Below are 125,779 nucleotides of genomic sequence, written 5' to 3' on the forward strand. Positions count from 1 at the left end.
TTGCCGTTGGCGGCCCTGGGCCCCGCCCCGCGCCGCGCCGCGCGCCCGCCATGGCGCCGGGTGTCACGGGCCTGCGCAACCTGGGCAACACCTGCTACATGAACTCCATCCTCCAGGTGCTCAGCCACCTGCGCAAGTTCCGTGAGTGCTTCCTGAACCTCGACCCGTCCAAGACGGAGCAGCTGTTTCCCAGGGCCGCCAACGGCAAGGCCCCTCTCGCGGGCAGGCCGGCCGGCAGCTCAGCCACCGAGCTGTCGCCCAGGAGCCACGGGGCCGAGGCCTGCGAGCGCGAGGGCCTCTGCTTGAATGGCGGGGCCTCCCTCAGCAGGAGCCTAGAACTCATCCAGAACAAGGAGCCCAGCTCGAAGCACATCTCCCTCTGCCACGAACTGCACACCCTCTTCCGCGTCATGTGGTCCGGGAGGTGGGCCCTGGTGTCGCCCTTCGCCATGCTTCACTCGGTGTGGAGCCTGATCCCCGCCTTCCGCGGCTACGACCAGCAGGACGCGCAGGAGTTTCTCTGCGAGTTGTTGCACAAAGTGCAGCAGGAACTCGAGTCCGAGGGCACCAAGCGCCGGATCCTCATCCCCTTCTCCCAGAGGAAGCTCACCAAACAGGTCTTAAAGGTGGTGAACACCATATTTCACGGGCAGCTACTCAGCCAGGTAGGTGTGTGCCCAGCCCATCCCCAGCTGCCCACCACACTGGAAACGGGTTGGTGTAGTAGTTAGGCTTCCCGTGCGTAGCTGCCCCAGGCTGTTGGCCTAACTAGGGTAGCCAACATTTGCTGTAACTATGCATAGCTGAGGGCGGCCACTGTACCTTTTACTATACTGTGCGACGGCCTTGTTGGTGAATTTGCCTCCTGTCTTAACAGGCAGATTTTTAGTTTAACTTGCCATATCATTTCACTTTCAGTAAATGTCTTTAATCTTTAATGATGATACAGGTAATATAATATTCCCATTGTTATAATCAAGTACCCATTGTTGGCATGCCATCCTTTGATCAGTTTTAGGAAATTGAAGTTTGCCTATAACCTTGGTTCCATGGTTGTTTGAAAGAGCACTCTTCCTTCCAAGGCATTCTTTACATATAAGGGAGGGAGGTGGCTCGGAGGATGCCAAAGGGTAAGCAAGTCTCCCTCCTGTTCCCCATTACCTTTCATTTCCTTAGCCATCTAAGGACATGAGTGAAGACTCATAGATAAGGCTTTGTGAGAACATGCAGAAAGAATTTGTAGAGGCAAAGAGGTGGGCAACTTAAAGAGATTCAGGTAAAACCTCTACACTATCCTACTGAGGTTTTGTGTCCGGGTATTGAGGGTTTTAAAAGAATGATGAGTATGAGTAGGATGGGAAGAGGAAGTTTATTTAGGCTTTTATTTTTCAGCGTGTGAAAGGGGACTGTTTCTCAGCACTTCCTCTACCCCTCTGAGGGTCTGTAGGAAGAAAGGTGCATCTGGGAAGGTTACAGCGGGGGAGGAGGTCTAATCACAAGGGATCAGTGTAGGGATGCTGCAAGAAACAAGGGCAAAAAGAGGCAAGTTGGACTGGATGGAAGGAGCAAAGTCTGGAGAGAACAAGAGTATGAGGACGAGAGAAGCAGACAGGAATCTGCAAATTCTCCATCTCAGATTGATGATGCCTTGCCTCCATGGTAACTTCCATCTGTAATACTGCAGCATTGAATGGCAAAGCATGCTTTATGAGAGAAGAGAGAAAGGGGTAGGTAGTAATAACTGCTGTGTGGTTTTCCAGTTCCAGCTAGCGTCATGGTTAGAGATACATACCAGAAGTAATATGCTCTAATTCTCTTAAAGTTATGTTTATTATTTTAATATTACAGTTAAATGTTTCTGGAAAACTATGCACTTAGTTTTGGTTGTTATGTGCTAGCAAAAATGTATGTGGGAAGCATGGAAGTTATAATAACCTGTAAACCGATCTTTTCATTCTAGGTCACATGTGTATCATGCAATTACAAATCCAATACCATCGAGCCCTTTTGGGATCTGTCCCTGGAATTCCCTGAACGCTATCACTGCATAGAAAAGGGGTTTATCCCTTTGAATCAGACTCAGTGCCTGCTCACTGAGATGCTGGCCAAGTTCACAGAGACAGAGGCTCTGGAAGGGAGAATCTACGCTTGTGACCAATGTAACAGTGAGTGCTGGGGGTAGGGGTGGGTGTGTGTAACTGGAATATCAGTTTAAGGTGCTTCACTTGCCACTTTAGTCAAAAGTAACACTGTAATATTGAGTGGGTTTTTTTGTTTTGTTTTGTTTTTTGCGGTACGCGGGCCTCTCACTGTTGTGGCCTCTCCCGTTGCGGAGCACAGGCTCCGGACGCGCAGGCTCAGCGGCCATGGCTTACAGGCCCAGCCGCTCTGCAGCATGTGGGATCCTCCCGGACCGGGGCACGAACTCGTGTCCCCTGCATCGGCAGGCGGACTCTCAACCACTGTGCCACCAGGGAAGCCCTGACATTTCTTATTTAAAGTTTAGGTGGCATAGCCTGTTTGAGGCTGTAGTATCAGAAAAGTGTGCTTTTGTCCTGAATTTGTAGATTTAAAGTACAATGAAACCAAGAAAGGAAGTCATATGGTGCATTGCTCTATGGCAGCTTCATAGTTATTGTCACATGCCTGAAAGGTTCACATCTCAGAAGGGTCATAAGGAAGTATTTCTCTATCATGGCTTTCATTGTAAAGTGGAATTTTTTCTATATGGCTCTGTGAGTATCTTATGCACCCCCCATCCCCACCCCCATGTCTTACCACACTAACACTTACTGCTTTTGCTAACCCAGCATGGACAGAGGAAATGCAGAGCAAATACTTTGAAGCTGATGTTTGGGTTTCTGGCATATAGAGATTTGGAAACTAAGATGAATGGATTGTGCAGAGATCTGAAATCAATTTGCAGCCATACTGTAGTCTGGACTACAAGTTTTGGGAACGACAATTTTACGGTAGCCCTTTTAAGACTTCTGCACATGGTTTTTTAAAGTAGTACACCGTGGGAAACCTGTTCTCTGTGAAGAATCAGGATAAAAATCAAGTCACACCTGCTATCATTTTGCCATTTTAAAACAAAATTTGAAGTGCTGTATTTGGTTAACCATAAACTCACCTACCCTGTTCCATATTGAGATATAAAGGCAGTGACTTAAATTATCTTACTAGAACATTGTTTTTTCTTTTTAAAATAGTGATTCATAAAGCTTTATACTTGTAAGGAACAGAAGGATGTTAACAGCCTTAACTATCATTCTTGGACTTGATAGATTATGCAAGAAATACTTTTTTTTAATTTTTGCAAGAAAGGATTGTTTATCTGGTTGCCACATTGTTTTTTCTTTTTAAAATAGTGATTCATAAAGCTTTGTACTTGTAAGGAACAGAAGGATGTTAACAGCCTTAACTGTATCATTCTTGGACTTGATAGATTATGCAAGAAGTACTTTTTTTAAATTTTTGCAAGAAAGGATTGTTTTTCCGGTTGCCATATGTGCCCATTTTTCAGTATTTCTATAGACAGGTTCAAATAGCAGGGAAGGAAAGCTATGGTGAAGGGATGAGATGCATTGATCTGTTGCTTGTGAAACTTTCAAAACTTTCAGTCTTCCACCTTTCTGTGTGGCCAGCTTAATCAAATGGGAGACAGAAGTGATCAATCTCAATTGAATCAGTAATATCTTTTTCTTTGTGAATTTCATTTTAGGGAAACAAAGCCATATTCTATTATTGTCTTCATCTTAGCTCACTTACTCCCTCTGCTGAGAGTAGCAGTCACTGCCAGGATTCCCAGGCAGAGCTGCAGTAATTTTCAAAAATCTGCTGGTGAAAAGGAATGTAAAATAAGGCCAGGCCCCTCTTTGAATTCTCTTTCCGCTCATGCTCTCACATATCATGACTACCAGCCCTAGTAAAAGCTGCAGTCTATTATGAGAAGCAACAGCTCCACATCGTATTGTCACAGAAAGCTCCTTGATACGTCATCTGGCTGTGACTTGCTACCTTTCACGAGTGGTACAGACAGGACGTCGAAATCAGATGCCAAGCTCTTCAGACACTGAGACCATGATTTCAACAGCTCAAAGACAATTAGCAGGCACCACAGTGGACCACTAATTTTATATTCCCATCCATTCACCGATTTAATTAATATAATAGAGCAGTCATCAGTAAATGGTTATAGAGAAGGCTTCTGATGGAAATTAAGAGAACTTCATTTCCACTGTTTACTTGCTGTAATTTAAAAATGCATTTCACCCACAATTCAGTATCTTTAGAAACAAAATTGGAGTCTCAAGCACTGGTTCTGCTTTGGACTGGGTGTATTTGGCCAGCCTGTCAGCCTTGTCCTGCATGTCTAGCAGTGTGCTGTTACCAAGAAACATGTTTCAGAAAATAGGTATGGCATAAAAATATAAAACCAGGGACTTTCCTGGTGGTCCAGTGGGTAAGACTCCATGCTCCCAATGCAGGGGGCCCAGGTTCGATCCCTGGTCAGGGAACTAGATCCCACATGTATGCCACAACTAAGACCCAGTGCAGTCAAATAAATAAATAAATATATTTTTAAAAAACAATAAAAATATAAAACCAGCAGTTTCTTTTCTAAATATTTGTATAGGCCACAAGCATGGGGGAAAAATCTGTTTAAACACGCTGTCCTTTAGTAATCCTGTGTCCTCTTACCTTTTCCCTAAGGCTGAAATATATGCATTATCCCCCATTTCACAGGAAAGGAAACTGAGATTCCTTTCAGACAGTGGGAAGGACAAAGGATGCACCTTACAACTGAGTCAGCCTTCTTTAAGCAGCCATCCCAAGAGTGCCACACAATCACTCCTTTCATCTCAACCAGAACTTCCGTGGCCACTCCATGCAGGCATGCGAGGCTGGGAAATGCAGTCTTAGAGAGGGTCACATTGCTGCCCCAAATATAATTGAGGTTTAATACTGAGAAATAAGAAGAATGCATATCGAGTGGCAAGTCACTGTCTCTGCCATAGCTCGGAAAGAATGAGTCTCCTCACAATCTATGTCTTATGCCTTCCCAAACCATATAGGCAAACGACGAAAATCCAATCCAAAACCCCTTGTTCTGAGTGAAGCTAGAAAGCAGTTAATGATCTACAGACTACCTCAGGTCCTCCGGCTGCACCTTAAAAGATTCAGGTGAGCTTGCTCTGGGGCGTCCCAGGTGGCTGTGAGCTGTGGGAATAGCTACTTCAAAGGCTTTGGCGAAGGCAGATGTCTTCTTCGGTGTTGGGAGGAGAAGCCTGTTCCCTAGAGGCCTCACGCTTTCCATGGAGTGTATGGTTCATGCCCAGTGAAGCAAGCTGATGTCGGGGGCCAGGACTGGGCTTCTGCTCTCATGGTCCTATTTAATCAGCTAGCCTGCACTTGGGTGTCTGTGCTTGAACATTTCCTAGCCTCGCTTGGGCTTTTATAGATTCATCTTAAGAATAAAGTATGAGATAATCTGTGAAAAGGAGGGCAGGAGGTAAAGTACAAAAAGAGTATTGCCTGAATTGCTTGTTCAGGGATTTCTAGTTTCAGAGAACATGCAATATTCACAGGAAATATATGTGAACATTGATTACCACTGTCTTGTTGTGAAAGAAAACCAAATCCAGAAGGTTAAATTTTCTCCATTCCCTGTTTTACCTACCTCTGTCTCTGATCACACATGCCATTTCTTACTAGTAAGAAGTTTATATCCATGTTCTAGGTGGTCTGGCCGTAATCACCGAGAGAAGATTGGGGTCCATGTCGCCTTTGACCAGGTATTAACCATGGAACCTTACTGCTGCAGGGACATGCTCTCCTCTCTTGACAAAGAGACCTTTGCCTATGATCTCTCCGCAGTGGTCATGCATCACGGGAAAGGGTTTGGCTCAGGACACTACACAGCCTATTGCTACAACACAGAGGGAGGTGCGTGCGCTTTACTCTGTGGGGTGGGGGACACAAAAAAGGGTTGGTTTGTCCACATTTCATTCCTTTTATTTAATCTATAGGGGGATATTACATACATTAAAATCCAGTGGAAAGAATTATGAAAGATGGATTCAAATTTTGGATATATCACTAAGTAACAACATTTGATTGTTCTAAGAATTGACAGGAACTAACATGTAAAAGTGCTGAGCACCGTGTCTAGTATGTAATGGTCAGTTAATGTTAGAGGTTATTGCTGTTACTAATACTTCTGCTGCAGACTTCAGTTTCATTCTTGGTTTTGCAGAAACAGTATGACCCATCTAACTTCATGGAATCTCACTAGCCTCAGCTCATAACAAAGCTGAGGACATTTACTGAGCACTTACTAAAAAGGCCCTTCCCAAGGAGCCTTCAGTCCTTGCCCTCAGAGCAGAGCCTCCCAGCTACTGCGCTGAGGCAGGTGGGCTGCGAATGTGTTTTCAGTAGTGTACCCGTCCTGAAACCCTCAGCCCTTGGGGTAGCCAGAGGGAGCCTGTAAAAAATAACTTTTTATTCCTTCTAAGTGTTCCTTTATCACTTCTATTTACACTCCCCCTCTCCTCCTCCTCCTTTTCCCATCTCTTAGCCCCCAGTCTCCTGTCTTTGTAGAAAACCCTAATGGGCAGTGAAGAAGACTGAATGAAATGAAATGAGGACAAAAATTATAGTCGGTCGATACTGCAAGCAGTATTGTGGTGGGGCTTGCGGGGTTAAAACCAGTGGTTTCAGGGAAGTCTGTTGGTTTCATTTACTTTTCTCTTCATCCACCACGAACAATCAAGGGTTGGATCTATTCAGAGCTCCTCTGTCCCTTTCCTCATCTCCTTGTTTGCCTGGTGACTGAAATATAAGTTGGGTAGTCATTTTCTCTCTTTCTTTCATTTGGTTTCCTAGGTTTTTGGGTCCACTGCAATGACTCAAAGCTGAATGTATGCAGTGTCGAGGAAGTGTGCAAAACTCAAGCCTACATCCTTTTTTACACTCAAAGAACAGTTCAGGGCAATGCAAGAATCTCAGAAACCCAACTCCAAACTCAGGTGCAGTCCAGCAACAACGATGAGGGCAGACCACGGACCTTCCCCTGAATGGGAGGCACGTATCGAGGACTGGCTTGCATTTAAACTATTGGTTTCTATACATCTTTCCTCGTATAGGAAATAAGGTTTACTGCAGGAACAGATTACTAGGTTTGCGTCACTGGGTCTAGAGCAGAAGGTGCCAGGTGACTCGTGTGCTATCATAAAATTTGTAGCAACTTTCTTTTAAATGGGTTTAGAAATTCCCTCCTTCGTTAAAACAAATCAAAAGGAGTAACTTCTATGAAGACTCTTTCATCAGCTGCTTCTGAATATAGAGGGATCCGGGTGGAGGGAAGAGGGAGTGAATTGGTCATATCCAGCCATGTTCTATTACATGATTCCCCTGCTAATCAGGACTCCTTGCAGCACCAGAAGAACCCTCCTGATGTGAGCAGCCCTCGACAGAGCACGCAAGGAGGGGCCCTGGGCTGGCAGCTTGCTGGATAGGATTGGTTCCAAGGCGGAAGGTGAAGTCTAAGGATTTTTTCCTACAATGGAAGTAGCCCTCAAGGGTTAAAAATCTGCAGACTTCCTTTTTTAGGGGATAGCAGTTGAAGAATGGAATGAGATGCATGGAGGAAATTTCTCCATGTGAAATGGGAGGTTTTTCATGTGTCATACTCTCCCTGGCTGCTGCTGTCATTTAATCATACCACATCTTCTGAGATGGCATGAACATCCCTTCATTCTAAAGAAGGAGCAGTTCACATGGGGAAGCAAGAAACTGGTACATGACATGTTCTCTGTGGCACACTGAGCCTAAGGGCACTCCTGGCTACCTAGTTCTGTAGCAAATCCCTGGTTCAAGTCTAGGGCAAGCACATAGTTTGGTTTAAATTGGTCTTTGGGTCAGTTGTCTGAGGCCTTCTCAGAACTCAGTTAGGGGGTGGGGGTGGGGGGATAGCCAGTGGTCCAGGGCTTATCTAAATGCCTGTCACCCATTTCACCTTGGTGCAGCATGCAGCTTTTCTTAACCTGCAGCTTATTTCCTGTTCATAAGATGTGGGAGCTTTTGCTTTTCTAAGGCTTAGGAATCCTCCTCCTGTATGTCTGAACAGTTTATTGTTGAGAGTCCTGGCCTGTTTCCTCCAAAATCTGCTAATCCCTACTGTTTCTTTACCCACCCACACTCAATCCATCAGAGAAAAAAGCAAGAGTGCCCTGTCCTTAACTCCAGTGCTAGTAAAATAGATCTTTCTTTTTTAAACTGGGTCAGTTTCTAAGTGGCATGAAATTGCCCAGATGGAAACTCTCTGCCCTATCAGGCACCACTGAATTTCCCTTCTCAGTCCTTCGCTTAGACTCACTAGTAAAAGTGAATGCAAACCGTAACTCTCACTGTGGGAGTGCTGCAGCCCGCCTCAGCCTGTCACTCTGAATGCTCATCTTTTGACTGAGTATGTCATGTTAACATTTCAATTCAGGTAGAAGTACAGTTGCCACCTGAAGAGGATGGATGTGAAGGGAGTTTGGGGAGGGATGGGAAGTTGGGAAAAGAAAGGCTAAAGAATGAGAGTCAAAGGTTTAGCGATGTTGAGGAACCACATTTCCCAAGCAGATCTGTAGCATTTGCTGTTGACCTCTTTTGAGATGAATTCTCCCATAGGACCTGCCAGACAGCACTGAGACTTGGAGGAAATCAGACAGAAAATGGCTCACCCTGATAAGGAAGAGGAGTGACTATATTTTAAATTAAACTTGCTTTTTCCAACACTGTGAGGTTTCTGTAATATTTAGCTTTTATTTGGAAGCGATAGCGTATGGCATTTTTTATGCTATTTGGTTTATATTGTCTACTGCAGGCTTCTTTGTACAAGCTTGGCCCGGGCTTACCCTCACCTGGACACTGTTTTAAAGTGTCACAGCTGCCCATGCTGTCAGAGGCTCTGATGTGAGGCTGTATCCTCTAGATCCACATTTTTAAGTTGGCATGATCGGTGATGACTTTTGGTGGCAAGAGAAAAGCGCATTAACTCAAAAAAACCCAAGGAGAGTAAAAAGGGAAGGAAAATATAAATTGTGCCTCATCTTTCATTGAATGCTATATTTATTATTCTAGAAAAAGAGAACTTACAAATGGAGAAGTACTAATAGAGCATGTACTTCATCCCTCAGGCTGTCCAGGGGAAAACAAGAAAAATAAACATCTAATAGAAAATTAAAAGATCTTCAAATTTAATTCTTAAAAATAGTTTTATACCAAGTATTAAGGATTATTAAGCAAAGGACTTTGTAAAATAAGTGCTTAAATTAGCTGAGCACACATTGTATCAAATTAACAAAATCATTTCAAATGAGTTGGAATAGAAACCAATACCTCAGTGAGCTGCACACACTTGAAGGTGCCCCTGCAGTGAGACACCTCAGGTACCCAGAGGCAGCAGCACTAGACGCTGTTGAGAAGTTAGTATTTATGGAGATTTTAATTAAAGAAAAGAGTTTCCTGCTGCATAAGCCAATGGCTGTTGTGAGGGAAATGTCCCTTTGCCTTTAATTTATTTACATACTGGAAGTAGATGAATTTCTTAGTTGCATCTTACTTTAAGTAGAAACATTGTAAAGAGAAGAAAATAAGAACCGGTTAGAAGTTGACTAGATACTGCCAAATCAAACCCAAGATCTCCTAACTGAACCTTACGAGCCTGTTTCTTTCCCAGACAAGTAGTTGGAGTCCCGTTCTAGGAACCCTTTGTAGTTGGCTGGTGTGTTTACTTTTTGCTGTAGCCAGCCAAGGTGAATGCACCCTGGCCCCTCAAAAAGGATTTTACCTCAATCTAGCTTGACCCTCATACTTGTGGTTGCCTCTGAGAGCATCCATGCTAGTGTGTGTTTTTTTTTTTTTTAAAAAAAAAAAAAAAAAAAAAAAAGATTAGGAATGCCCTCAATGGCCAAGAACTGAACTCTTATTTAAAGGTGGGCAGACCTCTTGCCTGCTTTGATCCAGTCCCTCTCAGGCTGATGGGGGCAGTGCCACACTGTAAAGAATTTCCAGATGTCTCTTACAATGTCATGAATAAAATTGGAAACTACAGAAGTGTTAATGTGTCCTATGGACTCAACAGCAGAGTTTATTTTTGTTTTGAATGGCAAGGCTTCTAGAGCCATTGACTGTATGAGTTCCCCGCTCAGGCTATGCTTACAGTCCCATCAGAGTGCAAGAACTAATGAGGTGGGTTGACTGCAGTGGAGCATGGCCCTAGCCAGGTCCCAGCGTAAACACAAGAGAGGTCAACAGTAGTACAGAATGAAAACCTGGTTGGGTGTTTGGGGTTGGGATGTGGGTGGGCAGGGAGGGAGAAATGGAGTTTGTTTTACTTACTGATAAAGCTTTGTGAACTAATTTTATACAATTCATAAAATTTGGTGCCTTGTACCCAATTATGGTTTGCATGGGATTGAAAAGATTAAGGGAAAGGATTCCTTCTTGTCATTGCAAGTGGCAAATGGATCTGTATAGTGTAAAGGACATTTGGTGTCAGACTTTTTAAAAGCATTTCATATCTTGTGTGTGTGAAAGCAAATTATTCTTACCAGCAAGTTCTGAAATTTTAATTGTAATATCCAAAATCTTTGTGTTTGATTATTCATCAGTGTGTCCTTTTCAAGGCAGACTACGTACCCCATTCTTTTTTTACCACCCCTTTTATGTTCCAATCATTAGCTCAGGCCTTTTTAAAATCAGGCTGGGAGGGCTGCCCCTTCCTAAACATATACTGTTTCCTACCTGGGATTACATCTTATAAGTGGAAGGGCTGCTTTTCCAGCTGGTTGGGAGAGCACAAATATTCAGAGGAAGGTCTTTTAGTTTTTCTAATGCTGGGCAACGTATGGTAGAAGTCAAACAGAAACGGTTCCTCCTGAAGTGGTACCTTCATTAGTTCTGAAGTTCTTTTGCACAAAATTTCAGGAAGCAGTGTAGAACACAATACCCTATATGTGAACCTTTAGATTGTAAGGCAAGCCAGTGCACTGTGTAATATGCAAAAAAGAAGGCTCAAAGAACCTGTCCCAGCTCCCCAGCCCCACTCCCTGGCAGCTGCTGACTGGGATGGTGCCGAGTGGCTGTGGAAGGGGAAAAGACCCAGCCTGCTCACCTGCAGGGCTATAAACACAGCATGTTCCTTTTACTCCCACCTTAAGGTTTCCAAGACTTCACCAAAGGGTGTTTAAAAAGCTTACCACTCGAAGCACATATAATAATTGGATCCCTCAGCCTAATTAGGTGAGGGGGTTGTATCTTTGGAATAAAACCTCCCATGGCCACTTAGTTTCTTTACCAGGTAAGTATGAATCTCCCTGGTGGTTCAGATTCTTTTTTGAAGCACTAAAGCTGAAAAGCGCCTTCTGAATATGACTGTGAGTTTAGTTTATATCTTCCACGTTTAAATTCACCATTTTCTTGGTCTAGGGCTTTGACTTTAACCACTGTGTACTCAACCCAAACACTGCTCTAAGTACACGATAGCCACTAGAGCATTGAAGCGAATGGTCATTTTTGTGGACTTTCTCCATACTGAATTCTGCTGGCATGTTTCTATTTCAGATCTAACTAGGTTGTGTAAGAGATTTTCATAGTACTGTCATACTATGTTATGTGTTTACATCCTGTCACACGGTGTTAACTAGCCTGGGCTAAACACCGTGTGACAGGATGTGAAACTGAATTCCCTTGAGGAGAAATGTTGTGTTGAAATGATGAAAACCAGCACTTTCATTTATGGAATAATTATTCATCAGAATTTGAGGAAATTGTAGATTTGGTAGCTTTAATCTGCAAAATTCTTATCACTTTCGGGAATTAAGGCAGTTTAAATGAAACTTTACCTTACCAGCTTTATGGCTTTATAAACCAACAGTGGCACTGTTACTTGAAGCTAAAACATTAAATTTTAAGTGAAACTTGAATTATGCTTTTGGAAGCTGCCATGTCTTTAATTTTGGCCAGATTTTGATTTTTAGCTTTGAAAATTTTTATCAAAAAGAACTGTTCACAATTATGAATAGATCAGGTAGCAGACTTCAAGGATGTACGTTTCACTCCTATAAAGAACAGGAGGTGCTGGTATTTCTAGTGTTAGCGCAATGGTCTGATGCAGGCTGAAGGGATTTAAAAGTTTCCTTCCTGGTCACCATTTGCGGGGGTGATGGCTTTAAACCTAAGCCTTGCTCCACGTATGTTACCTTTCCTCATTAGATATGAACTTGTCAGAGCATCTGTGGTCCCCGTGTAGACTCTTAAAGGATCCTGCCTTCATGTTAAGCCAGCCACAGGCCTGAATTCATACAGGCTCAAACTCCTTCCTCCTGAGAGATGGGACCTCCTCCCTGATTAATGCTCATAAGAGAATGGTGCTTTTCTTTAACATATAAAAAATCTAATTCCCTAACAGCTTTCTTAACCACATTTATGCCAGCAGGATCAAGAAGGACCATTTTATTCTATTTACCTTTAGTGAACAGATTGCTAGAGACAACACGTGTCAATTAACAATTAGGCCACTGTGGTGCGTTTATACTGACCCTCCTTTCCAATTCATGTCCTTTAATCCCATACCAGTTCCGTAAGAGACTCGGCACGGAAAAGTAGTATGTATTTTTTTTAAATGCCTAATAGAGCAAATCAACTAGAAAAATTGCCAAGGGGAGCCTGTCACTATGTCCACACCTTGCTAAGCCTATGTGATTCTTTCCATGCCAGTTCCTTACATATTCCATTTCCAAAGAACCCCACACTCCTGGACAGTGGCACTACCATGAATTTTAGGGTCAGAAAATAATCTATTTCCTTGTGAAGGAAGCAGCTTCCTCAAGCAGTGTCACTTCAGTGCCCACTGCCCAGGCTTACTTACCCCTTGCCTCTACCTGCACCTCACTGCCCTCAAATCCCACTGTACTACAGCAACAATGCCTCCCTGGTGCCTGGAAAACCCACCCGGTGCACTAAAATGCTATGCAACACCAAATGACTTCTTCCCTTAGTACCGCTCAAAAACGGGAATTCCGCAACAACATGCTTCATCCTACGCCAGCATCAGTGAACGGTGGCTGCAGTTTCCTTTTCTTTTTTAATATGAAGCAAACCATCTCTGTTACAATCCATGTTTGGGGCTTGTTCCTGTCTCTCTCGAGTGTGAAATATAAATCATGTTTTTATGATTTTTGTAAATCTTGACTTTTTACACCTTGTTTTTGTAAGCCGAAGTTTCTTATTAAAAGAATAAAATGGCTGTCTTTGTGTACAGTCTTTATTTGTTAAAATACCATTAGAATATTCCTCAGGACAAGAGCAAAGATCATCCCCTGCAGAAACTTTGGAACTATGTACAGAACTTTACAGAACACAGGACAACACTTTAGCTGAACCCTACCTGCTGACCAGAGAAGGGTGTTCTGAGTGGACTCAGCAAAGAAAAGGAAATCAAGCAGGGAAGCAAAGGTGCCCATCTGAATCAAACTTCAGCCGCCATCAGGGCAAGTCTTGTGACGGTCACAGATCGGAGGCTCTGTTTTTGGAAGGTTCGAGTACAGCACAGGGGTTCCATGTGTCTGCAGTCAGACAACAGGTGGCATGAGAAATGTAAAATCACTAGAGGGAAATTGGTAAGAGACTCATCCCTTGGAATATCTGGAGACACATCTAACTAGGAATAGCCAAGGGTTTTACATCAAGTCTCTTATCCATTATTTTGTGAATAGCTGATATAAATTATTTCTTATCCCAGTCTCTAGGACTCCTAAAACGGGCAGAACATTGGTTAATGCTTACCTTTACGGCTACACCCCAGGCTGAGGTGCCATTAGGTCAATGTCACTCAAATTCCTGGCCAGCCAAACTCCGGCAGCAAAGAGTCCCAAATTGAGGATCAAGTTCCTGGAAAAAATGCATCCCTTTAACCCTGTGGTCACTGAGTCACGTGTCTTTGGTCAGTGAAAGATGGGCTGGGGGGTGGGGGGAAGCTTCCCATCACCACCCTGGAAACCGCCCCCTCCCAAGGCAAAAACACTTTAGAATCGCAAGAGCATCGATCGTTACATAATAGGTTGCCCAAGACCCATATGGTTATTTAAGGTTCGTTTCTACGTCTAGTAAGAGTAGGGTCAAATGCAAAACCCAATTAAGTACTCGTCCAGGGCCGAAAAGCCTGTTGACGTGTTGGCGCCTCCTCCCCCCGGGTCTCCGCGGGCAGGGTGAGATTCTCTAGACAGAGCCCGGTGACTGAAAGGAGCGCTCTGGCCGCACGGTCAAGGACCTCAGCAAAGCACAGCCAGAGCCACGAAAAGGCCGAGATATTGGCGGTGTAAATAATCCGGAGGGCCCAGCCTCGGCGAAGAAGGAAACCTGGCAGGTATGTATACGTGCGCCAAGGGCAGGAGAGCGACCAAGGTCCCGTGCCTCGGTTACCTGCGGAAGTCATTCCTATCGGTGGCGAAGCGGTAGACGCCCCGAAGCCAGTCTCCCACGTTGTCTGGGATTTCGGGAGCTTCATTTGCCGAGCCCGCAGCGATCACGCCGGCCCCACTGGAAGCCATAGCAGCACCCCAACGCTCCGCAAGGTCTCTCACCACGCCGCTTGTCGGCGCCAGCAGATCACGCAACTTCCGGCCTCGCATTTCCGCTGGCTACTCGCCGACAGAGGGCGCAGTGGCTTGAGCTTGGTAAAACGCCGGGAGCGAGAACTCCCGGGCTGCGAGTCCGCGACATCTGCCGGGCAAGGAGCGCCGTCCAGCTCCAACCTCCCCTGGTCGGGTTCCACCTCCGGCTCCCTCCTGGCCTTCGGCTGGCCCACCGCCAGTCACAGGTGGTCTCTGAGTGATCACTTCGTTGGCTCAGGAGGAGGATGCTGAGGATGGGGCTGCCTAGCCTGTGGGGGTGGGGTAGGGTCTCACTCAGCAGGGGATGCGTAGCTTTAAGGAATGGGGCTCCCCAAGAGTCTCCATGAAAAGTCATAGAATGCGCGGGCTAAAAGGAAGCACTCCAAATTTGTCATTTCGCCGCCTCTCCCAGCCATGGGCCCTGATGGCGTTCAGTCTAGGATTTTTATAGGGGGAGGAGAGTTTTGCTCTCTCACAGTACAGATTACCTCCCCAGCCACCCTTTCTCCAGGCCGCGCCACTAGCAAATGGTGCAATGCTTCCTGGAGGTGTCGCTGTCCCCAGCTTGGAGATTGCCGGGGGTCTCCCAGGGCCGGGGAAGGCGCTGGCCTAAGAAAAAGCCTTCGGGTTCCGATTCAGAGGAAGAGGAGCAGGTGGGGCAGGAAGCGTCCTCCTTGGGATCAAGAGGAGTCTCTGGGCAGCCCTGCTCTTGCCCTTTGGGTGTCTCCTCCTGGTCCCCACCTCTACACTCCTGCTCCGGGCTGGATCCAAGCATGCCCCTGTGGGTTTCCAGACTGGAGCTGGCGGCAGTAGAGAGAAGGGCTGCCCGGGAGATGATCGCGGCATTCCGCGGGGCGCGGTGCCCATCTTCAAATCCGCCGATCTCCGCCTCCCCTGTTCCGGGCCGGGTCAGAAACGCCCATCTCAGAGCCGCGAGTCTCCCTCTCCCAGATCCGGGCGGGGCGGCCGCCAGAAGCCAGTCCCAGTCGGGGCCCAGCCTCCCGCCCCGCCCCCGGGCCTTGCGCGCCGCCGCGGTGAGTCCTCTCCCGGCTCCTCGCCCCTCCCCGCCTCCGCCCAGCAGAGGGCGGCCGCGGCCCCAGCCCAGGAGCGAGTCCCGCGCCGCAGCCTCAACCGCGGCGCGGGGTGGGTTCTGGAGGCCCTCGGAGCGCTCCGGCCAGGGACGCGCGGTGAGAGCTGCGGGCCCCGAGGCTCGGGTCTGGGGGTGCGGTGGGGGGGACGGGGGCGCTGCTGGAGGGGCGGGACGGCGTGGGACCGGGACGAGGGTCCCAGCCCGGGAGAACCCCCCCTCAGCCCAGCCCAAGCCGCTGCCCCCTTCCCCTTTGATCTGCACCTTCTCCTCCCTTACCCGGGGACGCCCTGCCTTCCACTGTCGGGGCCGGACTCGAGCCGGCATCCGAATAGCGTCTCTCAAAGCAGCTGGGGCAGCAGGGGCCGCCGCCCAGCAGGGCATAACGTCCCCCGCCCAAGGGCCCGGCGCAGTCCTGGCAGCAGAAGTGGTTCTCGTGCCAGCGCCGTCCCTCGGCCTCGGTGCAGCGGCGGGAGAAGATCAGCTGGGAGAGGGAGAGGGGAACGGCTCATTCATTCATTCACTCATTCATTCATCCAGTAACCACGCCTTATACCCAGTTGACGCTAAAGCACGTCTACAGACATTCCCATTTGATCTACTCAACCACTCTCGGATGCGGGGAGGGCTGATTGGCTTAGCCAGGGTCCCCCAGCTAGCAGGTGGCACAGCCTGAAGAAGTGCGACCTGGGTCTCCTGGACGCCCAACCCAGGGTTCCGTGCAGCCTCTTGTGCGGACATTGAGGGAGTTCCTCGCAGGAGCAGGCCCAGCACTGGGCACCCGATGTACTGAGATGAACGTCTGTCTAAGAGTTCCCGCTCTGGAGAAGTCCTCTCAGTCCAAGAAAATTTGGGAGACTCTGCTTGCGGTGAGGGAGGGCACAAAGGCAACGAGTCCCAGGTGCCCAGAGCTCAAGTCAGAGCAAAGGGAATACAAAGTTCCCAGGCTGGTTCCTAGTTCTCTGTTCCCCACTCCGTGGTACTGGAAGAGGTGTCCCGTTGCATCTGCCGCGTTGGACCCTGGGCAGACCCCCTCCAGCCCCTCCCCTCGAGGCTGTACCTGGTCACAAGCCGGGCAGCGCGGCCGCAGCAGCTCTGCGTGATGACGGCCGCAGTAGAGACGCCCATCGTGGTAGAAGTAGATGAGGTTTATCAGGGCCTGGCCACAGGCCTGGCAGGCAAAGCAAGCCCGGTGCCAGCAGCGCTGCTCTCCTGCCCGAGCTGTGAACACTCCGTACTCCCCTGGCCTCAGCCGCTCCCTGCACTGCGGGGTGCGGGTGCTGCGCTGGTCAGAGGCCACACAACCCTCCTACCTTCTCTCCTGGCTCTTGCATCCCAGCCTCAACCTAACTGTTCTCCCCATATTCTGGCAAGCCCACCTCCACCGCAGGCTCCACGAAGAACCCCTAAATTTGGTTTCCCTTTTTCCTAAGCTTTGCCAAACTGTCAATCCCCAAACCCCTTTTCCCCCTCCAGAGTCCCAGAAGCCAGCCCCTTCTGAAGAAGTGAGAGGGCAAAGAGGAGGAAGGGGAATATTGGGGGGAGGGTGCTACATACCTTTTCACAGGTGCATTCTTCAAGCTTAGGAGGTACTAGGCGGGCCACCCCCTGTCCCAGGGCCTCCCGCCTCCGCTGGGCACAGAAGAGCCGCAGCTCAGCCAGCTCCTCCTCCCCAGGGGCCAGGCAATAGCGCTCCTGCAGAAACAGAGGTCCACTGTGACCGGGAGAGCCCCAGCAGGCAATGTTGAAGTTTGACTGGAGAGGAGAGGTTTAGCTGCTGGGTCAAAGGAAGGTTGTGAAACCTCAGGGAGGTGCAGGAGATAACAGCACAGAAGGGTACTGAGGAGAGGGAAGGAGGGAAAGAACTGGCATAAGTCCACCTCCGTCTCACTCCCCCCACCCCAGGAATGGTGATCGCTCAGGTCCTGACAGCCCTACAGTACTTAGCCCATCTCCATATATTTAGATCCTGGCTCCCAATGAGCTGTAGCTTAATATCACTTCCCACTGTATTTTCCCTATTTATTCCATATTCTCCTGCCTCGCCTCCCCAGCTGAACTGTAAGCCTTTAGACTGGGCACACAGAGGCCCTCAATAAATACTTAACCACCATACTCTCTACATTTGTACATTCCATTATCAGTTTCAAAAGCTGGTCATGTCCATTTTCTCATTTGCTCTTCAACTAAGCATTGTGGTGGGCAGAGCAGATGTTACTGCACCCATTAAGTAGTTGTGAAAGCTCAGGCTGGGGGTGGGGGATGACTTCCCCCAATTAGTGGCCAAGCTAGGCCTTAAATGCATGTCCCCTGCCTTTTGGACCAAACTTCTTCCCACGGTAAGTAAAGAAAGGGAGGCAAGAGAGAGGAAAGCTGGGGAGAGGGAGACCCACATCGCTGTCCTGCGGAGGGAGCTGCTGCAGGAGGGTCCGGAGTCCAGGCCAGCTGGGGGCTTGGTTGGTGTCCAGGCCAGGGTTCCCCAAGCTCAGGACTTCAGGATCCTGAGGAAACGCAGCAAAAGGAGAGAAGCAGAGCTCGGCTTTTCCTTCCTTCCCCTTGTTTCCTTCCCTCTTCATTGCCACCTCTTCACCAATCTGGAACAACATCCAAGCACCCCCCTCCATTTGGAGGATCCTCCTTCAAGATCACAAGGACAACTGATCCACTCCCATGTTTATGGTCTGATTGAGGCAGGTCAGGGGGGGCACACTGCAAAACAGCTTCCTTCTTATGCTTGAAATCACCCCTTTCACTCCTTAGGGGCAAAGTCCCTAGGTTCTGCTTTGACAACACAGACCCCCTAGGAGAGTATTCATGTATTCATGTGGATAAGCTTAAAGAAGTTGAACCCCTGTGTCCTGAGAGGGCTGTAGGGACAAGGATTCCTGCAAAGAGAAGGGGCTGCAAGAAGTTGGGCACAAAGGCTAACTACCTCCCACTTGGTGGAAATGGGAAGAGGTCCAAAGGATGGAGGGGATGTTGGTCTCAGAGGGAAGGGCAGGACCCCTACCACCTGAGCAGAGGTTTCCTCAGGGTCCTCCTCTGGCACGTGACCTGGGTTGCTGTCTGAGTTGACTGGTGGATTTGGCTCCGGAGGGGTCAGCCTCTCCCCTCGGTGGGGCGAGCCAGAGTTCAGCAGTGACATTGGTGGCAAAGTCTGCACAGAAAACAAGACGCCTCCCATTTATTGGGCCACGACAGTGTGCTAGGCAGGCTAAATGCTTTCTGGACGTTATCTCCTTCAGTCCTCCCCACAGCTATGTGAATCAGGTGGTATTCTTATCACCATTTTACAGATGGCCCAATTGAGGCTTGGAAGGCATACATGGTCTGCCCAAGGTCACACAGCTAGTAAATGGCAGAGCCAGATCTTGAGGCCAAACCTTTCAGCTCCAGAGTTTCTGAAGCTCAAACTCGGGGGTCTCCCAAGATTGGGATGGAGGAAACAGGAGGCCCATAGTGGAGGGAGAGGGCATTTCGCCTTTCTGGTGAGCCTTTGGGTAGACTGGCCCCTTGTTCCCCACCTCCCCTGCCACAGCTCCCACCACTCCTCACTGTACACTCAGCAGTACCCAGTGAACCTACTTCCTCGTCTCTCCCTGCTTCCCCGCTGCAGGCTTGGGCTGGGTGAAAGGATCACCTCACCGGGAGGCCCTTCTCAGCCTATCCAGCCTATACCAACTCTCCTTTCCCTGACTCCAGAAATAAGTACAGTGGGTGCCCCAAGATTTAGCACCTAACGTTTCTCTTTGCTCCCTGTGTCTCTCTCAGCTCCTCATCTAGTCTATCAGCTCCTCCAGGACAGACAAAATCCTGTGCTTCTATCTCTAGTGGCAACTTCATTGGATAATTCTAAGTGCATCTCTTCAGCCCTCCTCTGGGCAAGCCCTGGTATGGCCACAGTATCTTGGGGATAGGAGGTGACTACTGAAGTAGAAAAGGGATGGGCCCTGCCCTCAAGGACCTCATAGTCTACGGGGTAAGGCACAGATGAAACCAGGCAGGATGGGGCCAGGGTTCTGGGCAGATATACACAGCACCCTAGGAAGAAAAAAAAAACAGAGTAAACTTTTCTAGAATGTTTACCCTGTGCCAGGGACTTTTCCAGCATGTTACATAATATAGTCCATCTTCACAACAACCCTGTGAGGTAGTTTCTATTATCCCATTTTACGGTTGAAACAAACAGGTTAAACTTGCCTGAGGTCACATTAGAAGGCTAAGGGAAGCTTTAGAGGAGGAGGTTGCCTTTGAGAGCTGGGTTGGATTCTAACGGCAGCTGGGCACAGGAGGGCATCACCAAATCCCTGGCCTCTATAAGACCCAGCTTTGGGGCTGGGAACAGGGTTTGGACTGTGACAATTATAGTGTTTCCCAGCTCGGAGCCCCGCCCTGTGCCACCCTTCCCTGCTTCCTGGCTCCACACCCATCTGCTTCCTTCCTGTTCTGTCCCTCAGATCAGGTTTCCTGTGGAAGGCAGCCAGGATGGGCTGTTCACACCCAGGGCCAGGAGTAGCCACTTCCCCTAGGGCTCCAGGAGGCAAGAGATGCTTGGGGGAGGGGGTGGGCATCGAAGCAGGGTATCTGGGGCCCCAGAAGAAACTTGCACCCCTCTTCCAGATTAGTTCTAGTTTGCATGAAGTCATCCCACACAGGCACAACACTCAGAAATCAGTCTTCACCCTTCACCCTCATCCCCCCAGGGAGGCATAACTCCACGTCCACTTAGCACTGGACCCCACTTACGTGCTGGATTCCTTCCAGAATTCCCCTCCCCCCTTACAAAAGGGACAACACTGAACCCCCTCCCCGCCCCCCGCGCAGGTGTAACCAGTCTCAGGAGTTCTACCTTCCCAACCCACCCCTGCCCTGAAGGGCAGAGTCTAGAGATTGGGAAGTGGCGGGGGAGGGGGAGGGTGTAAGGGATGGAAGGTTTCCCGGGACAGTGAGAGGAAGGAGAAGAGAAGTGTCTGGTCCCGCCAAGTGCCCTCTCGACAGATCCCCAGTTTTTTCTTGGGCATGTGGGGCCCACCTCCGAAGTGGGAAGCGGTGTGGTTCCCGAGTCACCTGGGGTTCCCAGTCTGGCTGCTGGGAGTTTAGGGGAAGGGAAGGAACTCCGCCGGGGTCTCACCCTCGCTGCGCGCTGTTGTCCGGGCAGTTCTGGACAGACCCTGGCGTCAGGCCCTTCACCCAGTTCCCACTCTCAGGTCTCGATACCCGCCTCTGCCCGCCCCGGGAGCGCGCCTTCCGCTCCCACGCCCCCCGCGGGCCCTGCCAGCCCCTCCGGGGCTGGTAGAGCTGGACGGGGGGCGGGGCCTAGAGCTGCCGACTGAAGGAAAGCATTTGAGGGATCTCAGGTGGAAAGTGTGCAGGTTCCACTGCCTCCGTGCCCATGGGCTTAGCACTGGGACCGCGTCCCGGCGGGCGCGGAGCAGACCCTCGGGAGCCATCGTTATGCCGGGTCCTCAAGCACTCGCGGAACAGAACGCCTTTCGGAGCCCTTAGGTCCCCCCAGACCTTCCTTCTGGTCTCCTAGCCCCGCCCCTCTCTGTGTGTCCCCACCCCCACCTAGTTCCCTCCCCCTTGTCCCCAGCCCCTTTCTGGGGTCCCTAGTCCTGCCCTTCTTCCTTCCATCCCTTCAGGCTCCTCCCCCAATCTTTCGTGTTTCTCACCCGCCCCGCCCGCCGCTCGGGTACATTTTCTGATCCTGGGAGTGGAAACCTTTGGTCCTACCTCTGGTCCCCCTCAGCCCCGCCCCTAGCCCCGCCCCCGCCCCAGGCTCCGCCCCGCCCCCGCCAGGCTCTCTCAGTCACTGGCCCTGAGCGCCCTCTGGCGTCTGCGCATGCTCCCTGCGCCCTACTGCAAAGTCCTCCAAAGGGACCTTCTAGGCTGCGCGCCGGTCACCCCCGATCGGGTCCGCCCGCCCGCAGCGTCTCGTCTGTGCTACCGGTGACCTCTGACCCCGCCGCCACGGGGCGGGGAGGCCTTAGCTCCGGGCGGGCGGCGGCTGCTGCAGCGGGACCCGGGAGCGGGGCCCGGCGCCGCCCGGGCCGCGGGGCGATGTGAGTCGGGGCGCGGCGGGGCGGGGGCGAGGCGGCTCCGCCGAGGCCGCACCGCGCCGCGCCGCAGTCTCCACTCCCTCCCAAGGAAGCCCCGGGCGGGCGGGCGGGCGGGCGGTGGAAACCCGGGCCTGGGGGCGGGGATCCAGAGACAACGGGCGGCCCTGACCTCCCCTATTCCTTCCCGGTATCTAGAAATTCGCCTGTTACCTAAATCTGTCTCTAAGCCCCCAGAACCACCCCACCCCCACCCCCGGACACACCTTCATGTGTCCTGGAGCCCTCAGAACCCCTCACTCCTGCAAATTCCCCTGATATGCTCACAGAGCACCATTCTCTCCTGGATGCCCCCAAATGCTTCCACCGCCCTGAAATTCCTCTGAGTCTTCATGCCCCCCATCCTCCTTGCACCGTGCTCAAGTCCAAAAAATTTGTCCACATTTCCCTGATCCCTCTCATACGTTTTGAGTCCCTATAACCTCAAACTCCCACCCCCAATCCACACCTGTCTCAGACCAGCGACCCCTCCTCCTCCCACCCGATGTAACCCCCCTCATTGGGCTGTCGTGATATGTCCTGGTATCTTAAAGAGAAGTGAAGGGGACAGGAAAAGGTGCAGCGCCCTCCCCCATCTTGCACCCTGTAGTTCTTGGCTTCACCCCCAGACTCCCTGTTGGTGGCTCAAGCCCCAGTATTTACCCAGCTGTCTGCCTTTAGGCTGTGCATACCTTCCTCATCCTGCTGCCCCCTTCCAGAGAGTGAGTAAGCCAGACCAAGAGGGTAGGGGTCCTTTTACCTGGGAAGTGTCCAAGGATGCAGAGCACCAGGGGCCCTGGGAAATGACATTGTTTTTCCAGAGCAGGAGGGTGGGATTTCAAGGATCTCCAGGGTACTGGCTTGTCGACTTGTCCACCTAGGGCTCAGATTACTGAAATTTTTTTTTTTTTTTTTTTTTAGATTACTGAAATTTTGATTGATTGTTAGCATTTATGTTAACTTTTAGGCCTTTCAGAGTTTGGAGAACAGAAAATCTATCAAGCTTCCACGTGTGAGATTAAAGGAGCTTGTCCTAGAAGAGGAAAATGTTGATTTAGCTATGTTTGTCCTACAAACTTACCTCTAAAGGTTATTGAAGCTAGAAGTTCCACAGTTGACAGATGTTTCCCTTCAAAACTAAGGCCTTGGGGTGGGAGTTGGGGGTGGTGATGGAGAATCTACTTGGCAGACTCTCCCAGATACTTAGTAGCAATAAAAAAGACTACTGGTTTCCTGAATCTTAAGCCATTGCTCTTTCTAATACATCTTAGTGTCCTTTTGAGAAAGCTCTCTGTAGAGTTCAAGTTCTCAGCAAAGGTAAGGTGGTGATCTTGGTATCGGTTTTAACAGGATTCAGGTGGGGTCTAGAGGTGACTTAAAATGTCCTGGGCTGCCTCAGACTTCAAAGTCACTGATGCGAGGGGAGCCTGTCCCTCTCAGGGCCTATGGGGCTTAGAATTTGTGGTCCCTTTGCCCTTGATCTCACTTCCTTCATTGGTGTTTCTATCCCATTAGGGCTGGAACAGATATCCAGGTGGGATGGACTGACGGCAAGTCAGTTTCATTAACAATTGGGGGTGAGAATGGAAGGTTTCCACTAACCTGTGGTCTCTGTCTCCTATGCTAGGTGAGCCCCAGGTGTGTCCCAGGGAGATCCAGGTGACTTCTCTGCAGACTGCTTTCCATGACACCCCACCAAGAACAGGGGGAATAAAGTGGGGGTCCTTCCCCATGCCCCTCCCATGGTCAGCTCCCCGATGGCCTGGGTGAGGTGAGAGCTGCGTATAGGAGCCACTTTTCTGGAGTTTTCCAAGTTGAGAGGAGTAGCGGGTGCAAGTCAGCATTGTTCAAGGCTTTACACTTTCAGCAGGAGTTCTAGAAGGATATCTAATCCTGCTGATTCATTTCTTGCAGAAAGTTACAAACCCATAACTTCTGGTTGGGAATCGGCCCATGTGTTTGCTTGCTCCCTTAGGTCACTGTAGCCTGGTGGTATCACCTCCATCCTAGGCACAGGCCCAACTGTTGTGACCTCTAATTCGAGTGCCATAATCCTTGAGGAACAATCCAGATATTAAGGCCTCTGTTCTCCCCTTTGGACAAAGGGGAGCAAACCCAGCGTTTCTTTTTTTAATGAAGAAATACCAACTCAAGGTTATCAAAGTAGTGCTCTGTTTTAAATGTTCAGTCTTCTGAGTGTATCTCTTGACCATAACGTAACATCTCATTTGAAGAGAACATCAAAAAGATAAATTTGAGGTGGATGTTGGGATGGTGGTGAGGAAAGAAAAGAGAGGATTTGGATGATGTGGGAGGAGTGAAGTGGAAAAGGAGGAACAAGGAGAAAGGTCCAGGCCAAAGTGTCTGGGACTCCCAACTACAGTTTCTTCACTGAATCTGGAGGAGGGCACTGGACTGGCACCCAACTCCTGATGCAGGTCACTTCATCTGGGTCCCTACTTTTAACCATGCTTTTCCTGCTGCCCAGGCTGCCCTTCCCTATCATTACATCAGTCAGAATCCTACATACTTCTCAAGGTCCAGATCAAAAGTTGCCCCTAAGAAGCTCTCTCCATCCCCCCATCAGCATTAATCCTTAACGCGTCCTAACTTGAATTAATGTTTATCCAGTGTGTGTCTGGCCCTGGATTGAGAATGTGAATTCCTTGAGGGAGGGACTGTGAGTCTTAGACAGAGTAGGTGATAAAAACGAGGTGGTTCGGCCAGAGTTCCCCAGAGCAGGGCTTTTGGGAGCTGACCTCGATGACCTTCCTGTCCCTTGTGTTTTTCCCTAGGGCGGGCCGGCTGCTCTGACACCATGGGGAGCTGCTGCAGCTGCCTGAACAGAGACAGTGTCCCAGACAACCACCCCAGCAAGTTCAAGGTACCCACAGCCCCCTCCTCTCCCACATTCCCAGCACGGCCTCCTGGGCTCGGCCCGAGCTGTCGAGTTGCTTCAGCCTCCCTAGAGAAGGTGAAATGACTGGCTGAGGTTGTGGGCTTTGCAAGCTCAGGACCTCTGAGCAGTACCAAGGAAAACAGGCTCAGGCCACTGCCTTTTTTGTGGCTCTTGGTATTACTAAGAATGAAGAAATGCTGCAATAGAGTAGCAGAGATTGTGCTTTCAGAATGTTCACTCCTGTCCGTGTATCTTTGTAACTTTACATTATAACTTTTCGGAGAAAACAACAAAAGTCTGTATTTGTGAATTAACATGTGTCAAGTATTTCAAACAGTGCTTAACACATGTTAAGCACAGCATTAGTGTTTGCTGTTTGCTTTGGGAAGCTGAGGCCGGGCCCAGTGGACCTGTGTGCACCCCCGCCTTGCTCCTTCCACCTCCCTGTAGGGGGCGCCCCCTCCTCACCCCGGCATCTTGAGGCCCAGGTTTCTCCTGCTCACCAGAAGAGGGAGCCCTCAGCAAGGTCCTGCAGTTGGGGAGGTGGTGGAGGGCCTTTATATTTGTTCTGCTTGGGTTTGACACTCCCGGGGTCTTAAGATTTTGAACTTACAATAGAACCTCTTCTCCCATTAACATCTGGACCATTTGGGGTCATGGACCATTTGGGGTCATCTAACTGCACGTCTAACCATCTGACCTTAGGGGTCGACTAGCCACCCCTCCCCTCACTGCCCAAATGACAAAACTAAGGCCTAGGGAACTGTAGTGGGTCAGTGGCACTGCTTCATCCGTGTCCCGGTAATCGTGTGGCATTCCCAGTGGCTCACGGACCTGGACACACTTGTTGGACTCACGCATTAACCCTTCTGTCCCCTGCCCCTGCCAGGTGACAAATGTGGATGATGAAGGGGTGGAGCTGGGCTCCGGAGTGATGGAGCTGACGCAGAGCGAGCTGGTGCTGCACCTGCATCGGCGCGAGGCTGTCCGCTGGCCTTACCTCTGCCTGCGGCGCTATGGCTACGACTCCAACCTCTTCTCTTTTGAGAGTGGCCGCCGGTGTCAGACTGGCCAGGGTGAGTACCAGCCCCTGCCTCACGCTGGGATGGGGGCTTGTGCGCCTGGGACAGGTATTGGGGCTGGAAGTCGTAGCTTGAGGGACAGTGGGGAAGTCTGTCCACTTGGCAGGTGTTGCCCAGAGAAGGGAAGGGTCGTGGCCAAGAGCACACAGAATTAAGTGGACTCCCAGGCCAGTGCTTTTTCTCTTCGATCATTGCAACTCCGGCCTGGGTGGCTCTGTGAGGTCATTTGTTGCACAGCCCATGGGAAGGAGCCAGTGCTCCCAGACCTGGGAAAGCAAGCGATTCCTCCTCCCTCTCTTACTCTAGTTTCAGGCTCCCTCTTGCCCCCTAAGTAGGAACAAACTGAGCCCCAAGTCGTATACCCTGGTTCCTGTGTATAATGAAAGGTCAGGCAAGAGCTCTGGCTGCCTTGGGGCTGTGTGGCGTGGGAATGATAGATTTGGGGAGGTCCGTGGTATACAGAGTAACCCTCACGAGGTTAATCTTTGTCTCCTGTCCCCTGTGGGTGGTGCAGTGTGATGTATTCTGCCTTCTTCCCCTTTCTCCCTGAAGCCAGAGGTCAGGGAGGGGTGGGCTGCTCCATGAAGTCAAGGCCGGGGCCAGCCAGGGCTCTTTGAAGGGGTCACATGGTCTGGGCCTTCTCTGAGGACACAGGCCTAAGCTCTGCTAGAAGGAATGCCACAAGGGATCGTGTTCAATGCAGTGCGGAGGTGTGACTGCAGGGATGGAATGAGCAAAGCTCCTCTGATGAGGCCATCAACACAACAGTGTGTCTCTGCGCTTGTACTGGCTGGGGGAGCCCTCCCCCCAGTGCACCTTACCTTTGGAACTCATGAGGCAGAAGCAGTTAACGCTGGCTGAGCAGAGAGAGGGGAGGAAGGGGCCTCTCTGCTCCCGGTGGTGATTAATCCACACTGGAGATCCCAGAAGAGCTCCCTAGGCCCCGACACAGGGTTCTTCTAAAACTCCAGGCTTTCCTAACCTTTTCTAAGCTCTTGACATATCTTGGAATGAGCTATAATAAATAGAATAGAATGAGGAAAGAATAGCCCTATTTCTTCCCCTCCTTTCTATCCTTCTCATCCCATTCCTGCAGACCTCACACCCCAACCTAGTTTGCCTTGTTTGGAACATGCCCATGTACATCCCAAGTGGCTTCCCCTGAGTCCTGGGTCCCACTGTTACACAGGGGGAGTGCAGAATCCCAGGCCGGCCCAACACCCCAAGAGCATCTTTGGATCCCCGGAGTCATGTGTGCTCAGCCCAGTCCTGCTGTGGCAGGACCGTGAGTTGCTGCCTTAGAGTTTGAGGGGCTGTAAGGCTGGCTGCGTGGAGGAGCCACATGGTTGCCTTGCCATATTTGTCCTGTAGCTAGTCAGCCCATCCTTCCTTTCTGCACCAGACTTCAAGCTCCATAAGGCCAGGGGCCTATGCACAGTAGACGGTCACTCTCTGGCCTGGCACTGGACTAAGTATGCAGTGAATAAGCAGTGAACAGGACAGACCCTCCCACCCTCAAGGAGCTTAGAGGCTGTTGGGCACAGAGCTGAGGGCTGGTGCCCTGGCGGAGCTCATTTTTCTGGGGAGTAACGGGCGGCGTGTGAGGTGGAGTGGCCACTCATCTGACACTGTCCCTTCCGCTTTGATATTTTACTTCGCTTCCCTTCACCCTGGTGCACACACATCCTTATGAAAAGGATTTAAACTCGGAGGAATGTAGCTGAAGTATTAGATCTTAAGATGGTGGTAATGGATAGAGTGTGTTAGGGTGGGCCACAGGGGCCTGGGGCCAGCTCCTCCTGTGGCTCTTAGACTTTGGAGGGTGCTGGGGAGAATGCTCAGTGTGAGGGCCTCTCCCACCCCTCTGCAGGCCTGGGACTGGAGGTCAGGGACTTGTCTTGAGCTCTGTGCATCTGTTCAGCCTCTCTAGTCCTTCCCTTTAGGACACAGGGTCAGAGGAGCCTCATTTCTTCCTCTCCTTCTTCAGGGATATTTGCATTTAAGTGTTCCCGGGCCGAGGAAATCTTCAATCTCCTCCAGGATCTGATGCAGTGCAACAGCATCAATGTGATGGAAGAGCCAGTCATCATCACCCGCAACAGCCACCCGGCTGAGGTCGACCTCCCTCGGGCCCCCCAGCCTCCCAGTGGTGAGGAGACCTCCCCCACCGCCTCAGCACCCCAGTGCACACGCACATGCACGCACAAGCATAGCCCCGGGAAGCACCAGTCTCGTAGGCATGAGTCAGGCAGGCAGGCGAGGGGATGGCTGGGTGAGCCAGGCTTCCAGGACCGCCTTCCATCATCCGACGACGCCTAGGGATGGATAAGTCCTGGCCTGGGCCAGTCAGGTGCCTCAAGCGGAGGCTGGTGAGTCCGGGGCCTTGTATTGATGGATGGTCGGGGAACAGACAGGAAGACGTTGGGTTTCCATGGAAACGGCAGTCTGGAGCTGTTTTGGCTTCCTTCCTTCTGGCTACCGGATCGTACGCCTATACCTTTCCTGATGGCTTATGCAGGCATCTCTGCCCACAGCTGTCTGGAGAGGTTCCCACAATTTCTGCTTGTTCATTCACTGAATCACACTGAGCACCTGCTCCGTGTCTGGCACTCCATCGGCTGGCCCGTGGGGGACAGAAGAAATAGGAACACAGTCCTTGATTTCGAGGGGCTTCCCTGGAGCTCAGTGGCAGAGCTGGAATGAGGTGAAGGGTCGGTCCAGTGACGACAAGGTGTACCTGAAGTGTTTCAGATAAGGCTGTGATGGGGAAGTGGGGTTCAAGCGGAGCTGTGAGGGAAAGGGCAGGGTTTGGAGAACAGATACAAGGTGAAGATAATGGGGGACTGCCAGTTCAGCGGGGCTGACCTCCTGGGGGCCTTGGGAGTGTCTCCCCTCCGCTTGGAGGAGTCCCAGGATGCCACACACACGGTTGCAGGTAGTTGCCAGGTGGTTTAAGGACCCCCTTGTCTCCTGTGTGCCCAGCTCTAGGCTACACCGTCTCCAGCTTCTCCAATGGCTTCCCTGGCTGCCTGGGAGAGGGTCTGCGATTCTCAGTGCCCCGGCGCCCCTCGACAAGCAGCCTGCAACACCCCTCATTTGGGGAGGAGTCCACCCATGCCCTCATTGCTCCCGATGAGCAGGTGAGCAAGTGGCTGCCCGGCGTCTTCCTGTGGGGGGGGGGTGGGGGATCGGGAAATATGGCACCTCCTCCCAGTGAGGATCACGAGAGGGAAGAAAGTTGATAGAGTCCCTTCCTGTCCCGAGAAAGGGAGGCAGCTTCCCTGGAAGGCTAGGAGGACAAGGAAGAGGAGGAGACTGCAGCTCCTTCTCCCTGTGCTTCTCTTCTCTCACCCTGTCCCCTGTTCTCTCCTTCCTCTCTGCCCTCGGACCCTCCTGCCCTTGGATTCTTTCCCCCCAGTCCCACACCTACGTCAACACGCCAGCCAGTGAGGATGAGCGCCGCAGGAGCCGGCACTGCCTGCAGCCCCTGCCTGAGGGCCGGGCGCCCCTTGCCCCGCAGGCCTGGGGCCCCGAACAGCGGGACCCGCAGGTGTTCCTGCAGCCGGGCCAAGTGAAGTTCGTGTTGGGCCCTACCCCGGCTCGGCGGCACATGACCAAGTGCCAAGGCCTCTGCCCCAGCCTGCATCACCCGCTCCACCACGACAATAACAACGAGGGCCCTTCCGAGTGCCCAGCCCGGCCCAAGTGCACCTACGAGAACGTCAGTGGGGGGCTGCGGCTGGGGGCAGGCTGGAGACTGAGCCCGGAGGAGCCGGGCTGGAATGGCCTCGCCCAGCGCCGGGCCGCGCTGCTGCACTACGAGAACCTGCCCTCCCTGCCCCCCGTGTGGGAGAGCCAGGCCCAGCAGCTGGGGGAGGAGGCCGGGGATGACGGGGACTCGAGGGACGGGCTTACACCCTCCTCCAACGGCTTCCCTGAAGGCGAGGAGGACGAGACCCCACTGCAGAAGCCCACCAGCACCCGGGCTGCCCTCCGCAGCCACGGCAGCTTTCCTGTGCCACTGACCCGCCACCGAGGCTCCCCGAGGGTCTTCAACTTTGATTTCCGCCGGCCGGGTCCCGAGCCCCCCAGGCAGCTCAACTACATCCAGGTGGAGCTGAAGGGCTGGGGTGGAGACCGCCCCAAGGGGTCCCAGAACCCCTCAGCCCCCCGAGCCCCTGTGCCCACCACGCACCCTGCCCGCAGCTCAGACTCCTATGCTGTGATTGACCTCAAAAAGACCGTGGCCATGTCCAACCTGCAGAGGGCTCTGCCCCGCGACGATGGCACCGCCAGGAAAACCCGGCACAACAGCACCGACCTGCCTCTGTAGGGACGTCCCTCCACCCGCCTGGCAGCCTCCGCCTCCCGCTCCTGTGCTCCGAACCCGCACGCCCGGGGTTGGGGTTGCTTCGCAGAAGGGCCTGCGCTGGCCGGAGTCCCCAAAGGTATCAGCCACTGAGTCTCCCGGTCTCCTCTACGAGTCGGGGGGGACAGAAGAGGGTGACCAGGTGAGGAGGGAGCCACGACGTAAACTGTGAAGGGCCCCGTGATTGCATTTCGCACCCTCTCGTTATGTCATCTGTCTCGTCTGTCGTCTGTGTGTTTTTTTGGTTGAAATTTGGAAACATTTTGTACCTGTTGATTTTATTTATCAGTTTATTTTTCTATTTATTGTTTTAAATGTAATTTAACATATTTATTATTAATATAATTATTTTTAAATTCTGACTTGGTGGATGATGTCGAATTCTTAGGGAGTCTTTCCTGGCATGGTGCTGGTGTGGGAGTCGGGGAGGCCTAACAGAGGTAGGGGTTTCACTCTGGGAAATTTGGGGTGACTGTGGTTTTTGTGACAAGTCATGACCATTTCTTTTTCTCCTCTGAGAAGCTGCGGCCCAGACTGAAAGTTGCCAGGGGTGGCTGCTCTGTCAAAGTAAAGTGACAGGAGAGCTAGAGTCCTAGATGCAGAAAGGGGAGCTGTAAGGAAAGCTACCCTGATGAGATAAAACCCTGACTCTCTGAGGTTGGCAATGTGTGGGGGAAATTGGGGGGGGGGGGCCCTACACCAGATTCACCTCTGGAATCCCTCACTGAGTCTCCCTTCTGCCACCAGGTGGGTCCCGTTGGGCACTTAACTGCTCTCCTGTACCACCTTGGTCCAAAGGTGGGCCCTGGATCCTCTTTCGGCACCGTCAACATGGCAAGGTCAAGATTAGAACCTTTAAACAGGGCTTTAATAAAAGCCCAGGAAGAGCAAAAAACAAAAGGGGGAAAACAGTGTAATATGTAAGTGAATAATCTGACTTACAAAGTGGGCCTGTCCCAGAGAAGTACTCCCCGGGAATGGCCTCTTTGGGGCCCCTCTGACCTACTGCAGGGGTGGTCCCCTGACAGAGCCACCACATCTGAACGCCTGCCTGGGAGCCCGGGGTCTGCACAGGGCTGCACGCACCACCCACCCAGGGCTGTGGTTGCGGAAGCTCCCCTTCCCTGTCCGGAGGCTGCCTCTTTTCTCTCCCTCCTCCCACCAGCCTCCCTGCCTCAAGACTCCCAGGTCCCAAACCCCTGAACGGTTAATCTCCCGGAAATCCAGTGTCTGCGGTGAGGCACTCAGGGCCTTGGTGAGGAGTAGGACAAGTCTTCTTGTCTCTGGTCACCTTTTGTACCCCAGCTCCCTGCCCTGTGGAGCGAGCAGACCTGTCCTCCACACCAAGGAAACAGGCCAGGGTGGGGCCCACCCAATTCCCTTCTCCTCCTGCTGTCTTACCACTGCCTGGGCCTCAATTCTGGGAGCACCCTTTCCCCTGGGCAGGGATTAGACCAACCGGCTTCCAGACCCCCCCGACCTTGGGTTGTCACTCTGTTCAGGAAATGGGCGAAGAGGACCGGCTACAGAGGATGTGAGAGGCCCTTCACCTGGGGCCCAGTAGGGTCCCAGGGTACAGCTGGCACCAAACCCTTCTCTCCTTTACATGCTTTTGATCTCTGGACCAGGGGAATCACCTGCGGCAGGCTGGATTCATGCACTTTTCCCCACACTGCGGTAGGGCAGTACTGTCCCCTCTCTGCAGCTCACCCAGACAGGCAGCTCAGTTCTGCTTTCTCCACATCCTCCCACGCTACCCCTGCTCCTCCTTTTGGCCTCCACGGTCAGGAGCAATGGACTCTCCAAACAGGATGACCAGGATGGGGGGCAGGCATGGTCGTGCCAGGACCAGGCCGAGGGCCCCTGGCTATGCTAGTGACTCATGGGTGTGCTCAGGACCCTCCTTATTCGTGGACCCTGTCATGCGGGAGTCAGGAGCTTGGCTTGAGTCAAGAGGCCGGGTTCTGCTGCTGACTTGGCTATTATCTCTGCTCTCTTGAGCATTTGGTCACCGCAAATAGGCCTCGGCTTTTGCCCCTAGAAAACACGGAGCTAATTGTGAGAAGTAGCCAATGAGACGATGAACGTGGCACGACTTTAGAAAGCAGACCGACGTGGGCAAGCTGTCTTAACCCAGCTGCTCCCCCGGAAAAAAACCACTGGTCATCACAACTCTTCAGCCCCTGAGACTGACCTCAGGCTCATTGCTGCTCCTTCGCTGAACAACTCAAGGAAGAGCAGTTCCGCCTCACTCTCAGGGGTCGCCAGGTCTTGGTCAGAGCCTGGCGGTTCCCCCAGAGCAAGCTGTAATCGCTTCAGTCTGCATATTTGTGGGGCATTGGGTGGGGGTCCAGGACATGTCCCAGGAATTGGCTTCCAGCCCAGTGTGGCCGCCAACCTTCCCCGTCCCCTCCCCAGGTCACTGCCTCTGACCCACAAGGTCTACTCTAGGAATTTTCCTCTGGTGGAGCGGGTAGGGTATGAGCGGACGGCTTTCCTGGCGGGAAGGGGCGGGTGGGAGTGATGCCCAGGAGGGCGACCGAGGCTCCTGTGTCTGAGCCTGCCCTGCCAACATCAGGGCGTGGTGTGCGGACAGAATCTGTTTCCATCACCATCATCGTCCAATGATCCCCACCAACATGGTGAATGTTTGCTGACTGCTCAGTTCTCTTAGTTAGAATCAGGCCCTACCCACCCCCTGGGCGGCCCTCAGGAAAGGACAGGAGCCAGCATCCTGTCCAGGAGTGACATTTCAGGTCAGACCAGGAGGGGCCCTCCCGGAGCCCACCCCTGGGTAATAATAGCGCTTTACAAGGGTATAAACATGGGTGGCTTTCCACAGGGCCTTATAGACCATTTATCTCTTTCTGCTCGCTGGGCTGGATCGTTATCACCACAGTGCAGAGGAGGAAGCAGGTCACGAGGTGAAGTGACTTGCCTCAGGCCATGAAGTTAATTAGTGGCTTGAGCTGGGGCTGCCTGCCAGTCGTGTGTCTTTCCCAGGCACTTCTCCCAGCCTGGCCTCAAGGGGCTTAGTTCCCTCAGGTGGGCTGCGGGGAGAGCGAGCATGTTGGGTGCTGCCCTGGACAGAAGTGGGCCAGGTGTCAGCAAGGGCCACATTCCCCAGTGTTCCCACTCAGGAATCTTTTTGAATGCCAAGCCAGGGCCTTGCCTGGTTGACAGCAAGGTGAACCTGATTTCCCCTAGGGTCGGCCCAGTGCCCACAAACGGACCCTGCCCCTCTACCCTTTCGATGCCTTGGAATGGCTCCCACTTTGTAGGTGGGTGTGCCGGAGGGGGCCTGACCTCGCCCGCCCCCGCTGCCTTCTCCTCCAGGCATCTCAGCCCCACAAGAGGCCCTGAGCTCTGGCGGGTTCTCTGACAATACTTTCAAGGGGAGCCATACAGGTGGAGGAGGGTTTATAATGAGGGACCCTCCGAGACCCCAGAAAGGCCATGGGAGGCTGAGGCAGGGGTGAGAGGGCCTGTGTGGACCCCTCAGGGCTCTGTTTCTACAGAATCACAGAGTCCAGGATGGAATCTTGTAGGTCAGCTAAGCTGGGACCCATACGGGGATCCCTTCAACAGGATTCCTGGAGATGCTGATCAGGTTTCTGCTCACACACTCTCCAGACAGGGAGCTCACAACCTCACAAGTACTCCCTCCACTTGGGTCTTATGATGTCCCTAAAACTTTCCCTCAGTGGGTCCTAATTCTGCTCATGGACCCATACACCGCTTAGTCTCTCTGCCAAGGGAGATGAACTTTGAAACTTAGCATTACCACTTGCTAACAACTTGACCTCTTCATGCTTCAGTCTCTTCATCTGTGACACAGGGGTAATAACAGGTCCTCCGTCTTGAAGTTGTGAGGATCAGGGAATTCCCTGGCGGTCCAGTGGTTAGGACTCCGCGCTTTCACGGCCAAGGCCGTGGGTTCAATCCCTGGTCAGGGAACTAAGATCCCACAAGCCACACACTGCGGCCAAAAATCAAAAAGAAATTGTGAGGATCAAATAAGAGAATGTCTTCCCGGCATGACCTGCGCTCTAGACGTTATGCTTCTGCCTGAGATAGCACTCACCTCACTGGTCCTTCTTGCTCTTGGGACCTTAGAGCTGGCATGCCACCAGGAGGTTCCAGGTAAACAGCTGCAGCATTCCTCGCCCCCCCAGCGGCTACCTGAGGTTGGAGTTCTTGGTTTGTTAAATCAATGTCTGAACCCTCCATCCATTCAGCTGACATTTCTTGTTGTTGGTCTGGGTCTGTCCTGGAATCTAGAGGCACCAGCCCTCGCGGTGAACCTGGAAGTGACGGAAAGACAGAAATGGGGCTGGGAGGGAGTTCTCTGTGGTTGGTGGGTCACAAGGACTCGCTGCGACATGTGGGGTTCTCAGCCTAGCTCTTCTGGAAGCTTCACTCTGCCTGTTAGTGGTTGGTAGGGAGCCTTGCTACCACTTACCTTGCTCACCAGGTGGACCCCTCTCTTGGCCTCTCTGGGGATGGACATTCCTGCCTCAGGGACCCTGTGGCTGCCTGTGGACTGGGGCTGGGGAAGTCAGGCGAGTGGGAGTATCACTCGTGCTCCAGCTGTGCGCTGTCATTATGCTCATTCTTAAGGGATTATTAATATAATGACCGAGCTAATGAGCAGTGCGAGGGGCGGGGAGGAAGCACCTTAACCCCACCTGGTGCCTGCTAATTAACGGGGGTCTTTCCTCAGCTGTCTTTTCTCCTTCTGGTCAGCTCTTTTAGCTGGGGAGGCCTGGCCCCTTGGGGGTCCCGTCGCCTCCCTCCACCTGCCCCTCCTTTAGCCTGGCACGGTTCCCCTCTGGGTGAGAAGATCCCAGAAAGAGTGTGGCTGGGACAAGACTTGGGGGTGAGGAGATGGGGGACTGGGGACTCTGGCTCTGGGGAAGAGGAATGTAAAAGCCATGAAACCTCTAATCTTGACTGTGTACTGCTTGGGCTGGGGAGCGCAGGGCAGCCGTGTCCGAGGAGGGCTTGCGGGGAGATGGGAGCAGCCATGGAAGGAGGGGTAGGGGGCATTGGGCTGAGTGGGGGTGGGGAAGTTTCCAGGTGTTCTTTGAGGCACCTTGCTTCTCTGGCCCAGATGGGCTGGTGCTGGCCAAGATCTTTCCTTTTGAGCTCCTTTCCTCTTGGGATGAAAAGGCCTGGGGAATCTATCAATGTATTGCTATATCAGGGTTGGGGTGGGGTACCCCATGCACGGTCATGCAAGTATAGTGGCCTTGATTTCCCAAGCCATCGTTAGACATAGCGGGTCCAAGTTTCAAAATCTGGGTCATGGGCGCTGAGTCCTGACAAAGCCCCACCTCCCCAGATCTCTCTGTCTAGTTGGAGAAGCGAGGCTCACACAAGACAGGATTACAGACCACGTGCCTCTGCCATTTGAAATCTGTGTGACCTCAGACAGATCACTCAACCTCTCTGAACCTGTTTCCTCATTTATTAAGGGAAACTAATAACACCTACCTCCCAACGTTGTTGTGTGGTAGATAAGAAAATGCACGTAAAGCGCTCAGTGGGCGCTTGACACAGAGCCCAAGTTTTGCTCTGCTATGGTTGTCATAGCAACAGCCAGTGATCTGGGGAACTGGCCAAAGGGGGACCATGAAGGGTGGGGAGGATTTGGGGAAGGAATTGGAAGTGTGGGCCCTAGCAATTAAGCTGGGGACGTGGGGCTGGGAGGAGAGGAGCGGCTGGGCTGGGAGCTAGATGGTGAGGGAAGGAGGAGGCGGAGGTGGCTGCACTTGACGGGCTTTGGAACAGCAGGCCGTGTGTCCACATGTGATTGGAGGGGGCAGCTGTGCGGCTCCGACCAGACCAGGTGTGGGCATTCACCTGTCCACTCACTCAACAGACAGCTGTGGAGTGCCTGTTATATGCCAGGCATGGGGGTGGGTGGGGACACGGCAGCCGTAAGGACAAATAAGGCCCTGCCCTCATGAACTTACATTCTACTAAGGGTGAGACGATTAACCAGCTAATTAATCAAATGAACAAGTTAACTTCAGGGAAGACATAACTTTGAAGAAACTGCAGAAGGGACAATGTGATTGAGTGGAAGGAATGGGCCACATGTCAGAAAAGACCTCGCTGGGGAGGTGACAGTGGGGCAGAGGCCTGAAGAAGGCTGAGTGAACAGCTAAGGGAAGGAAGATCCAGACAAAGGGAACAGCAAGTACGAAGGCCCTGTGGGGCTCAGGAAAAGTGACAGGGTCCAAGGAAGCCTGTGCAGCTGGAGAGGGGTGATGGAGGGGGAAGGATCGGGGGGGATCTAGGACACGCAGGGTTCTATGGGCCAGGGGAGGTGACTGGATTAGCTACTGGAGGGTTGGGAGCAGAGACTGACTTGAGGTCTAATAGGATGGCTCTGGCTGTGGTGTGGAGGTGGGAGGAGGGGAGGCGTGTAGAAAGGGCCGAAGTGGGGAGACCTGCTGTAATCTAGGGGAGAAATGACAGTGGCTGGGAGCCCACTGGTGGCGGTGGGAAAGGAGAGAAGAGGACAGATTTGGGATATATTTTGAGGTAGACCCAATGGAACAAGGGAAATGATAGGGGGCGAGGTGTGGGAAAGGAGGTCTCTGAGGTTTGGGACCTGCTCCTTCTCCAGGCCCTACAGGGAGGGATGCCTTTTACTGAATGGAAAAGGAATGTGGGGGGGAGGAGGGACAGATTTCAGGGGGAGGCCTGCGAGAATGCCCCTTGACACAGTGACCCATCACTGGGGCCAGAGGCTAAGAAGTTGGGTCCTCAGACACCATGACTCAGAGCTGAGGGCTCCACTGTGCGCGCCCCCGGGGTCAGGCCAGGCCTTGCAGAGGCCCACCTTGCTGCTCCCGCACCTCTGATTCTGTGTTTTTTCTCTGCCAGACCTGCGACCAGGGGAGAGCTGGATGCTGAGCCCCCATCCCGCCCCCAGGACTTAGGGAGGTGAGGCTGCAACGATGCAGGTGGGAGGGGGCTCTACTGTCCAGAGCAGGCCTGGGGGATCTCAGCACACAGAGGGTGGCCCATGTAGGCAGACAAGAGCCCGGAGGACAAGCCACTAGAGGCCGGGGCCAGCACTGAGCAGCGGTGACACTTTATCCTACAAAGGGACAAAGGTGAAACCCTCAGAAATCCTCCTGGAGTCTTTGGATCATGGTCGCAGCTTCCTACAATCTGGGCCGGGTGTGGGGAGTATGCCTGGACTTGGCAGAAAGCTGGGCCAAGGTCAGCCAGACCCCTTCCAAACATGCTCAGAATCTGGAAAAGGGGATGTTCAGCCAGGAATGCAATAGGGGTGGCTTTGGGGAGTGTCCAGGCCTCCGGATCCTTCCTCTCCTCCATCCCTGCTGGGTGCGTGAGGAGCCCCTGAGGTTTTGGCTTTCCCTGCACAGTGGCCATGCGGAGCCAAGCCCTCCAGATGCCAGGATGTGGGGGAGAGTTGGGGTGGCTGCCGGTACCTGCCCGAGGTTGCCTGTCCCCAGCTCCCTGTCCTGAATCCCTGGCCCCCTCCTTGCCCCAGGTGTCCCACACAAGGAGCCCTGAGCAGAGGGAAAGGCCAGGCAGGCTCCACGCTGCCACTCACGGGCCCACCTCTCCAAAACCCACACTAGATGGGCTGGGATCTGGGCTGGAGTCCTGGGACCATAACCGTGTCTATCTGAGGCCCACTTAGGGGCCGTGGGATGGGAGAGGTGACGGAGCTTCCTGGATCCATTATCAGTGTTTGGTTTGGGACTTTTGGAACAGACTCAGTTCCTGCTCCTTATCCAGGCCCTGCTGATTAGATTCTCTGGCCTTTGATATGCCTCAATCTGGGACAAAGGACTCCCCTTCCTGCTACCCAATCCCCAAACCCCAGCACTCCCCACCCACGGAGACCTGGTCTGTGGCCAAGGCCAGCTCCATCCAAATAACCTCTCCCCATGGACTGCCTAGCACCCTGCTGCCCTCACCTCGCCCCCGCAAGATCTCAGGAGGACATGGGGCACAGGAGCACGGGTTGCTGGCCCCTTTGGACAGGTCTGGGGACTTAAAGGGGAGACTGGTCAAGAACAGCAGGGAGTCTCTGGAAGTTTCCAGCCGCTACTGTCAAGTGAGCCACTCTCTCTGGGGGAGAAATTGAGGGAGGCGGTGCAGATCCATGGGGTGACCCCATGAACAGGGTAGTCAGCTCTGGCCTGAGGTTGACTGTCTTACGCTAAAGCCAGACCCCTTGTCCTCATTTCCGCCTTAGGAGATGCAGTTGCACGGAGGGGGCTTTCCCTGGTCCAGACACTGCACTGAGAGGAGGTCCTGGGCTTACCTCTCAGCAAGGGCTTAGAAGGGACATGGCCAGTTAGGAGGGGAAGCGGGGAGAAGGGCAGGGAGAAGGAGGGAGGCAAGAAGGAGGAGGGAAAAAGAGGAGAAGGGAGGACCACGTGGAGGAAGAGGGGGAAGGGGGGAAAGGAAGGGGAGGACAAGGGACAGGTTGGAGGAGGATCATGGGAGAGTTTCCTTGTTGCCCAGCTTAGAGGAAGGTGTGTCTGGGCACACGCGGAGACACACACAGCTGCCTCTGGGGGAGCCGGAGCTCGTGCGTCCCTGGATGTGAGCAGGGAGATGGGCAAGTGCGTCCCTGCATATGTATGTGTGTTTGTACGTGTACATCCCAGATAGTGTGAGCGTGGGACCCTTTCAGCATCTTGCATCATGAGCCAGGACACACATGCATACACACAGACACACACACACAGACACACACACACACACACACACACACACACACACGCACTGCATAGCCATGTTGTCTGAATGGCACTCTGATTTATTCTATTCCAGTCAGTGGCATTTTAAACAGAGCCCTTGGGCTTCCCTGGTGGCGCAGTGGTTAAGTATCCACCTGCCAGTGCAGGGGACATGGGTTCGAGCCCTGGTCCGGGAAGATCCCACATGCCACGGAGCAACAAAGCCTGTGCGCCACAACTACTGAGCCTGCGCTCTAGAGCCCTCGAGCCACAACTACTGAGCCCGTGTGCCGCAACTACTGAAGCCCTCACACCTAGAGCCCATGCTCCACAACAAGAGAAGCCACCACAATGAGAAGCCTGCGCACCGCTACGAAGAGTAGCCCCCGCTCGCCGCAACTAGAGGAAGCCTGCATGCAGCAACGAAGACCCAACACAGCCTAAAATAAACAAATTTATTAAAAAAAATAAAAATAAAAAAGAACCCTCTTCAGGATCTACCAGATTGACTTCACCATCAGCTAATGGGATGAGAGCCTCGGTTTGAACGGCACTTTGCTGAGCGGGTCTGCATGTGGATAGACTGGGCACAGGGGATGCTCGGTGATGACCTGTGACACGTAGCGAGGCCTGGTGGCCCCTTGCCCCCTCTCAGGCATCCCAAACGAGGACACTTGGGGCCCTCAGGGCCTCCTTATACAAGGGCATTACCCAGCAAGGGGTTCCTGAGCCCCACCCAGCTCGCTGGCTCTAAGGGCCACCTTGCAGACTTTCCCCTGAAGCCTCGCCAGCCTCCATGCCCCCCAACCCATGCCCCCCAACAACTCAATACAGACCCTGCCCCAGCCCCCATGGAGCCCCCGCCTGCCCCAGAGGGCGAGATATAACCCCTTCCCTCAGGGAGCCCCCGTCTGAGGGGAGACGCGGCCCCACCCTCAGGGAGACCCGGTCTGAGGGGAGACATGGCCCTGCCCTCAGAGAGCCCCGGTCTGAGGGGAGACGCGGCCCCGCCCTCGGGGAGCCCCAGTCCGGGGGGATATACTTAAAGAGTCAAGAAAATTGGGCAGTCATGCATAAGAGTCCAAGTCAGGCCCGCAGGGAGCTGTTGGAGCCAAAAGGTGGGGTTCAGGTCACTGCAGGGACCAGATGGGGTGCTGTGGAAGTGCGGAGAGAGGGAAGGAGCGGGGTCCTGACCTCCATTCCTGTTCCTGACGTTCATGTACACACACTTCCGGCTGTGTGAGCCCTCCATGGACAAACTCCTCGCCGAGGCCACCGCTTCTGTGCCACACAGGACTCGCATTCTCACAGAGTCCTGGGGGTAGAGCCTCCTTCCTGCTGAGGGAAGCTGCAGGGCCCTGGCCTCCTGAGGGCCACCCCCAGGGGCATTCTCCTCCTGTGGCGGGGCAGATCCAGGGCTTGGCCATCACCAACCAGGGGTTTGGCCTAAGCCGGACGGAGCCGGACACCACCTTTGAAAGCATCCACTTTGATGGGATAAAGGGCCTGGCCTCCTCTTCCATCTCTGCAGTGGGGTTACCACAGGCATGGATGGCTTTTTCAAATGGAGCCTGATTCTAGAGCCCGTGGTCAGCTTCTCTCTTACCAGGCGAGAGGACCCCCGCCGCCTGGGAGATTCTTCTTCTCTCTGCAGATGGTACTGGACAGGGGCTTATGGAGACCTGGCCGGAAGCCTCACCTTGAGCCAGGGGCTGTGGAGGTACAAGAGGGCTGACTCAGAGAGTAGGTTCCAGAAATGGGGGTCCAGTCACCCCACAGCTGCCTCCTCCACAGTCTATGTCTCTGGTCTGCAGCTGACAAGATGACATCACCATAGGAGAAGTCACCTTTGGTGGTGAGAAGAGCCAGCTGTACACAGGTGAGGTCTATTGGAGCCCTGTGGTTGCCCAAGTTACTGGCAGATCATCTTCCACGGGTGGGGAGATTCAAATCCTATCCCCCCACTAAGGGAGGAGGCCTGGGGGGCTTCCTTTGGGAAAAATGTAGGGCTTCTCCCAGCCCAGGGCAGACCCAGGGACTGCTTTAAGGGAGAGCCTGCATGGAGGCTGGGGGAGGGATGACGTGATCTCTGACCTCTAATGATTCCTGCAGGTTATCCATAGGGCACTGGCTCACTGACTGGTGCTCCCAGGGCTGCCTGGTTGTCATGGAAACAGGCAACTCCCTCATCATTGTCCCTGAGCAGATCTGTGGTCAGCTGACACAGCTCACTGGGGTCCCAGGGAACAGCCAAGGAGAGGGAGGCACCCCAACCCGCTGTCACTGGGAAGTCAAAGGACACTCACCTGAGGTGCTCCTTCCAAATTCCCTGAGGGTGTGCATGTCATTTCCCTGCCAGCTGCTTCATGCCAGGTGCAGCGGGATCTCCCTGCCCTGCCCCCTCCCTGCCCCCTCTCCCTCAAAGGCTCCCCTAGCAACAGCCCTTGCTCATATTTCTGCCCTACCGGCTTGGACTCCATCTTGGTGCCTTCACTGGGGCATTATCTGGGGTGGGGACATATCTGCAGCTGTGGGGGAGAGGAAGGTTGGGAGGTTGAGGGACCAGGGAGGAAGGATTTGGGTGCAGGATGGATTTCCGGGCTGTGAGACCAGCCACCTCTGTCCCCGGAGCCCTGGGGGAGCAGATTCTGACCACTTGTCTCTGCATCCTTTATCATTTCTCCAGTTTGTCACCAACTACAGCAGTGGCCAGAGCCCACTCACCAGTCCCTTCACCATCAGTGGCATCCACTTTCTCTGCTGGGCCCTCAGCACCTCATCTCTACGACTCTCCCCATCTCTCTCCCGCTTCTCCTTCATACCTGGGCATGGAGGCGGGGAGCCCGTAGAGCTCTTGGGATGTCAGATTTGCATAAGACCTTAAGGATCATCCTACCAACTTCTTCCACAAGCGTAATACCAGGAACCACCATTTATCCAGAACTTTCTGAGATGCCGTATGTGGAGTGGTTGAGGTCCAGTCTGTCTGCATCGGGATCCTTGTTCTGCCACTTCTGAGCCTTGTGACCTTGGGCAAGTCACGAAACTTCTCTGAGCCTCCATTTCTGCATCTGTAAAATAGGGACAATACAGTGTTTACCTTATGAGTAAGGTCCTGGTGAGATTAAACAGACTGGTAGAATTAGAGTGATTAGAAGAGGGCCAGGCACATGCTGAGCACCCTGTAAGTGCTGGTGGCTCTTCCTGGTTCAGATGCTGAGCCGAGGCTCTGTGTGTATTTGCTCTTCAAATCCTCCTGATAATCCTGGAAGTGGGTACCGCTATCACCCCAACAGGTAATGATCAGCCCCTTCTTAAACCCGAAACTTGGCCCTTACCACGTGTGGGTGGTCCCCATTCCATTTGTCCAAGAATGGTGGTCACGGGGTCCTCTTTAGATTACTCAAACCTCCAAACGTGGTGGGCCAGGCCCTGCTTCTCTCCCAGCCTTCCACCCTGCTCCTAACTAACAAATATGCCTGGAGCATCCTCTGGACCTCCTCTTCGGGGGACACAGAGGAGGAAGGAGACACCACCCTGCTCTCTGAACACTTGTGATTAATTGTTTACGTGACAGATGACAGCTGAGACTGGAAGACTGTGTGTATGTGTGCGCACACATGTGCTCAATGCCACAGACATCAGTGTTTTTCAAATCGCAGCTCACAGCGCATTAGAAATCAGTTCAGTTGATTGGAACCAGCACTTTAGAAACAAATAGAATAGGAAAATTGGGTGCATCCCATGTACTGTGGACTAGAATTTTTATGGGGGGGGGGTGAAGCTTTTGTTTCCATTTATACATTGTATGTATGTGTATATAAGGTTATGATGTAAAATATATATCTAACTGTGGGTTGTGGTTTTAAAAAAAGCCTGAAAGCCTCAGCTCTGGTGGTTGGGCCTCTGCCTCCTTCAGGGGACCCCTCTCACTGCTATACTCCAGCCTCACTGGCCCCATCACTTCCTCTTTCCTGCCTCAGGCCCTTTGCAGGTGCTATTCTGCGTGCCAGAAATGTTCTTTTCTCACTCTCTTCACCAGCCTAACTTGTATTCATCATGCAGAACACAGCAATGGGTCATATTATCTCCCTCCCTCAACTGATGAGAAACTGAAGCTCAGAGAGGTTAAGTGACTTGCCCAATGTCACAAAGCCAGGCAGAGGTGGGCTGGGATTTGACCCCAGGCTTCTCTGATTTCAGAGCTCAGGTTCTTTCCTTAACCCATGAGACTTGCCTACTGATCGTTTCACTTCTTTTCCTCCGGGTCATTGCAGCAACGGCCTCATGGGGTTTCAGCCCACGTTCCTACTTTCAGAGTGCAGCCAGCCCCCATGGCTCCCTGAAAACGTCTTCCTGAGGGTCTGCTACTCCATCTCTGACGTGGGCAACGACAAGGTGGGCCTGGCTGCTGCTGTAGAGACCGGCTCTGCCTTATCTTCCTGGTCAGAGGCACAACCTCTGGGTCTCGTGGAAGTTAGGGAGCCCCTATTTTCACTCACTCTAGCCAAACTCTGCTCCTCAGGGCTGAGAGCTGGGAGACCCCAAATAAAGCAGCTGTAGACTCTGGCTTTGGGGAGCAAGGTGGGTGGCTGGGGAGTTAAATAGGGGGGTGAGATTAGTTCGACTTTCATGCCCACTCAATACAGGTCAGTGGGTCCCAGATCTAGTCATTCAAATACCACCCTCATGATCTCTGCACTATTTGAGTGTGGCCCCCCGGTTAGAATCTGCTAACGTTGGGGGGTGGGGCAGAGGCCTGGTCAGGTTTCCCTGCCAGCTCTCTGGCTTGTGCAAGGTGCCATTTCTGGAGATGTGGGACAGTAGTTTGGGAGGACGTTGAGCCGGCAGTGTGGACAGAGCCACAGACATGGAGCCCTCACTTTGGCAGGACGGCTGACCCTGTGCTCACAGCTGTCCTGCCTGTCAAATGGAGAGGGCCACCTCTGGGCAGTGCCCTGGTGGGGGGACAGGCTGGGAGTTCCTGGCTGGATTTCACATCTAGGAGACTGTCCCTCCACATTCGGCCCAGGGCCGGGGAGGTGGAGGGAGAGGAGAAATCTAACACCTAGACTCTAGGGCTGGGGGCCCTGGGGTCCTCAGGTAACTGAGGCTCTGCCCCTCCCCGCAGTGGCCAGCCTAGGAGACTAACTCCTCAGTGACAAGGATTTCAGGCTGTAATTCTGCTGCTTTCTGACATTCCTCCGTTAGGAGGATGTCACAAACACCCCTAGTCCGTGAAATCATGGGTGTGATGTGTCCGATATGTATCTGTGTTAAAATATGTGATAATAAATACACAGCTATGTGGAAAAGACATGTTCATCCTCGTTGCACCTGAAATCATCTCTGCTTTTCTACTCTTGTGGACAAGGTTAGCCCAGGTGAAGGTGTACTGCCCACATCAGCCTGGGACTCCCTGAGCTGGGGCTGCCTCCCCCCTTCATCTTTGGTGGGGGGTGTCTCTGAGGACAGGTGTTCTGTCTCCTTGCTCCTTTTCCTTCTCTTCCTCCTCTTTTTTTTTTTTCTTTCTGGCTGCTCTGTGAGGCTTGCGGGATCTTGGTTCCCCAACCAGGGATAGAACCCAAACCCTTGGCAGTGAAAGCGCAAGAGTCCTAACCACTGGACACCAGGGAATTACCTTCCTTCTTTTTAAAATGTGACTTTAGGGACTTCCCTGGTGGCGCAGTGGTTAAGAATCCGCCTGCCAATGCAGGGGACACAGGTTTGATCCCTGGTCCGGGAAGATCCCACATGCCGCAGAGCAACTGAGCCTGTGCACCACAACTACTGAGCCCACGCACCACAACCACTGAAGCCCGTGCGCCTAGAGCCGGTGCTCCGCAACAACAGAAGCCATCGCAATGAGAAGCCCACGCACCGCAACGAAGAGTAGCCTCTGCTCGCCGCAACTAGAGAAAGCCTGCATGCAGCAACAAAGACCCAACACAGCGTAAAATAAATTTTTAAAAAATTGTTTTAACATAAGACTTTTAACTGATGTCTAATACACATACATACCGAAAGGTGCATGTATCACGAGTATCCAATACTGACTTCTCACAGACCCACGTGACTGGAACACAGGTCAAGAAGCAGAACATCATCGGTGCTAACCAGAGGTCCCTTTTCCTCTTCAGCTCCTGTCCCCAGCCCCCTGCCCACTTTAAAGGAAAAGATTCCGACTCAGCTGGCAGCTACTGGGGGCTTGCTCTGTGCTAGCACTTTTATAACCATGGTCTTATTGGATTATTCCAGCAACCCTGAGGGGTAGAGGATTGTCCCTGTTTTACAGTCAGGGAAACTCAGGGTCGAAAGGGTGAGTGAGTTATCGGGGTCAAATGGTCAACAAGTGGTGGAGATTGGTCTCCTAAAGCCAATTCCATATCACACATCAGCATCACATTCTTAAATATATACGAAGAGAGGTGAGTGAAGAGTTTGAAGCAGGGTCCCTAGGTCATCAGCAATAAATCTGCATGGACGTCTCTGATTGTTTGCCCAGAAACATCCCCTTACTTATTTTGGGGACTTCTCCTGTCTAAACACTTCAGAAGGCTTCCTGAGGGAGCAGTCCAATTCTTACAGGGCTCTGCCTGCTGGCCACAGTTGGTTGGTCCAAGAGTGGGCATTTGACCCAAGATGGGCTAATCAGGGAGCTTTCTTGGGAATTTTGGTTTCATTCTTCCTCTGGAAATGTAAAACTCAGATGCTTGTGGCCAGTTATGTGGAGAAAGGCAGCCTACAGAGAGAGAGAGAGAGAGAAAAGTGAAGCAGGAATGAGAAGCAAAGGTCCTGATAGCGTTTGGATCCCAGATTTCAGTTGACCCCCGAGGCTCTGCCCCATCCTTCCTCTTTCTGCAGCTGGGTCGCAATATATGACTCACCATCCATCCAACGCATCCCCCTTTCCACCTAAGGCAGACAAGCAGGCTGCTGTCTTTAAGCAAGGGTACATCAATCAATAGACCAGAGAAAAAGCAACCAGCCTGTCTATCCATTTATACACACAGGGATCGATTTCCAGCTGTTTGAGTTACAGACAGATAAAATGGACTCCACTATTGAATGGGGATAAGGTAACCTACCTAGTGGGGTTGCTGTGAGGTTGCCTGATTAAACAAACGTAAAGTACCCTGCTTGGCACAACGTCGATGTTGGGATATTTTGGTAGGGGAGGAAGAGTCCATTTCAAAACCTTGAACCTAGCTCTTCCTTACAGCAGAGTTCTAATTAATAAATGTAGAAGGGATGATGGACATAGAAAAGCACCACCATAATGACTGTTGCAAGCAAGGACCAAAATAGATGTTAAAATTGGTGGGCAGAAGAATGATGAAAAACAGGAGACTGGCGTAGTCTCAAAGTGTCTCCCCAGAAGATACTTATTAATTATCAAGGGAAAGATAATTCCTGTACAGTAGAGAAACGTGGTAGACCTCACCTTAACCAAGTAATTAAGGTTAAATCACCAGCAATGAGACCCATCCATAGTCAGATACCTCCTGATATCATGCACTGAGGATATATCACCTCTGTGGTTTCTGCTCCAAAATGCATGCCATCAATCTCATCATTAGAAAACATCAGAATAACCTAAACTGAGGGACTTTCTACAAAATAACTGCTCAGCACTTTTTAGAAGTAGCGAGGTCATAAAAGACAAAAAAAAAAAAAAACACCCAAGGAACTGTCACAGATTGGAGAAGACTAAGACATGAAAATTAATGTGATGTGGGGACCTAGATTGGATCCTGAATCAGAAAAGGGACATTAGTGGGAAAACTGGTGAAATTCAAATAAGGTTTATAAATTGGTTAATAGTATCAGATCAGGGTTAATTTCCTGGGTTTGATCATTGTACTATGGTTATGATGTAAGATGTTAACATTAGGGAATTCTGGATGAAAGGTGTACAGGCACTCTCTGTACTATGTGACTTTTCTGTAATTCAAAAATTATATCAAAAGAAAAAGAGCGCTGCGGAGGACCCCAACTGCAGGGCCTTACATGGCAGCTTTCAACTGGGGGGTCGGAGGATGAGCCAGAGGTGGAGGTCCAAGTCAGAAGAATCCAGCTTACACTGGGCCCTCTGCCTATAAAAAAAAAAAGAAAGAAAAGAAAAAAGAAAAAGAAAGAAAAGAAAAAGAAAAAAAAAGCATAAATCCTTGAACTTGAAAAAAAAATCTTCCATTTCAGTTTGCCCCCAATAAGTCTGATTAAACCAATATAATGGTGTAAGTATAAAACACACAAAATTTAAGGAAAAAACTAAAAAACCAAGATAATAGCCGAAGTCATAACTAAAATTCATGTAGACAGCTGCCGAAGACTTAAGGTTTATAAAGTACCTGTCCTGGGATCTGAGGTGAGGTCTCTTAGCTCTGCAAACTTAGTTCAGGGTTAGAATACACAGTGAAACTCAGATCCCTAGTCCAATCTCACACCCACTGCAAGAGACCCCACTTCCAGGATTCCTCAAAATGTGCTCCTTTAGCCTCTGTTTGAATGATTCTGATAACAAGGAGCTCACTACTCTCTTCGTTTGGTTGATGTTTATTTTGTGCCCAATTACTATTGATAGAAATGAGAAATTCGAATCAACCCAAATGAATAGGGCTAAGTAATGTTACTACCAAGATAACAGAGCACTGTACAGCCACCAAGCGTGATAAGCATGTGGCCTCTCTCAATTCATGGCTGTGTGTATATAGTAATCTCCAATAACAAGAACAGAACAGAAGTAGTATTTACACACTGATTACAGCTACGTCAAGATCTCAGTGTGTACATTAGGAGCTAGAATATAATTTTGCAATTTAGAATGGTGCAAATAATTGTAGTTTCATGTCATTTTGATTTTTTAAAAAAGTAGTATATGTACAGAATTTAAATGAAATTTAGTATCCAGAATTAAAAAAAAAAAAAGTCCTCCATTAAGGGACTCAGGGATTGTCATTTCAAAATTGAGAATGGGTGTGTGAACACTAGATTGGGAAGGATCCTGAGGCCATGTCTCAGTACCATGAAAGAGAGTGATCTGTTTGATTAGCGATGTCTGCCATGGGTGGAGGATTAGCAGTGGCAGTGTGCATGCTCGTAGCTGCCATCTCTTCTCGAGATGCTCCCAGCAACCAGTGTCACTTTTGTAGTCACTCTGGAAGGTGAATGAGCTGTTTGAGGAGCCAGGTGAGGGAAAAGTCCTTTTCTTTCAGTTACAAGTGATAGGATTTGGGGCAAGTCACTGGGATATAAGACAGTATGAAATAAATACCATAAGGGGAGGAAAAGCAAAGTCCTCCACAATAGGAACCAGTTTGAGAGTAGGTGAGCACAGTAGGGAAGGCTTTACGGCCTTTGTACTGGGTCTTGAAGGATGAGGAGATTTTGCAGGTGGAGATGCTGGGAAGGGTATTGCAGATGGAGACCACAGCATGGATAAAGGCACGGTGGTTGGAAAATAACAGGTCTCCTGGGAGAAAGCAAGGAGATTGCTATGGCTGGAGCACAGAGCATGTGTAGGTTAGTAGTGGAAGATGAGTGTGGAAATGTAGGAAGGGGCCAGCCTGAGTGTGTCCTCAAGGTCAGGGTGATGAGTTTGGATTTTATTTAATTAGCCACAGGGAGCCTTTGATGAGTTTTGAGACAGGTGGTGCTTAGAGGGAGAGGAGACCAGAGGGTGATGAGATAATGCCTCTTTCCTGGGAAACCATCTCTATGAGAGGACGCCAGGCCCTGGATTTTGACACGATCCCTTTAGAGTGTGGGGTGGAAATCAGAGCACTGGGATAATGGGGTGTGGGAGATATAACCAAGACCTATTGAGAACAATCCCATGGGCTCCATCTAGTGTTCAGGATTTCCTGAGCTCTGGGCCAAGCCCAGGGAGGTGGAAGCCACATCTCTGCCTTCTAGGAGTTTCTAGTCTATAGAGTAAGGAAACGTACACCAGAAGACAACTGGAGACCAATCCTAGACAGTGTGTGATCCGGCACTAAGGGGAGGGCACCAGCTGGGTGGGCAGTGTTTAGGGGTAGAAGATGAACTTGGTGGGCAGCCAGTGGGTCAGGCTTACTGGGGCTCCTGTCCTTGGTGGGAGGTAGCCCTGGATGACTTCTAAAGTGTCCCCAGACTCTGTACATCCCTGCTCTAGGAGGAGAGGTCCTGAAGGATGGGCAGAACTTGGACATGTAGAAGGAAGAGAAATGGGCTTTCCAGGAATGGGGGGCTGGGTGGTGGCAGGGCAGCCAGGGCAGGCAAGGACTTAGGATGTATGGGGACACTGAGGGGACTGACTGAGCTGTCAGGTCAGGTTGGGTAGGTGGGGCAGTAAAGCCCCAGGGCCTGGCTGCCAAGCAGGGTACCCTGGCTCGATGTAGTAGGCCAGGGATATTCAGAAGGGATGTGATGTGACTGGGGTTTGGGGACAGTTAGCCCACAGCCATCAGACTCCTTGGGTCCCGCCAGATAAGGAAAGGGTCCCTGGAGGGCCATGTTGTGGAGTCTTGTTGGCCTCACAAGACTTAGGGGACCCCATGGATTCTGCTATATTCACAGGATGTGGCAAGATTCCAAGGATCCTATGACTTTCTTTTGCCTGATCTTCCAAACCTGCGGATTCCCCTACCCCAGGGAAAGCACTTCCTCGTTACGTTGCCTTCCACTCCAGCGTCCCTGGAGACTGCAGGGAGGAATGGGAGCTGATTTGGCCTTGAGACACAACCAGGCAGGTACCTCCCTCTCTGTGCCAGGCCCGGGTGGACCTCTAGTGCCCTCCCTCCCCTCCTCCATCCAGGGCCAGGGGAGACTCCAGGGCTCTGGCCGGGCAGTGGGTGGAGGTGGCCAGAGTGGAAAGTCCCCACGGGCTGGATTATATCGGTGTTTGGCAGGCCTGGTCTTGGCCTTCTGCCTGGGGCTCAAGAGCCTGACAAATCTGTTTGGAGCCCTGAGTGAGGGGTGAGGTGGCGGAGAGGGTACTGGCATGGGGACTTTTTCCACTCACCCCAGAATGGAGAATTCTCCAGTGCCAGGTTGGCAGGCATTGGGCCAGCTCCAGGTCACCTCAGGCAATGAGAAGCTTGTAGCTGGGAAGCAGGCAGGACCCGGAGATGAGGGATAGAGGACACAGCAGATCAGGCTCGGGAGCAGGAACGAGGACAGACGAGAGCTGGGGAAGAGGGTAATGGGGGACACAGGCGTTTTAGGAGAACAAAAGACATGGGCAGGGACTTCCCTGGTGGTCCAGTGGTTAAGATTCAGTACTCCCAATGCAGGGGGCATGGGTTTGATCCCTGGTCAGGGGACTAAGATCCCTTATGCCGCGCAGTGAGGCAGAAAAAAAAAAGACATGGGCGGAGTCTCAATGGAACAGAAGAAGAGAGACAACGAAGAACAGAAGCAGGGGCTGGCATGTCCCCTCCTCCCATGCCCCTGCCCAGGCCTCCTGTTGCTGCAGATCAGTGCCAGTGGCACAACCAGAAGCCAGTGCGGCTTACTCTGTGGGTGTGTCCTGAGTGCTTGCTGGACTATGATGAGAATTGCTCCAAATGTCCCATTTGACCAGGAAAACCTCCAAAGCTGCCCCCAATAGCTCTGACTTCAGCCACTGGCAACCCAGCCCCACCATCTGCATCTGTGCTAACAATACCGCCGCCAACGTCACCACTGTCAGCATCACGCTCACCACTACCATTATCATTACCATCATCCTAGCCACTGACCCCATCAACCCGCGACACTCCTAACTGCATCCCCCAAGGGGTTGGGGGTGCTGGAACCAGGACTTAAGTCAGAATCTTTGAGTGCATCACCTATAGACCAGCGATTCTCAACAATTTTGCTCCCGAAAGGGACATGTGGCAATGCCTGCAGACACTGTTGGTTGTCACAACTGGGGGACTGTTGCTGGCACCTAGTGGGTAGAGGCCAGGGATGCGGCTAAACATCCTACAATGCCGAGGACAGTGTCCACAGCAAAGAGTTTTTTGTTTGAAAGTGTCGGAAGTACTGAGGATAAAAAAACTGCCTATAGATCCTACGGCCCTCACTCTGCCCTCCTCTGGCCCTCACCCTAAAAGGCTTACCTCACACCTCTGGTTCCTGCACAAGAAGTCATATTTGCCTCTCCATCTTACAGCAACTTTGATTTCTTATCGCTCGCACCTCCTGGCCTCCACTGCTTGTACTGAAAAGTCAATAAGATGAAAAGTCCTTTGCAGCCACCCTCACAAGGGAAAACACACAGAAATAACTGATACGTGGAGCCCAGGGTATGACAGGGATTGAGGTTATGCTGGTGCAGGGCAGGGAGGCAGGGGCTGGGCTGGGTCCTCGGGGTATAAAGGAGGAAGGAGTGTTCAGGCCTTCACTCCACTCTGACGCCACAACTCTGAGCTGCTTCACTACTGTGGCCAGCTGGGAATCGGCATCATGAAGTGGATGGTGGTAGCCCTGGTCTGCCTCCAGACCTTGGAGGCGGCCGTGATCAAGTGAGTCTGGGGCCTGGCTGCTGGGGCAGGAGCCTGGGCAGCCTTTTTTACTTTTAAATGAACTACCATAGACTGGATGGCTTATAAACAACAGAAATTTATTTCTCCAAGTTCTAGAGGCTAGGAAGTCCAAGATCAAGGTGCCTGTAGATTTGGTGTCTGGCGGGAATCTGCTTCCTAGTTTATATACCCCCATCTTGTTGCTATCCTCACATGTTGGAAGGGACAAGGAAGCTCTGTGGATGATCTGCCTCTGCTCTGGGACTTCTGGACAGGGAAGGCTCCCTGAATCGGTGTAGGACAGGACTCAGCGGTGGGAGGAGATATGGCCTCTGCTTTCAGGCAACTTCCAGTCAAAGGGAGAAGCACCATCCCGTCCCCCACTGATGAGAAAACATGGATAGGAAACAGGGGGAATAAGGGTGACTACCACCCAAGTAGATGCTGAACGGCCGGTACAATTATCTCTAGAGAGGGAGACGTTTGCTAGTATTTTCCTTAAAGCCCCCAATTGATTTGGTAGATGCCAAAATCATCTAAGCAGAAACACCCGTCATGTAATCTCTACACGCTGAGGTGTCAGGGGATAGGGAACGAGGCGGCACAGCTCACAGGACATCAGGAGGACTCCCGGCCTGCCACTCTGCTTGCTATTCTACCACTAAAGAGTGATTTTTTGGCAAAGAGATGGCTCCTCTCAGAAACTTCTTTGAATATGCAAATTCTGTAACTGTGATGGGGTGCAGCAACCATCAGCCTTCATAGCTCAAGGTGAATGGGTTTAGCAGAGAATTTCTGGACAATGAAGGGTCTTGGGGGAATGGGGAAGAGATGGGGAAAGAAGTGAAAGCAGCAGGAATTCTGGAGCCTGGAACAAGGCCTGGGTGGACCCGCAGAGACCCCTAGGCAATGGCAGCAAGCAGGTCTGGGAAGACATGGGCAGAAACCCATAATTCAGTACATACAGTTCCAGAGCTGATTTGGGCTCCGGACCAACCAGGCCAACCTCCCCACTGTCCCTGCATCCTGAGAGGAGCATGATTGATCCAGGCCAGACAAGTCGCTGCAGGGGCAGAACTAGGACCCTGTCTTCTGAGTCCCCAGCCTAGTGCCCTTCCCCTGGTCCTGTGCTCTGTCACAGCCAACCGGCACCAGGTGCCTGACAGCCACTGTACCAGAGGACTTTCTTTGGGGTGAACTTTGCCATCTATGAAACTTTTATTTTATTTTATTGGCCACATTGTACAGCATGTGGGATCTTAGTTCCCTGACCAGGGATTGAACCCGCTCCCACTGCAGTGGAAGAGCAGAGTGTTAACCACTGGACGCCAGGGAAGTCCCTCTGAAACCTTTTTTAAAAATGCACAAATTGGGAGTTCCCTGGCAGTCCAGTGGTTAAGGACTCGGCGCTTTCACTGCTGAGGGCGCGGGTTCAATCCCTGGTCAGGGAACTAAGATCCCGCAAGCCACGCGGCACAGCCAAAAAGAACAAAAACAAAAACAAAACAAAACAGAACAAAAATGTACAAATCCTACAAAGGGTAATGTCTGAAGTTCCTCTCCCCTGCCTGGGAAAGTGTTTATGGGATATCTGAGAGTGGAGGACCAGGGTGGGATGAGGACCCATGCGATGGGGTGGGGGCATGCATGGGTGAAGTCAGTTGTTTTCTGAATCTCAGAGCAAGTCCTGAGAAGAGTTTTGAAAGAAAGAGAAAGAGAGAGGAAGAAAATGAGAGGCAGAGGGAGAAAAAGCCAGAGAGAACCAGAGATTGAGACAGAGATGGAGAAAGAGGGAGACACACAGACACGTACAAGCCGCAGACACCAGGGGACAGAGCGGCAGGGAGCCTGAGGCAAACAGAGATGGAGAGAGAGAGAGATTGGGATATTAGAGCCTCTGTAGGAAAGAGGGAGGTCCTGCCCTGACTCCAGCCCTTCTGCAGAGTCCCCGTGAAGAAATTAAAGTCCATCCGTGAGACCATGAAAGAGAAGGGGATACTGGAGGACTTCCTGAGGACCCACAAGTACGACCCCGCCCAGAAGTACCGCTTCAGTGACTTCAGCGTGGCCTCCGAGCCCATGGACTACATGGACGTGAGTCCTGACCCTCCCCGGGGCTCCCCATCTCCCTGCTGCCAAAGGCCAGGCCTGGGCTATGAGCTGCGCCCCACCTCTCTGCACCCTCCCACCCAGGCCCTGGGGCCTGCCCCCGTCTCTCAGGCCTGCCAGCCCGGAGACTTCATTGGCGGGCAGAGCACTCAGGCGCCCCTGCTGATCTGGCAGCTAAGTCCACAGAGACCTTTGCAGCTGCCCCAGGCGGGCTTGACCGAAGGTCTGTGGGTTCTGGGCGAGCGTGGAGGGCAGGCTCAGGCCCCTGCTTCTGGTGCGGGCTGTGGGGCTGGTCACTCTGTCACTCTGTCCGTGGAGGAGCCTGGGCCTGATGGTCCCTGGATCCCGCCAGAGCTAACAGCCCGTCCATGTCCCCCCTCTCCCGCCCAGGCTGCCTACTTTGGTGAGATCAGCATCGGGACCCCACCACAGAACTTCCTGGTCCTTTTTGATACTGGCTCCTCCAACCTGTGGGTGCCCTCTGTCTACTGCCAGAGCCAGGCCTGCAGTGAGTGCTAGGTTGGGCAGGGGAGGGCGGTTGGCAGGGCAGGGCACTGACACCCTCTGGGGAAGGGCCGCACTTCATAAAGATTGCTGGGGAGAGCTGCAGTCCCAGAGAGGACCAGGGACTTGTCCAGGGTCATGTGGCACATGTCCAAGCCAGAGGGAAGAAGCTGGCCATGGAGCTGGGTGGCGCCCCTGCTTTCCCTGCTCACAAATACATATCCCTTCACCTACTCCAGCCCAGCCCAGCCCACTCCACTCCGTTCTGTTTGCTCTGGGCAATGCCATTCCATCCCACTCCACTCTACAACACTCTTTCTATGCTACTCCACTCCATGATTTACTAAGTTCTTACTGAGTATCTCAAGGGACACGGGAGAAGGATATAGATGTGGTCCCCTCCCTGTAGTTGTATTTGGAGACAGGAGATATTCACTTCCTAGGGCTGCCTTGGTCCCTGCCAAAGCCTTGGGGGTTGGGTCTTGACGCCTCTAGTCCAGAAGGTCCCTCATTGGCTCCATCCTAGGCTATCTCAGGATCCTGGTGTGGCCAGCTTCTCCTCGGGGTGAGGTGAGGGTCAGGGAATGCACAGATGCCCTGGAGGTTCATTCACTCCTTCATCCAATGAGTAATTTCTCAGCACTTGCCATGTGTCAGGAGATCTGCTGGGGGTCAGGGAGATGAATAGACTCTATATAACCTGCCCATAGGGAGGTCACCATCCTAGGGCATCTCAAGATTCTGTAGGTCAGAGGGGGCTTTGGAGTCAAGGCTGGCCAGTTCTTGTGGGACTTCCAATGCCAGGAATGTCAGCTGGCCACCACCTGACTCAGTGGCCGGTGGGGGGTGGGGCATGGGGGGAGTGCTGAGTCCCCAGGATGTGAGCCCAGGCTGGGAGACAGGTGGGCAGTCCGGCAGGCCTGAGAGTGGGCCAGCCTGACTTCCCGAATTTTCCTTCCCTTGCAGCCAGCCACACCCGCTTCAACCCCAGCCTGTCCTCCACCTACTCCACCAATGGGCAGACCTTCTCCCTGCAGTATGGCAGTGGCAGCCTCACCGGCTTCTTCGGCTATGACACTCTGACAGTGAGTGATACTGCCGGCTACCCCTGTCCCCACACCCAGATATGGGGAAGGTAGTCCGGGGCTGTGAGCTGGATTCTAACCTCAAAGTCCTCACGGTCTGATGGGGAGACTTAGATGGAGGCCCTGAAAAATATGGGAAACACCTAGTGCTCTACCGTACAGGCCAGAAAATCAGTACAATAAAGGCTCATCCAGGGACTTCCCTGGTGGTCCAGCAGTTAAGACTCCACGCTTCCACTGTAGGCGGCACGGGTTTGATTCCTGGTCGGGGAACTAAGATTCCGCATGCCACAAGGCGCAGACAAAAAAAAAAAAAAAAAGCTCATCCGTTCACTCATTGAACCCTCACTGTGGGCCATCATGTGCCAGGCACCGAGGGCACCACAATGGTTGGGATGACCTGGTCCTTAAGGAACTTAAAGCCTCGGGAAGAAGAAGGTTGGGGTGGGGAATGCTGCAGCGGTCGGGGATGGCTTCTTGGAAGAGAAAGTGGCTTTTGCAAACCTGACAAGAAGAGAGGCAGCAGAAGCAAAGGAGGGATGAAGAACAGACCCTTGAGGGGTCTGAGGAGGGGGAGCCTGGGGGAGGTGGGTGGAGATACACTTGTCATCTCCCATCCTCTCTTTCCCCTCCAGGTCCAGGGCATCAAGGTCCCCAACCAGGAGTTCGGCCTGAGTGAGAAAGAGCCGGGTACCAATTTCCTCTATGCGAAGTTCGATGGCATCATGGGCATGGCCTACCCTGCCCTGTCCATGGGCGGGGCCCCCACCGCCCTGCAGGGCATGCTGCAGGAGGGTGCCCTCACCAGCCCAGTCTTCAGCTTCTACCTCAGCAGGTAAGGAACCACCTGGCGGTCCCCAGCTCCCAGCCCATTCCCCCCGTGGCCCTGGACGGCTGAGGTTCAACACTTTGGGATTTGAAGGCCTCCCAGCAGGCATATTTGGCAGGGCCTTTCCTCCTGGGCTTCTGACTCTTCCTCCTCCCCTCCCCAACCCCTGCATCTGTCCCTGCCCACTCGGCCTCTTCTTTGTATTTCTTGGCCATGACAGCATCTCTCCTTCCTCCAGCTGAGCTCTTCTTTGAGCATTGCTACTGCTTTCTCCATACCTCTTGGGCTTACCTCCTGCCCAGAGCCCCAGTTAGATCATTTCCTTCTGACCAAATGTTTTCTACCTGGACACCTCTTTTGTGTAGAAATCTATTGCTTCATCTCCTTTGATCTATTGTTCTAGCCAGGTCCTGGAGTCTTCTGGTCTAGGTCCACCATGAACTCCTAACGAGTTGTTATTCTTACCACAAACACGAGCCAACTCAGTGATTTATGTGGATGGGCCCCGGTGCCAGGCAGTAGGAGGGGTGGGGGTGGGGGCGTCGCCTGGGGTGGACTTTCTTTCCTCTCCAGAATTAGACAACTACCTTCTAGAGATGGTCAATATCTACTCTCTGGGGCTTAGTCATCTGAATCTTTCAATCACATTATCCTGTTACATCGGTTGCTGGCCTCTGTTTACAAGTACTCTGAGTTTAGCCTGTAGGAGCTCTGCCCAGTTCCACACTCAGGTTCGTCTTCTGTCTAACAGGGGAGGCCCTGCCCTCCCCTCCACCTGGGCCCTACCTCCCTCCGATCCCAGCAGAAAAATAACAAGCTGGGCCCGGGTCAGGCTCCCGTGGACACGCTCCACCAGCAGCACAAAGTGAAAGGGACTGGAGAACGTGGTGTGTGGCAGGGTGGGGGGCCAGACGACCAGAGGCTTCCCCAGAGGCAGCGCTTGGTGGAGTACCTGGGAGCCTGAGGCACTGGGAAGTCTGAGCTCCAGGCGGGGGTGGGGGGTGGACACAACCTCTTCCCTCAGGGAGCCCCATTCCGAGGGGAGACGCGGCCCCGCCCTTGGGGAGCCCTGGTCTGAGGGGAGACACAGCCGTTCCTCAGGGAGCCCCAGTCTGGAGCCAGGGCAGGACCTCTGTTTTCCTGCCTTTTCCACAGCCACTGCCTGACTCACTTTTGCTTTACGTCCTGCAGCCAGCAGGGCTCTCAGGACGGGGGAGCAGTCATCTTCGGAGGTGTGGACAGCAGCCTGTACACGGGGCAGATCCACTGGGCCCCCGTCACCCAGGAGCTGTACTGGCAGATTGGCATTGAGGAGTGAGTCTGTGGTGGGCCCTGGGGGTGTGGGCACTTCCTCGGAGCAGGCTCGGAGGCACTTCATGTCACACGGGTACTGCCGGGTGGCGGGGGGACAGAGGACCCCAGAGACCTGCGCCTGCAAAGCCACAGCTGCCCTCAGCTGGGGTTTCAAGGCCCAGGTCGGCCTGGAGAAGGAGGGTGGGGTGGGGACAACATAGGAAGGGGCAGGACTGGGAATCCCAAACATTTTGGACCCTGTAGTCCAACCCTAGGGGCTTAGACATTAGAAAACTGGGGTGTGTGAGGGGGAGGGAATAATTTGCTTGAAGTACTTTCAATGAATCAGTAACCCTGGCCTTCAGTGTTTCTAGAACCATCCTTGGAACTTTTTAGAAAGAGATTCCAAGGCCATTTAGGTGGCCTTTGACAGACTTTGGTATGAGGCAGGAGGATGGCTGCATTGACCTGTGCAGAGTCCTTATCTTCTGGAGGTGCACCTTGATTCTGTGGTTGCAGCTCATCCCCTAGCTGCCCTGAGCTGGGAGGTGCTGAGGCCGCCCATCTCCTCACCGTTCAGGTTCCTCATTGGTGACCAGGCCACGGGCTGGTGCTCCCAGGGCTGCCAGGCCGTCGTGGACACTGGCACGTCTCTGCTCACCGTGCCCCAGCAGTTCATGAGCTCCCTTCTGCAGGCCACAGGGGCCGAGGAGGACCAGTATGGACAGGTGCGTGTGGTGGAGGTGTGCCCCTTCCCTGGGGGAGGCCAGCCAGGGGGCAGTTGTGGTTTTTCCTGGGAGCACAGGAATAGCTTGATTCTTGGCCTCCGTGCTTCTCGCTGCCCCCAGGCACTGGAGGTGGGGGCCCCAGGATGACTGGGGCTGGGAGCTGGCTGGGGGCCCGAAGGCTGATCCAGGGGAGCCAGATGCTTGTGCTAAAAGGGTGTGGGGAGGTCACTACCAGGCAGAATTTCCTCTGAGCTTCAGCCCCTTAGCGGAAACAGGTAACACACCTGCCGGGCTTTACAGTAAGAGGGAAATAACTAGACTGTGGTGCCAAGCCCATGAGTGACAAGGGATAACCCTTCAGTCCACAGCTCCCTCACCTCCACAGGGCCATGCTCTCTGCCCCGTGCCCCCTCCTGAGCCCACCAAAGGGTTTGCCTAATTAATGCATTCCCACTAACTTTGGTGGACTGATGGGCCATGCTTTCTACAGACCTGCGTGTTTTAAAAGGACACTTGCAGAGAAGGGGGTGTAGATTTAATCTCTCTCATGGGGAAAATTCAAGCAAGAGTCATGTTTGGGGGTGAGAAAGATGCTCAGGTCCCCCCAGATCCCACCCTCTGCACGTGAGTCCTCATGTGTAACACGAGCAGTATTGGTGTTGCAGCCTCCGGTCCCAAAGCAGGCTTGGGGCTCAGGCCCGGGTCCTGAGGGGCTGAGGCGATGGGGTTGGCAGGTCCTCTCAGGGGGGGAGATGAGACATCCCGGGCCCTGTTCCTCTCTGCAGTTTTTCGTGGACTGTAACAGCATCCAGAGCCTGCCCACCCTCACGTTCATCATAAATGGTGTGCAGTTCCCTCTGCCGCCCGCTTCCTACATCCTCAATGTAAGTCCTGGCCCCTGCATCGGGAGGGGGGGGATGGGGGATGGGGTGAGGGGTGGGAGGAAGGGGTGGGTAGCCAGAAACGCTGGGTCTCCTTACCTCGCGCCGTTTCCTGATGCCTTGCAGCATTGATTTCTTTTCCCCATCCATTGATTCTAAACCCCCGTCTCTGGAACGAGGCTATGAAAGAGCAGAGTGCCACCTATTATTAATGATTATTATTAATTAGAGGGGAGGGGCGCTGGCTCTTTGTTGATCACTTATGAGAGTCAGCCACTGAGTGAAGCACTTTGTCTACATTTCCCTGATTACTCGTCACAACATTCAATGAGCGAGATACTGATTCTATTTTACAAACAAAAACTTGGAGGTTCAGAGAGTTAAGTAACTGGCCCAAGGCCACATAGCTAGTCAGGGTGAAGCTAAGCTTTGAACCCAAGTTGGTCTGGCTCCAAGACTTTACCGCCAGGCTGACCTGCTCCAAATCAGGAACAGGAGGGAGTCAAGGAGACCCTGCAGAGGGAGGCCTTTTGCAGCCTGCCCTCGGCCACGCCAGAATCCCCCACCAGCCCGACTCTGGCTCTGGAGGCTCAGTTGGCCTGTGAGCCCTCAAGGGCAGAAACTTTGGCTCACCTGTTTCTGCATCTGTGCTGCTGGCCTGGGGCTCTGGGCCGAGCAGTGCCCCGTCACTGTGTGAGCGGATGAATGAGTGTTGCCCTTCTGTGTTGTGCAGAACGATGACAGCTTTTGCATGCTGGGGGTCGAGCCCACCTACGTGCCCTCCCAGAACGGCCAGCCCCTGTGGATCCTTGGGGACGTCTTCCTCAGGTCCTACTACTCCGTCTATGACTTGGGCAACAACAGGGTGGGCTTTGCCACCGCCGCCTAGACTCAGCGCCTGGACGCCCGGGCTCCCTTCTCCCTCTGGGCCTCCCAGGCTACAGGGGGTTCTCTCTGCATTTCCTCTCTGCATGTAGCCTCCCTTCTCTGGACTCTGGACTTTCTCTAACAATAAATCTTTCTTCTCCATATCGGCCAGCCTGTTGTTTCTAGAGGGCAGTTGTGGCCTGTAAGGCAGCCCCTGGTCTCAGACAAGGGGGCAATGAGAGTCAGGGGCAGATTTGCCTCTGCTGCACCATGTTCTCCCTGAGTTTCTAGGAGGTTTGCAGTGGGTCACTGAGAACCTAAGAGAAATAGGGCACAGGGTAGGGCTTGGGGGTGGGCCCTGCATCCCTCAAAGCTTGGAGTCTGTTCACAGCTTCTCTCTGGAGAGGGAAGACTGTGGTAGTGGCATGGAAGCAGGACACTCCTTTGTAATGGACAATCCAAAATGCTCTGCTGACCTAATTTACCAAACTACCACCAGAGTGACCCCACACATGTGCACTAGCAGTGTGACTAGGGGTCCAATGTATCCTAAATCTAGCCTCTTCCTCCTTATCTGTGATCAAGTTCCACTAGGAGCTTTCAGAGTAAGGCTGGATGCCGATACACACTTGTAACAGTCACGGATCCTTTAGGGAGAGATCACCCGATGCCACCAGAACCTAGTAGGTTCCAGGAGGGCTCCAGAAGATCTGGGCTGAGTTAAGCCTATCATATTTTAACCCAGACCCCTATGTCCCAGGGCTTGTCTTTAAAGAAGGGCTGGCTCTCAACCATGGACAAGAGGGATAGCTATTTGAATCACATGAAAATCAAACCCATTTGTTCTAACCAACTGAGCAAGAGGTCTTGTCCTTCTGGACTTCATTCCTGTCCTCCATAGGACCTTCCCAGCAAAAGACCCGGAAACCTGGTGGGGGTGGGGGAGGGACACGGTATGGGGAGGGGGAGGAGGAGGAGGAGGAAAAGGCAAAGAATGATAGCTCAGCACCCTGTAACTTCCAGCACGGGAAGGTGACACGAAAGAGGTCAGGAAATTTCTGTCCAGCAACATGGCAGTGGGGAGTACCTGCAAGCTCAGGCTGATGAGGTCTAGGTGGGGCGGGGGTATATATAAATGGGGAACTCACAATTAGAGGGGAGGTGGGCTCTATTTTATAGTCATATTTCCTTTACCATGCTGACCAACCTTGTCCCTTATGCTCAAGATCCAGGTCTGGTACCCCACTCCAAACCAGGAGGGAAACTGAGGTTTGACACAGAGGGGTTTCTATGGCAACAGCACACCATCTGGGACCCTACATTTTTCCTAGACTCCAGGAAAGCCAGCCCGCTGCAAGCCTCTCCTTGGGGTCAGATAGGCCACAGGGTGTATTGTGGTGATCTGTGTGGTTCGGACATCACTTATTGAAAAGAGAAAACTTGCAAAAGGGGTAGAAACGAAGTGGAACGAAGTTTCCAAATTAAACGCCAAGTCCCTGTACAGGCCTGAACTCACAGAGCGGGACTACAAATCCCGGCGTGCCTAGCCGAGCTGCAGGGAGGACTACGCTTCCCAGCGGGCTCCATGGCAGGCCGACGTGGGGCGGAGTCGGGCGGGGCGGGGCCGCGGGGTAGGGTGCTGCCCTCTGCCGGGCGCGGCGGGAAGTGGGTGCGGAGTGACAGCAGGAGCCCCGGCGCCGGGCGCGGGGCTCGGTGACAGCGGAGGCGGCGGCCGCCGGCTGGACGTAGGGAGCGGCGGCGGCGCCGACGGCAGAAGGAAGGGCGGACGGGGGCGGGCCTCCCTGGTGGCGCGGAGCCTGAGGAGCCCGGGAGGGGGTGGCCGGCACAGCTCTCGGGCCGGACACCTGAACTTGGGACAAGTTGCCGGAGCCGCGGGGCGCGGGCGGCGGACGGATTGACCTTCATAGTTAGGTGAGCAGCGCTGGGGGGCAAGGGGTGCGCGGAGGGCCCGGAACCCCCGACCCACGCTCCCCTGCTCCGATCCAGTGGGTCCGGGAGACAGGTGGGTGGGTGGGGGTGTCGACTGGAAAGGGGAGCGAGACCGTGTGCGCCGCGCTGCCACCCGCCCCGCTGTCTGTCTAGCCCGGGACGCCCGGCGCATGGCCGGGGCGGCGCTGCCCGCGGAGCCTGGGAGCCCCTTCAGCCCCTCCCTTCAGGCCAGGGCCGGGGGGCGGCTTCCCTGCGACCTTATGTAACCAGGCGGGAGGGGCCGTGGCGGGCACGGGCCTTCCCGGCCCGGGAGCTGGGAGTCGAAGGGGCGGGAGACGTGGGAGTGAACTTGCAAGAAGTTTGAGGGCGTGTGGGCCCGGCGCCCACTTCTTCTCCACCGGACGCGGCTGGGGTGGGTTGCACGGGGGAGGGCGCCGGAGGTAGGGGAGGTGTGCGGGGGCCGAGTGCGGCCGGGCCAGGCCCTGCCTGGATGGTCCGGGGGAATGGGAGGGCCGGAGCGGCGCCACGCCCCGGGGGCCGGGCTGCTGGAAGCTGAGGGGGGGGGGGGTGGAAGTACCATCCCTCCCTCCCTTCCCGTCCCTTCCTCCCCCTCGGCCTCTTGAAGAAGCCGCCTCTGCCAGAGTCCCCCGGTATCCCTGAACGCAGTCTTTTTCTCCCCCTTGCATTATTCCACGACCTTAGTGAACCCCAACCCCAGAGCTCACCCACTGCACGCCCCTCTTTCTACCTTCCCTGGAGCTCCCAGCCGTCTCCCCGCCCCCTGAGTATCCCCCTTCTTCTCGGTCCCGAATCCCGGAAAACACACCCCCTTCCCCCCGATTCCCTGAGTCCGCACCGCCCAACCTCAGGCTGTCCCGCCCCCGAGTCAGCGCTCCTTCTTCTCCCCTCCTCCCGGTACCCCGATCAGCTATTCGGCCGCAGCGAGTGCGCTCGCCTTCTCGAAGGGAGCGGGCTGATGCTAGCTCGGCTCCCCCGCCCCTCGGCCCCCTCCCGCCGGGGGTTCTGGCTTCACGCACCGCTGCCCCGAGCTGCTCAGGGTTGCGCGAGCAGGTTCGCGCTGAAGCCGCCCGGCGCGCCCCGGCCCAGCGCCCAGGGGGAGGGAGGAAGGGAGGGAGGGGGAGAGGGCGCCTGGGGCGGGGCTCGTCTGCGCGAGCGCCCGCATTGCCCAGGGCTCCCCCACCCCCTCCTCATTCCAGGCCAGCCCCTCACCGCGGGGGCCTTCTCAGATGCCCCGTCCACTCCTGCCGCCCGTCTGTTCTGGGGATGGTTCTGCGCGAACAGTTTCTGGACTAAACTTTAGTTCTTTGGCTTAGTGTTCTCTGGGGAAGTGTCAGTTAATTGCCGCCCAGACCCCACCCCCCACCCTGAGAGAGGGGTGCTTGGGTGAGCAGGGAAGGGGACAGGCCGGTTCAGATCCCCAGTGACACCTCTGGGATGTGGGCTCAGGACCCTGCGAGCTGAGATTCCACCGGCCCAAGACCTGGCACTCTTGGGCAACTGGCGGTGGAGGGGAAGGTAGGGGGCCGGTCTCTGGTGTCCTCCAAGGCTGCCAGATGTGGGTGCCCTCAGATCAGATCGCAGTTCTTGGTTCCTTGGCTTGTGCCCTCTGAGGCCTTCACTTTTCCCAGCCTGAGAGATGGCCCCCAGGCCCTGCCTTCAGGGGGATCGCAGTCTGGGAGAGAGACAGCCAGGCCAGAAGAGGCTGGAGAGGGGAAGGGCTGGCTGCCTTGGGAGCCCTGCCTGGTAGTCTGAGGTGTGCTTGTACCACGCCTCAGTTTCCCCAGCCGTGGAATTTACTTGGACCCCTTCATTCTGCCTGCCTCCTGGCTTCTAGATGTGAGTCGGGAACCAGAGAGTGTTAATGAAGGGCTGTTTAGGGTGACTCTGTGCTCTGCTTGTGCGGGAGAGCAGCCAGTGTTGCTTACAGTTTACAAGGCCTGTTACAGCTGCAGTGCTATTTTGTCCTCAGCCTAGCTCTGTGAGGTGCAGACAACTGGGAACCCAGGTCTCCTGGTTCTGTGTCCCATGGAAGGGGTGCAGGGATTGAGGACATCTCAGGTGAGCACTCAATCCAGGGAGAGCCCCTGGGCTTCTGTGGGCTGATGGCCTGGTAACTCATAGTCAGTGGTGGGTAGGAGGGTGGGCCAGGGCAGGCAGGAGCCCATCCAGGGTTCTGGGATGATGGGAGTACCCAGTGCTCACCTCCATGGCCAGTGAGGCCTCCCTTTCAGCCTCTCGGCTGGAAAGCAGGTGGGAGGGGCTTCCCACCTCTCAGGCCTGGCTGCCCTTTGAGGGTCTGGCTTCTGGCCTGGATCCCTCCCGGGGCTCTGTTTATGGCTGTAATTGCATCATTAGGCAGGGTTTGTAGAGTTACTTAGCACCTGCCCCACAGGGAGTGGCCTAGCCACCCCCTGGCTTCTGTCTCTTCCTTTTCAAAGTCAACTTGGTTTCTGCAGGCAGCAGGGGTTTCCCCAACCGCAGCTGGCATGAAAGCCAGGTTGGGCCTTTGTCCTAGGGATGGAGGGCAGTCAGCACTTGGGGCCCAGCTTGGGGCTGCCCTGGAGATGACAGTGGAAATTGGGTTGGCCTCCTCTGATACAGAGGGAGGGAGTTCAGAGTTCCCAGAGCTGCCAGAAGTGTCCACATCCCAGGATACAGTGGGTGTTTTTGCGTATAATATATGTAACCTCATCTGAAAAGAGGGAGATAAAAATGTACAAACTTCACAGGCTGCTGTAAGGAGTCAGGTGCCTGGTACGTGGTGAGTCCAGGGTGCTGCTCTGTATGTCAGTGTGGGGAGTATGTGATTGATGGGAGTTTGTGTGTGTGGTTATGAGGTTATAGGTATCTACATACATGTATATAGATGAATTGTGTATATGCATGTCTATGAGAGTGTAACGATAACTTAACATTAATAGAATATGCATCTATTCTCTTTATGCTATAATAGAACAATATTGTAATAAAATTTAGTTACAATAATAGTTGTCAACATTTATTGTATATTTACTTTTCAGAATGAGGTAGGACTTATTATTTTCATTATACTGATTCAGAGAAGTTAAGCAGGTTGCCGGAAGTCACATAGCCTGGAAGTGGTAGGGATTCTAACCCAGGCCCAACTGAGTCCGAAATCCATGTTCTCAATCCCTGCAGAAGACCACTTCAGGGTTTCCCAGGAGTTCTGTCTTAAAAGGCAGGGTGTGTCGTGGTGCAGGAACCTTCTTTTCCCCCTCCCGGGTCTCCTGCTCTGAGCAGGAGTGGGACTTGTTGAAGCCCCTGCCCCAGGACATACCTGTCTCCGCTCTTCTGAGCTGCTGACACAGGTGACGAAGGACCCCTGGCAAGAACTCTCCTGCCTGGCCCGGGGAAGAGATGGGTTCAGACAAGGCTTCCTGGGTCTCCTTGGATACCTCAAACGTTCCCTTACAGTGAAGCCCTTAGTAGGCACTTGTTTTATCAGATGTGGAGAAAAGGCCGGGCGGCTATTGGGTGAGAAGGGGACAGTAGGGAGTCGTGAGAAGAACCCAGGAGACCCCGCGCTGACAGGCCGTGTGGTATCACAAAATACCTATAGTGATATTGTATAAAATATACCTTGACGTGACCTGGGACCTGCCTCACATTTTAGCACCCATTCCCACGCTTATTCAACCCTCTCCTCCATCCTGCCCATTTCTCTTTATTAGTGTGGTAGACTGCAGAGGTGGCCCAAATTTTCTCCCTCTGTGTATCCATGGCCGGTCCCTGCCTCTCTCAGCCTCGGTTTCCGTATCTGTGAACCTAGATCATCTGTGGAGTCCCCTCCAGTGCGAGCGTTCTATCAATCTTCCGCAAAGGCACCAAGGCAGGAGAGGCTTCAGAAAGGGCTGGGTATGGGGTGCAGGGGAGGGGGGAGGGGCTGCCCAAGTCCACTCAATAGAGCTTTCGCTAAAGCCTGGCCCCGTGGAGCGACCAGCCAGTTTTTCTTGGGACAGGGCCGTAGCTACCATGTATTGAGCGCTGGGCTAAGTGTACCCTAGAGCATGAGCTCCAGGGCCAGGCTGCCTGGCTTGCAATCCCAGCTCTGCCACTTACCAGCTGTGTGACCCTGGGCAAGCTGCTAAACTGCACTGTGTCTCTGTTTCCACACCTAGAAATCGAGGAGTATAGTAGCACCTACCTAATAGTGCTGTAGGGAGGGCTAAGTGTGTTGGTGCTTGCTGCATGTACAGGACCTAGAACAGTGCCGTGCTCAAAAAATGTTAATTATCATAATTAACTTCTATAATGTCTTTATTTCTCATTTCCAGGTGAGGAAACAGAGGCATAGAGAGCTCTAGGGGAGAAATAAAGACCTGTGGGTTGCAAACAGGCCTCTCCCTTGGGTCTAGCAGCCTCGAGCAAAATGCCTTATATGGGGCTTTGCAGACTCCATGGCCACAGTCCCCACCACTCCCTGTTGTACCACACCCTGCTCGGTCTCCACAATTAACAAGGTAGCAGATTTGGCCATGCCTGCAGCATCTCTACCTCCCCTGCCCTGCCCTGCCCCTTGGGACTCCTAGGATAGCATCTGGCCTGGTCACTTACTACTCACTCCTGACCAGAGGCCCTTCCCCTGCCCTCCTGCTGCCTGGCCCTCCTGCACTCTGACCAGAGATACAGATCTCCTTGTCTGCAATGCCACTAAAAGTAGAGATAAAATCTCAGCCATAAGGCAGGATGTGGAACTTACCGTGCCCACAGGAAGTGCTTTGCTGGCTATGGGGCAGTGGGGGCAGTGGGTGAGAGCAGAGGGCAGCCGAGAGGGGCAGAAGCAAGAGGCAGAGTCATCACCAGTTTTCTTTCCTGTCTCTTAAGTGTGGGCATGAGGAGGAAGAGAAATTAGGTCTGGTCATCCCTACCCTTGTCCAGCTTCCTTGGGTCCAGGCCACCTTCTTGTCTTCTATCCACACAGCGGGGTCCCAGAATCAAATGTGATGCCATGGGATTAATCCAGGAATTCCAACAGACCATCGAAAAACCCGTGGTCCATATTCCCTCGTCCCAGCCCTTGTTCATGCTGGTCCCTTCTCCTGGCAACCCCTCCCCTACTCCCCTCCCTATAGGCAAAGCCTCTGTCCATAAAGGCACACCCTTCCAGGAGGCCAGGGGGCTGCTCCGTCTGCAGCTCCAGCTGGATGTTGTGATGCCCTGGGGAGCTCTTTTAAAAAAAACTGTTGCATCTGAGTCTTCAGGGAGGGGCTTAGGCATCAATATTAAAAAAAAAGAAAAAAGAAAATTTTGTCTGATGATTCTAAAGCCCTGTCTCTAGGACAGTGGTTCTCAAATTTGAGTGGGCATCAGGATCAACTGCAGGATTGTTAAAACAGATTACCAGGCCCCACTCTCAGGGTTTCTAATTGAGAAGGTCTGCAAATTCCAATAGGTCTAGAATTTGCAATTCTGACACGTTTGCTGGCAATGCTAATGCTTCTGGTCCTGGGACCCCACTTTGATAACCTACTGTTTTGCAGCTACCCAGGCCAGAGCTATCTGTTTCCTGGGTCTCTGATTGCTTTGGGTCTCTTAGGCCTGTCTCCTTTTCGAATCCAGGTCCCCAGGGGTAGGAACCACTCTGAGACCATTTGGTGACCCCTAGTCTCTGGTATGGTCAGCCCTCCCTCCCCCATCCTGACTTTCTGCCCTCACCTCCCATTAAATTGACCAGTGTCCAGTCTTAGCCCCACCATTCAGGACAGGTGCTCAGGAAATAGTTACTGCTTAAGGCAGGGTGAGGTGGACAGCACCAGCCCCAAGAGTCATCGGGACATGGGGGCGGTGGGGTCTGAAGCTCCCGTAAAAGTGCTTGGAGCCAGGGTGGCATTGCTGGCACCGGGGTGGAGGTGTCCAAAGCAGCCCAAAATAAGGCTGTAGAAAGACCCATCATGTTATTTTACTTTCCCGCCCTGTGGAGGGTGTTTGATCACTGTTTGAATTGCATTTTTTGGTTAATAATAAAAATGATAATACACATGCAAGAAATAGACATTTCCGGGCTTCCCTGGTGGCGCAGTGCTTGAGAGTCCGCCTGCCGATGCAGGGGACACAGGTTCGTGCCCCGGTCCAGGAAGATCCCACATGCCGCGGAGCGGCTGGGCCCGTGAGCCATGGCCACTGAGCCTGCGCGTCCGGAGCCTGTGCTCCGTGACGGGAGAGGCCACAACAGTGAGAGGCCCGCGTACCGCAAAAAAAAAAAAAAAAAAAAAAAAAAAGAAATAGCCATTTCCTTTTTCTTTCTTCACCCGGCCTGGAGACTCGGAATGGTGGGTGGGGGTCATTGTTCGGAGTAGGGATGTGTCCATCATCTTCTAGGGGGTCCTGGGCCTTGAGGGCAGCAGATAGCCGGATGACAGTGGGGGTTCACTGGGAGGCCTGTGTGGGTGGAGTCTTCCTTGGAAGCTGGGGAAGTTTCAGGGAAGCCTTCTGGGAGGTGAGAAGAGGTGATGGTAGGCCCTCCAGCCCTGCAGGGGGGTGGTGAGAGGAGCTGGAGTCGGAGCCCATCAATCTGCAGATGAATGGACTGCTCCAAGGTCACACTCTGAGCACAGGGGTGGGGTCTGTCTTGTAGGATGCAGTATCGCCAGTGCCTGGAGAGAGGCTGGTGTGTAATGCGCGCTCAGTACAGCTTTATGAAGTGAGTGAGCGAGCGTGAATCGGGCCCCGGTCGTGTGCTCAGAAACGAGGACACACAAATGCTTTACCCGTGGTCTCTGCCCTGCAGGAACATCGCCATTTAAGACCCAGGGACTGGTTCCCAGGGACTTGTACAAGGAGGAGCTCCCCGCCTCTGCCCACAGTGATCCAGGCCCAGCCTGGCTCTAGCATGGGGCTCACAGCCTGTCCGTCCCTGCGGAGAGTTTGCAGCAGCAGCCCTGCCCCCTACCCCCCCACCCCAGTTCTACCAGTGGGTCTGTGGGGTGGGGCTCCGGTTTGTTTTCTCCTGTTTGCCTAGGGAAATCACAGCCTGTTCTCTGCCTTGTTTACAATTGGTTTGGGGACAGCACCTGCCCCAGCTCTTACATCCCTGAGGGGTGCAGTGTGGCCAGGAGGTGACACACTATCCTGTCCACCCCCTGCCGCCTCTGTCCCCTCCCTGCCCTGGCCAGGTGTGCTCTCAGCTGCCCCTGCCAGCGAGGCACCATCTGGCTTTGCCATGGGCTGATTGGCGCTGCAGGGCTGTGGGCCTCAGAGGCCGGCTGGCGCAGCCCCTGTGTTGTCGAGAGGAGGGGACCGGGATCCAGGGAGTGCGGGGGACCCGCTCCAGCATCCATTGGGGTCAGCAGGCACGGACTGAGTGGGGGCCTGGCACTGTGCCGGCCAAGCAGGGTGGGTGGGAATAAAGACACGGCTCCTCTCCCAAAACTGATAGCCTGGTGGGGAATTTCAGTAACTGCAGACGACAGTGAAAGGCAATGATGTGAGACAGTACAGAGCCGTGGACTAAATGACCACAAATGTGTCGACGCCTGGCCCTTTGGTCTGAAGAGCATTCTTCCTTTTTTTTTAAAATTAATTTTTATTGGAGTATAGTTGATTTACAATGTTGTGTTAGTTTCAGGTGTACAGCAAAGTGAATCAGTTTATACATATCCACATATCCACTCTTTTTTTAGATTCCATTCCCATCTAGGTCATTACAGAGTATTGAGTAGAGTTCCCTGTGCTATACTGTAGGTTCTTATTAGTTATCTATTTTATATATAGTAGTGTGTATATGTCAATCCCAATCTCCCAATTTATCCCTCCCCCCCGAAGGGCATTCTTCCTTGGTCCAGAGAAAGTTTTTACAGAAGGGCTCATGCCAGCACTGAGACCTTGGCTCAGCCCTTCTCACCCCTTGAGCTCCAGAAGGGGTGGCTCTCTTGATCCCTGGGTCCTCCCACCCGAGGGTCACCTCTGCAGGCAGGCCCAGGAGCCTTCCTTCCTGGACAGGGTCCTTTCTTCCCAGAGGCCTAGAGGCTGCTGAGTGAGAGGTGAGGCCACAGGGAGGCTGCTGGCTCCTGAGCTACCCGCCTGTCATTTGAAGCCCTGGGCCCTGGGGCACACGGTGCTAAATTGGGTGCAACAGCTCAGGCCTCTTTGGGCACACCTGTTGCTGAGCCCCAAGACTTGGGCTTGGAACCGGAGTAGTGCCTCTGCTCCCCCACCCCACCTCCAGCATCCCTCTCTTCCCCCCTCTTTCCTTTGCCCCCACATCCCTATCCCTCTGACCCTTCATCTAGTTCCACGGCATCTGGAACATCAGGCCTAGATGCGGGTGTGTCTCCCTGTCCTGCTTCATCTTCTTCATTTCATTTTTCTGCCTCCCTCCTTCTTTTGGTGTATTTAGAGGGTGTGTGAGGCCCGCCCTGCTCCCCTAGGGCCTTCCCAGTGTGGACCTCTGAGCTCCGCTGTCGGGGACCCAGAGGAATGGCCCAGGGCAGGGTGAGGTGGGTGCGAGGGAGCCCAGCATCATGCAACCCCCTGCCCGTGGCCACCAGGGGCATGTGGTGGCTGGGATGCCCCGGGGTGGGTGGGAGATGAAAGGGCCTGGTCCTGTGGGCTGAGGGGCAGCCCATAGTCTGGGCCAGCTGGAGGAGCCCCTCTACAGACAGCCCTGGGTGTCACTGGCTCCTCCAGACCTGTGACTAACTATAGCTTTTCATCCAGTAGGTTTGGCCTAATCATAATGGTTTTCAAAGCCAGGTGTGAGAAGAAAATATTAGAACTTCTATTTCTATGTACTTCTATCTCATCGTTTTGTCCCTCCTTTTATGGTGAAATATAGCATAATTGCCAAAAGGAGCATAAACCTAAATGGATAATGTAATAAATAATTATAAAAGTGAACACCCGGGCTTCCCTGGTGGCGTAGTGGTTGAGAGTCCGCCTGCCGATGCAGGGGACAGGGGTTCGTGCCCCGGTCCGGGAAGATCCCACATGCCGCGGAGCGGCTGGGCCTGTGAACCATGGCCGCTGAGCCTGAGCGTCCGGAGCCTGTGCTCCGCAACGGGAGAGGCCACCACAGTGAGAGGCCCTCGTACCGCAAACAAACAAACAAAAAAAAGTGAACACCCAGGTTACCACCACCCAGATGAAGAAACAGAATGTAATCTGCATTCTGAAATCAGCTTGTGTGCCCCACCTTGGTCATAAGCCCCTCCCCCAGAGCAAACCACTATTGTGACTTTCAAGATAATCATCAGTTCCTTGCTTTCCTTTATCACGTAACCACTGTACCTGCATCCTTTAGCAAGAGAGTTTAGTTTTGCCTGGTTTTGAGTTTCTAGAGCTGGAATGACACTGAACATGTTCTTTTGTCACGTTGTGAGATCCGTCCACCATTGTTGTGTGTAGCTGTGGTGTGTTCATTTTCACTGCTGTATAGTATCCACTGTAGGAACTTGTTACCATATCTGTATCCATCCCGCCACTCATGGACTTTTGGGTTGCTTTCCTTTTCTGGCTACTGTGAACAATGCTGTAAGAACACCCTGGAATTTGCTTCTTGGTACACTGGTGCATACACTTCTCCCGAGTCCATATAACCCGGAACGGAATTGCTAGAGCACAGGGTATGCAATGCGTATTTCAACTTTAGTAAATACTGTGTTAAGTGGTTGCACCAATTTACTCCTCACTGGTGACACCTAAGAGTTCCTATCGCTCTGTATCCTCACTAACACTTGGTATTGGTAGACTGTTTCAGTTCTGTCCCACTGGTGAGCGTGTAACAGTATCTCATCATGGGTGTAATTTATATTTCCCTTCTCACCTTTTTTATAGATCTATTTTTGTGTGTGTTTGCTCACATGCATGATATATTAATACACTGGTATTCATAAGCAATTCCTGAGAAAAGGAACTAATATTGGGGGTGCTCAAAATTTTTTACTCACAGGGGTGAGTGATCAAGATAATTGAAAGACCACTGAAATATTGAATGCCAGGGAGGGGGCTGGTTTATAGGTTGGCGGGGGGTAGGTGGTCTTGGGACGAGAGTCCCAAGTGGCACTGGCTGCCAATGAGGCAGCTCTGCCCAGAGGGTACTGAGCCGACAGGGTACTTACCAGCACCTTCAGGCCCTCCTGCCTGGCACATCTAGGGCTCCAGCAGATACCCTTCAATTTAGAATTGGCAGGTGCCCGGCTTTCAGGTCCTTTTAGGGCAGTAGTTCTCTTTGTCTCCCAGGGGACATTTGGCAATGTCTGATGACGTTTTTGGTTGTCACAACTCAGGGAATGCTACTGGCATCTAGTGGGTAGAGGCCAGAGATGCTGCTAAAGGGTCTAAAATGCTCAGAACAGCCCGGCAACAGAGTTATCAGGCCCCAAGTGTCAGTCGTATTGAGGTTGAGAAACTCTGTTCTAGGGAAGGATCCAGGAACCTGAGATTTGCCATGACCTCGCTGTGTGGCCCTAGGGAAGTGACTAAATGCTTTGAGCCTCAGTGTCCTCATCTAAAAAGGACGGTGGCAAGTGTTGCTGCCCCCTCCCCTTCATAGGTTGTTGTCAGGACTGGGGAGAGGGTGGCTGTGTAGGCATCTTGGGAAGCATCCCGGCAAAGGGGCCCATGGCCATTGTGTCCAGGGGGTGGGGGGTTTTCAGCGCCGGCCCTTCCCCTCGACTGTGCTCCCTGTCCATCCGGTGAGCTGGAGGCATCAGGTGATGGCCGTGAGCCTCCTGCTACTCCAGGTCTCAGAGGGCTGTGGGGGAACTGCCCTGAGGGCCCCTGCCTTTTGATGAGGGCTGCAGAAATGAGGGGCTCTCTGGGGAGCCCTGGGGCCCAGGAAAAACCATTTCTGACTTTGTCCTCAGCTGGATGGGAGTCCAAGGTTGTCTGGGGTGATAAGAGGTGCTTATCATACTCCTTACCTGAGGCCCCATTTCAAGTCTGGTGGTGAAGCGTGGGAGCCAGAGGTCATCCTTAGGGGCTTTGTACACCCAGGCCAAGCTTTGTGTCCTTCTGGAGTTTGCTATCTCAGGGAGGGCCCAGGATTGGGTCAGAGTCTGGGTCAGAGCTCTCTGGGCCTCTTTGACCTCCCCATTCTGAGGCTCACCTCACCCCATGCGTCTTCAGGAGCCTTGGCGTGCCTAGTCTCCCCGCCACTACACTATCCCTTCCTGAGACATACTCTCGTGAAAGGGCCTAGTAAACTCATCCACCCTGAGGTGTAGATGACTAACGACAGCTCAGTGACTGCCTGCCTTTCTTGACAAGCAGTATCTAACTACCAGAGATGGGAGTCCCTTAGCCACCAGAAAGAAACACTAGCGAAATGTCAAGTGTCTCAGGCTGTTAGAGAAGTGCTTCGGGGGCTGAGGAACCTCTGAAATCTCAAGTGTAGCAAGAGCATTTTCCTACAAGCGAGAATCGTATGGTGGCTCAGATCTCCCCAGAGCTTCACAGGGCTGTGCTGGGTCTCAGGGCCCATTTCAAGGTGGGCCAGAGTGAGAGTGTGAATTGGGTGTCTGGAGGCCCTGGGAAGGCCAAAGGCTGAGGTCACAGGTGTGGGGTCAGTCAGGAAAGTGGTGAACCGTGGGGCTTCTGGCTAAGGGGGCACACACCTCCAGGAGGGACAGGGAGGATGTGTGGGTTAGGGTCTGGCCCGCCCGGGACCTAGTAGGAGTCCTGCAAATTCTTGCCCCTCTGTGCCTCTCCATCTCGGTGCAGGGGCAGCTTGGCCTGGGGCCCTGTGTGGCTCTGTGGGCAGTGGGGCTGTCATTGGCTCAGTCTGGAGTAGGGAGGGACCCCGTAGGTGGCCTGGAGCCCCGGGTCCACGAGATGGGAGCTGGGAGCCCATCTGCGCTGGGTAGGGCTGTGGTGCGAGAGGCCTTCCGGGCGTGTGGTTCCCTCTGCACTGTGAGTAAATCCTCAGCCGCACTTGCAGCTCCCAGGGGATTGTGCAACTTCCTCTCGGGCCAAGGTGCGGGGGGCTGGGTGAGAAACAGCCCTGGGGCAAATGAGGAAACTGGAGCCGGCACAGGGGCCAGGGGCACGGCCCTGGGCTCTGGACCCCCGAAGAGCTGAGCGTTCCTGGGAGCCTCCTTCCAGGGCGCTCCCCTCTCCAGTTACGCGGGCATGTGTGCACGTGCGTGTGGCGGGGGTGGGGTGGGGGGATGTCTTTGGGGAGCTGAGTTAGTGGGGATGAGGTCCCGCAGGCTGCGCTGGCATGTGGGTATCTTTTGAGCGGAGTCAGGGCTGGGGAAGCAGGTGGTGAAGGGAGGGGCTGGGGAGAGGATGGGATGGTGGAAAGCATGTGAAATCAGGAGAAGCAGACTGCCAGTCCCACCTCTGCGGAGCCGTGCAGCCCTGGGCAGTGTAACTACGCTCCCTGCTTCCTCTCCTCCTCTCCCGGGCTCGTCTGAGCCTCTGGTGAGAAGGTAATGGGCGTGATGCACTTAGCCCGGCGGCCAGGCTGCAGGAAATACGCACTGACGTCAAGACTGGGAGCAGACGCTGCCGGGCCAGCTGGGTTCAAGTCCTGGCCCTGCCGCTTTTGCAGCTCTGTGATCCTGGGGCCTCAGTTTCCTCTTCTGTAAAATGGAGATGACAGTTACAGTGCCCACCGTGTGGGTTCATTCTGAGGATTAAAAGACTTAATTCACGGGGGGTGCTCAGAACAGCACCTGGTACAGGTTCATGTCCTACCTGTACGTGAGCATGTTTGTGTGCAAACAGCAAAACACCAGGTTCACGGTGATTATTTCTGATGGCGAGGATTTGAGTGGGGCCTGGGGATACTAATAAGAGCTCCTGTTTCCAGGCCTCACTCCATGTCAGATGCTGGGCCAAATGCTTGACCTGTACCAGCGCCTTGGACCCTCACACTCACCCTGTGAGGTGGGCGCTGTCATCATCCCCATTTCACAGATGGGGACACGGAGGCACAGAGGCATCGCGTGACTTACCAGGACAGTGATGTCAGTGAGGAGAACAGCAGAATGGTCTGCCTTAGCCCTGCTGGACCTCCTCTGGGTTCGGCTGGAGGTGGGCGGGTGGAGAGGAGGGAGTAGGGTGTGCTGTGAGAGGGGTGGGGGCCCGCCTCACGGCCAGTCAGCTCCGGCCAGGAGCCCTGTCTTCTCTTTGTACCATTTCCAATAACATAGTCAACAAATATAAAGAATGACATTAATATAGGGAACGGCTTTTTCGTACTGGGGGGGAGTGGACTTCCTTGGGCAGAGCTCCCTGCCCGTGGGTGGACTTTCGAGAGGAGTTGAAGGCCACTCACCTGGGGGGCAGGACGGGGCAGGATGGTCATGAACGTGGCTCCAGATTCAGGCAGCCCTGGCTCTGACCCCAGCCTAAGCCGTTTACTCTGTGACCCTGGCCTCAGTTTCCTCACATGTAAAACTCCTCCCAGTCCCTTCCTCTTAAAATGATCGTGAGGATGAAATGAGATCCCACAATAGAATGCTTAGCACAGGCCTGGCCGGAGTCAGTGTCCGCCACATGGATGCCTCTCTTAGGCACCTGTTACACGGAGTCGTGTGCCAGGCAGGGAGTGGGGCTGTGCAGATATCCTTGGAGGGCCATTCTTTGAACTGTGGATCGGGGCAACTGATTGGACCCTAATCTGGCCATGAAATCAGCTTAGTGGGTCTCAATGAAAATGAAATGAAAAGGAAGTAATAAATTAAATGGAAAAGAATGATAGGAAACATCCAAGTGTATTATTGCACAGTACTGGTAAGTGTTGTTTTGTACAACTTTTTTGGAGTTTCATGTGCATGTGTACACGCACTCCGTGTGTGTGTGTGTGTGTGTGTGTGTGTGTGTGTGTCCTGGGTCAAATAAAATATACTTTTCTGTGAGTCATGGTCAAAATATTTGGGGCCACTGCCTGAGAGATGATCTCCCTCCCGTGCAGTGATGTTTATGGAGCACGTACTCAGGGTAAGACCCAGCTCCACATGTGGGAGCCAGACTGGGGGGTTGGGACCCAATTCTTAGCAAGGTGGCTGGGTGAGCGGGCCCGGTGGGGGTCAGCAGACACAGAGGGCAGGGGGTGGTTAGGGAGGGCTTCCTGGGTGATGACATGCATGGGGTGGGGACAGTGAGGGGAGGCGATGTCTGGGGTGAGTGTTTGACTTGGGGTCTGGAGATAGAGAGCCCCCCAGTGGGGGCTCCCTGTCTGTGGAGGGCTGCGGGGCCAGGCCTGGCCAGAGGTGAGGGTGAGAGTTGTCTCAAGGCACTGGGTGAGGGCTGTGCACGTTTTCCCTGGCTGGGGTGGGGTGGGGTGGGGTAGAGGAGGACTCAGGTTTACTGATGTTCTGCCCACCCCAAGACTTGCAGGATCTGCGGTGATGGGTGGGACTCAGGGCTCAGATACTCTCCCTCCTCCCCTTGGCCCCTGGGAGTCTCCTGAGTCTTCTCCTCCTTTTTGCTGCCCTGGCTGGCTCAGATGGGCCTGGCCTGGGACCTGGCTCAGCCCTGTACCCTGGTCCAGGAGCCAGAAGCCTTTCTATGACTTAGATCTCTGCCCGGGCTAAGTTGGGGTCTCCGTTTCTTCATCTCTAAAGTGGGCATACAAATCCCTGAGCAGCCAGCCGTCTGGGTGGTGATGCCCACCTTGTGACCTAACAGGGATGAGCTGTCTACAGGAAGTGTGGTGAGCTCTGGGTGGGTTGTAACTGTTGTCTCTAAGGCTGGGAGGGCTGGGGCAGGTCATGAGGATATCAGCTGCCTCGCTGGAGAGCCCCCCCACCTCCCCACCCCGTGACCTGGGGCAAGGGTGGGGAGAGGCCTGTGACCCATGGTGAGCTGGGGATGTCCCCGGCTCTGAGGGGGAGGTGGCCCATTACGGGCCCCAGGGGATGAGACCCAGATTTGGCCTGGGTCTGGGAAACCCAACCTCCGGAGCCCCCACCTACATGGGGTACCCGAGGAGCCCCAGCTTGGAGGCCTGTGATGCCAGGTGGAGGGTCTGTGTCCTTGGACTTTGGGCAGAGGTCAATTTTCAGGAAGCTGTGGGTGGCTTTGAGGCTGCCAGACCCAGAGCCCAGAGGCTCAGGCGTGAGCTCCCACAGGAGGATGTGGTATTTAATGAGAGGCCACGTATATTGAGTACCTACTGTATGCCAGGCACTTTAGTATATTTGCAAATTGAATCTTCACAATAACCTCACGTGCAGGTCTTTTTATCATGCCGTTTTTAGGTGAGGAAACTGAGGCTCAGAATGGTCAAATCTCTCTCGCTGGCTAGTGAGTGGCAGGGCTGGGCCGAGGGCATGAGTTCTGGATTCAGGCTGCCAGGGTTGAAAGCCAGACAGTAGCGCTTGCCGGCTGTGCAGCCTTGGACAAAAGCCCGAACCTCTTTGCGCGTTCGTTTCTTGCTCTGTGAAATGGGTATAACCGCAGTGCCCTCCTCAAAGGGTTGTTGTGAGAATTCCATGAGATTATGGAGGTCACGTGCTTGGTACTTAGGGCACCATCTCTCCTGTCTGTACCAGGGAACCATTGTGTGGCCCGGGGCCCATTCTCTGGTCTCCTTGGGTCCCAGTCTCCTCAGCTGTGTGACACAGGGTACTGACCCCTTCCCTGCCCTTCTCAACAGAATCGCTGAGGATCAGATGGGATCAAAACCCCAGATGGGTCCTGGGGGAGGCCTTCACAGAACAGAAATGCTAGACTCTTCAGCCCCCAGAGCTACCAGGAATTTTTCAGGGCTTGGAGCTAACTGCAGGTCCCGATGTATTTTGTCTGGGCCTGCTTCAAGCTTTCATGTTTCCTGCTGGCCCGTGGAGGCATTTGAAGTGCTGACCCCAGATCTACTCCAGAGTTTCTCAAGAAGTGTTCTGTGGAAGGGTTTGGTGATCAAGCAGGAGTGAGAGAGTTGAAAAAAAAAAAAAAAAAGATTTCTTTGCTACAGGACTTGTCAGAGCCTTTGATATGCTAATATTCTTTATGCACCTCCAGTGTGTGGTCATGGTATACTTCAGGATATTTCAAAGGCCTGGTGTTCAAAGCTCCATTTTCCAGATGGAGAAACTGAGACCTAGAGTGAAGCCTAGGAAATGATTTTCCCAGATCATGCAGTTATCGCTAACAGAGCTGTGACTAGAGTCCAGGGCTTCTGACTCCATGGCCCGTGCTCTGCAGGACACCGACTTCTTGCTCTCCTTCAACGTGTGTGGTCTGCTCCCTTCCTGAAGGCTCCTCACCTTTTTCTGGCCCCTTCCCTCTGCCTCCCAGCATCGTTAGAGGGTGTCCTGTTCCTTCTGGGTGTCACTGGAAGAGGGGCATACGGGCTCCTGGGAGATGCTTCTGGGCTGGTAGATGGCAATAAGGCTTCATCCCAGCTGAGGGGCTCCTAGCAAGTTAATTCAGTTTTCTGAGCCTCGGTCTCTTCAACTGTAGAGTGATACTCGTCACCTTGTCTCTCACCTGCAGGTACTGAGGGGTTCAGCTCTGACACCTTGTGTGAATGTGCTCTGTTAATCTTCAATTCATGTCCAGATGTCCATGAGTCTAGCAATTCTGATCATTTCGGGGTGGGGGCGATGAGGGAAGAGCATGGAAGAAATGTGGGAGCCCCTGGCCGTGGGATCTGGCTTGGTTCTGACTCCCAAGTTCCGATTTGCTCCCCACATTTGATGTCTGCCCTTTAGTATATTGCTGGCCCTCTCTGGTCTCAGTTCCCCTGGTCACCTAGGACGTGGGCTGGTCTGGCTGACACTAGGGACCCGTTTCACAGGGGAGGGGAGGGGAGCCGGGGGCATGGTTTCCCAGTGTCCTGTGGGGAGCTGGTGTCACAATTGGGAAGGAAACTCAAGTGTCTCAGTGCCTCAGTACGGCTCCGCCTCGAGCATGGTGGTCTCCAGAATCTGCCCGCTTCTCTGATCTCCCGGCCCCTTCAGGCAGGGAGCGTGTGCGGGCGTGCCCACATCTCTGTCCACTCAGCAGCTGGGGTATAAATATCCCAGGCTCTCTGCGGGCTGCGGGGGGCTCCGGGTGCAAGGCTGGCTTGGGAGGTGGGAGGTGGTGGTGCCTCCCTGGCAGTGTCCTCTCCCCGAGGGCTGTTTGCCCAGGTTATTCTTAGCACTGACTCATTATAGAGACTATTTTTAATCCTGTTTCTAAGCATTGCCAACATCTGGTGCAGACAGTACTGAAGGGGGTGGGGGTGGCAGGGTGACCCTTTGGGCATTGCTGGGGACCAGAGCCTCTGGCAGGACAGCAAGGGCAGAGTCTTCTGCTTCCTGCACCTGCCACTGCTTAAAACTGGGCATGCAGTAGGCGTCCTATTTGTGCTTGAATGTTGTTGGCTCCCCCACGACCTCATCCTTCCAGCGCCTGTCGGTGGGGGTGGGGAGGTGGGCTGGGGGTTACCATCCCGCCGGAGAGCATGAGCTGATGGTGCTCATCGGGTGGGCTTTCCCACGTCCATCCCTCAGGGATTCACTCGGCCTCTGACCCCTGAAGAGAAGGGCCTCCTCAGAGCAGGAGGGCAAGCCCCAAGCTGGGGCACTTGTTACAGCCACTGCTATGGGAGGAGCCGGCAGACATTATAGGGAAGGAGGGTGCTCAGTGGTGAGTGTGCAGGCTCCAGGGCCAGACTGCCTGGGCTCAAGTCCTGGCTTTGCTCCTTCCTAGCTGTGTGACCTTGGGCAAGTCATCGGCCTCTCTGCGCCTCAGTTTCCTCATCTGTGAAGTTGGGGTGGGAGTAGAGTGTTGTAAGGATTCAGTAAAATAATAATGTACCAAGTGCCTACCTAGTAAGTGCTGTATAGTAGGGAGCTGGTGGTATTGTCATTATTGCTATTGTTATTGTTACTAGTGAGAAGCTCTGTGTGTGCCCTGAGTTGGGGAGGAGGCGTCTTGGCTGTTCTCTGAGTGAGGTGAAGCTTGGCATGGGGCTCAAAGGGAGTGGTTGTACACAGGCATCATGATGGGGTGATTTCTGCCAGGCTTCCCCGAGGGTTCAAGGGCACACAGGTGGGTTGGAATGTGGGCTTTGCCCTTCACAGTTTGGGTGAGTCACTTTTCTTTCTTTTCTTCTTTTTTTTTTTTATATTCTTTTCCATTATGGTTTATCACAGGACGTTGAATAGTTTCCTGTGCTATACAGTAGGACCTTGTTGTTTATCCATCCTATATGTAATAGTTTACATCTGCTAATCCCAAACTCCCAACAAGTCTGCTCTCTATGTCTGTGAGTCTGTTTCTGTTTTGCAGATAGGTTCATTTGTGCCATATTTTAGATTCCACATATAAGTGATATCATATGGTATTTGTCTTTTTCTTTCTGATTTATTTCACTTAGTATGATAATCTCTAGTTGCATCCATGTTGCTGCCAATGGCATTATTCTTTTTTATGGCTGAGTAGTATTCCATTACATATATGTACCACATGTTCTTGATCCATTCATCTGTCAGGGTATTTAGGTTGTCTCCATGTCTTGGCTGTTGTGAACAGTGCCGCTTTGAACCTGGGGGTGCATGTGTATCTTTTTGAATTACGGTTTCGTCTGGATACATGCTCAAGAGTGGGGTGGCTGGATCATATGGTAATTCTATTTTTAGTTTTCTGAGGAACTTCTACACTGTTTTCCATAGTGGCTGCACCAACTTACATTCCCACCCACTCACTTAACTTTTCTGAACGTCCATTTCTTTACCTTCATGACAGAGATGATACTACGTAGGCCATGGAGTTATGGTGGAAAATAAAGCATTTGATGTTCGTGGAGCATTTTACCCAGTGCTGGGCACACGGTAGGACCTGAATCCATGAGACTTTCTTTCGTTTGTTTTTTGCTGTGTCCCTTTCCCATGTGACAGATAGGGTGCCCTGGGTCTGGAAGGTTTGGACGGCGGGGGCTGGGGTCCTAGCTCTCAGTGAGCTATGTGATCCACACTCATAGCTTCCCATGGTCTTCTGTAACACAAAGAGGCCAGAGAAAACTCTGGGTTTCAGACCCTTTCTCAGAACCCCTGGGGGTGCCTCAGGGAAGGACTAGGAGAACAGGGTGGTGGGGGGAGAGGCCCCCAGTTGGAGGCCAGGTGGTCTGGCCCTTCCCCCTCCCCACAAAGCTGCTTCATTCTCATGTTTTACTATCAAGTTTCCAGGTAAAATTTGTCTGAAAATGGGGTTCTGCTGTTGAAAACAGCCTGGGAATCTCTGGTGGGTGACTTCCCAGGCTCCTGTCGTCGGACGTCTGTGCCCTCCGACGTGGCAGTGACTCTGGGAGGTGACCTGTGCGTGGGCACTGTTGCCCAGAGGGTGCTGGCACTCCCCAAGGGGCGTGGGGGCAGGGAGGGGGCTTCCAGGCTGCTCCTGGGGGAGAGGTTTGAGCGATGCCCTGGCCTCGCTGACTGTGGGACGTGGGTGTCCTGAAGACATACTCAGCCCCACAAGCAAAATCTCATAGGCAGGAGCGAGGGCTGAGATTGGGCAGAAAGGCACGTGCCACAGTGCAGGTACATTTGTAGTGAATGCTCAAGAAATATTTGAAAGGAATGAATGAAGTGGCACCAGCACAGCATCCCAGGGCAGCGGTACCTCTGAGAGGGTGGCAGATCCCCACTCTTCCCCTTCCTCCTTGCCCTCCACTCCCCCTTCCCTTTCGTCTGCTTTGCTTGACCAGTCTTAAGCTACCCCAGCCCTGGGGGCAGGCTCGGCCTCGCTCATAAACTTGAACAAAGACATTTCCTCAGCCTGAGCCTCAGTTCGTTCATCAGTGAAATGAGGATGATGGGCTTGGCTTGGGAGGCCTCCTCCGGTGTCGTGACCTCTGTTCTCAGGGCAGGTCACATGCACACCGGGGGAAGGCCAGCCCCCATCACCAGGCAGGGCCCTCAGGTTCCAAGATGAAGCTGGGGATGCTGCGGGGCTCCGACTGGGGCCTCCAACTGGGGCCTCCAGGGTGCGATGTGCCTGGGCCATGGCTGGGGTGGGGATGTGGGGGGCTGTGGGTGTGAGAGGAAGGGTGGGTAACCAACCATGTCCGCTGGGCCGGGGCCGCCACCATGACTTTTGTGTGTGACCCTCTGGAGTATGGGTGGCCGCCAGTAGGGACACATTTGTGTCCTTGTGAGTGGGTGTGAAAGGGTGTGTGAATCCAGCCGGCCAGGGAGCAAGGGCACTTATCTCCTGTTGCTGGGAGCTTCCTGGGCTCTGAGGAGAATGGAAAGTGATTCATGCAAAGGGGCGCCTCCCCAGTTCCCCACTTTAGCCACGACGTGAGGTATAGGGTGGCCTGGCTTCCTCCTTTGCCCCCACTCACCAGAGGCCCATGGCCCCCTCCTTCTTCACCTCAGACCCTGTATCTCACTCTGGGGTAGGGGGCTGCCCAGACCTGCAGTCTGACCCTCCTCTCAGTGGCATTTGGGGCGGGGGCGTGGTCCATGCCTGCAGCTCTAGAAGGCAGTGCGCCCCCAAGCCTGGCACAGCTAAGCCCCTGCGCCAGAGGAAGTGGCCTTCAGAGGCCCAGCCTGGGACGCCGTGGTCACCACCCCACACCAGCCGAGTGGTTTTCCAGCCAGAGGAGACCTGCGGGGAGGGGTGAGGAGAGGCTCCACCTGCCCACCGTCTCCCCGGCTCCGGCCATCCTGGCTGCAGCCACTGCCTGTGACTCATTCCCCCGGGGACTGAGCCGGCTCCTCTCCTGGGGCACCGGCCCAGGCTCAGAAAGTTGGGGAGGGAGGAGTGAGGCCCTCTGTGCGAGGAGGGGTCGCAGCAGACCTCTCTGGTGTCCTCTGGCCTCTGCAGACTTCACCTTCCCTTTGCCGCAGCCCCAGATTACATAATGGGTCCCAAATGCCTCACAAGTAAGCGGCCCAGCCTGGCAGCTGGACTCAGGAGTCCCTATTCCCCAGTGCCCGCCACCAGCGCACGTCCCCATTCCAGTGCCCGGCTTGCTGGGGGAGTGGGTGGTGCCTCCCACAACCCCCCCCCCCACTGTGAGGGGGGGCTGGGCAGCCTGGGAGGGGGTGGGGAGGCCCTCTCCAGGGAAATGAATTCCTGGCCTGGCCCCAGATGCCGGCCTGCCCAGCTCTGCTCCGGGCTAACGCTGGGTGCACACACAGCCCCATTGTACGCCTGGGCCCTGTGCCCGCCATGGGCCTGGCACCAGCTCCATCAACAGCAGTGGCTCCGTCAGCTCCTCAGCACCCCCTGCCAGGGCCCGAGCCACTGGGCCCCCGGGGAGGAGGAGGAGGGAGGGCAGGCGATTAGGTTGTGAGTGAGGGTGCCCCGAGCTGAGGCGCCGGGGCCGTGCAGATGCCTGAGGAGCCAAATGCATACATTTGTTTCTTTGTCAACTGTGGATACAAGGCGGGGAGCACTGTCCCCCATTCACATGAGGCATCAAGACCCCGAGAGGCTGCAGTAGCCTGCCCAAGGGCACACAGCTAGCAAGGGATGGAGCCGGGGTTCGAGCTCAGGCAGCCTTGGTCCAGAGTCTTTTCTGCGCCCCTTACTGTGCTACATACCCAGTCTCCAGGTCAGGGCTGGGGGAAAGGCAGTGCTCCTTCTTTCCCCAGCCCAACGTTGAGGAGCTAGGCAGGCTACTTTCTGGAAAGTACATGTCCCCAGGGTGGAAGGGGACCCTGGAATAGTAGGGTCTGGAGCTGTGCGCTTGTGAGAAGCGTGGTGGTTTTCAAGGATGATACTGGTGGCTGGACAGGCAGAGCAAGTCTCCAGAGTCGGAAGGCGGCTCTGTGCCTCAGTTTCCCTGCCCCACCGGCACTGAACATCCCCTGTGCTGCTTGGCAGGGCATAAGAATGTAGAGGTGAGGTGTGGCCAGGGCTGAGACCTGGACCCTCGTCTCCTTTTCCGATGCTCCATAGGCTGGCTGGGAAGTTCCCTTTTCCCAACCTAGACCAAGGCCTCCTGTTGCTTCTATTCTTAGAGTCTGTCCTGAGCTGCCCCATCTCCTCAGGTTTCCCAGCCTGAAGGGGCCTCTGAGGCCGGAGAGCCTGCCAAGGGGGCAGCCTAGCTCTAGGCTGTGAGGGGGTCCCATCTCTGCCTAGCGCCCAGGCCCCTCAGGCCAGGCTGGAGGGTGCCCAGAATCAACTTCCATGGGTCTCAACTTATCCACTCATGACCTCCGACCCCATGGGTTTGGGCAGAGCTGAAGCTCCTCCCTTCTTCTCGGCCCAACCTCCTTGTCCCCTGCCCATCGCGGGCACAAGGCCTGGCTCCCCCTTGGTGACACCTCAGCCCTCTCAGCAAATGGACAGGGCAGTCTGCAGGGACCACACGGTTGTGCAATGCCAGGGCTGGGCCTTGGGGACAGGTGGGGAAGAGAGAGGCTGGAAAGGGACACCAAGGCCAGCTCCCTTCTCACCCCACTCTGGAGTCTTGTCTGCTTTCCCAGTCTGCTTGGGCTCAGCTTACCCCGATTATGCTGTCCCCCAAGACAGCCAACACATCTTCATCCAAGGCCACAGCAGGGCACGTCAAACCCAGAAGGGCCAAGTGTGAGTGCCTTCTCCCTGGGAGATGCCGAGAAAGAGAACTCCTCAGGGAGTTTCTACTACAGCTGAGAAAACTAGGCAGAGTAGCTTCTCTGTGCCTCAGTTTCTCATTTATAAAATGGGTACACTAATATTTCCTACTTCCCAGTGTTGTTGAGAAGGGCAGATGAATTAAGACATGGTAAATCCCTTAGGAACAGTTCCTGACAAATGGTAAGTGCTCAGTTCAGGTTTATTGGTAGTAGTCATAGTGGTAGTAGTCATTCTAGTAGAAGAAATACAATATATGATATCAGGTAATGCTGTTTTCTCCAAACTAGGTTGTGCATACCGGTGAGGACAGGGACTGTCTTACTCATCTCTGTATCTTGGCGTCGGGCACAGAGCCTGGCTTGGAGCAGATTAAGTAATTGTTTTCAAATGGTGATCAGAGGAGGGTAGAGTCAGGGTGGGCTGCCTGGAAGAGGTGGCCCTAGAATAGGGCTTCCTGAGATGCACAGGCAGTAGACAATCTGTGGATGGAGGATGGGGCAAGGGGTACATCTGGAGTCCTCGATTGTGTTGGGGAGAGAGTGAGAAAGCCCCCTGAGCCCAGGACTTGGTGAGGACAGGGGGATCCCGGATGCCTTAAAGGCCCATCTAGGGAGTTACGACTTTATCTGGTGGACAGTGGGGAGCCACTGGGGGTGATGAAGCAGGGGGATGACCTTTCTTTGTTGCTTAGTCCATTTTGTTTTGTCCAAGTGTTCTCCACTTCTCCAAAGACAATAAACCCCCTCTCTGCTCTTCAGTCCCTTCTCTCCAATCCCTATGCACCCCCAGCCCACATATCCACGCTCCGTTCTTGGCCTTCTCTGCTCAGCTGTACTGGCCTGCTCCCCCTGCCTGCTCTTGTCCCCTTCCTCTCCCTGGCCCCTGACCCATCTTCCCTGGGATTGGGGTTGGCTGGACTTGGACTTGAGGGGAGAGGGATACAGGCATGGTGTGACCACATGGTGGGAACCCGTGTAATGGTGACCGAGCCAGGACACCCTGTTCTGACATAGCCCGCTACCCCCTTCAGGGAATGACCCACCCCCACCCCCAGCCAACAGTGTGGCTAAGGCTCATTAGGAAGAATTTACTTAGCATTTGTCAACCTGATAAATGGAGATACAGATTTCTCTAACAGATAAATTAGAGAGTGATGGGCCTTCATTTTCTTGTTATTAAATTTAGCCTAAAAGGATATTGAACTGCATGGGAAGCAGACTGTAGAAAACTACTGTGTCTCTTCTGTCTCCTTTCAAACATCCATCCATCTATCTATCCATTATATCCATCCATCCACCCATCCATCCACCCACCACTTCATGCATTATGCCCATCCATGCATCCATCCATCTGTCCATCATATCCATCCATCTATCCATCCATCATACCCATTCATCCATCTGTCTGTCCATCACTTCATTTATTATATTCACCCATGCATCCATGCATCCATCCATGCATCCATCTACCAAATATTTACTGAGCACCAAATTAGATGCTTTATGTTTAATCCTTAGAGAAACTCTCCAAGATGGACACTATCTTCATTTTGTACATGAGGATACTAGGATGCTGTGAAGTTAAGTAAGTTGCTGAAAGTTACACAGCCAGTAAGCGATCTGGGATTCAGCTCTACCTGCTTCAAAACACATGTTCATAGTGTGGGATCAGATGGCCTCCCTGGGTGTCCCCAGGGCCTCGTTCTGAGCGTGGAACATAACAGCTTTGCTATTGAATGAACGGACAGGCACGCTCAGGTTCTGGAATGCTGGAGTTCCATAGTTCCATCCTAGGAGCAGCCTGGGGTGGGAAGCTCTTCTGGGCTTCCAGTTGTACTGGCATTTGCTACTGGTAACCTAGTGTTGCCGTTGCTGCCCCTGTAGTGGAGGCTTCCTGATCACGTAACTTGCAACCCAGCACGTGCCTGTTTCTTCTCTTCATCAGGCTGGCTCTGCTTCTGAGGGCAGTCCTGTCTTCCACAGGTAGGAAAGTTCTAGGTATGTGCTTGGCCACTGCATTCAGCCCCACCAGTCTCCCCCAGCGACTGGGCTCTTGGGCAGCTGTCTCCCAGCTTGTCCATAGGACACCCAGCCGCCATGTTACTCTGCCCCCTTTATGGCCTTTCTTTCTAAGCTGTGGAGTTAGCTGCACGATCTCAGGTTAAAACTGCCTCTCGGGCCCCATTGGCCGGGACGGGGCTGTGAGTGCAAGCAGTCTGCTCGGGAAGTGACCCCAGGAGGCACGGCTAGTGGAGCAGGCTGAGTGAGACACAGAGCGGAAGGGAGCCAGCGAGATGTGTGTTCGGGAGCAGGTGACCGCTGTGGGCACCAGGCTGTCTCAGTGCGGATCTCTGGAGAACGTGCTTTAGAGCTTCCCAGCCGCGGGACGGGGTGAGGGAATTGGGGCTTTATTACTGGCTCCCCCTGGTCTTTGGCCGGGGGAGGGCGGGTGCTGCCTCCATTGGCTCTGGCACAGATGCGTGCAGGTGCTGGCGGTTGGAGGTGCTCAGGTGGGCAGGAGGGACTGGGAGTGTCCAGGGGCCCTGACAGCCTCTGCCGCGCTCACCGAACCCAGGTGTGGTGGCCCGGCCAGTCCCTCGGAGTGTGCCTCTGGCCAAACCCCCTTCCTACAGCCCTCCTCTCTCCATGCCCACGAAGCTGCCACTCCACCCCACGCCCGCCACTCTACCCCAGGCAGACCCTTCCCACTGGGGCCAGTCACCGGTACCACATTCATTACATTCAGCAGATACTTAAGGAGCACCTACTATGTGCCGGGTGCCACCAGAAGAGGAGGAAGCTGCCAGGACCCCTCTAGATGCTCACAGCAGAGGAAAGGGATCCAGCGTGAAGGAGGTCCTTCCCAATGGTCCGCCAGACGCGGCAGCCCTTTCCGCCCATCTCTGAGCTCTACCGTTCTCTCCTAGGGGGCGGGGCCAACAGGCTGGGGGCGGGGCCGACAGACTGGGTGGCCGCAGAGCTTGGGCCACCTTTGAGTCACCTCCCAGCTCTGTCGAGGCTGTGATTGTAGCGGTTTTTCTGACTTCCTTTTCCTTTCTCTTGCTGCCCCTGCCTCTTCCCTCATGGGGCCACTAGCCGCATGGCTGCCACGTGGCTGCCTTCTTCAGTCGGGAACTGAGCCTTCTAGCGCCCTCCCTCCGAGTCTCTATGGGGAACAGGATGCAATTCACGGTGCAATGGCAGGGGGGCGGGGGGGGGGGGTTTATTCATGGGCACCCTTCTTTGTCCCTGGTGAAAGCCCTGCCTGGTGCCTGCTTCCTGAAGAGGGGCCTCCTCCTTCTTGACTCCTGCCCCCACCCCTCGGACTCCACTCCCACTACTTTCTCCTGCCTTGTAGGGCCCCGGGAGGGGGCAGAGTTAAGAAAGGGAGGTGGTGTGTAGGTAAGGCCGCCTGCTGTAGGGGCAGGGGAGGGCAGGCATCAGGGCTGGGGCAGGTGCCGGGCCTGGCGGGAGCACACACAACACATGCTCCAAACTCCGTATTGGGCCACAGGCAGGACTGCCAAGTCCCAGTCCCTTTGACTCATCTCTCCAGCCGCCACCCACAGACTTTCCCCTTGATGTTTTCGCTTCCAAACCAGGTTTGGTCAGGGCGCGTGTGCCAGGGCGGCGGGGGCAGGAGTGTGTTGACCTGGGCTGGCCAAGCTCGTTCCCTTCGACGTTCTCCTCCTACTTACCCGTGGTATCTATTTCCCACCCCGTGGGCAGGGCCAGCGCTGGCAGAGCAAACGTCAATCGTGTACCTGCCCCACTTGGATAGAAAGATGGCTGTACTTATTCGGGGCAGGCGCGTCAGTGTGAGGGCTGGGAGGACATCGGAGACATTCGCGTGAGGTCAGAAAGGGGGCACTTACGATGAGGCTTTCGGTTTGTCTCAGGACGGAGCTTAAGCATCTTTGATCGGGGGAGGAGGAGAAGTTGCAGCTGCAGGTCGACTGCCCGAGTCTTACCCCCATGGGGGAAGCTGGGGAGACAGAAGGACACAGGCTGGGGGAGACGGTGAGTGGGGAGAGCAAAGTGACTGATGCTCCTCCCCCATCCAACACCCACAAAAGCCAGGGCACTGGGTTCCTCTCCCTGCCCGGCAAAGGGCAAGTGCTTCTTGTGGCGTTTCAGGACAGCAAAAGGGGTGGGTGGGCCGCTGTGTGCGTTTTGAGAGTGAGACCCCCGTAGGGTTCATCTCATACCTGTGTGTGTTGGGGGCGCTGGATGGGGCAGGTGGAGGTGGCTCCCTCACTCCAGGTGCCTGGGGTGGGGGAACATTGCTGTACAAAGTCATTTCTTTTGTTGGGGGGAGAGGTCTCCTCTGGCTCCCAGAGGGAGATGGAGTAGAGGTGTCAGCCGGGTACCTGGGCAGGGCAACAGAGAAGCTGAGTTCTGGGTCTGGGGCAGCTGCCATTGGGGAAGTCCTGGGCTGAGCGAGGGCTAGGCAAGGACCCAGGCAAGGGACCCCTGGATTTTGTGCCCCAACGGACCATTACCAGAAGCCCAGCTCACGCCGGAGTGGGGCTGGGGAGGAGGCCCCGCCACCGGGTGGGTGCGGGTGGCAAGGGGAGTCAGTCTGTGATTGTCCAGTGGCCCCTGCCTGCTCCGGCTGCCCTGTCCTGCCCCCACCGGGCATGAGTCAGACCGAAAGCAGAAGCTGCCAGACGTTGCGCAGGGTGAAGTGAGGCAGAACCAGCAGTGCTATTTTGGAACCTGGTTAATTCCCCCTTCTGTCCCCCAGCGCTCATCACTCAGGGCTCCCCCCACCTCCTTGTCACCAGCTCTTTGCCTTCCTCGAGGGGACTGTTGGGGCGAGACTTGATGTCCCCTGGCACATATGTCGGGGGGTGGGTGTGTTGCTTAAAGCTCCTCTGCTTGCTGGACTCCTCCTCCCTGGCCGAGATGTGCTGGCTTCTCTGGAACCGGCCTTCTGGGGTGTTGGGAGGGCAGGGTGCCCCCTCCTGGTGGGAGCTAGCAGACCGGGTGAAGGATGGTCGGTGGCTTTTAGCACTGCCCCTCCTCCGCTGCTCTCAGGCCAGCTGTCAGCCGCCTCTCCCAGGGCTGTGAGCTGACAAGGGCTTCAGGTGGGAGCCTCTCCTGGCAGTGACTCTTACAGGTTTGGGAGGGATTTCCAGACCCGGAGGGGAGGTATTTTGGGGCCAAGGGCCTTTCCAGAACCCGTGACATCACGCACCCTGCAGCAGCTCCCACTGACCCCCTAGTCAATGGTTCTTTCTTGGGCATCTAGGCCTGCTTGAGGCCCCACATTTTAGGATTTCTTTGGAGCCCGTGTGAGCCTGGGGGCCCCTGGCCGTCCAGCCCGCGGAGGTGACAGAGGTCAGTGGGTGTGTGTTTCTGAGCTGAAGATGAGGGTGTATAGGTGAGAGTGTTACCCACCCGTGGGCCGGGGGGATGGGGGTCCCTGCCACTCCTGAAGCTGTGTGGTCAGGGAGAGGGTGGGCTTTGCTCTTGCTCGCGTGATTGTGTGCGTGGGAGATGGGTGCGGCCTCCATCCGCGGTGTGTTGCCGCCTCTCGGGGGGGGGGCCCTGAGGTCAGCGCTCCACCCGGCTATTTACCCCCCAGCAACCTGGGGTGGTGGGTTTCATGCACTGGGGCGGGGGACTGTCAGCAGGCACGTTGCAGGTGACCAATTAGAATGTGGGTCCCTCTTCAGCTCAGGTGAGCAGGACTTGGGTTTCTTGTCGCTCAGCTGGGTTTGGGGCTTAGGCGGGGTGGGGAGGGGCAGAGCAGTGTTGGGGGAAGGGTGGTCTCCCAGGCCCGCTGCAGGGCCCCAGAGTCTCCCACGCCTCACGCACGGTGTGCAGGCACAGCCTGTCCTCGAGGTTGTCTGCTCTCTGCTGGAGCTGTTCTCTGGGCAGCTGAGTCCTGGGATGGTGTGTGTGTGTGTAGGAGATGCTGTGAGCGTGTGTGAGTAGGTGTGTCTCACACGGCCTGTCTGGGTTGCTTTCCCACTGGGAACCATATCAGCTTCCAGTCAGTTCCTGCAGACTGTTTCCCCTCCTGCCCGAGCCAGAGCCCCAGCACCGAGTAAGCCCGAGTCCAGAGATGGCCTGGAGCCCTGCATTCCCGCCTCCACCTTGGCTCCTAGGCCTGCCTGAGAGTTTGGGTTGTTTGCTCAGGTTCACCGTGCTGCTCAGAAGGCCTGTGCCTGTCCCTTAAAGGCTCCCTCTCTCCACCTCCCAGCTCTCCCCTCCCACCTGTCACACTTGGAGCCAGCAGGTGATCAAGCCTCCAGGAAGCAGCAAGTAAAGTGACTTTAACGTGCCCACAGATGTCCTAGGAGTCCATGTTAAAGTGCAGATTCTGACTCAGTAGGTCTCGGCTGGGGCCTGAGCGTCTGCATTTCTAACCAGCTCTTGGGGATGTGATGCCTGTGGATCTTGCTTTGAGTGGTGAAGCCTTAAATGGCCCTCTTCCATCCAAACTCCATCCAGATGGACTCTGCTCATCCGGCCAGGGAACTAACCCTCAGGGGCCACCCCCTAGGTGCACTCCAGCTCCTTTGATCCCCTCACCTATTCTGAAGGAGGTGGCATTACTGCCATCCTGTTTTACAGATGGGGAAACTGACGCTCTGAGAGGTTGAGTACCTGTCCCAGGTCACACAGCTGGAAAGTGGCAAAACCAGACTTGAACTCTGGTCTGTCAGGTCCAGAGCATATGAGCATTCCAGTAAACCCAGCCATCTTCCGGGGAGCGGACTCAGAAGGCTGAGATGCAGCCAAGGGGGCTGGGTGAGGGGTGGGACCGCAGCTGCAAGGAACATCCAGCCCCACCTGCCTAGCCCAGGGCCCCTCCGCTGATGGGCTCACGACTCCCTACCTGCCTCCTCAGGCCCTTTCTGGACTGACTCCCCGCCTGGGCACCCGGCCTGCTGCCGTGCCCCTGTGCACTCACCTGTGTCTGCGGAGGTTGGGTGTGCGGACCAGGCCCCCCAGCCCCACTGCCTACCAGCGTGCAACCTTGGGCAAGTGGTCAGCCTCTCTGCCTCAGTTGTCCCCCTGTGAGGTGGGGGATATATTACTACTCCCCCAGTAGCATGTGCCTGGAGGATTACATCAGTAACATGTATCAACTCAGAGCCGTGCCTGGTGCATAGGAATCGCTCAGTGCCAGTAGTAACAAACGCCTGCTGGTTTGTTCCCGGAGACCATAGGCCACCTTCTGCGAATGTAACGCAGTTGTCAGGGCTCATAGGTGTTTTTCTTCCTTCTTTTTCCCCTGCAGTCTTCCAAAGCCTTCTTTTATTAGGCAAAGCCTGGATACTTCAGTTTTAAAGAGGTTGTTTTTGAAGTCCTCAGAGGCAGATTAAATTCTTAAAAAGGAAGCCAAGCAGTAGGAGTTCATTGCAGTGGACAAGCAGAGATTGGAGAGGCCTTCGCAGCAGGGAGGAAGCAGAGGAAGCCCCCAAGTGCGGGGGTTAGGAGCCAGGTGCCCGGCCTGGGGCAGGGAGACCTGGGTTTGGAGCTCAGGTTTGGGAGCCAGAAGCCTCTCCGTGTGCCGGCTGCCCGCTCTTCGCTGCCCCTGGGCTGCATCCTCCTCTTCTGAGGAGATGGACGATGGAAGACTGGGTCTCCAATGCTGCCACAGCTCTGGAGAGGGAGCTCCTGAGTGTTCGAAAGCAGCGCCCGGCTCTCCCTCTCACAGGCCTGTAGGCTGGCTCCCCGGGCACCCGGCCCCAGACCCATCCATGCTGCCCGAACCCTGCACCTTCCTGGACAGAGCAGGAAGGGGGCCACCACAGCCCTTCCAGCCTCCTCACGTGATCAACCAGGGGTCCAACTGGGAGAGGGGACAGGACGTGTCTGAGGTCACACAACTGGGTCGTGATATAGCCAAACGCGGTTTTTTGATCCCACTCTGCCCTTTCGGAACAGACTCATTCCAGAGGGTCCAAACTCCCGGGCCCCAAATCCATGATGGCACACAGTGACCAATCAGGCGGAGCCTTGAGACGCATCTTCCCTGGTGGGGGTATCGGTGACCTTATGGGCTGACCTAGCATCCACCGAAACTTAGCTGAGCTTCCCTCAGCAGGGGGATGGGATCAGGTGGGCGGGGGTGGGCGGGGGAGGTCACATGGGGCTTGAAGCCCTTGGAGACCCGTCTGGAAATCCTCCCCTTGCTCTTCAGGCCCCTTTCCTGTCTGGGGTGCCATCTGTGGGCTGTACTCCCCGCCCTGCCCCTCCCTCTGCATGTACAGCTCTGCTGCCGTCCAGTGCCAGATCTCTGGTCCATGTAATCGCATTTCTGTCCAGCCAGTTTGATATAATTTCCCCCCGAGGCCCTCGTGTGGCCACGTTACCGCCTCAGTGAGATCCAGATATATGGTCTCCTGAGCCCTGGGCATGGATTGTCTTGGCTGTTCGGCAAGAAGAGAGCCTGCAGGTGGGCGGGGCCTGGCCTGTGTTCTGGGGCATCCAGGAGGGCTGAGGGGTGTGCAGGCCTCTCTGGGACCCTCTGGAGGGTTCACTGAGGGCAACGCGGGGTGAGGGGGTGAGGCAGGGCTGGGAGTTTACGGGAACAATAATCCATCTATCTACAGGGATCTTCCCTGTGGACCCCTGGTTACCTCATGGGACTGGAGCTGGTGGTGGCCGCACACCTGAGGGAGACCTGGGCTGGCCAGGAGCACTTCACTATGCTCTTGCAGTGCGGCCTTGCACAGGGCCCTTAACCTTTCTGAGTCTTGGTTTTCTCATCTGCAGAGGTTCTGTTTGTCCCATGAAGTGTTTGTGGGGGACTGGTGAGATCTGATACAGGTCATGTGCTGCGTGCAGCGCCTGGTCCATCGTGGGGACTTGGAGTGTCTGCTGAATGAGTGAACAGGTGGTAATTGAGCACGTGATGGGTGGTTGGATGAGCAGCCTCCCAGGGCCCTGAGCCTTGTTCTGGGAAGTCTGCCGGCTAGGATCGGGTGGAGGTTCTAAAGAAGAAAGCTGATTTCTCTGGGAGCTTCCTTGTAGCTGGGGAGACTGGAGGTGATTAGGAAACAACTGGAGAACAAAGTAGTGTGGCCACAGGCAGGCTGTTCAAGGGGATGGGGTGTCCAGGGTTGGGGGTGCAGGGGAGAAGGGGAAGAAGGGGGTTTCAGCCCCCTTGCCCTACTCTAACCCAGGAGACAGGTGGCTGCCCACCGAGCGGCAGGGTGAGGGATTCTGCAACGTGTGTATCTGTGTGTGAGAGACAGAAACAGACAGACAGCAGAGGGTCTGCATGTGTGGCTGGGCTGAGTCTATGCGTATCCCAGGGTGGACATCTCCCAGGACCTTTCTGGTTTCTCCCTCCGTGCTTCCCTCAGCCACATGTCCCCCTGGCCCCCCATCCTTCAAAGCCCAGTGGCAGTCCTCCTGGGATAGGCCTCATGCCAGGGTCCAGCTGATCCCTATGGGACAAGACAGGCACCTCTCTGGTCTGGGATTGCCTTTGAAGCTACCCCCCTTGCCGCACAATTGCCTTGCCTTGCCCCAGGCCAGCCAGGAGGTGCCAGCTCCCACCCTTTCCTGTGGGATGTGAGCTGGGTCCTCAGGCTGATGGGCCTGAGCTCTGGGCCCTGGAGGCCACTCAGCAGGCCGGGAGCTCCTGTGGCTGCCCTTCATCTCCCCTCTCCTTCCTCTCCCTCCTCCCCACCTCCTGCCTGTGTTCAGCCTTGTCTAAAACAAGCCCCTGCCTGTACTCCCCCCACCCCAGGGCCTTCAGCAGCGTCCTGTGGTGCACACTTACCGGGGCAAGTGTGAATTCCAGTTGCTTTTTTTCAGTGTTGGAAGCATCCGGAGAGCCCACTGTTGCCTTTCATGACCCCTAAGGAACCACGGATCAGCTAAGATAATAACGACCCACATGACTAAGTGTCTCCAGCGCTGAGCCCTGTGCTAAGGGTTCTCTTTAGAACTTAGAGAGGTGGGTTTCACTGTTCCCCACCTGCCTCTCCCATAGCACCGCAGTGAATTACGTATAATATACAAGCTTTAGAAAAGAAAATCTTTTAAAACACAAGGATTTTCGAGAGGAAACAAAGAGGGTGCCTGGTATTGGGAAAAGCTGGCCAAGGCCTTTCTGCTTCTGGCCAGTCTGTAAGGAGAGACAGAAGCTGGTGATCTCTAGGCAGTGCTGTCCCCCCACCTGGGGCCTTGTTATGGGGTGTGTGTGCGTGTGTGTGTGTGTCAATGGATGGGGGAATGGATGGGACCCTTTTCTCAAAAGAAATTTAAGAATAGAAAGAGAAGACTCACCCAGGGATGCCCCCGGTGGGCATGGATGAAACGAGAGTAACCAGTGACCGAATGGTATCACCCTTCTGCCCATGATTTCACCCTTGCAGAGGTGAAATCACCCAGCATCCCAACTTAGATCACAGCAGCTCTCTGGGAGAGGTTCCCCAACTGGTAAGTCCCACTTGAGTGTTGGAAAGGCTGAGGCTAGGCTCAGATACTGAGTCAGGCCCAAGTCTGGGATTCATCCCCAAGCATTCTGATGCCAAGTTCCCATAGCATCTTGTGGGAAGGCATGCTGGCTCCTGGGGATCTTATGACACCTCCCTACCCTTAGCTCTCTTCGGGTTTGGCCCAACTGATGCCCGCCAGGCCCTGCAGGGACCCGTGACTGCCTTGGTAATTTGGAACGGCCCTGTCCTAAGGCGAGGGGGTTGCGTGGACATTCTTGTTCCGTTTCCTAGTTCATCAGGCCTTCCTTTGCCACATCCTCGGCCAGAGGGGGCTCAGAGCAGATAAAACAAACCCCAGACCTGGAATCTTCCCCTCTCTTCCCTTCCCAAGGCTGAAAGTTTACCCAGGAGGTCTCGGGGTCCTTCGCCCTGCTTCCGGGAGCCTCAGCACCTGTTCAGGAGGCCTTCCTTTAGTGGTTGGTTTGATTTCCCCTCGGCCACGACTGGGCAGCTCCCACACAACTGGTAGTTTGTAACAGACTGGGTCAGAAGAAAACTTCTTCCTACCACAGAGGTGCAGAATGTGATAAACGGCTGAACCAAGCATCCCGGCCTCTGAGCTTCCACACTTTGTTGTTTCAGCCGCCAGACATATGTTTTTTTCTGGGAATACAGGAAATTATCTCTGCCCTTTGAGGGAGGGCAGAATTTTTTCTGCTTGTGTTTGGGGATTCCAGACCATTCCCTCATCCTGGGCACCCTCTGGCCCCCTGAGCTGGAATGAAAGAGATCAGCTGCTGAAACACTTTGATTGGTGGGGGGCGGGGGGAGAGGCGCATCTTCAGTGGAAATCCCTAAAATAAAATGTGGCTACCTTGTCCCAAGTGCAGGACCAAGGCCAAACTCTTAAGTCCCAGGACTAGGGTGGTGGAGCCAGACTGCCAGCATCCAGCCTCGCCACTTATTAGCTCTGTGACCTTTGGCAAGTGACAACCTCTTTGTGCCTGTTTCCTCATCTGTGTGTGTGAGGGGGACAGTACTGGTATTCATGTCATGAAGTGATTGTGATAATTAAATAAGGTGCTTTGAACCATACCTGGTGCATAGTAAGTACTCCATAAGCATTAGTATAAAATATTTTTCCTCATTAGAAAGTTATACAGGGACTTCCCTGGTGGTCCAGTGGTCAAGAATCTGCCTTCCAATGCAGGGGACGTGGGTTTGATCCCTGGTTGGGGAACTAAGATCCCACATGCCTCAGGGAAACTAAGCCTGCGTGCTCTACAGCCCGCACGCCACAGCTGGAGAGAAGCCCACACGCCGCAACTAAGACCGGACACAGCCAAACAAATAAATTAATTAATTAAAAAAAAGAAAGATATACATTTTCATTATAGAAAAAGAAGAATATTCCACAGGTAAAAAGAAAAAAAATCGGGCTTCCCTGGTGGTGCAGTGGTTGAGAGTCCGCCTGCCGACGCAGGGGACACGGGTTCGTGCCCCGGTCCGGGAAGATCCCACATGCCGCGGAGCGGCTGGGCCCGTGAGCCATGGCCGCTGAGCCTGCGCGTCCGGAGCCTGTGCTCCGCGACGGGAGGGGCCACAGCAGTGAGAGGCCCGCGTTCCGCAAAAAAAAAAAGAAAAAAATCACTCATGATTACATCATCCAAAGAAGTCAGCAATATTTTAGTATATTTCCTCCCAAGAGGTTTTTCTACACATATTTGTACATGATGATCAGATTTTATATACAATTTTGCATCCTACTTTTTGTCACTTGCCATATCCCTGTGTTACTTATTGTAAATACAACATTTGATGAGGAGGAACACGACATAATTTTTTTTTTTTTGACTGCGTGGCTTGCAGGATCTTAGTTCCCCAACCAGGAATTGAACCTGGGCCCTCAGCAGTGGGAGCGCAGAGTCCTAACCACCGGATGGTCAGGGAATTCCTGAACACAACATAATTTAACCGTCCTATTGCTGGACATTGAGATTATTTTTTATTTTTCGCTATATAGTGTGATGGGCATCTTTATGCATAAAAGCCTTTTCTGCATTTGAGATTTCTTCCTCAGGCTAGTGGATATTTTTTCAGGCTTTGATACATATTGCCAAACTGCTCTTCCAAAGAGGATGTACCAAGCTACATTCCGGCAGTTGCATTGAAGCTGCCTGGTACCAAAGGCATTTTAAAGTCGTAGCCACACTTGGGTGGGGGAGGGGAGAGGGTAATTCATTCAACTTTTCTTTTACATTCTTTAAGGTCTGCCCTCATTCTTACGTACAATTTTAGGGAAAGTAGGACACACCTACAGGAAAGTGTACAAACTATGGAGTGAGCATCTGGATGTATTTTCATAAACTGGACACTCCCGTGTCGCCAACCCCGGCATCAAATTACAGAACATTCCTAGTCCCCACACCCACCCCAGGCTGTCCTGTGCCACCTCCCTGTCACTCCCCCTGCAAGAGTAACCAGGATCCTAACTTCTAACACGCAAGATTCGTTTCCCCCGTTTTTGAACCGTCTGTACATCGATCGTGCTGTGTGCGTGTTTGCCTTCTTTTGTTTGCTATTATGTCTGCAGGAGTCATCTGAGTTGTGTGTAGCAGTAGTTGGTTCACTTCCATCACTGAGCAGCGTTCCAGGGCATGGAGGTACCACAACTTCTTTATCCATCTTCCTGCTGATGGACGTTTGGGTGGTGTCCAGTTTTGGCCACTATGTATAGCGCTGCCGTGAACTTTCCGGTCCGTGTCCTCTGGTGCCCACACGGATGCTTTTCTGCTGGGCAGGTACTTAGGAAGGGAGTTGCTGGCTCATGGCGGCGACTATGTATTTTCTGCTTCCTGCTCGTATTTTTTTTTTTTTTTTTGCGGTACGCGGGCCTCTCACTGTTGTGGCCTCTCCCGTTGCGGAGCACAGGCCCCGGACGCGCAGGCTCAGCGGCCATGGCTCACGGGCCCAGCCGCTCCGCGGCATGTGGGATCTTCCCGGACCGGGGCACGAACCACTGCGCCACCAGGGAAGCCCTCTGCTCGTATTTTTAAAGGATCATCTGGAAGGCAGAAAAATCCCCAGGGCAGTTCAGGCCCCACAATTAATTGAAGGGAGGTGCCTCGGCTCAGGGCTTTTTGGGGGGCCCTCCATGAAAATCATGTCCCCTCCGAAGGCTTGTGTCAGGGCTGTAGTGGAAACTGAGTTAGGCCCTGGGTCCTGGCCCTCCAGCTCCAGCTGGCATGTGGCTTCTGACCCTGGCCTCTGCCTCCAGAGGCCACTCGGTATCCTCACCGGGGGTCCTCAGCTGGCCTCACAACCATCATGCTGAGCAGGGCAGGGCTCGGGCCAGACTCCAGGTGGAGCTGGGGGGACCCAACTTTGGACATGACTGGAAGCAGGTTGGGCCCCTCACAAACCCCTAGAAGCTGCCCTACTTCCTTTTCCCTTGTTTTAAAAGAATCACACAAGTAACGCATCTTCACATCCTAGGAGTTAAGTCTTCGAAAGTGGAATGAGAAACTATAAAAACCCCTCTTTTCCCCTCCCCGCTCTACTGCCTCTCCCCAGAGGTAACACAGTGAACAGTTTGGGTGTTGGGGGTGCCCGGATGAGTGGATAAAACGTGGGGGCTGTGAACCAGGCTGCCTGGTTCAAATTGCCCTCCTGCTACTTACCAGCTGTGTAAATTAGGGCCAGTGACTTCACCTCTCCGTGCCTCAGTTTCTCCCTGAAAATTGAAGGCAATAATAGTCGTCACTGCTTGGGGTTGTTGTGAGGAACAGATGAGTTAATAGTTGAAAAGCACCCAGCCCAGCCCTGACCCATGGCAAGGATTCAAAGAGCATCTTGATTCTTCTAGTCTTTTCTACACATTTACTCATTTCCTGCCTAAGTGGGCTCCGGCTGTACATTTTATTCTGCAGTTTGATTTGTCCACTCAGTGCTGTATCTCTGAGATCTTCTTTCCTATATCTGAGACCTTTCTGTTCTGGGACCCTCTTTCTCCTTGCGTCTCCTCATGGAGTCCACTGATTTCTCCCCATCGTTCCCCTCCCTCTGTCCACATCTTCCCTTGGAAAAGGTTCTGACCAGCCTGTTCATACTAAGGCGTAAATGACTGACGACGGAGGCTGGTGTGAAACCACCTCAGGCCCCTGACCAGAGGAGGGCACAGCTTCGGAGGGGAGCCAGGAGCCACCCGTTATCAACGCCTAAGGGCTGTTCTGTTAGGTGCGTTCTGCACACTCACTGTGTCTCCTTGAATCCTCACAACGACCCCAAGAGGCAGGTGCCATTATTGGCTCCATTTTACTGGGGAGGAAACCAAGGCACAGAGAGGTTAAGTGGCTTTCCCAAAGTCACCCAGCCAATATGGGCAGAGCAGGCACTTCGGCCACCTCTGTTGACTATGAAGTCCATTTTGGTCACAACTAAACTAGAACCCCGACACAGCTTAGGGAAGGTAGAGGCAGGTGGGAGGTTCTGGGGGAACCTCAGCAGAGGCGACCTGTGGACTCTGAGGGTGCAGATGGGGGCAGCTCTCATTGCCTCGGCTGCAACTTAAGCCCCTGCTATGTTTTCCATGCTACTGGGCAGGGGCAGGAATTCTCTGGAGCATCAGACCCCCTGGTCCCCTCAGGAGGAGGGGACAGGGGCGAAGCTTCTTCAGGGAAACACCCTAGCCCCAGGGTCTGCATCGTAGTGGGCACTCGAGTTCCTGGTGTTACCGAGTACATGCACGGTGGACCCTTTCCAGGCCTGGTGGGTCTGACGTCAGACAGTGGGGAGGGTCTGGGGAATTTTAGATCTCCCGTGTTCCTCCTCTCAGCCCTTCCTGACCAGACTGGGCACTGGGGGAGGCTGCGAGTGGCCCTTAGGCTTTGAGTGAGCAGGAGTGCTTGGGGGTTGGGGGGGTGTTAGCACCCCCAGGGTCTCTCTTGGACCACCCCATCCGCCCTTGGATCCCCTCACCCCTCAACTCCCGCCCTTAACCCCATACCCATCCCACCTGGCCACGCTTAGAGCAACCCAGGCTGGGAGCCAGGGCAGGGGGCTGGGACTCTGCAGGTAGCAGCAGCTCTGCGAGGGGGGTGAAAACTTTGACAACAGGATTGGGGGTGGGAGAGTCACCTTCTGTCAGAGGACCGGGGACAGGCTAAGGCTTCTGACACTCTTTGATACACAGACAGCTGAGGTTCATAATTCAATATCCTCCCCCAGGAGGCTCTCACAGACCCCAGCTGGGTGGTGGGGCAGGGATTCCTGCGTCCATTTTACAAATGAGCAAACTGAGGCTGGCGCAGGCAGTGAGAGGCTGAGCAGGCTTGAGCCCATGTTCTCGCCCAGCCCAGGATGGGCGCCCAGCCCTTTGTGAGAGAAACAAGGGGCTCGTTCTCCCTCAGTCCTCCCCGTGCCGGCTGGCACTGCCAGGCTCGGTGTCTGCACCCTCACCCCACCCCTGCCCCCATGGGCCAACTGAAGTTAGATTGTTCCTGAGGGGGAGGGGCTCGCTGCATTTGTGAGCGGGCAGGGGGTGCAGCTGCGAGGGGAGTGAGCTGGGCTGGGGTCAGAGCCTGTGAGGTCTGCAGGGCTGCAGCGCGGGCAAAGACAGGCTACCCCTCTGTAGGAGCACAGGACAGAGATGGAGGCTGCAGATGTGTCCCTGCTACAGGACAGAGGAGGGGGGGGAAAGGGTGTGTCTGCTCCTTTCTCCTTGGGAACTGTCCATAGGGAGCTGGGCAGAGAGACCCCTGGGGCTGAGGCAGCCTCGTCACAAATTCCTGGCCTACGGGGACAGAGAAGGGAGGAAGGGAGGTAAGCTTAGGGCCGCTGAGTACTCAGCCCTCCAGCTGGGTAGCGCTGCTCCACTTTGTAGGGCAGGATGCAGGGTGATTAGGAGCAGCCCTGGCTCGGGGGTCAGGTGGCTTGGGCGGCCCTGGGTCAACCAGATGTGCAACCTGGGACAAATGCCTTCCCAGCTCTAAATGGAGACATGATGGTCTCAAGACCCTTCACCCTCACCCACCATGAGCCGGGGAGCCAGAATGTGGGATTGGGTCCCAGCACAGCTGTCCCTGCTGCCCGAGACCTAACCTCCCTGTGCTTCTGTTTCTCCTTTTCTGTAGAAGGAGAATAATAACCAAAGCTACCAGATGGGGCTGTTTGAGGTTAAAGTGCTTGAAACAGTGCCCAGCACACAGTAAATGCTCAGATAGATGCAAATTATTATTATTTCCATGATCCGGTGATTTTCACTGATTATATGCCAGTACCTTCCGCTAATGCTGACTTAGTCTGATGTCTGGCATTAGGCAGAACATGTCAGCCTGTGCTGCTTTCCTTTGCCACCCCCAGAGGTCTGGTCTCATTCTTAGGACCTTGGGCACAGCTCTGGCGTCTGGTCTACGCTGTGGCTGACCCTCCAATCTTGTGCTGATCCACCACTCACCCGCTCAGCCTACCAAGTGCTGTACACTGTTGAAGACACATTATTTTCATTTAACGCTCTCACCAATCTTCTGAAACTCTTTACAGGTCAGGTAACTGAGGCTCAGAGAAGTTAAGTGACTTGCCCAAGGTCACACAGCAAAGAAGTGGCAGAACTGAGATTCAAGCCCTGTTTGTAGCACTTGCTCAACTACAAAGTTGTACTGCCTCTTGCAATATCGCTGAGAGGGGACCCTGCAGCCCCTGTCAGGACCTTATGGCATCTGGTCACCCCCAGGGCCCCTGCACCTCTCAGAGAGTCTCAGCCCATCCCAGCTGGGAAGGACCTTAGAAATCACCCAGTCCAACATTTTCATCTTGTGGATGGGGAGATGGAGGCTCAGAGAGGGGGAGGGATGTGCCCAGGGTCACTCAGTGAGCTAGGGACAGAGTGCGACCAGCTGCAAGACTCATTCTGTCCTGTCCTGCCCCCTTCCCAAATAGGCCTTAGTCCCCTGTCCTCCTGAGACCCTTCGAAGATCAGGGCTGATGTGCTGGGTGGTGGAAAGCTCTCTCTGGGCCCTGGGAGGACCAGGTGCCCTGTAGTGGCCCTCCCTGCTCAGGGTTACAGTGGCCTGAGGACTTGCCTTTCTCATTTACTGGCCTGTAGATGCCAGGAGCTCAGGGACTGCAGCTGGCTCGCTGCTGTATGGCCAATGCTGCTTCATAAATAGTAACCATTCTCTGCACATGTTCATAGAAGCCTGAGGCACAGCAGTGAGCAAGACAGACAAAATGCCTGCCCTCAGGGGAGTTTGCATTCCTATTGACAAAGAGATAGAGAATGAATTGAAATAACTAAGCAAAAATGTGTAATATTTAAGATGGTGGTAAGTGACATGGAGAAACAAAACAGGGAAGGAGCATAAAGTGGGGGGCGGGCTGGTGGGGGGGTTTGCAGTTTTAAATAGGGTAGTCATGGAAGGTCTCTGTAAGGAGGTGACCCACTTGAGTGGTGGAGGTGAAGGAATGAGCCATGGTGGTGTCTGGGGGATGGGCACCTCAGGCGGAGGGACGCGCAGGTGCAAAGGCCCTGAGGTAGGAAACGTGCCTGGTATGTCTGAGGGATTGGGTGTGGCTGGAGCAGATGGAACAAGGAGGAGAGTAAGAGATAATGGGGTCACAGGGATCATGAGGTGGGGACAGATCATAGAGGGCTTTTTATGGTGAGGACTTTGGTTTTTACACTGAGTGAAACAGGAGCCATGGAGAGTTCTGAGCCGAAGGAGGGAGAGGATCTAACTTTGGTTTTTGTTTTTTTTTTTTTTTTTTGTGGTACGCGGGTCTCTCACTGGTGTGGCCTCTCCCGTTGCGGAGCAGAGGCTCCGGACGCGCAGGCTCAGCGGCCATGGCTCACAGGCCCAGCCGCTCCGCGGCATGTGGGATCCTCCCCGAGCGAGGCACGAACCCGTGTCCCCTGCATCGGCAGGCACACTCTCAACCACTGCGCCACCAGGGAAGCCCCTAACTTTGGTTTTAACAGCACCCCTCTAATTACTGAGTTGCAAGTAGAATGTCATGGGGCAAGCAGGAGGGAGTCTGGCGCTAGGAGGCACCTTCAGGAAGCCAGGTGAGGCATAGCAGAGGCTGGGCTCACACTGGGGCAGCGAGGCAGCGGCAGAGGAGGGTGTATTTGAGGCCCGATCTGGAGGCTCACCAGGTGGCATGAGACAGAGAAAGGAGTCAAGGTTGACTTCAAGTCTGGGAGGCTGACCTGGAGGGAGTCTCCATCTCTGGCCCAAGAGCCAGCAGACTTGGGTTTAAGTCTCTGTCACCCACTTGCTTGGTGACCTTGGGCAAACCCCTCCCCCTCTCCTGTAAAATGCGGTTGCCCTTGTCCTGGCCCCTTCCCCAAGACCCCGTGCACTTTGTTACGTTTTTTGTTTGTTTTGGGCTGCACGGCGTGGCTTGGGGGATCTTAATTCCCTGACCAGGGATGGAACCCGGGCCCCCTGCATTGGAAGCACAGAGTCCTAGCCACCGGACCACCAGGGAAGTCCCAAGACCCCATGCACGTTGAAGGGGACCGTGCCTCACAGCACCGCCCCCTCCCGTCCGCAGGGAGCCAGCGGCCACCATGGCGTCGCGCATCGGGCTCCGCATGCAGCTCATGCGGGAGCAGGCGCAGCAGGAGGAGCAGCGGGAGCGCATGCAGCAGCAGGCCGTCGTGCATTACATGCAGCAGCAGCAGCTGGGGGCGCCGCCCACCCCCGCCATCAACACCCCCGTCCACTTCCAGTCTCCGCCACCCGTGCCCGGGGAGGTGCTGAAGGTAAGGCCTGCTCCACCCTGTCCCTTCGCCCCGGTCCTTGGAGCCCCCGCCCTGAGCCCTTTACCTCCTCCCGGCTCCAGGTGCAGTCCTACCTGGAGAACCCCACCTCCTACCACCTGCAGCAGTCCCGGGACCAGAAGGTGCGGGAGTACCTGTCTGAGACCTACGGGAACAAGTTTGCTGCCCACATCAGCCCTGCTCAGGGCTCCCCAAAGCCCCTGCCAGCCGCCTCCCCGGGCGTGCGGGCCGGACACGTGCTGTCGTCCTCAGCCGGCAACAGTGCTCCCAACAGCCCCATGGCCATGCTGCACATCGGCTCCAACCCTGAGCGGGAGGTGAGTGAGGAGCTGGCCGGTCCCTGCCACCAGCAGAGCTGGGGCCACGTGCTGTGCTCCTGGGACTCCTAGTCTAATGGCAGAGGCAAGATACTGCCCTCAGGGAGCCCAGGTCTGGGGAGAGACACGGCCCCGCCCTCGGGGACCCCCCCATCTGAGGGGAGACACGGCCCCGCCCTCAGGGAGACCCAGTCTCCCAGGAGAAACACCCCTACTTTGGAAACCTCTGCTAGGGAGAAACAGGAGACTCATACAGGAATGCCCAGCACACTTGCAAAGCCATGTCCTGACAGAAGGTATATAAAGCCATCTGCCTGGCCAACTTGGCTCCTTGGGAAGAGCCCTGGCCTGGGCCTTGGGGCCTGTGGGACCTGGACAGCTCATCCTCTCTCTGGGTCTGTTTCCTTCCCCCCAGGTGAGCAGATGGGGTGAGGTGGGCACCAAGGTCCCTTCAGGTCAGTGGCTGTCCCAGTGCCCCCTTTCCCCTGCCTTTCTCCGAGTAGGCACCCCACAATATGGACTATTTTTTCCCTTTCAGTTTGATGTCATCGACAACATTATGTGTCTGGACGATGTCCTGGGCTTCATCAATCCCGAAACTCAGATTCCCAATACGGTATTGCTGGCCAGGGCGGGGTGGGTGTGTCAGAGGGAGGGGCAGTGGCCCTACAGCGGCTGTGAGCCTGGAGAGAACTAGAATATCTCCCACAGAGATGAGAGTCACCTCCATCAAATCATGTGACAAGGGCCCAGGGTCCCGCAGAGCTGTGAATCCAGAGAGTACGCCTTAGCCTGCGTGCGTGGTGGGGCTTGTGGGGAGAGGTGGCTGGGGAAGGCTTCCTGGGTCGGAGGTGGGGCAGGAGGCACTGGTACTCAGGGGAGCAGTGTGGCCCCAGGAAGGCCTGGAGCTGATGAGTTTCTCTGAGATATGGGGCCCCCTCTTCTACCAAGCCCAGGACCCAGAAAGCACAGGCCTGTGTCCCTCACTCCGAGGGGCAAGTGGTTTCAGGCTGGTTCGGTTCCCTCCCTCTGGCAGCCTCCTGGCAGCGTTAATGCTCTCTGGGCTTCCTGGGCAGAGGTGACAGGGCAGGTGGGAAGGGGTCAGGCTTGGAATCAAGAGGCCTCGATTCTGGCTTTGGCTGTGACTCTGGGAAGTCCCTTAAGTGTTCTGAGCCCCTGGGGATGATGCCTTCTACCCACGGGCTGGTGGGAAAATTAGATAAGGCAAGAAATTGGGGGCTAGCTCTGCACAAGGGGGACAGGTACTTACACTGAGCAGGTGGAATTGCAGGCGTCCCCTTCCCTTTTTTTTGGAGATCCCTGAACCTTAGCTGCTCACTCCTGCCCCTTGGGCCCCAGCCCATGCTGCTGGGGGAAGTCAAGGAGTCAGTCCTCAATCCCCGCTGCCTGGTGACAGTGCCCAGGGGCTCATCAGGAGTTGGCAGGGGCCAGTGGGTCGGAAGCCTGCTGCCAGCAGGGGCATCGGGGGCTGGGAGGCCAGGGAGGAGGGCACAGCGTCTGGCCCCTTTAGTGGGGGCCAGGGTACCCTGCAGGGTTCTGGGCCTGTGATTTGCTCTGCGTGAATGTGTGGCAGGAACTGGGAAGATCTTTCCAGAGCTCGAACCTGTCCCTGTGGGGCCCGTTTAAACCCCCAATGGCTGCTCATCACCAAGTCCCAGGGTCTCTGCAAGTGGAACCTGCCCTCCGGCGTCCGGCAGGATCTCCCCCCACTCCCCCGCCACCACTGCGCTCCTTCGGCTTGAGGTGCTTGTGACCTCATGCTGTGTCCAGGCTGCTTCCCTGCTCAGCCATCCCCCAGCCCATAGTGCCCTTCCTCACCACGCCCTCTGGAAACCTTCCAGATACTCCAGAATAGATTAGGTGCCCCTCCCCTTGACTTCCAAAGGCCCTGGGGGAAATCCTCTCACCCACTATCTCCTCTCTCTCCAGCTGCTTCCCAGCGCTGGCTGGTTGCTCCTTGAGGGCAGGGGCTGCCTCTTATTCAGCTCTGGACTCTGCCCTGGGTGACCCCAGCACAGCCTCCCCCAGTGTCCCGGGGAATCCTGGGACGATGGGCCCTGGGGAGAGCCCCCCGAAGACAGGGGGCTGCTCATCGGGTACCCTTCCCCACCTCACCCTGCAGCTGCCCCTGTCCAGCAGTCACCTAAATGTGTACAGTGGAGACCCCCAGGTCACCACCTCCCTGGTGGGCGTCACCAGCAGCTCCTGCCCAGCCGACCTGACCCAGAAGCGAGAGCTTACAGGTACCAGCCCGCTGCTTCCCTGCGCCCCAGCTCCCGAGTCCTGCCGCTTCCCTTCCCCTCCCAGCTCCTCTCTCCTCTCCTGTTCTCCAGATGCTGAGAGCCGGGCCCTGGCCAAGGAGCGACAGAAGAAAGACAATCACAACCTCAGTGAGTCTCCCCAGCCCCTCTTCCTCCCCTCACCTGGGCTGGCTCAAAAGCCACTCTCTGACCTGCACAGCTTCTAGGAAGGATTCCCTACCCAAGGCTTTAAAATCCTGGCTTTGGTGTGACTGGGTTCAGCACAGCCCTCGTCCCGTCAGCCCTTTCTAGGAAGGGGTGGGAGAGGTGCTCCAGGGAAGAGATATTCATGAAATTCCCAGCACTTCAGAGGGAATGAGTTTATCAGATTGTTTTCTTTAGGACGTGGAGTCTGGGAAGGAGTTCTGGGCAGTGGAGAGAGAGAGTCTTCCCCAGGCAGCTTCGCCCGCTACAGCCTGACCCCCTTAGCTGTGTCCGACCTGTCCCCGACCCCCTCACCCCCATAGAAATCCCATTTGGTTGGTCACCCACTCCTTCCCAGAAGGACTAAGGCATCCCTGCTTGGGCTGGACCCTTCGTCCCAGGTGGGGTCCTCATCCCCCTAATGGCCCCTCCTGGAATTTGTTACTTTTAGTTGAAAGGAGACGGAGGTTCAACATCAATGACCGCATCAAGGAGCTGGGAATGCTGATCCCCAAGGCCAACGACTTGTGAGTGGGTTTCCTGGAGGAAGGGAAGGGAGGGCAGCAGCTCACAGGTATTACCTGCTGGTCGCCAGGGGGAAGGGATGGGAAGAGAATCCCTTGGTTGCTGCCTCAAAGAGCTTATCATCTATTTGGGAAAGAAGATTCCTCCCTCCCCCAAATAAGGAAGGCTCAAGACAGAGGAGCAGACGTCCCAGAAGTGAGGGTGGGGTCAGGGGTACTTCCTGAAGGAGGAGTCATGCTGGAGTCATGCTGGGAAAGTTTGGCAAGGCCACAGGACTGGTGCAGAGGTGGTCCAGGGACAGGAGTAGTGAGAGTCAAGGATGACTGTGGGTGTGGGTTTTGGTGGCAGGAATGGGAGGCCTGGGGAAGGAGGCTGCTTCAAATTGCTTGGTTCCTGGGATTAGTGACGTGGGTGGTAGCACCACAGTTACCTGCGAAGGCCCGTTCTGTGCAGATGGAGATCAGCCTCCTTCATAAGTAGGGGTTGGCTGGATCTGGGATTTGGGGCAAAGTTGGGAGAGGCGACATAAGCTCCGAACAGGGTTTTACTTCCACCCACTAAGCTCCTGGCAAATACTTGCCCCCTCCCCTGAGCATGCACCTCTGATTCTGCCTGGCCTACAGGGATGTGCGCTGGAACAAGGGCACCATCCTCAAGGCCTCTGTTGATTACATCCGGAGGATGCAGAAGGACCTGCAGAAGTCCCGGGAGCTGGAGAACCACTCTCGGCGCCTGGAGATGACCAACAAGCAGCTCTGGCTCCGCATCCAGGTCTGGCCCCTGAACTTGGACTTCTTGGGTAGCTCTGACTCCTGACCCCTGGCCTGAGTCCTGACCCCAGGGGCAGTGCTTATACTTCTGAAGTTGGAGACGTGGGGATGATGCCCATGAGGAGGGAGGACGTATCAGTCAGGATGTTATAGCTTGGTAACAAACAATCCCCAGCATCTTTAAGCAACAGATGTCAGTTGGAGGGCCTGTTCCGTGAGACCCTCATTCTGGGACCCAAGCTGACGGACAGGCACATCTAGAGCTGGCTCTTAAAGCCATGTGTCACCCTTAGGGTGACACTTGTCCCTTCTGCTCACATTTCCTCCGTCAGTGCGAGCACATGCCTATACCTAACGTCAAGGGGGCAGGAAAGGGCAAACCTACCCCTGTGGGAGGCAGAGAGCTGGGACTTTATGGTGGGTAATGCTAAGAATCACCACAGGGGACAAGAGAAAGAACAAAGGCTTGGGAGAGTCCATCCTACCACCTAGAGCTGCCTAGTCCTGGCTCTGTGTTGAAGGCCTCTTGTCCTCTTTGGACCTGAGGCTGGTCACCTATATACAAAGGGCAGCTGGACTACAGCTTAAAATCCTTCTATTTCTTATGGTAGATAATACAATTCACATTACAGTCCGGCACACATAGCCATACTCAAAGTGAAAAATCAAAGCTTCATGAAAGAACCCTCATCCTTAATAGATGAAGTGCATTCTGACAGTTTCTCATCTAGTCTAATCTAGGCAAGTCTATTTCAATTAAAAAAGTAGGGAGCTGGTCTAAGGCTCACTGTAGTGGTTTCCCAACCCACTCATGAGTTGCGACTTGTAGTTTGAAAAAACACTGGTCTAGACTCTAGAGCTACCCTGTGCTTCCTCCCAGCTGAGACATTTTGTGGTCTTGGGTGCCACAAAGGGAGGGGCAAGGGCTGCAGCGGAGGTGGGGGGCGGGCAACGGGTGCCCACGGGTGTGTGCCTCCAGCCTCTGTCTGCCGCACCTGCAGGAGCTGGAGATGCAGGCTCGAGTGCACGGCCTCCCCACCACCTCACCCTCGGGCATGAACATGGCTGAGCTGGCCCAGCAGGTGGTGAAGCAGGAGCTACCCAGCGAGGAGGGTCCGGGGGAGGCCCTGCTGCTGGGGGCCGAGGTCCCCGACCCTGAGCCACTGCCGGCTCTGCCCCCCCAGGCCCAGCTGCCCCCGCCAGCCCAGCCAGCCCAGCCACCGTCCCCATTCCACCACCTGGACTTCAGCCACAGCCTGAGCTTTGGGGGCGGGGGCAACGAAGGGCCCCCGGGCTACCCCGAACCTCTGGGGCCAGAGCATGGCTCCCCGTTCCCCAACCTGTCCAAGAAGGATCTGGACCTCATGCTCCTGGACGACTCACTGCTACCACTGGCCTCCGACCCCCTCTTCTCCACCATGTCCCCCGAGGCCTCCAAAGCCAGCAGCCGCAGGAGCAGCTTCAGCATGGAGGAGGGCGACGTGCTGTGACCTGGGCCACGGGGGTGGGCCTGGGGGGTGGGAGAGCCAGGGCCACCTCCCTCCCACCCTCCAGCCTGTATTTGTGTGTGAAGTAGCCCCTGCCCTGCCTCACTCCGCCCTGTCGGCCCCCTGTTTGGGCTTAGTGCCCTTGGCAGTACGTGGGGTCGGAAGCCCCCCACCCAGGGGCAGCCCTCTTGATGGGGCTGGGCAGAAATAGGCCTTCAGCCCGGCTCCCGGAGGTGAAATCATGAGGGTGAGGGAGGATACAGGGTGTGCTGGAGGTAAGACGAGGTCTTACCTTCTGAGCCTGGTCCCCCCACCGATGAAGGAGGACTCGTTGGAACCAGGGGTCCAGAGGTTCCTTCTTGGAGGCAGTGACTGGTCCAGGGGGTGCCCAGGCCTGCCTTTCTGGACTCTGATGGCAACAAGCCCGTCCTCCAGCCTGGCACTCCCCGCACCCCCCTTTGGTGCTAACAGCTCTCCACCAAGTGGTGTGAGGGCGGGGGTGGCCAGAAGAGAAGGCGCTGGGTTCAAGTTAGAGTGGGGTCACTGCTGGAAGAGCAGCTCCCCTCCAGTCTCCCCACTTTGTGCCTTTAGTAAACACTGTGCTTTGTACCTGTTTGTCCTGTCTCTTTGGAGGGGGGTCTGGGGACAACAGAGATGGGAGGATTCAACCCAGTGGGCTCCTTTCTGGATTCAGAGTTCAAATGCCCCCATGGGGATCAGGGAAGGGGGATACAGGCAGGAGGGACTGAGTCCATCACCTAGTTTTCCCCAACTCCCCAGCCCTGCCCCATGGGAAGCTGGAGATCTAGCCTTACTTAGGTGGCTCGGGAGCTGCCGTGGGGTGGGGGTGGGGGGGGCTTGTCCCTCCTCGCGGCCACAAGGTGGCGCCACAGCCCTGCTGGTCTCACACCTCCAGCTGTGGCCTGAGACCGCTGACCCGGGTGATGTGGGAGACCCCGTTGCTTGTAAACCAAGTCTACTGCTCCTAACTGCTGCTCTTGGGCACTGTGGGTCCAGGCTACTCCTGGCCGGGGATGGGGGGCATATTTCTCCTGTTCCCACCCCCAGTTCTTTCCCCTCCATAGGTGGGCTGCCCGATCTGTGCGGACAAGGCCCTCTGCCCTCTGACTTAGTGTCTCTAGCAGGACAGGCTCCCTAGGAAGTGAGGGGCTACATCCTTCTATGGGTTTGAGGAAAGAGGGACCGTGTAAACCAGTTTGGGAGGAGGTGGGAGCACAGGACGCTGGGTGGTGCCCAGGGCGCGGGTTCTGCTCCGGCACCATCAGGCAGTCAGGCCCCCACTAACCCTTTTCTCTCTCTGGGCTAAAGCTCCCTCACTGCACAATAGTTCCTGGGGCCTCTGCTCCAAGATCCTGGGACCTTGTGACCTCACCCAGGAAGGGGAAATGGGCTTGGGGCAGAGAGGGGTGAAGGCGGAGCTTTTTGAGCCCTGGGTTTCTGGGAGGGAGGGAGGACAGGGTCTCTGGGGGCCTTCCCTGGTTCTCCCTCGACTTCCCACAGTCTCTTCAGGCAAAGGCCAAAGTGGCTTCCCCCTCATGGGGCCCTATGAGGCCAAAGGGGCCTAATTTAAAAAAAAGAAAAAGAAAAATCCCAGGATGAAAATGGCTAAGTGGGCAATTTCCTCCTTGCAGAATGGGAGATTGAATCAACGATGGAACAATTAACGTGTGCGGGAGAGAAGGAAAGGGGGCCGGGTGTGTGGGTGCTGATGGCGGCTGGGCTGGGGATTAATCTCAAGGTCAGATGGAGCCGTGGATGACCTTGTGAGTTGGAGCCAGCCCAGGTGCTGGCACCTCCTTCCAGTTCCAGGCGCCACCCTACTGCCCGGGACCTGCCCACAGCCTGGGAACCTCCCTTTCAGCCCCTCCTGGGGCAGGTCCTGGACTCTGGCTGGGAGATACTTGATGGGGGAGGCATGGCGGTGTGGAAATCCCAAGGCCATCCTTCAGGCCATTGAGGACTCTCTCCTACCCCTATCTGTTCTCCCCCATCACCCTGGGGACTGACTCAGTGGAGTGGAGAGCTGCCCTCCTGCTTCCTCAAGCAGCCCCTCAAGACCATAGTATCCCCCCTGCACCTGCCTGCAGGCTCCTGCCCCGAGGTTCCTTCAGCCTGGCCACCACCTGCAGCTTGGGAAGAAGGATCTGGATAGCCAGCCCATGCGGCAGCACTGGGGAGTGAGTGTGGGGCGGGGGTGGGGGGGGTTCTGCCCACAGGAGGGTGCCACAGAGCCACGAGCGGGCAGCTGCCGGCTCCCCTGGCAGGGGTGGGTGGGGCCGATGTCTCAGCTTAATTGTGCTTTTCAAGCTGTGTGCCTGCGGGCCCTGCAGGTTTGATTCAAGCAGGCCCAGAGGCTACCTCCAGAATTTCAGCAAACCACCAGAAAGTGTTCGTGCATCTGAGACTGGTCTCCATGACCCTTAGCCTGTGGCTGGAATGGCGTCGGCCACCAGCTTCTGACCGGTGGTTATGAACATCTCTGATTAAGTAAGAAGAGGATGCAGTCTTCATCCACACCCTTTACTTGGTAGACAACATCTTTCCAGACGTCGGGTCCACGACGGGGAAACTGTAAAAAGGTGGAGTGGGTGAGGGATTGGTGTGAAGGCAGAGACGCACCTGTGAAACCCCCTCGTTTCACTGAGGAAAACCCCACGGCCTTGAGAACAAGCCAAAGTGTGAAAAGGTCATGGGGTCTGGGAAGGGGTCCAAGCCAGGTTGGGGGGAGGACAAGCAGCTGCAGCTCCTTTGGGTTGTGAGCCCCAAAGCCAAGCAGGTATACTGGGTGTGAGGGTCCTGCCATCCCCAGCTCCACCCCCTGTATCCGCCTGTCCTTCCCCCACCAGCTGCTGGCTTCTCACCTCTTGTACTGGGAGGAAGTTGGGACCCGAGGCCCATGAAGGAAAATAGACACACTCACCGGGGTGTACACACAGGAAGGCGGCTTTCTACCCCTGACGTCTGTGGAGCGTTTCCCTGCTTGTTCAGATAGAAGGCCAAGAGTGGATTCCGGGCCCTGCTGAGGACAGGCCGGGGGTGGCGCTGGCTCTCGGCTCCTTATACCCACCTCCTCAGCACGGGGAAGCCTTGGACGTCCAACAGCATCTCCTCCAAGGCCTGCTCCACCATCTGTAGGACAGGGCTGTCTGGGAAGCCAGAAGTGGAGTGAAGCCTGGGGTGGGGATGGAGGGGGGAGAAGCAGGACCTCAGTATGTCCTTCTTGGAATTTCTCAAGTTTCCATCACCCGCCGTTCCTTTTTTTTTTTTTCCCCCAACATCTTTTTTGGAGTATAATTGCCTTACAATGGTGTGTTAGTTTCTGCTGTATAACAAAGTGAATCAGCTATACATATACATATATCCCCATACCTGCTCCCTCTTGCAGCTCCCTCCCACCCTCCCTATCCCACACCTCTAGGTGGTCACAAAGCACCAAGCTGATCTCCCTGTGCTATGGCAGCTGCTTCCCACTAGCTATCTATTTTACATTTGGTAGTGTATATATGTCCATGCCACTCTCTCACTTCGTCCCAGCTTACCCTTCCCCCTCCCCGTATCCTCAAGTCCATTCTCTACGTCTGCATCTTTATTCCTGTCCTGCCCCTAGGTTCTTCATAACCTTTTTTTTTCTTTAGATTCCATATATATGTGTTAGCATATGGTATTTGTTTTTCTCTTTCTGACTTACTTCACTCTGTGTGACAGACTCTAGGTCCATCCACCTCACTACGAATAACTCAATTTCGTTTCTTTTTATGGCTGAGTAATATTCCATTGTACATATGTGCCACAGCTTCTTTATCCATTCATCTGTCGATGGACACTTAGGTTGCGTCCATGTCCTGGCTATTGTAAATAGAGTTGCAATGAACATTGTGGTGCATGACTCTTTTTGAATTATGGTTTTCTCAGGGTATATGCCCAGTGGTGGGATTGCTGGTTCGTATGGTAATTCTATTTTTAGTTTTTTAAGGAAACTCCATACTATTCTTCATAGCGGCTGTATCAATTTACATTCCCACCAACAGTGCAAGAGGGTTGCCTTTTCTCCACACCCTCTCCAGCATTTATTGTTTGTAGATTTTTCACCCACCGTTCCTTTAAATCAGAAATTCTTCACTGTTTGGAGATACTGGCTTGGATGAGCGTCTCAGATACACTATGGATATCACCCCCCACATAGCCTCCTAACAACGAACCCTAAGTTTAACCCTCCTCCTCCCAACCCATGCCTCCCTCCCCATCTCAGAGCCCGGGCCCCTCCACGCCACCTGGCATGTCAGCTGGAGCAGCTAGAAAGAGCTCCTTCAATTCACCTCCTGTCCCTCACCTCCTGAGACCTTCACCTCCGAGGGTCCAGCCCCCATCCCCCTCTTGGGCTCCTCCAGCCTCATCTTTTTTCTTTGCTCTCTCTTTTCTGAGGGGGGCAGTGAAATTTATACAATATTTAAACCGCCAGAGCCGAGTCCGGGAAGATATTATTAATGTAAAAGGGACGGGCTGCAAATGCTTTTGGACCTGGCTACAATTAGAGGGTGATTTTTCTAAAGGTCAATGAATTCAGATAATATTCAGGGGGGAGAGAAATTTAATACCTTTTTAGTGAATTAATTAATTGTAATATTATATCGGCTTGGGGTTCTTTTCCAGAGTGATTAAGGGAGCGATCTGTCTTCTGTGAGGCCGGGGAGTGGTGCCTGCCACAAGCAAGGACCCTGTCTCAGGGCTCAGGAAGGGGGTCCTTCCCCCTCCTCTCCCTCTGGAGGTGGCCAGGGAGCTGGAGGGGCTGTGGGTAGCAGGGGAGGCAGGCGGGACCCGGTTTGGGCCGGGGCAGGTGCGGTGATTGGCAGTGCCCTTTGCCCTCAGCCTGGCCCTCCTCCTGCTGCCTGGTCGCTGAGCCACACGCCATAGCTTGAGAAGCTGCGGTGTGGGTTATGGCCTCCTCCTTTACACTTGGAGAAACCGAGGCCCACTGGGTTCAGGGCCTTGACCTGAACCCCATTATGAGTTAAGACAGACTGGGGTGGTGGAGCTGGCTGGAATAATGAGAAGGCTCCCCCTGCCTCCTGGAAAATCTCCATTGGCCTGTATAGTTCCCCTTTCAGAAGAAAGAGGCTCTTTAAGGGCATAGCACGTGCCCAGGCTCTGCTTGTAAAGTGAAAATGTCCCAGGAGAGCTGATAAGTCAAGTTGCTGCGAGGCCTGGAGAGGAAATAGCTAAGACTTCTGACACTGGAGAGCCCTGAAAGCACCCTGGGGAGCACGCCTCTCACCCACTTGTGCATTCATTCATGTGTTCAATCATTCAATCACTCAAACATTTGTGGCATGCCCACTCTTGTGCCATCTCGGACAGACTGAAATAGCCCTTCTGGAGGGCCCACCGACCACATCTTGAGCCCCAGGTGCTCATCTGAGCGATGGAGGGTGGGCTGGGGAGACGTCTGTGGTCCCTTTCCACCCAGACAGCAGCCCGCCTCCACCTGAGGGCTGCGAGATAGTGGTTATTCATTCCCTCAGCAAACCTTGAGCACTCCTTAGAGCCTGCTCTGTGCTGGGTGCTGGGGATGTCCTGGTGGATACGGGACAGTCCCTACTCTCTAGGAGCCAGTCCCCAGGCAGGTGGGGGCGAGGAGACAGGCACATGAACAGCCATGATGATTCAGCAAGGGGGTTACGGGAAGGCAGAGGCAGTATTAAACTGAATCATGAGGGACCAGGCTGGCAAGGAGATGGAGGCGGCATTCCAGGCACAGTGTGCGAAGGCTGCCGGTGGACCAGAGGGCTGGGAAGACTGGCAGCAGATGAAGCTGGGGGGCCCAGACACTGACCAGAAGACTGTTCCACGAGGCACAGGTTTTGGGTCCAGGAAGGCAGGGAGCAGCAGGACTAAACGGGCCTGTGTTGAAATGTGGGCTGTGCCACGGCTTGCCGTGTTAAGGGGAGTGGGGGAGACTTTCTCTGCCTCGGTTTCCCTTCTGTAACTGGGGACTGCCATCTCTACCTCCCAAGGCTGTTGTGGGAATTAAAGGAATAACTGAAGGGAAATGCCAGGCACAGCATCTTGCTCAAGGTGTGGCTCCAGACTTACTTCCAGTTGGCCCTCGAGGGGCGGGTGGGTCAGGGCCCTGTCCCTGGTTGTCCCTGCACTTCCGGGTTCCTCCCCAGGGGGCGCCAGCGGAGGCCATAGCCTGGGGACCTCTCTGGGGGCAGGGGGAGACCAGCGCTTTCCTCCCCTCCCCGCTGGGCCTCTGCTACCCGCCCCACCGCTGTCCTTCTCCTCCCTCCCCCCGCACCTTGGCCTGGCTGCCCCCCACCCCTCCCCCATCCTCTCCTCCCTTTCCGTGTGCGGCGGGCAGGGAGGGCTTCCCTTTGTACTATCTTTGGGGCCCTAAATTAAAATTGATGACAACTTGAAATGAGCAGTGAGGGTAATTTTGCTTCTGAGCCGGGATGCTAATGAGGCCCCTTAATGGTGCGAACGCCGAGCTGACGGGTCGTGTGTCACGCGCGGCGGCGAGGGGGGTAATGGCCGCGGTAAGTGCCGGTAATTACACCCTGTCTCGCTGTATTTTGGCAGCCCTGGCGGGAGAGCGGGGCGCTCCATCACCGCCGCCGGGGGCGCCCCCACCCACCGCGGGCCTGACAGCCAGAGATACCTCCCTACGCCCCGCCAGACCCCCCAACTCCAGCCTCTCCCAAAAGCAGGGGCCTGGGGCCCGGCCCCCCATGCACACACTGTGTGCAACAGCGCACACACAGTCACACGCGTTGCAATTACACCACTGTGCCCCTCGCAGCCTGAGCACACACCCGTCGTGTGCCCAGCACACCGTGCTCACCCATTATGCTCCCCACCCCCCCGATACTCCGTACCCTGGGAACACACAAAGATCCACGTACACTCCTTCGTGGCACACACGTACGTATGCATACAAACACGTCCTTAAATAGCGCACGTATGTTCAGTGCCTACTGTGCTTCAGGTCTGTTCTCTCTCATCCTCCCAACTCTCCTGAGCTGGGAGGTTGAGTCCCACTTCATGAGGCAGACACTGAGCTTCGGGAGATAAGCAACTTGTCCAAGATCACACAGCTGGACAGCGGCAGAGGCGGGAGCGGAGGTCAGGTCTGTCTCACTCTGCAGTCTCGGCACCCACCACGCTTCCTCTCACGTGTGCCTGCTTATACACCTCTCCGAGTACAGACACATGCACGCCTGCATATGCACGTATATTTATCACACCCAGGTCACATACAACCTCTGTGCACCCAAATACAGCTACCAATGTACTGTGTGGACATTCACCCAGGCACTGTCGACACACAGATGCATGGGTGTACTTAGCACACACACGGTTACACACACGTGCGTACGTGCTTGGATCACATGCTGTTCATACTCCACGTGCACACAGGGTGCTAGTCATGCAGCTGCTCCAGGCTCTGGCATCTCAATTTCTAAAGAAAGGGAAGTAAGTCCTGGTCCACTTCCCTCCCAAGTAGTTAACTATTGTTAAGGAAGAATGACAGCTACACAAAGGCGTGTGACGTGCCATCTTACAACACCCCCCCCGCCCCCGTGCAGAAATACACACCGGGTGCACACACAGACATTGTACAGATGTGCACGCACTCTAAAAGTGTGGTGTATAAGCTCTCTGTGCATACAACATGCAGCCTTTAGACACATTTCTGCACAGACATGATCCACGTGCAATGACCACACATGCACAGCCCTGGTATAGAGCCCCAAGTGTGCATAGCAGTGAAACTGGAAACTCCACAAAGCCCATGGTACTTGTCATGTGTATATCCTACCACCCCCCACCCCCCACCCCCCGCCCTGGGCAAATGTTCATCAACCTGATTATAGTAGAGGGTAAAAGCATGGACTTTGGAGTTTGACTGCCTGGGTTCTTGGCCTGGGTCCATCACTTTACTTGCTGTGTGACCTTAGGCAAGTTACTTAACCTCTCTGTGTCTTGTTTTCCTCCTCTGTAAAACGGTATAGGGATGTTGTGAGTGTTAAATGAGTTAACAGATGTAAAGCACTTGTGCCTGGCACATGGTAAGCTCCCAATAGATGTCGGGGCAAGGTGTGTATCGGCCACAAAGGGTGCACATCAGAATGTGACAAGCAGTGAAGGATGGGCAGTGGAAAGCAGAAGACAGAGTGCCCACTTAAGCCTGGGGTGGTCAGGGAGGGCTTCCTGGAAGAAGAGGGCTTTGGGCTGGGCCTTGAGAAGAACTGTAGCCACCATTAATTGAGCAAGCTAATTGTGGTCATTGCACGTGGATCATGTCCGTGCAGAAATGTGTCTAAAGGCTGCATGTTGGGCCCTGCACTAAACACTTGGTATGAATTAATCCCTTGAATCTTCTGTGGCTCACAGGAGGTGGGTACTGTCATGTCCACATTACAGATGAGGAGAAAAAGACCCAGAGAGACTAGTTAACTTGTCCAAGGACAGGAAGGGCTGAGATGAGAGGAGAGGAGGGCCCGGGAATTCCAGGTGGGCGAGCAGCATGTGTCAGAAATAGAGCAACATGGGCTTCCCTGGTGGCGCAGTGGTTGAGAGTCCGCCTGCCGATGCAGGGGACACGGGTTCGTGCCCCGGTCCGGGAAGATCCCACATGCCGTGGAGCGGCTGGGCCCGTGAGCCATGGCCGCTGAGCCTGAGCGTCCAGAGCCCGTGCTCCGCAACGGGAGAGGCCACAACAGTGAGAGGCCTTCGTACTGCAAAAAAAAAAAAAAAAAGAAAGAAAGAAATAGAGCAACAGATGGGAAAACGCCCCCAGAGGGCTTTCCTTGATACACCGTAACAGCATCTGGAGGGGTTTCTCACCTAACTGCTGTGTCTCTTGCAGCCACACACTGGTGGGAGTGGGGGTGGGGTGGCCGGCACTTCCCTAAGATGCTGGGGCATCTTCACCTCTTCCTCCCGCAACCAAGGACCAGTTAGGGAAGGGGTGAGTCGTCCTGAGCATCCTGGCCCTGGAGACCAGGCCTGGCCCTCTGGAAAGAGACCAAAAGAGGACTCAGGAGGGCAAGAAGGCATGGGAGGAGGTGTTGAGGGGCCGTGAGCAAATCTCTGCCCACAACCCTGAAGCCAGCATGGCCGCACCCAAGGGGCTGGTTCCCTTGGATTCCTCCATAAGGAATAAATGCTCACCAGGGCACCCAAAGCTTTCCCCAACAGGCCACAATATCCCCTTTGGCTTCACGTCCGTTAAAGCGTCCCAGGCCTGCCAAGCTGGTGCACTTATCCTCCTCGAAGAGATCAGGGATGTATTTTTCAGTTTTTGCACAAGCTCTTCCCACTTGCGGTGCCTTTTTCGATACCCAGCCCACATCAGTGCCCCATCCTCCCTGAAGCTCTCGGTTCAGGCATTTTGCCCCCACCCCCCACCCCCGTATCTCAAGTCCTTAGGCCAGTGGCAGAACACAAGTAAGGGAATACGCTTCATCGGGTCGGGTGGTTCTTCGGATAGTTGGCCTAAGCCCCTGTCCCCAGGTTCCTCTCTCTCACCTGCTCCCAATCCACTCAGTTACCTGTCGCCCCCAGAACTGCCCGCCCCCAGCAGCCTTTCCTCCAGACACCGAGTTGCTTTAACTCCTTTTCATAAATCCCAATGTGCGCCAGCCACTCTCCCCACATGTACCCCTAGACCTTCTCATCCCACACGACCCTTCTTTCGTAGTGCCCTCTTGCCAAGTCAGAGAGGGAGCGTGGCAGGGCAGGAGGAGAAGGGGAGTGGGCTTCTGAGGCCCCCCCCAGTCGTGGGTTAGCACCTCAACTCCTCCCCTTTCTGGTGGTAGGAATTTGGGGAAGCCCTCCACCCATATCTTCACACTTCTGTTTTTGCCTCTTCTGTCAGGGGAGGGGGTCCCGACAACCCTACCCCTCAGGTTGAGGAGTCCCTGGGATGGGTGAGCACTGCCTGCGGCCCATTGGTGTGGACAGCACCTGGCCAATGGCAGGCGGGGTGGTGGTGTGTACACTGTGGGATTGTAACTGAAAGTGGGGTCCGGCTGCTCGTTGCTCCAAAGGCAATAAAGAGGCAAGGTTGGTGGAAAGGAAAGTTTGCTTTACTTTGGACGCCGGCAACCAGGGTGGGGGAGGGCAGAGGCCTGTCCAAAGGCCGACTCCGCCTCCCGTACAACCAGTGGGCAAGAGCTTTTATAAGCTGAGGGAGGGGGTTACATGCCGAAACCGCACAGTCAGCTCTGACCGTCATCTTGAAGCTGGTCGTTGGTGGTCTGACCAGCGTCATCTTGATTGTTTTAGGTACAGTTAATCTTCAGTGCCAGGATCGGTTTGTTCCCATTTCCTTGAGGCCAGTTCTCAGAATTGTGGCAGCTTATATCATGGCTACCGTCTGGTCATCATGTAGTTAACTTCTTGCACCTGCTGGGGGTTTCAGTATCCATAAGAGCTCACAGGGCATGGCTCAGAATATTATCTACAGCCCTTGAGGAGGAACTAAAGGTCCTTGACTCTGCATAATGACTACACTATTATTATTTAGTCTTGCTGGACTATTTTCCTTTGTTTTTGCATTTGCCCGCTTCTCTGATTAAACTTATTCTTTGGCTAAAGTTTTTCCACAGACAAAAGGCAGGTGGAGGGCATGAGGGGAGGAAGGACCATAGGGTCCTGCTCCATTTCAGGATATCATTTTTTTAAAATTATTTATTTTTGGCCACGTTGGGTCTTTGTTGCTGCATGTGGGCTTTCTCTAGTTGCTGCGAGCGGGGACTACTGTTCGTTGCAGTGCGCAGGCTTCTCATTGCAGTGGCTTCTCTTGTTGCAGAGCATGGGCTCTAGGCGCGTGGGCTTCAGTAGTTGTGGCACGAGGGCTCAGTAGTTGTGGCACAAGGGCTTAGTTGCTCTGTGGCATGTAGGATCTTCCCGGACCAGGGATCAAACCCGTGTCCCCTACACTGGCAGGCAGATTCTTAACCACTGCGCCACCAGGGAAGTCCCAGGATCATATCATTTATTGTCCAAATCTGGGCCCTTTAAAAGTGGAAGGAGGCCCTATGAATAATTACATCAGGGCAATAGGCAAAAAGTAGGCCTGTCCTGGGAGAAGCAAGATGTGTGGTCACTAGATCTATATGCGATGTTGCTCCCTTTCCTGCCCACACCTCTGGTAGGATGCGCTGGGGCATCTGTGTGCCCCCATTGGCCAGTAGGCTTGGCCACCTTGGGGCCCTCAGGAGCCAGCATAACCTGGACCCGGGGAAGCATATAGAGAGGGTCACAGCTGGGGGCAGAATCTCAGGAAGTGGAGGTGACATCCTAGCTATTGGGAGTGGCTTCCAAGGCTAGACAGTGGAGAGGAAAATCTGAGAGGTGGGAAGGAGGGGTGGGGGACCCCAAATCCCAAGGTGCTCTCCTGGAGGTACCAACAACCTCCATTACAGAAAATAGTGACCACTACCCTTATAAAGCACTGGCTTTGCAAGGCAGACACTCTTCTGGGCACTTTTCATGCATTCACTCACCTGATCCTCACAGCAAGCCTTGGGGGTGGGGATGGTACTATTATTAACCCCATTTTAGAAAAGAGAAAGCTGAGGCACAGAGAGCTGGAGGGTAACACACCCAATGCCCCACAACTTAGAAAGATCTGGGATCTGAACCCAGGCGGCCCGTCCCTGCTCTCTGAGGCCCTGCTCCTGGCTTATAGGGAAGTTAAACTGTGTCGACGGAGGCAGATGTTCCCAGTTCTGCACATCGTGAGATCTGGGAAATTCTGCAGGAAGCAGCAAGACTAGTAGAAAGTAGCTCAGCTCTGGAGTCAGACCCATGTTTGACTCTGGCTCCATCGCTTACTAGCTGTGTGAACCCCCCGGGTACACTTCTCACTCTCATGGAGCCTCGGTCTCCCCGTCTGGAAAATACTGTTCTGTTGGGTGTCAGAGGCTCCAGACACTAAGCTGTGGGAGGTGATTGATTGGCCCAAGGTGGGTATTTCATGCACACTGGTCCCTGTCCTGCTCTCCAAGCTGGGCCTGCCCTGGGCTCCCCTCACCCCAAGGAGGCCAAAACTCGGGGCTCCAGAGTCCACAGTTCCATCCTGATTCGGGGCCAGGGGCTTGAAGGAGGAAGGCTACAGGCTCCTGAATCTGAGATGCTCAAAATGGTAGAAGTTGTTTTTATTTAGATCACCACAGAAGGGCACCTGACTTCAGGCCAGGGCAGCGTGAGCTCGTCTAGCTGCCCCCCTCTACCATCAGGATGGGCCCAGAGGCTGGGCTGGGCTCCGGGGGCACTGCCTACCATGGGCCCCTCGGGTGCCTTAGTTGGTAGGGTCTAGAAAAGGGAAGGGGGAGAGGGGAGGCTGCTTCCTAATGAACAATTAGTGTCTGCTGAGCGGCTAATCATGTGGTTCCATGTAATTAAGAAGCTAATTACTGCTGTGTCAATTAAGGTTTAATTAGTGTCTTCTTCAGAGAAGCCTGAAAGACCCTCATGCTGGAGGCTTCTGGAATGGCAGGTGGGGGTGGTGGGGTGGGGAGGTGGATTCTAGGAGAGACATCAGGCATTGCAGGGGAGCCCCTCTTCCTCCTGTTGTGCCCCCTGCAGTTCTGGGATCCGTGATTTATTGACCCCTGGCTCCACCCCCACTGACTCTGGTCATGGAGGTTTGGCGACCTCACGAGGCTCTCCCCCATCGCCAGGCTTTGCTCACCCCAGTGAGTGATGAGGCCCCTGCACAGCTCCTATGACAGGGGGCCCTTAAGGCATTGCACCCCATTCTCTACACCTGCTAAAGCCGGTAACTTCAGCTGCTCTCCTCTGAGGAAGGTGAGGAAACAGGGACACAGAGAGGTTAAGTAACTTGCTCAAGGTCACACAGCCAATTAAGTGGCAGATCTGGGATTCAACTCCAAGACTGTTGGGTTCTTTCTTCTTGCTTTTCTCTCTTCTGCCCCTACCTGAGCACCCCACCTTCCTCTGTTTCTCAGCCAGGACCTGACCTGGTGGCTGGGTGCAGAGCCACCGTGCAGTAGAGCATGGCAGCTGGGCCCCAACTGCTTGGCTGTCCACAGGGAGGGACTTGCGATAACAGTCATCTTTGGAGCATCACACTCAGCGGGTTCTTCTCTCACCCTCAGCTCCCAGCCAGCTGTTTTCCCTGAGGCTCTCCCGTCCCCTGCTACCTCGTCCCTCTCTCTTCCAGAGGGGCACCATCTCCTAATGCAGGAGGCTTCATTTTCTGTTGGGGTCCAGGGCTGACCACGGCTTCGAGCAGAAACCACTTTCCTCACAGTACACAGTATCCCCCTGCGCTGTTTAACAAGCTGATCAGCTTTATTGAGGTACAATTTACAAACCATAAAGTTCATTCATTTTAAATGTACAATGCAGTGGCTTTTAGTACATTTGGAGTTATCTGATCATTGCCATAATCTAATTTTAGAACATTTTCATCACCCCCAAAACTGAACCCTATACCCATTAGTGGTCACCCTCTAATCCACCCTCCACCCCCAACCCCAGCCCTAGGGAACCATTAATCTGCTTTCTGTCTCTACAGATACGCCAGCTCTGGACATTTCATATAAATGGGACCAAATAAGATGGGGTCTTCTGTGACTGGCTTCTTTTATTTAACATAATGTTTTCCCCTCTCTTGTTAATACTATTTTAAATAATACTGTGATAGGGCTTCCCTGGTGGCGCAGTGGTTGAGAGTCCGCCTGCCGATGCAGGGGACACGGGTTCGTGCCCTGGTCTGGGATGATCCCACATGCCGCGGAGCGGCTGGGCCCCTGAGCCATGGCCGCTGAGCCTGCGCATCTGGAGCCTGTGCTCCACAAGGGGAGAGGTCACAAGAGTGAGAGGTCCGCGTAACGCAAAAAAAAAAAAAAAAAAAAATACTGTGATAGACATCATGGAACTCAAGATCTTCACGTACATGTTGAATAATTTCTTCAGAGTAAATTCCTAAAAGGGAAATTGCTAGGACAGAAGCTGAAGCTTTTTGTTTAACTGACTCCCCACTCCCTCCTGCCTTCACTGTCTGATCAGAGTTGTTGGGGGCATCCCTGCCCCGTGACAGGTGACAGCCGCCTTCCTCTAGTTCCTGTACTATCCCCCCTGCCCCCACCTCAGGCCTCCGTCCTCTGCCGCTCCTCTTTCTCCTTTTGCTTCCATCGTGAGCATCGACTCTGGATTCAGCTTCCAGGAGTGTCTTTGCCGGATGGCTTCCCAAGGCTTATGGGAGGCAGCCCACACTCCTTGGTGGTCTTTGAAGGTTTATCACAAGCCCAGCCCCCTTCCTCCCTCGCCCCTCCCTCCACCCTCCCTCCACCCTTCCTTCCTTCCTGCCTTCCTTCCCTCTTGCAAACTTCCACTAATTCAGCCAGACCGAGTTCCTCTCGTGTGTGCTGCTTCTGTTGGCATTTCCTCTGAACTCTAAATCCCCAAACCAAACGCTAGCTGCTCCGTGAAGCTTTCCCTGAGCCTTCAACCCAGAAGTGACGCCTCCAACTTCACAGCAACACAGAACGCAGGAGGCCGGCTGAAGTCACGCACCTCCTGCCAGGCTTCCTCCTCGGGATGTGGGCAGGATGGCATTTCTGGGCTATGGCAGAGCAGCTGAGGTCAGGCGATCAGCCCCCTCCCCTGTGCTTGGATGGAGGCTATCACTCTGGGACCCAGAGTCGTCCTTTCAACAATCTTTTCTAAGCCTTCTCTGGAAGCCAGGCCCTGGGCTAGATCCGGAGATGGGAAGAGAATTAAGACGAACCCATGCCCACAGGGAGCCGGTAGTTTAGTGGGAGAAGAGCCAAGCCCTTCGAAAACAAGGTGGTGAGGGCGTGGGGCTCCTGGGAACACAGGACAGGCCCCTGGTACTACCTCCCGGGCTGGTGCTAGTGGTGGCGACAGACAGGAGCCTCTACCTCCTCAACCGCCCCCAACCCCCGGTCTCAAGAGTAGCAGGAAGGCCCAGTGGGGGAGGGGAAGCAGAGACATTTGGCTTGAGGGGGGAGGAAATGAAACAGAACAGAGATAATTGTTCCCATTTGACAACTTTCTCTAATTAGGGACCAGTTCTGGTATATTCTCTAATTTGCTAGGTAATTACTGGCCAGTAATTCTACCAGGATGAAATCTGGGGAAGGAATATGTTATCAGAACATTTTGGTTTTCTCTGTCCTGGGGGCTTTGCCCAGAAAACAAGCTAGATGATCTGAGCTCTCTCTCCTGCCTCTAACCCCGCATCCCTCGATATCACCCGGAGGCCTGGCCCTCCTCATGCCTCCCACTGGTCTGTGTCCCCGTCCTGCTGCCTGAGCTCCAGGAGCTGGTAATCCAGTTGGAAACCATCAGGCAACACCACAGGGATGTGGGGGTCATCTGTATTTTTGCCTTTGTAGCATCCAATCAGGTTTTGGTGACATAGAATTACTGTATGTCAGGGACTAGGAAGGGGCCACCTTTGAGATTTGAATTGCCTTTGGCAACTTCGTTGAAAATAAATTGGTCGTATATGCATGTGTCTATTTCTGGACTTTCTATTCTATTCCATTGATTCATTTGTCCATCTGTCAGTTCCATCAATTTGTCCTGATTCCTGTAGATTTATAAATCCGAGAGTGTAAGTTCTCCAAACTGCTTTTCCTTTTAAAAGTTGTTTTGGCTATTCTATGTCATTTGTCTCTTTATATGAATTTTAGAACCAACTTGTCAATATCCACGTAAAAGCCTGCTGGAATTTTGATTGGGATTGCATTGAATCTATAGATCAGTTTGGGGAAGAATTGATATGTTAACAATATTGGGTTTTCTGATCCATGTACACAGTCTACCCATTTCTTCTTTTATTTCTCTCAACAATGTATTGAATATTTTAATTTTTCAGTGAACCAGTCTTGCACATTTTTGGTCAGATTTTTCACTAAGTATTTCATCGTTTTCAATTCTTCCTTCATGACTCAGCCACCCATCCCTGGTCCAACCAGACATGGTCAAGTTCAGGGCTGCCACACACTGTCTGGCTTTAAGAGGCACCATTCACAGGGGTCAGTGGCCCCTGGAGGATTTCAATGGGAAGTACTTCTCTGGGCAGTGGGGTTGGTTTCACTCAATGTACCAGCGAGATGCAGGGCAACTTTTAGTAGAAAGAACCCCTTAGAGAGGGCTTCTCTCCTTGGGCAGGTGGATGTGTCTTAAGAATCTACTCTTCTTTTGTCTTCCCAGCAACCTTTCTCTCCTTCTTCTAAAATAATGTCCCTGCTTTGGGGAACTGCTCCTCTTCCCCTCCTTGGGGCTCTGATGAGGCTCTTAATTACCAAAGCCCCTTCCCCAACAGGAGTAAACAGATGATCCAGGCCCATCAATTAGTGTAGCCAATGCTTCTGGCAACAGTGATCCATCCAGAGGGTGGACATGTGATCCCAGAGAGCAATCCTGAGTCCTCTCCTAGGATTAGAGTTCTTTTCCTCACTGGGGTTCTTGGCATCTCTAGCTTCTATCCGCCTTGCTCTCTCCCCCTCCACCAACATGGAGGAGATGTGTCTGCAACAGGAGACGCTCAGGCCAACACTCAGGGGGTCACAGACCTGAGACAGAGGGAAGGAGAGAGACAGAATCCTGGTGGCATTCGGTCCCCACCTCCCACCGATTGCTGAAGATCTTTCTTTAATTTTTCAAATACCAGAGTGTTCCTTCCAGCTATGAGAGCCAATACATTCCTTTTTTGTTTAAGTTGGTTTGCATAGGATTTCTGTCACCGGCATGGTAGATGCAGAGCTCTCTGGATTCCTCGCCAGGAAAGTAAGACTTTGGGGCAAACTCTTCATTCCTCTCACAGAGCAACTAA

General features: G+C 54.2%; 6 protein-coding genes across 19 annotated transcripts in view; 4 read left to right on the top strand and 2 right to left on the bottom strand.

Moving 5' to 3' along the window:
* Positions 1 to 9,890, top strand: part of USP49 (ubiquitin specific peptidase 49) — a 62,067-nt gene extending 52,177 nt beyond the window's left edge. The window contains exons 4-8 of the mRNA XM_029243889.1: positions 1 to 665; positions 1,961 to 2,165; positions 5,079 to 5,187; positions 5,744 to 5,949; positions 6,889 to 9,890. The exon at positions 1 to 665 is cut by the window's left edge and continues 29 nt beyond it. Of these exons, the coding sequence (XP_029099722.1) occupies positions 1 to 665; positions 1,961 to 2,165; positions 5,079 to 5,187; positions 5,744 to 5,949; positions 6,889 to 7,079 (1,376 nt within the window). The 3' untranslated portion in view covers positions 7,080 to 9,890. The remainder of the gene's footprint in view (positions 666 to 1,960; positions 2,166 to 5,078; positions 5,188 to 5,743; positions 5,950 to 6,888) is intronic.
* Positions 9,891 to 13,302: 3,412 nt separating this feature from the next.
* TOMM6 (translocase of outer mitochondrial membrane 6) lies at positions 13,303 to 14,730 on the bottom strand. The gene is made up of 3 exons (XM_029243873.1): positions 14,476 to 14,730; positions 13,840 to 13,944; positions 13,303 to 13,619 (listed from the first exon to the last, which is right to left on the bottom strand). Exons 1-2 carry the CDS (start codon positions 14,682 to 14,684, stop codon positions 13,848 to 13,850), a joined length of 306 nt encoding a protein of 101 aa, XP_029099706.1. The 5' UTR covers positions 14,685 to 14,730; the 3' UTR covers positions 13,303 to 13,619; positions 13,840 to 13,847.
* Positions 14,731 to 14,760: 30 nt separating this feature from the next.
* On the bottom strand, positions 14,761 to 21,025 carry PRICKLE4 (prickle planar cell polarity protein 4). Of its 8 annotated transcripts, XM_029243867.1 has the most exons (8): positions 20,885 to 21,025; positions 19,718 to 19,794; positions 18,764 to 18,910; positions 18,147 to 18,254; positions 17,311 to 17,448; positions 16,814 to 17,017; positions 16,033 to 16,237; positions 15,142 to 15,560 (listed from the first exon to the last, which is right to left on the bottom strand). In XM_029243867.1, the coding sequence occupies exons 3-8, from the start codon at positions 18,896 to 18,898 to the stop codon at positions 15,187 to 15,189; spliced, it is 1,164 nt and encodes a 387-aa protein (XP_029099700.1). In that variant the 5' UTR covers positions 18,899 to 18,910; positions 19,718 to 19,794; positions 20,885 to 21,025; the 3' UTR covers positions 15,142 to 15,186. The 8 variants fall into 8 exon arrangements, with proteins under 8 accessions (XP_029099705.1, XP_029099700.1, XP_029099704.1 ...); XM_029243872.1 differs by lacking the exon at positions 20,885 to 21,025 and adding an exon at positions 14,761 to 14,935 and having other exon boundaries at positions 15,408 to 15,560; positions 18,764 to 20,507; XM_029243871.1 differs by lacking the exon at positions 19,718 to 19,794 and having other exon boundaries at positions 18,767 to 18,910.
* Positions 21,026 to 23,475: 2,450 nt separating this feature from the next.
* FRS3 (fibroblast growth factor receptor substrate 3) lies at positions 23,476 to 30,560 on the top strand. Its single transcript, XM_029243442.1, has 6 exons — positions 23,476 to 23,619; positions 24,644 to 24,732; positions 25,637 to 25,823; positions 27,817 to 27,978; positions 28,812 to 28,969; positions 29,248 to 30,560. The coding sequence occupies exons 2-6, from the start codon at positions 24,667 to 24,669 to the stop codon at positions 30,160 to 30,162; spliced, it is 1,488 nt and encodes a 495-aa protein (XP_029099275.1). The 5' UTR covers positions 23,476 to 23,619; positions 24,644 to 24,666; the 3' UTR covers positions 30,163 to 30,560.
* Positions 30,561 to 51,302: 20,742 nt separating this feature from the next.
* On the top strand, positions 51,303 to 59,879 carry PGC (progastricsin). Its single transcript, XM_029243459.1, has 9 exons — positions 51,303 to 51,424; positions 53,368 to 53,518; positions 53,924 to 54,041; positions 55,004 to 55,122; positions 55,758 to 55,957; positions 57,143 to 57,265; positions 57,825 to 57,972; positions 58,758 to 58,856; positions 59,587 to 59,879. The coding sequence occupies exons 1-9, from the start codon at positions 51,366 to 51,368 to the stop codon at positions 59,740 to 59,742; spliced, it is 1,173 nt and encodes a 390-aa protein (XP_029099292.1). The 5' UTR covers positions 51,303 to 51,365; the 3' UTR covers positions 59,743 to 59,879.
* A 1,530-nt stretch (positions 59,880 to 61,409) lies between these two features.
* Positions 61,410 to 109,599, top strand: TFEB (transcription factor EB). 7 transcript variants are annotated; one of them, XM_029242327.1, is made up of 9 exons: positions 61,466 to 61,652; positions 103,123 to 103,333; positions 103,414 to 103,668; positions 104,207 to 104,284; positions 105,812 to 105,932; positions 106,023 to 106,079; positions 106,585 to 106,660; positions 107,282 to 107,429; positions 108,430 to 109,596. In XM_029242327.1, exons 2-9 carry the CDS (start codon positions 103,139 to 103,141, stop codon positions 108,916 to 108,918), a joined length of 1,419 nt encoding a protein of 472 aa, XP_029098160.1. In that variant the 5' UTR covers positions 61,466 to 61,652; positions 103,123 to 103,138; the 3' UTR covers positions 108,919 to 109,596. The 7 variants fall into 7 exon arrangements, with proteins under 7 accessions (XP_029098154.1, XP_029098160.1, XP_029098153.1 ...); XM_029242326.1 differs by lacking the exon at positions 61,466 to 61,652 and adding an exon at positions 85,604 to 88,177; XM_029242321.1 differs by having other exon boundaries at positions 61,410 to 61,652; positions 105,812 to 106,079; positions 108,430 to 109,598.
* Positions 109,600 to 125,779: the final 16,180 nt, after the last annotated feature.

The sequence above is a fragment of the Monodon monoceros genome, unplaced genomic scaffold (assembly GCF_005190385.1).
Source record: "Monodon monoceros isolate NGI ecotype Baffin Bay Population unplaced genomic scaffold, NGI_Narwhal_1 Super_Scaffold_3, whole genome shotgun sequence".
NCBI classification, from domain to species: domain Eukaryota; kingdom Metazoa; phylum Chordata; class Mammalia; order Artiodactyla; family Monodontidae; genus Monodon; species Monodon monoceros.

Bases quoted from the DNA above. Each gene is read 5' to 3' on its own strand.
- TFEB (XM_029242321.1), top strand. From the start codon at position 103,139: ATGGCGTCGCGCATCGGGCTCCGCATGCAGCTCATGCGGGAGCAGGCG. The intron at 103,669-104,206 runs GTGAGTGAGGAG...TTTCCCTTTCAG, and splicing joins GCTCCAACCCTGAGCGGGAG to TTTGATGTCATCGACAACAT. The intron at 107,430-108,429 runs GTCTGGCCCCTG...CCGCACCTGCAG, and splicing joins AGCTCTGGCTCCGCATCCAG to GAGCTGGAGATGCAGGCTCG.
- PRICKLE4 (XM_029243865.1), bottom strand. From the start codon at position 18,937: ATGGGAGGCGTCTTGTTTTCTGTGCAGACTTTGCCACCAATGTCACTG. The intron at 18,255-18,763 runs GTAGGGGTCCTG...GCGTTTCCTCAG, and splicing joins AGGAAACCTCTGCTCAGGTG to GATCCTGAAGTCCTGAGCTT. The intron at 15,561-16,032 runs GTAAGGGAGGAG...GGCCCGGAACAG, and splicing joins GGAAGGCAGGGCGTCCCCGG to GGGAGGCGGAGATCGGCGGA.
- TOMM6 (XM_029243873.1), bottom strand. From the start codon at position 14,684: ATGCGAGGCCGGAAGTTGCGTGATCTGCTGGCGCCGACAAGCGGCGTG. The intron at 13,945-14,475 runs GTAACCGAGGCA...CATTTTTTCCAG, and splicing joins GATAGGAATGACTTCCGCAG to GAACTTGATCCTCAATTTGG.
- FRS3 (XM_029243442.1), top strand. From the start codon at position 24,667: ATGGGGAGCTGCTGCAGCTGCCTGAACAGAGACAGTGTCCCAGACAAC. The intron at 24,733-25,636 runs GTACCCACAGCC...TGCCCCTGCCAG, and splicing joins ACCACCCCAGCAAGTTCAAG to GTGACAAATGTGGATGATGA. The intron at 28,970-29,247 runs GTGAGCAAGTGG...CTTTCCCCCCAG, and splicing joins TCATTGCTCCCGATGAGCAG to TCCCACACCTACGTCAACAC.
- PGC (XM_029243459.1), top strand. From the start codon at position 51,366: ATGAAGTGGATGGTGGTAGCCCTGGTCTGCCTCCAGACCTTGGAGGCG. The intron at 51,425-53,367 runs GTGAGTCTGGGG...GCCCTTCTGCAG, and splicing joins TTGGAGGCGGCCGTGATCAA to AGTCCCCGTGAAGAAATTAA. The intron at 57,973-58,757 runs GTGCGTGTGGTG...TCCTCTCTGCAG, and splicing joins AGGAGGACCAGTATGGACAG to TTTTTCGTGGACTGTAACAG.